The sequence below is a fragment of the Dermacentor variabilis genome, chromosome 5 (genome assembly GCF_050947875.1).
Source record: "Dermacentor variabilis isolate Ectoservices chromosome 5, ASM5094787v1, whole genome shotgun sequence".
Lineage (NCBI taxonomy): Eukaryota > Metazoa > Arthropoda > Arachnida > Ixodida > Ixodidae > Dermacentor > Dermacentor variabilis.
This window is the reverse complement of record NC_134572.1, coordinates 84,548,850-84,693,028: the sequence shown is the minus strand read 5'-3', so window position 1 is coordinate 84,693,028 and position 144,179 is coordinate 84,548,850. Positions and strand designations below refer to the sequence as shown.

The 144,179-nt window shown below is 44.7% G+C and overlaps 5 protein-coding genes across 7 annotated transcripts in view; 1 reads left to right on the top strand and 4 right to left on the bottom strand.

Moving 5' to 3' along the window:
* Nucleotides 1–2,381, bottom strand: part of LOC142582921 (uncharacterized) — a 21,133-nt gene extending 18,752 nt beyond the window's left edge. Inside the window, exon 1 of the mRNA XM_075693052.1 lies at nt 2,299–2,381. Within this exon, the coding sequence (XP_075549167.1) occupies nt 2,299–2,314 (16 nt within the window). The 5' untranslated portion in view covers nt 2,315–2,381. The remainder of the gene's footprint in view (nt 1–2,298) is intronic.
* Nucleotides 2,382–35,074: 32,693 nt separating this feature from the next.
* LOC142582920 (nephronectin-like) lies at nt 35,075–79,602 on the bottom strand. 2 transcript variants are annotated; one of them, XM_075693051.1, is made up of 6 exons: nt 79,492–79,602; nt 68,687–68,785; nt 65,699–65,824; nt 64,956–65,129; nt 62,682–62,798; nt 35,075–35,540 (listed from the first exon to the last, which is right to left on the bottom strand). In XM_075693051.1, the coding sequence occupies exons 1-6, from the start codon at nt 79,499–79,501 to the stop codon at nt 35,515–35,517; spliced, it is 552 nt and encodes a 183-aa protein (XP_075549166.1). In that variant the 5' UTR covers nt 79,502–79,602; the 3' UTR covers nt 35,075–35,514. The 2 variants fall into 2 exon arrangements, with proteins under 2 accessions (XP_075549166.1, XP_075549165.1); XM_075693050.1 differs by lacking the exon at nt 35,075–35,540 and adding an exon at nt 60,354–61,131.
* Nucleotides 78,976–105,733, top strand: MetRS (methionyl-tRNA synthetase 1). The gene is made up of 21 exons (XM_075693046.1): nt 78,976–79,177; nt 79,952–80,042; nt 80,126–80,207; nt 80,287–80,424; nt 80,788–80,860; nt 80,954–81,069; nt 81,724–81,828; nt 81,913–82,019; nt 82,400–82,516; nt 82,608–82,811; nt 83,430–83,519; nt 85,314–85,500; nt 86,100–86,270; nt 88,243–88,456; nt 91,349–91,482; nt 92,381–92,592; nt 92,712–92,816; nt 93,278–93,455; nt 100,781–100,867; nt 101,922–102,026; nt 105,499–105,733. Exons 1-21 carry the CDS (start codon nt 79,075–79,077, stop codon nt 105,661–105,663), a joined length of 2,784 nt encoding a protein of 927 aa, XP_075549161.1. The 5' UTR covers nt 78,976–79,074; the 3' UTR covers nt 105,664–105,733.
* Nucleotides 105,734–112,136: 6,403 nt separating this feature from the next.
* On the bottom strand, nt 112,137–131,702 carry LOC142582918 (uncharacterized). Of its 2 annotated transcripts, none has more exons than XM_075693049.1 (10): nt 131,045–131,702; nt 130,868–130,992; nt 130,733–130,798; nt 130,394–130,617; nt 126,906–127,218; nt 124,638–124,799; nt 123,260–123,364; nt 122,359–122,536; nt 116,421–116,526; nt 112,137–113,697 (listed from the first exon to the last, which is right to left on the bottom strand). In XM_075693049.1, exons 2-10 carry the CDS (start codon nt 130,945–130,947, stop codon nt 113,558–113,560), a joined length of 1,374 nt encoding a protein of 457 aa, XP_075549164.1. In that variant the 5' UTR covers nt 130,948–130,992; nt 131,045–131,702; the 3' UTR covers nt 112,137–113,557. The 2 variants fall into 2 exon arrangements, with proteins under 2 accessions (XP_075549164.1, XP_075549163.1); XM_075693048.1 differs by having other exon boundaries at nt 130,868–130,968; nt 131,045–131,701.
* Nucleotides 131,703–135,186: 3,484 nt separating this feature from the next.
* The window catches only part of Sse (extra spindle pole bodies like 1, separase), a 100,958-nt gene continuing 91,965 nt past the window's right edge, over nt 135,187–144,179 (bottom strand). The window contains exons 26-28 of the mRNA XM_075693045.1: nt 142,698–142,778; nt 139,031–139,198; nt 135,187–135,455 (exon numbers count right to left, since the gene is read on the bottom strand). Of these exons, the coding sequence (XP_075549160.1) occupies nt 135,233–135,455; nt 139,031–139,198; nt 142,698–142,778 (472 nt within the window). The 3' untranslated portion in view covers nt 135,187–135,232. The remainder of the gene's footprint in view (nt 135,456–139,030; nt 139,199–142,697; nt 142,779–144,179) is intronic.

Genomic DNA, 144,179 nt, shown 5'->3' with positions numbered 1-144,179 from the left:
TGAAATCTTGTAAATTGTGTAGCTACAATCATTTCTTTTTTCAACGTTTTCGACAATGTCATATAGGCGCGACAAAGTTGAAGATCGACAGAAATGAGAATGGTCTATTAACGCTCATTTCTCCTCTTGAAACCGCCAAAACCACTCGAAAACTCATGTATCGTTGAGTGCCTCTTCCACAAACGTAGTTTGAAGCATTGCAGACGTTTGGGTGGTCGTTTTTCTAAAGAGTAATCACACTCTCAAGGAGGTTCACTGTACGTTACCAAAAGACACCACATTAGAAGTAGCGTAACCTCAACAGTTGGCACAACTATCACCCCAAACTCATAAGGCATTCTGCGGTGGCGTAGCATACATTATTATTATTATTATTATTATTATTATTATTATTATTATTATTATTGTTATTGTTATTATTATTATTATTATTATTATTTATTGGAATCCTCTTTGAAACAGGGTGGTGACAAATAGTAACCTAGCCTGATTGAGCTGACCAGGTAAGCTGTACATGCTTTTCAGTCCAGCATTATACCCGCCGTATTTGCTTAGTGGATATACGGTGTTGGGCTGCTAAGCACGAGGTCGCAGGATCGAATCCCGGCCAGGGCTGCCGCAACTCGACGGGGGCGAAAACACCCATGGGCTTAGATTTAGGCGAACATTAAAGAACCTTAGGTGGTCCGAATTTCCGCAGTCCCCCACTATATACGGCGTGCCTCTAATCAGAAATTGGTTTTGTCACGTAAACCCCCACAATATCAATCTATCATTATGTCTACATCTCCTTAATCCCTTTCTCTCTTCCCTAAAGCTTCTATAAGTATATATACCTTGTACCGTTAGATATGCCTGTAACAGATAAGGTCCTATCAATCTCTCCCTGCTCTTTTCCATCCCATACTCAAGATGTATCGCGGCTACTGACCGGTTAATGCTTCCATCCACTTCAAACCCCAGCGCTTCTGGAAGATGTACGTTACCTACAGGTCTCGCTCTGTGACTACCTTCGAATCCGTGCCCACTTGCAGCCACCTAGCGGGAAAACGCAACAATATCGTTATACGAAGAGCTCCATGAAGGAAGTTACGGCTTCTGGGTCACCCTCACGTAGAGCTGGTACAGAACAAACTTGTGCCTAGAAAGGAAAGCAACACTCCACGTCTACGGGGTGATCATTTTTAAGTTCCCCAGAATTTTTAAAGATCGCCTGTCGCAGATATCACAATTCCTGGCCTTGAGCTGGATTTTTCGAAGAGGCGGACATCACTAGCATGGGAAATTAATAAAAATATTTGGGGTTTTACGTGCCAAAACCACTTTCTGATTATGAGGCACGCCGTAGTGGAGGACTCCGGAAATTTTGACCACCTGGGGTTCTTTAACGTGCACCTAAATCTAAGCACACGGGTGCTTTCGCATTTCGCCCCCATCGAAATGCGGCCGCCGTGGCCGGGATTCGATCCCGCGACCTCGTGCTCAGCAGCCCAACACCATAGCCACTGAGCAACCACGGCGGGTTAGCATGGGAAATTGAAACAACTATTCCACCGATTGCCATAAATACACTAATCAACCTCTTAATTAATTATTCTATGGCGCATATTGCAATTTACGAATTGTAGCCGGTGAGTATCCCACTTGGAACGAATTTCCAGAATGATACCGATTTTGAGGTATGCGCCATCAAACTCGCCATAAATATGAACTGTTGTTCCACTTACTTTTTTAGCAAAACGTTCTTTCGTACACTTTTCACAATTTTCTATGACGCAGAAGGCTGATAAGGATAGCAAGTCCGACTGTAATGTGTAATTAGCAGTTCTTCGCGCAGCGTTAGGAAATCAGATTTGGTCATGTGCACTTAAAGTAAAGAAGAAGCGGCTGAATTCGCTTATCAACGTATACCTAAACGATGAACATAGAAATTAAGCGCGAGGAATCATCCTAATAATCATCGTCATCATCAGCATCAGCAGCGCTCATAGCCCATTTTATTGCCCGCTGAGGACTGTAATTTGTCCACGTTATCTCCGGTTACTCCTATCTTGAGCCTGCTGACTCTACATCTTATGTCTGCAGTGCAAATATCATAGCTACATCATGCCACCTTGTTCTCTGCCGTACTGAACTGCGCTTCTTATCTTCCCTTGTCACCCATTCTCTCTAACTTTAACAGATAACCGGTTGTCTGCGAGGAATACGAGCGTATACGAACATCTCGCAAATCAGGGCAACCAGAGCCAGACGCATACACAAAGACCTATATACAAGAAGCGTATAGTGTATACACACCATTGTCAGCGCACATCAGACGGAGCACGCCGGTGGCGAAGCGCCGCTCGAACTGTTCCGCATGTCTCGACAAAATGCAGCTTTCAACATGCAGGCTACCGAGCGGTTTGCGGCAGGGCGCTTTAAAAAGGAATAAAGCAACGTACAAAAAGATAGCGCAGATGAGAGATAACGATCAGACCGCGCGCGGGGGAAAGCGTGCCGCGTGCTTTACAGAAACAAGCGCCGCGCGCACATCGCGACTTAAAAACAAACGTAATAAATTGGGCCGCGGTCGGAAAGGAGGCAAAATACCACAAACGTCCTCATTGAAATATGTAGCGCGGCCAAGTGTGCCGCGTATTCGACAACACGTGTTTCGTTCTTTCTCTATAGTTGGCATTTTTTGTACGTGCGTGCGTGCGTGCGTGTTGGCAACTAAGCAGTCTAAGCAGTCCTTCATTTTCTCCGCTGCACCCCTGACGTGTTGCGCGGCCTGTTTTATTTGTGCTCCTATGTCTCCCCACCACGTGGGCGCATAAAGATGATATCATTCGACGGCTGGAATTTACAGCGGCCGAACACATATGACAGGCGCTGACAGCGGATGTTCGGATCCGGGCCTTCGCGGAAAACCAGGTCGCGGTTGCGCTCGCTCCAGACGTGATCGAAGGGGACGAAAGGGGTATAAATTTAGTACCTTTCAGAAGAGCACGCACGTGCATCTCTTCAGCGAGCGCAAAAGCGAACGCGAAGATGGGTATCATACATGATTCGCCATCTCTTCGGGGCACACGGATGCTATATACTCATACAGCGCGTTCCCTGCTTTTACCGCTTCCAAATAATTTATTTATTTTTACTGACACATGATAAAAGAGAGAGAGAGATAGAGAGAGAGATTGCGAGCACTGAGCAGCGAGCATCCACTCGTTGCAAGTGCGGACACTACTAAGTTAACTCAGCTCGGACATACACTTAAAGCTCAATAACGTATATGTAGCTCATGCAATATTAGTGCCATTGCACGAGTGAAACGAAACAAAAGACAGGCACCGAATATATAAAATAAGGCTTTAGTGTTTGCTGTGGTCGATGTGTAGAGTTTCTTTTTTTTTTTTTGCCTTTCTTCTTCCTTTTTTTTTCTTCTGACACGTTTTGCCATGATGTCCATGGCGCCACTGCATTTCTTTCTTCCTTTCCTTCTTTCCTTCTTTCTTCCTTTCTTTATTTTTCGTTTCGGACAAGTTGTGCTTCATCCCTCTCCATTTCTTTCTGGTGGACACAAAGCCGTGCACACGAGTTGTGTACACAGCGTTTATCTACACGAGGTGAACAAGTCTCCTATAGCCATATAGGATATTGGCTCGAAAAGTATAGCACAAGTTCGGTGACATCTCGTGTGACTACTTGTGTGTATTGTCTTTCCCACGTGTTCAAGAGCAAGCTTGCACGAGCACCCGCCGTGGTTGCTTAGTGGCTTTGGCGTTGCACTGCTGTAAGCTCGAGGTTACGCGATCAAATACATGCCGCGGCGGCCGCATTTCAATGAGGTTGAAATGCAACAGCGCCCGTGCAAAGCGCATTGAGTGTTCGTTAAGGAACCCCACACGGTTAAAATCAATCCGAAGTCCCCCACTATACGGTGTACCTTACAATCATACCGTGCTTATGGCACGTAAAGCCCTCCCCCCCCCTTCCAAAAAAGAAAAAGAAATCAGTTCGCAGTTTAATCACAGAGTATATAGCTCAGTATTCTAATCAAACATTACCGAAAGTGTTAAAGATGGCAAAGAGTCATAACGTTGTGTTTGCAAGAATGGCGTTATGGCATCACTGCAGCGGTGATAACGCTGCAGTGATGTAAAAAAAAAAAAAAAAAGCTCTTTAAGAAAGACGCTGCAAAGTCCGACTTTCAGACCTACGTAAGTTATTCGGTAGTCACACCTCTGACGACCGAACACATCAGGTTTTATTAATTCTTTTTCATCATTCAACAGCTTTGGATAACGTTAGCTAGGACACAGGGTACAGTAGCGGAATGTATAGCAAGGACAGGGGAACACATCCGTAGGAGCCGCATAAGATAAAGGACGAGATAATTGTAATTCGCGAATGCCTTCAGTGCGGTAAAGTTTATCGGAGAAAATGGTAATTTGTGCACCTCTGTGGTATATGGGGCGCCTCTGCTCTGCAGTGGTCTTCTCTAACCTGAGGATAATAGCCGTTGACTAATAGTGCTTATGTAATGGTGTTTAATTTCGGCCACCCTGATATTCTCTAACGGGTACATTATATACACAAGTATAGACAAGCGTTTGTCGCATGTGGTTTGATGCATGGTGATGATGATGATAATGTCGACGACGGCGAATCTTGGCAAATCTCTGATAGTGGGTATACGAAACATAAGTGGTGGGCAAATAAACAAACAGTGATGGTGCTGCATGTGCACATAGTAATGGTGGGGTCGGGCATGAAATAGATGGTAGCTGGCCCATGCCGTCGTCCAACTCATCCACGCTGATGACGTTGTTGAAGGGAGAGACTTGTTCTCATCGAGAAGGAGGAATATGGGATTTATTTACAGTATCTACATGAGAACGTTACAGTTCATCAGTCTAGCATGACTGAAAGAGGAATGCACACTCAGCAGCCGCGCCACGGCTACTTATAAACACTCTGTCCTCCCTAGATCCCTAGGTGAAGGAAAACGGCCGTTCAACCGTCTACCAATTCGGAGCGTCTAAAGTCATCGAAACCGACCCGCCTTTGAGGGGGAGGGTTTACACACTCACTTCCGCACAGGTTTCACTAACCACACCGAAGTGAGAGGGTTCTCGCAGACACGGATTTTGCCCTGAGCAGGCGCCTCTTGGTCCCAGGGTTGACCCCGCAGCCAGTGGCCGCCGCGTCTGTCCATTGACTGACGACTTCTAAGACCAGTGAGAGGCTCCGCAAAACACCTTCTTCCCGGAGTACCACCGCTTCAAACAAACCGTGAGGGTGACGGCGAATTCACTAACAATACTTGGTCCGCCGACCGCGCCTCGACCATGTGGCGCCGACGGGCTGGGGACTGTCGTATTGTCGTCCTTATAGAAAGCGAGTCGCCGCAGTAGACATGGTGGCGCTGCGGTTCCCTGTCACTGTCAACACTGTCGCTTCCCCGAAGATCGTCAGCCTCCGCAGGTCGAACGTAACAATATCTATACTATATTACACATCTTGGCCGTGGCAGAATTGTCTCAAATAGCGGTCTCTGAAATCCGAGATGGGTAATTTTCAATGCTACAGTGATTCCATGACAACTTTCAGCAATATGAGTATCAAGTTCGGACGCAGGTAAACGTTATTAGGATGTTCCATTGGCTCCTGCTAAAAGCACCGTTAGTGCATGCCTCAGGTTTACGCATATGTCCAGCGAAAGTGGTTATACTGCATATGTGTATAACACGGCCATTCCACTCCCTTCCTGTTTGTTTCCGACTGGTGATTAATTGTGATGCTGCGCAGTGACGGCGTTCTATTAAGGTGTGTTGTGAGCGGCTGTGATTGTGTGTGTTTACTCAGTGCCCCTCTCCCTAATTCCTTCTTATATTTCTATATTTCCTTCGTCCACAACTGTATGGGGCAGCAAACCGAATTTTCCACTGTGATTTACCTTTCTATCTTTCTCCTTTATTTATTCTCTCTCCTACCTCTCTATAACAACGGTGTGCACATCGTTCAAGAATATATTACACAGTCGTTCGTGTACTAAACACCGAGTTCAAGGACCGTCGCCGCGGCCACGTCGGTGAACGTTCCAACACCTGGCAGCGGCTTAAAAGCACTTCGTGTAAATAAGGCCCCGTGCTTTATAGGCCTCGTGGCCAGTGACACCGCTGCATACGTGGAAATGCAAAGAATTTGCGTCCCGTATGTGACATTTCCTGCGCAGACATCATGCATTAATGTAAATTCATAAAGCCATACGCAAAGCGCTCTGCTCGACGCATATTTATGCGCTGATTTAAGTTCATTTACCACGCTTATATGGATGGAAATGATAAGCACTAAGATATGTGTCAGGTTGTTCTAAAATATATTTTTCACCCACCTTGTTTAGTGAATCCACGAGCATTGCGCCAAAGCCTGTAAAATGCCTGTACCTCTATGAGTATTTTCTGTTTTGTTGAAACTATTACAATGTTTTTCATCATGCTCTCACACACAAATGTGTGTTATAGTGAAATGTACAACGCTATTTTATCTATCACTGAGTGTTTGCTTTTTGCATAAATACTGCTTTAATGAGTCTCGGCTTAGGGTCTCTGTTGATTCGACCTCCCGCTTAATTCAACAGCATCCAAAATTCAAAGCAGCCGCGCTTCCAATAATACGAAGTTCAACTTAAAATACCTCGAACTGTATTTAAAAGGGATAAGAACTACGGTATTCAAGTTTTTATCTGCGTTATTAATCACTGCTACCTTGATAAGTCTGTCATCTGCCTTCATCCTTCACACTCAAATGCTGAAACCAGCCAGTCAGGGACGCGATATTGATGAATGACAGGGAAGAGAAAATAATTGACGAATGCACTGCCATCAATTTGTGAAGCGATTTTAGCAGGTGTTGCGACATTGTGATCTGCATCGTCTCCTTATGTTAAGTTCTCGTCGTACGCATATTACAGGATTACACATTTTACTCTGTATATGCTCATGACGTTCTCGCGGTGTAGAACAGCCTCTTTCAGTTCTAGTCCTGCGCGCACAAATCGGCCAAGACTACCGAAGTGGTTCTGCATGCAGTGCCCAACCCGATGAACCGACATCATCTCCTCTAAGACCTCCGCATGGAGGATGTGCCAGAATTCTGGATGAATGCAGCGTTATACACTGAGTCCACATACGCACTTCAACGCCACATATGCAACAGACACTGACCAATGCTGTCTTACACTAAATGGATCACCGCAGTCGGTGACCGATTATTTAGCGTTTTCTGTCGCAATAATTTTCCTTTCGCTTAACCTGCAGAAGCCTCACATATTATGGTTCAATTCTGTTCCATATATACATACTAACCACATCGCAAAAATGGGGCGAAAAAGTTAGCGTATACTGATCCGTTGTATAGACTAAACAATAAAAATGACGGGGAAAAAATCGGTTAGGAGTTATTTATTAATCACAGAGTACATAGCTCCGTATTCTGTACAACCAAACATTACCGAAAGTGTTAAAAGAAGTCGCAGAAAAGCGTCATACCGTTGTGTTTGTAAGAAATGCGTCATTATACAGCACCGCGGCGGTCCAATTGCATCTCGGCGTCAGCACAGCCATCCACAGTGCTTACGTTCCAGCGACTCCGGCAAGATATTCAAGGCACGATTGAATGGCATGCCATATATTGCAAAGCACATAGAGCGGCCTATTTTCGACTCAGTTCAAGCATGAACGAACGGAACGTCACCCACCTTTGCTGCAGCATTTTTTTTCCCGCGACCATTCCTCTACAAGCTAGCATTGTGCATTTCCTGTGGCGTAAGGAAGGCGTCCGTAGATTTCGAGATGAAAATTCGTAGCGACTTTGGCTGCGTTTGTGACGTGTTGCGCGCTATCATTTATTAATTTGCTTTGGCTCGTACGCCACACTACAACCGTAAAGTCTGCACGGTACTTTTATTTTTCTGCTCGAGCTTTTGAGGCGCTCTGTTCTAATACTCCCCCCCCCCCTCCCTCTAATTTCCGCGTCAAGCAAGACCTTCAGTTGGTGACTCACCCTTTTTGGACTTCTCCTTTGGGTCCGTGTTGAGAAGGATGCACTTGTCGGTAGTCGTCTTGTAGGCGTTCGCCGTCGCATCCGTAGCGCTCCCACCGCTGCTCCTCAAGACGCCCGTCTTGCCTCCGTAACCGGTGGTGTCACTTTTGGCGTAGCCATCGCTCTTGGTGTAACCGTCGCCGTAGCCTCCACCGTGCGGCGCCGAGCTGTGCAACAGCGCCTTAGCGTCGTAGCCCTTCATGGCCTCCTCGTGGTGATGCTCCAGCATGAACCTGTACGACTGCATGCCCGCAGTGTCCCTTCCACCAGCGCCGAGCAAGACCACAAGGACTCCGGTCCGGTCCGATGCGGAAACGGAAACCGCAGTCGGGTCAAGGCGCCGGTGATCCCTTCCGAAACGCACACGCCCACCCCTCGAAGAGCACTAACGGCACCGCGAAAGAGCAGTCAAGCGAGCCACGAAACCGCGCTGCTGCCCACTTGGCGGTGGTGGCGAGTGGCGAGACTGATCGCGGCCAGCGAGCCTGCTCGGCACCGGCTCACGCTTGCGAACACGGGGGGCGAGAAAAAGACCCTCATCAAAAAACATCAAAAGCCGCCAGGCCCTGTGCGTTCGCGGAGCCCATGAACGAAAAAAAGGCGGTTACGCCGCCCGACCGCCTCCATCGCGGGGTGCCCTGCGGGGAAGCCGAGAGGGACGCACGCAGGAAAACGCCATTGGGCCGCCGCTCCCGCTACGTCACCCGCTCGCCGTCCAATCAGCACCAGCCCGAGGGCCAGCTCATGGAGGCCATCATTTTGGGCATAAGGAGGTCTAAGGAGGGAGAGCTGCCGCGGCAGCCGCCTTCGGGCGGCCGAGTCGAAGAGGAGGATGGGGAGAGACACCGAACAACGCACAGCGCCCGTCGAGGAAACAAAAGGCGGAAAGAAGCTCACGAACGGCGCCGCCGAGCGGGATCCTTTGTGCGGAAAATGGCAGCCGCCATTTGGCGTGTTAGCTAATTGCTTTACAACCGGACAAGGGCGACGCGCAGTGCACACCCCCTCAAGCCCCCTTTCTCCGCGCCCGTTTGGTGGGAATCATGGGGCCGCCGGCGCGGAAAACCGAGCCAAACGGCAGCGAGGAAAGATGAGTTTGAGGAGGGAGACGGGCGTCAAGAGTGTGCGGCCTTAGAGGCCTAGGGGCGAGGCGGCGCTAATGCCTGCGTTTTATGGCACCTCCAAGGTTTTTGCCGCGTTCTGTCAGCTTGCTAGTCTTGCGCTTTCTCTCTTTTCTTTCTTTTTCTTTCCTTTTCTTTTTCTTATTCTTGTTCTCCCAATTTCTTTTGTGCAGTGCACGACGACTCGTCTTCAACGTTCCCCCTTCTTGGTTCCTGCCCTCTGCGGCAAACCTTCTCGTGCGAGCGCACTATACGCCTTGCGCCCATCGGTGCCTTTGTTCTGGGCCACCCTCACGTCCCCTCTCTCTCGCGTCCAATTGCAGCTCTTCCTCCATCGCCGCGGACAGGCGGCGACTGCTTTCATGTCGCGCCCGCAATGCAGCCGCCGCCGAAGCCAAAGCCACAGTGGCAGCCCGCAACAAAGCCGGAGGTGCCCTTCTCCGCCCGTGCACCAGCCACAACAGCTACAACCATTGATAGTGGCGACAGCATCGTCTATCCGAAACACCTCTCTGTATACCCTCCTCTGTCTTGCGGTCCTAACGCGCGCTGCACAGCAATTGCAACTCACCCATTTCGTGCAAATTGCCCGAACCATTTGTGTACTTAGGAGCTGCGCACCGGTCCGTCGTTATACAGAGGGAGAGCGATGAATTTCAATCGGTGCCGTTAAACCCGACGGCCCATAATCCATACTTCTCGCCTTCTGAATTATTTATGAGTCGGAGTCCGCGCGCTTTGCACCCGCCGTTTCCTTCCTGTGCGAACTGCTTATTCGGCTATATCAGAGACCTGGCGTATGCTTGTGGCAATGCTCTCTGAAATACGTGCGCCTGAGCACTTCGTGCTACGAGCCGAGTTTGTGAGAGGTTCTTCCAAGACAACGAAAATTTGTCGAGATGAGAAGGAAACAACACCTAACGGGCGCCTCTGTCTCTTTGATCACAAAGTGCGCGACTTTCGAATGTGAAATCGAATATTCAGGGCTGCCGTCGGAGCATTGTTGGAAACGCGCGTTAAGTTTTCGTTTTGACCAACGATCACCGATTGCGGCCCAGGTTCTCAGATCGAGCATAGATAGTATGCTAGCTTGAAAGGCAGAGTTTGGAAACGCGTAGACGTTATTTCCTTGTCGAATAGTGAATCGTTGGTCCGGAAATATAAATTCAATTATTGTAATCGCAAAACTAATCGAAATACGATGCTTGTGTTCATTACTTATGCATGTTATGCATGTGTGCGTGTGCTGTGTTTGAGTGGATCATTTCGTGCATCACCAATATCATCTGAAAGATATAGCATGCCAGGCAAACATCTCCAGCACTCATTAAAAAAAAATCGCTCTTTCTTTCTTTCTCTAACCGAAATAATTTTACCGTATTCAGAAAATAGATACTTTTTCGTGAGCACATTCGATTCGGTTTCATAAGTGAGCATTCGCGACCTTTTACTCGCTCGCGTAGTTTACCGTCGTGAAGGAAATGTAGAGGAAGCCGCCAGAGTCGCACAGTCAACACAGACGCTTTCGCATCAACTGGAATTCCGCGATACGGAAACTGCGTATTCGACGGACGCGCATGCCAATTAACGTGTTTAAGAACATTAGTGTCATCCTTTGTCAGTATTCCAGGAACGCTCACATTCACACGCACACCATCAACACGGATTGAAGTCCCCTACCACCGGAAATATACAAATCAGAACACGTATATTGTAAATCAGGAGCCTAACTCGCTTGTCTTTTCGTTCGTGAAACTATTTATTACTAATCGGCAGCCTTCGCTAACAAATTGGTCACTCTCAAAATTGGTCGGCGTGCTTACTCTATATACGAACAACCTATGCACTGCCTTGTGAATAGCGACCTCGCTTACATCGGAATGCGATGCGCCATCACTATAGCCAGTCGCTGAGGATGGCACGGCTTCGAAAGGCGCATACCAATAAAAAAAAAGGGGGGGGGGGGGAGGTGGTAAACGCCATGACGTAAACGTCCTAATTTTCTGGGGCGCCTTAATTTATGCTGACAGCAAGTGCCGTGCAGTGCTGAATGAATATGTCATGTGGAAGCCCACTTGTTCATCTTGTTACATGTGTGTATCTTTTCTCGCCTTTTTCTTTCTTGTTCGCGCCGTTGTGTCAGTGCATGTTCAACACCTGCTTGATGTCTGTTCCTCTTCGTACACAAAACAGACATTTTCTTTCTGTTTTAACTCGTCTTCGTCTTTTTTACCGGAGATAGAAAATAAGCACTTGCGCGTAACTTGAGCTGCAGGAGTGCGCTGAACTTGGCGGGTTGGTGCATGCTTAGAAGGAAATCGAACAGCACTTCAGACAGGACGAAGTAAGAAGACGCGTCCTATCTGAAGCGATGTTCGTCTCCCTTGTAACTTGAGCTTATGTGTATTTTATAGGGATGGTGTTTAACAGTATTTTAACAGTATTTTTTGAGACCGAATCAAATAGTGTCGGAAGCGAATCGAATCGAATACTGATAATTTTTCGAATAGCTTGCGAATAATATACAGCCTTCTCACCATTAATATTGTTACGCTGCGCGGCGGAGCCGAAGAGGGGATTGAAGAACTGCGTGCGGCGCAGAAAATAAATTTTATTATATATTTCCATCGAATGCCAAACAACTGCCCACTACACATTTAAACGCCATGTTACAATTTCATATATAATTCAGTTGGGAACAGATAATATGATCGCGACTAATGCGGCAATGAGTGAGGAGAAAGCGGGTGTGGGTGTTTTCTCCGAGTCCTTACGTCTTGGTCACATGCATTACGCCTTCCGCATGTCACACCCATATTTCAGGCTGAACTATCAGCCGTTATCTTAGCTCTTCGAAAACTTCCTTCAAGTTATTCAACAGTGGTTATTGACTGATTCACTGTCAGCATGCACATCATTCACTTCATCTTCAGACATTACTACATGTGGCCAATACATTTAAATCATTAACCCCTCCAAACTTAAGTCCGGTGCGATTGGTATGGGTATCAGGCCATCGTGGTATATTCTTAAATGAAATGGCTGACAAACTTGCGCGGATTGACCGGTATCGACTTGCTCGATCGGCCCGTTTCCCAAGAGCTCTACCGGCCGTCGTTGGATTATTGTGTACTTCGACTACTTGATGGGCTATATGCTGAGACTGCGGCGCTTTATCTCTTCTGCCGCCGCCGGTCTTTCGAGCTCTCTGCTTCATTCTGTCATCCTGCGCCACGGCGCTCCACGTGTTGTTATAAGTGGCTGTGGACGGCAATTCACTGCCGACGTTGTTGAAGATCTGCTGCGCCTTTGCGGTTCTATACTGGTGCGATTGGTATGGTTTCCAGGCCCATCGTGGAATATTCTTAAATGAAATGGACCAGTTATGTCCGTTATGCATACTTCGGCTTACGTCACTGCGGCTAGGTTTAGAAAAATTTCTCTTTTCCATGATTCCACAAAACTGAAAACTCAAACGTCGGAATTTAACCGTTTGTCATTTTCATGGGACAATAAATGGTGTCCCACCATCGTGAATTAAAAATCCCCATAATAAAATTACGCTGCCGCATCGCACCATTAAATTTTTGTTTACACAGATCCGGTCTGGCACCGTCCCCTCTGTATCCTACCTGCCAGAACCCGAAAACATTGCCCATTTTCTACTAGCATGCCATCAATTTAGAAATTAGAGGAAGAAATTCGAATTTTCATTCCGAAAACTGGGTATTTCTTTAACTCAAAATATCCCCTCCTTCGGGGCTTCTTCGTTGGGCTTTAGCGGCAGGAACATCTGCGTGGCCATTTGCGACTACCTCTGTGACACAAGAAAGCTGCTTTCATGTCAGTTCTCGAAATCAATAATTGGATAGCTCATTAAAGTCCTGATTGTGTGTTATAAATTATTCTAATACCACCAAAAAATTATTTGTTCTTTACATATAGTTACAATTACTTTTTTATTTCTATATCTGCCAGGTAGATCTACTACCTAATTATCGCAAACGTTATACCTCATCTTGCTTTACTTTTCTGTTGAAGTTTTTCTCGCTCCCCCTTCTCTTTAACCTTTCACATCCGGCTTCCTTGCCAATCCCACGAAGTGGGTAAGCGCCACAAGTGAGGAAGAAGCAAGCACGCAAGAAAATGCGCACATAATTCTTTTTTAAGTAATACTTAGATAATTGATTATTCATATCCACTCTGGGGGATCGGCCATGAATCGGACGGTAAAGGAACTGCTATATATATTTTTTAAATAATTTAGGGTGAAATTAAATAAGTATCATGGGAGATGGGATTTAAAGTGTCTAATGTTACATATAGGAATAATCAATTATATAAGCATTGCATACATTTTTTTAGAGCATAAGTAGTATTATAGGAAGAATTCTAGCATGCATTTTTTTTTTCTCACGCAGGAAGATTCAGAGGACTTCACAAACGTTCCTGTGGTTGTAACTCAGTACGGTAGCCCCACAGGAAAGAATTACAGGAAGAGTCTAATTCAAGCCGAGGTTTTGGAAGGGTTCTTCTAAAATCTCTTCCTTTGAAGAGTAAACCGGCGGCATGTCAAAAAGAAGTGTTGCAGAGATTCACTCTCATTGCATACACGACACGAAATTGATATAGTCAGACCAGACCTGTGCCGGCAAAAGTTCAGTGGTGGGACTCGGCACCGTATAGTCTTGTAATCGTTACTTCGATTTTCCTAGAGTAGAACCATTTGTTGTTCCAAGGAAAATTGAGATGAGAGAAATCAGATGTCGACAGTGATGCGCGAAGTTATTTGCAGTAGCATATTTTCTGAACCGCAGTGATGAAAGCTGACGTAGGTATAGGATGAGGATTATAGGACCATCGTGGGATGCTACTGCGAGTGCATCTGCATATTCGTTTAAGGCTAGACCTTTGTGGCCTGGCACCCACACTCAACGAACGAGACGTAAATGTCTTGGGAGAAGAGAATGGAAAGTTTCTAATGAATCTGACCATTTTGATGTGGTTAGAGAAGAGCAGACAGACAGTTAAAATCAGTTAAAATTACGGCTGATGGCAGATGTGATGGTAATTTGCGTAAAGCTAAGACAATTGCCAATAATTTCGCCTGAAAGATAGGCGGGAAGTCAGGTAGCCGAATGGAAAAACGACCAATTTAGATGTAGTGATACGATGCCCATCTACCTGCCTTTTCTTCACAGACGGAAGCATCAGTTGCTAGAACGGTCTTCGTATCCAGGTGTGCAATGTGGTCTTCCAAAGTACTATTCAGATATTGATAGGGAAGATGTGTAGCATTACTCGAAATATATAATCAAATTCAATTTTAGCGACTGGAACCCAGGAATTTAGTGAGACCACTTGGTATAGGTGAACATTTCATGGGTTCACTAGTTTTTGTGCGAAAACAATTGAGGGCAACGTGAGCGGTGCCATTGATAGTTAAAAAAATGAGACTCATTCACTAATGAAAACGTATTGTGATCTCCTCTGTGGCGACGTATATATCTTTAGAAAAGTTTATACTGTTAGGATATGAAATCGCACGAGAAGAGAAGGCAGGCGTGCTCCATGATATGATATCATTAGCGACAAATTTAGGAATCCCAAGACATAGACGCAATGCCTCTCGTTCTAATAGAATCAGAGACCGCACAACCCTAGCGTGTCAGTTGTATAAACCACACCCTAAAGGTGTGAGTTATAGACACATTTACACCCTTTTTCACTTTTAAGGGCGTAAATTATTTTACAGTGTGCTCCCTTTGAGCTCCCTTTTTGCTCGATATGCGGACTCCAATAAGCTTTTCGGTGTAGATTACACCCAAATATTTAAGTGAATCACCTGTGGGATATTGTCTTGTTTATAAAGAACAAAAATTTTCACAGGAGAGCTTTGAGGAAAAACAAGGACGGCGCTTTCTTTTTTATCTTAAGAGAGATTTTAATGCCATCAAGCCACAATTCTAGGCGGCTGATATATAAGACTTTAGAGTTTGGTACAAAGCATGTAAATCTAAGGATGCCTCAAAAGAGGCTGCGTTGTCGGCGTATACATACACCTGCACGTCGTGTTGCAAAGGTACCATACACAATAAAACATTAAACATCGATGTCGATAGGGCTGATCTCCGTGGTAGACTTTTTGATTGTTGATACGTTAACGAAGACCGTCCGCGTAGTGAGCAGTAAAAGTCCTTGCCATTTAAGAATTCATAAACCCACGCGACAAAATAATTTGGTAGACCGGCATTCAGAAGCGCGTTTAATTATTAGGCTTACATGTTCTACGCCGTTATACGCCCTACTGATATTCAAAGTGATTAAAGCTGCATATTTTTTTGACATCAATCTAGTTGAAGACGAATTTCTAGGTCGACATAAGCACACCAAATCGAGCACCCATGTCTGAAGCCAATTTGGCAGGGGCTAGACGTCATGTTCTTTATCAGCCAATTATCTATGCGGTCGTGTAAGATTTTATCGATGAGTTTTACTAGGTTTGAAGTAAGATATAGTGGCCTAATGTTTTCTAATACGTAACCAACACCTTGCTTTTTTTAATAATGGAATTACTTTTGCAAGTCTCCATTCCGGAGGAATCCCCGAATTTTTGATAGAGTGGGCTCCATGCTACAGTTATATCGAGCACTATTTATCGGATTCCTACGCTACAGCTCTTCCGTGCTTGCTATAACGTGCAAGTCGTATCTTCGAGAACTGCAGAGCGTGCAAGCACAGGCACTACGTGTTTGCCTAATCCTTCCGCGGAGCGCCTCAACAGCAGGAACCATTATGATGACTCAAGACCATCCGATCACAACTTACATGAGCACCGACACGCTTAGGGCCCACGTTCGTCATGTTTCACGGATGCAATCAAGCTCTCTTACCCGCCTGCCAGAACGACGACCACAGGCGTCCTTCTCCAACGAGGTCAGCAGGCATCGTGCCTCCCTACCATCGGGCTTCACACACTCAGCACGTTCAACCACCGCTTTGTTTTGTTTAAAACAACCTCAAGTGCGCCTTATGGTTCCAGGGATAAGAAAGGAGACCGACCTGCCTACCTTGGCTTGAAGCAAGCTGCTCTGGATTGTTTGCACACTTTCTACTCTGACCGAGTCCACATATATACGGATGGCTCCTCCAGCCAGACCAGCTCCACCAGGGCAGTGGTTTTACCATCACGATCACTAAGCATCCGATACAAGATTTCTCACTTGACAACATCGACCGGTTCGGAGCTTGTGGCCCTCCGAGGTGCCGTTGATTATATTAAGAACCAACCGGGTAATCGGTGGGCAATATTCTGCGATTCAAAGGCGGCCTTACAATCTCTTCTGTCATCTCTTTGTCGGGGGTCCTGGGAACAACTCGTGTCGGAGATACGAGAAATGCACTATCACATGATGGCGAAAGGGCACGACGTCGTGTTTCAGTGGCTGCCTGGCCATTGCGTTATCTCCGGCAACGACCTCGCTGACGAAGCTGCTAGGAAAGCACACGAAGGAGCAACCCTTGTTTCTGCACCTTTATCGCGGACTGACGCAGCCCAACACTTAGGCAAGCTAGAGCATAGTATGACATTGTAGAAGTGGCACACACCTGAATTCACTCAACATCGATTGAATTCGCTCGATCCATCTATGCAACTGCGGCTGTTACCAGGGCTTCCGCGTAATGAGGAAACAATGCTGTGCCGCTTACGCTTGGGTGTCGCCCTCACGAATGCATATACGTTTTTGATTGGAATGGCTGATAGCGCCAAGTGCAATGCCTACGGTGTCGAGGAAACTATAATAGAACATCTACTGTGCTACTGCCCATCTTTTGAAAATGAAAGACAAGATCTCCGCACAGCTCTCAACCAGTTAGATAGAAAACCGTTCACCTTGAACAAGATCTTGGGACCATGGCCTCGCATGTCGCAGCTACAAAAGGCCACAAAAGCGCTGCTGCGATATTTGAAAGCTACAGGATTGAGTCAGCGTCTGTGATCCGGACTGAGTGACCCAACGATATCCCCAGTGGACTTTCTCTTCTTCTTTTAATCTTTCCGTCCCCTTTTCCCTTTCCCCAGTGTAGGGTTGCCAATCGGCTTCAGTCCTGGTTAACCTCCCTACCTTTCATTTATTATTTGCTCTCTCTCTCTCTTTTGATAGAGTGGTTTACCATGGTACGTAATGGATGCAATGATATCTTAAATAAAGTTTTATTTGTTATTAGAAATGAGAGAAGGCTGAGCAAGTACGCTTTCGCGAAGAGCACAGTTGCCCGGGGAAACGTGCACAACTTACACTGAAGAAGTATTGAAGCTGTCCAGAATTGAGAAAACGAGCATGTCGTACGAAGATAAGATTGGACATCTCCTGGAGGGCATCGCTGAAGATGCCTACAATTTTATTATATCAAAGGAAGACCTGCGCACCCCGTCTGATCTATAGGACATCACTGCAGGGATTTTGAGGCGCTGAAGACGCGACGACTATTGCCAAAGTATGCTAGACTTGACCACGTGACCACGGTCGCAAGTGTGGACATCTCCGCCTCCCACGACATCGCGTTATTAGTATGCTAACTCGTTAAAGAAGAATTGGCGTACTTCCAGGCATAAGGTGGAGGAGGCGGCGCAGAACGGGAGTACCACCAATGCTCACTTGATGTACGCTGTCCTGAACAGCCGGTACTTTGCCTGCTGCAAACTAACAGCGAGAAACTTGGAAGACGCTTAAGCATCGCCTTTAAAGGCCCAACGACACGCATATACGAGATAGAACGCGATATTATCATTAGGTTCCTGACTATTTCTCACGCTTCCCGGCAACTGCTTCTTATGCAACAGTAATGTTTGCCGGGAAACGCTGGCGGTGAACGCTATGCAAGAAGGTGAGCTTTCTGGTAGAAACGCGGCCTCCTGAGTGGGCCGATCCAGAAGGTAGTGCACAGCCGCGCCAAGAAAATGGCATAATTTCCACGTGTCTGTTAGTGTTTTGCACTTTTAATCTTTAAGTCTGAGAAGATTTAACGTAAAAGGCATGCGCTGTCAGTGTTTTTCATTATATTTGTTTATATATCGTCATTCTGAAAATTCCGGGGAATAACTTTGTCAAGAATGCAATACAAGGTACGAGCAACTTTAGTGTTAGAATGGTGTGGCAATATAACCTGCACATATGGCGTGTCATATAGCAAGGCATGACACCTGCATATACATAAGTATAAATAGCAATTTTAGCTCACGGACAACTCCGTCAACGCCGACGCCAGCGCCGACAGCGAATTTTCTGCAACACGTACGGGCCCTTGCATAATTATCGCGTCCGCGTCGACACGGCGGACGTCGGGAATCCTTCGCGTACCTTCGAACGCCGTCAGGCCACACCATCACAACGCGCCTTTCTCCCCGATCACAACCAGCCCCACATCCCGTTTTATGATTACCCTGTATATATCACGAACCACCTATTTGCTTTAGCTGCGGCATCCGTCGACATATCGCCAGGTTTTGTCGCCGACAGCAGCAGAAGCAAGTTTCGGTTGTACCCAATTTTAAATCTGGAGGCCAAGACAGCTCGCCGTGCCGAGATCGGCGCGCGCGCCAGCCACGAACTGTTCGGCGTTTCGCGCTAAGCGTCTTAGTGCGCTCGCAGTAATTGTTTACGACCGTCGGCAGGCTCGCGAAGGAACACGGCTGGAACACGAAGAGGTTCGTGTTCGCTGACTCCCGTCTCGTCGTCATTCTTCTGCGGATCGAGCACCCAAATACTGCCCAGAGAAGCATGGCGAACGATAGCGACAGCAGAAACACACTTGCGTTCGTTCCCTGCCGAGCCAGTCGACCTTTGGGTGGTCCTCCGCAATGGCGGACCGGTATCCCCGAATTCTTGGCCGTAGCGCAGGTGCAAGTTATCTACAATACTTCTATGTGCACGAGCTGAATGGGCTGTGCCGTATCTGCGTCTGCTCGGCGGCGTCATGACCACGCCATGCTCACTGAACCGGGACGAAATTCCCGGTCTGCTGTAACTAAACTATCAGTGCTTGTTTCTTCCAGATGTTAAAAAGGCATTTCATAACCCCCGTCTAAATGCAGGTTATAGAAACTGCTTTTAAAATGTTACTGTACATCCGCAGCATAGTGTAGGCTCGTGACACGTGTGAGATCAGCATAAATATAAATTACGTGCACACGTCTTCAACTCACAGGTTGAGCGTTGACGGTGTATACTGTATACGTATATTCTTCTCGATCGAAGACGTCATCCAGTGTTAGCACTTCTGACTCATTGAAACCACTCCTTTCGTCGTGTTGGACGCCAAGGCAGGTTTCGTTCAATTGGTTGCGCCAAGAGGTTATTCTTTAATCCATCATATGAATATCAGGTTACTCATTTGATGGATTCCTATGGATCGACATCAGCGTAATTACTCACCTAAATTTGACCTGCGCCAGGGGCTCAATTCCAGGCCGCTGTGCATGCGACTGTATATGATGTGTAGGTATATTGCTGGGCTAGCCACGTTGTGGGAGGTAACGCGGGTCCCATCAGAGTGTTACCCGTGCTGGAAACTGCCTAAACGACAGTGAAATTGAAAGTTGTAGATGAGAGTACCTTGCAGGTAACGCGGGTCCCATCAGAGTGTTACCCGGGCTGGAAACTGCCTAAACGACAGTGAAATTGAAAGTTGTAGATGAGAGTACCTTGCAGGTAACGCGGGTCCCATCAGAGTGTTACCCGTGCTGGAAACTGCCTAAACGACAGTGAAATTGAAAGTTGTAGATGAGAGTACCTTGCAGGTAACGCGGGTCCCATCAGAGTGTTACCCGTGCTGGAAACTGCCTAAACGACAGTGAAATTGAAAGTTGTAGATGAGAGTACCTTGCAGGTAACGCGGGTCCCATCAGAGTGTTACCCGTGCTGGAAACTGCCTAAACGACAGTGAAATTGAAAGTTGTAGATGAGAGTACCTTGCAGGTAACGCGGGTCCCATCAGAGTGTTACCCGTGCTGGAAACTTCCTAAACGACAGTGAAATTGAAAGTTGTAGATGAGAGTACCTTGCAGGTAACGCGGGTCCCATCAGAGTGTTACCCGTGCTGGAAACTGAGTAAACGATAATGAAATTGAAACTTATAGATGAGAGTACCTTGCGGCCTTCAATCGGTCGGTAGTGTCAGGATATGATAAGCGCACCACGGTCTTATTTCAGCTTAAAACTTGGTGAAAGAACGGTACACGTTGATTTCTGGTCGATACGTCTCCAATGCCTCATAATACATCAACGATACGGAGTGCACGCTGTGGGTACGCATTCCTTTATCCAAAATTATCCGCTGGGATTTGCACTGAGTCGAAAGTTCAATAACAAATGTGTCTGCATGCTAATTTGCTGAACATGGGCGCACATGATGCGCATAAGTGCCAGCTAGGAAGACCATCTTCGTTCTTCGAAGCAACTTAGATCAGCTGGTCAGCTCCTGGGATTCGTTCGCATCCTCCGTGCGGCGCATAGTTTACGTCAAACTTCTCATAACTGCGGCAAGATGCGTCCCCCGCTTATAATACACGCTTGCTTCACGTATTGCTTTGTGGTATTCTTCAAGAAGCAAGCGTCAACGTGACTTGTAAAGACAACACGCACTGCAGCCCGAAGTGGCCTCCATGAAACTGACCAGAAGTCGGCGCCCTTGTCCTGTGGTCAATTTCATGGAAGCCTTTTCGGGCGCTGACTCAAACAGCACAGCCCGATGAAGCGCTCAGCGCCGTCGCTTTACTAACAGCAGTAGTGCTCCGTTGCATGGCAAACAGAGATGACTTTCACGCTCAAGTTCGCCGGACAAGATGACTTTCCGCATATATCCGGAAGCGAAGTTTCCTCAACGCAAGTCTGCAGACATCACCTTCACGTGACTTCGGCTCAGCAACTCTCCCATACGGCAGAAAGCTTCTTCCGCTGCCCACTCGTGCGTGCTTCTTGGGACGCCACGTCGTCTGGCGCAGCCCGCCGCGTCCTCTTGTTCCATTGCAAGGTGGGGGATGATTGATCCGCGTCGTCCTGCATGCCCACGGAAGAGGGCGACGAGTTTGCAGGCGCCCTCGTGCCTTGTAAGAGAAATGGTTCGTTGCGAGAAAGAAAAAAGTGCGTGGCCACTGCGTGGCCCGTGAAACGTTCGTTTGACACAGGTCTTCTACTCCGATGAGGTCGCTCGTTACGCCTGATGAGGGCACGAGTTTCAGCGCTCCCCCCCCCCCTCGTCTTTCCCGTAGGGTTCAAAAGTGCGCGCGGGTTCGCATGGGAGTGAAACTTTTTGTCATGTGTGCCGCGAACGAATGCATACGCGACGCCTATACACAACGCACACCAGAAAGGTGCCACGCACCTCGGAGGACCGTATAGTTTTCCTCGCCAATCACGCGCATTTGGGCACGCGTAGTCACTCGAAGTCGTCTCCATTTCACGGCCGTTTTCCCCGAAAAATTTCTCACCCGGGTGCGGAACGACAAGGATGTGTTTTTCTTCTTTCTTTCTTTCTTTCTTTCTTTCTTTCTTTCTTTCTTTCTTTCTTTCTTTCTTTCTTTCTTTCTTTCTAAGGAGCAGACAGAGAGGACACTGCACTGTCTTCTCCCTACATGCTTGTTAGTGAAGCGCGCCTCGTTGCCAGTGTGCCTTCCCTGCATGCTCGCAGAGCACTCCGCCTAGTGTTGCGTTTCGCCTGCGACACGTGGTTTTGCCGGCGCGACTGCGGCGGGCGGCAGACATTTTGGCCCGATCGTCGTCGCCGCAACACTCATCGCCAGGTGTTTCCAGGCGCGTCTGCGGCGATGCGACCGCCTAGGGATCCTCCTCGCATTCCAGTCATTGTGCCCGAAACAGGCGATGCCAAAGCAGGGATCTCATTCCAGTTATTGGGCCCGAAACAGGCGATGCCAAAGCAGGGATCTCGTTCCAGTCATTGTGCCCGAAACAGGCGATGCCAAAGCAGGGACCAGCCTCTCATTACAGTCATTGTGTCCGACCGGCAGCGCCACGACAGGGTGCTACGAGATCGTGCGCAGCGCCACGACAAAGTGCTACGAGATCGTGCGCAGCGCCACGACAGAGTGCTACGAGATCGTGCGCAGCGCCACGACAGGGTGCTACGAGATCGTGCGCAGCGCCATGACAGTATGCTGAGCAGCTCAACGACGATCCGGGAGCAGTGCAACGAGCCCTGTGTGATGACTGGTTGCCTGCAGCGGAACGACTGCGTGGAATTCCTGCCTGCGAGGTTTGTTGTACCCCAGGCCGCCAGGCCAACGCTACCCTTGGGGCTTGCGACCCAGGTACAACCACGGGCGTCAGCGCCGAGTTCCCAACAGATCGTACCAGAAGTCCGATCCAAACATCTGGTTGGCAGCGGTGAGATCGCCTACGACTTCAAACAACGGTCTGCCAGCGGCGAGATCGCGACAACGGAGGCCAGCAGCGAAGAGATGCAGTTGACGGTATGCTGAGCAGCTCAACGACGATCCGGGAGCAGTGCAACGAGCCCTGTGTGACGACTGGTTGCCTGCAGCGGAACGACTGCGCGGAATTCCTGCCTGCGAGGTTTGGTGAGTGCGGGACTTTCTTCTTCTGAGCTTTACCAGGCTTTTGTTAGTGTTAGAAACAGAGCTGGTAATTGTGGTTGTCGTTGCTGCCGGGTTAGTTGCGGCAAGACAATAGTAAGCAGTAGAGAAAGCAGCATTCAGAGCAGCCATGGATTTGAAGTCGTTGCGCAAACCGAAATTGTTGGAGCTTGCAAGAGAGTTGGGTCTGGATGTCTCAGACAAACTAAGAAAACCGGAACTGATAAAGGCTATTCTTGAGTTAGAGGCTGAGGATGACGAGCTGTCGGAATGCCTTGAGACTATTGAGGAGAGGTCAAAAAGACAGGAGCGCGAACTTAAAGAGCAAAAAGAGAAATATGAGCGCGAACTTAAAGAGCAAAAAGAGAAACAGGAGCGCGAACTTAAAGAACAGAAAGAGCGAGAGCAACAAGAGCGTGACCGTCAACACGCTTTGGAAATGAAGCGTCTTGAGGTAGAAATGGAACGCGCTCGTAATGGAAGTCAGGCACACGGTGCAGGAGAACGCGTATTGTTCAAAATGACTGACCTGATGCGGCCGTTTAAGCTTGGAGAGGACATTGGTTTGTTCCTGGTTAACTTTGAGCGAACGTGCGAGAAGCAGGGGTTCTCTCGGGAAACGTGGCCACAGCGCTTGCTCACTTTGTTACCCGGCGAGGCGGCCGACGTAGTCGCTCGCTTGGATAGAGAGGAGGCAGAGGATTTCGACATAGTGAAATCGAGTCTTCTAAAAAAGTACCGGCTGTCTGCGGAGGCGTTCCGTCGGAAGTTTCGGGAAAATGAGAAAGGCAAAAGTGAGTCATATACAGAGTTTGCGTATAGGCTTATGTCGAACATGCAGGAGTGGCTCAAAGAAGAGAAAGCGTTTGGTGACCACGATAAAGTTCTGCAGTGTTTCGGGCTAGAACAGTTTTATAGTCGGTTACCGGAGAACGTGCGATACTGGGTCTTGGATAGGCCAGACGTTTGTACGGTGGCGAAAGCCGCTGAGCTAGCCGAGGAGTTTGTGACGCGTCGAGCTCGCGGAGCTAAGGACGGTCAAAAGGGTGAATTTGGCTCGAAGTTTGAGAGGCCGAAGTTCACGCCCATGAGATTAAAAGGGGACACGCGTAGTGCGGATGCGAGCGAAAGCAGTCCGACCAAACGTAAAGAGACGGCGGCAGCCAAACGCAGAAAGCGGTTCGAGATGAGGCGAGCGCGCTTGTGTTATACGTGCCAGAAGCCGGGTCACTTTTCGGCGCAGTGTCCGGAAACAACACCAAAAGTTGTGTTTTTTTCAATAGGCAGCACTGACGAGAACATGAAGCTTCTCGAGCCTTACATGCGAGACCTCCTCGTAAACGGGAAAGAGTGCCGAGTGCTTCGCGATTCCGCAGCTACGATGGATGTAGTTCACCCGTCTTACGTAGAACCCCATATGTTCACGGGCGAGTGCGCGTGGATCAAGCAAGCCGTGGAAGCTCATAGCGTGTGTCTGCCGGTAGCAAAAGTGCTTATTGAAGGACCTTTCGGAGCGCTTGAGACAGAGGCGGCAGTGTCATCTATGCTGCCACCCCAGTACCCGTACCTATTTTCAAACAGGTCCGATCACCTCCTGCGCGAGAAGGGGCTTTTGTTTGGTGAAGCTAGTGTTCAGGCCTTAACCAGATCGAAGGTTCGGGAGCTCGCTGCAAAGGCGGTAGTTGCGGGGCCGACGTTATCAAACAACGAAAAAGGGTCAGAGGCGCAGCAAGCTGATATTCCGAGCACGCCCGAACTGAATAAACTTGAGTCTGTAACGTTAAAGGCGCCAGATACTGGAGAGGAAACGCCCGACGCGGGAAAGTTAGAAGAGCTATCTACTGATTTGCTCATCGCGCCTACGTCAGACGGACTTGATAGGTTGCTAAAAGTCAGCCGGTCGGCTTTGATAGCCGAGCAAAAAAAGGATGGCAGCCTGGAAAACGTGCGCTGCAATGTCAAAGAAGGTATCGCCAGGAAAACTGCGCGTTTTGTGGAAAGGGGTGGAGTCCTGTACCGGAAGTATCTAGACCGCAGAGGAGTGGAGTTCGATCAGCTGGTCGTGCCTCAATGCTATCGTCAGGATCTGTTGCGCTTGTCACATGGGGGTTCGTGGTCCGGACACCTAGGAGTTAAGAAAACTAAGGACCGTCTCTTGCAAGAGTACTATTGGCCAGGGTGTTTTCGGGACGCAGACCATTTCGTGAGGACATGTGACACTTGTCAGCGGGTGGGCAAACCAGGGGACAAATCGAGGGCGCCGTTGAAATTGGTACCTATCATAACGGAGCCTTTTAGACGGCTCGTTATTGATACAGTGGGACCTCTGCCGGTAACAGCCACGGGGTACAGACACATTTTGACTGTGATCTGCCCAGCGACAAAGTTCCCTGAAGCAGTGCCGCTTAAAGAACTCAGCTCAGTTGAGATAGTTAATGCACTACTGTCCATATTTGCGCGAGTTGGTTTTCCTGCAGAAATCCAATCAGATCAGGGCACAGTGTTTACTAGCGCTTTGACGACAACTTTTCTCGAAAGGTGTGGGGTAAAGCTGCTACACAGCTCAGTGTACCACCCACAGTCGAATTCCGTTGAGAAGCTCCACTCCGTCATGAAGCGCGTGTTGAGAGCGTTGTGTTTTGAACATCGAACTGACTGGGAGCTGTGTCTGCCTGGGGTGATGTTTGCTTTAAGGACCGCGCCGCATGCGGCTACGGGGTTTTCGCCAGCTGAACTGGTGTACGGTCGCTCGCTTCGATCTCCGCTTCGCATGCTTCGAGAATCGTGGGAAGGTAGGGGCGACGACCCAGTCGTGGTGGAGTACGTGCTTAAGCTCCTCGAACGCTTAAGAAGGGCACAGGAGTTGTCAGGTGAAGCAATGACAAAGGCCCAGCAGAGGGCCAAGGTTTATTATGATCGGACAGCCAGGGCCCGTCGTTTTGAGGTTGGCGATGAGGTCATGATATTGCGCACATCGCTAAACAACAAACTAGACGTGCAGTGGGAGGGCCCAGCACGAATTGTTCAGAAACTGTCGGAAGTTAACTACGTGGTAAGTCTGCCAGGAAAGCGGAAAGCACAGCAAGTTTACCACTGTAATCTGCTCAAACCTTATAGACAACGGGAAGCAGTGGTGTGCATGATGATAAACGTTCCTGAAGAGCTTCCAGTCGAGCTTCCGGGACTAGGCTCAGTGACGAACAGGGAAGACACCGGTCAAGTCATTAGTGACCTTATCAGTAAAGCACCGCTGTCGCCCGAGCAGAAAACCGAACTACACCAGCTATTACAAGAGTTTCAGGGTCTGTTCTCTGAGAGGCCTGGTAGGACTTCTGTACTTACTCATGATATAGAACTTACCTCCACAGAGCCAGTACGATCCAAGGCGTATCGGGTGTCACCCCGCCAGAGCGATATTATGGAGGCTGAGGTAAAGAAAATGCTACAGCTCGGTGTTATTGAGGCAGGTGAGAGTGATTATACCTCCCCTTTGATTTTAGTTGAGGTACCGGGCAAGGAACCTCGTCCTTGCGTCGACTACCGCAGCCTTAATTCCATCACTAAGGATCAAATTTATCCGATCCCTAACATCGAGGAGCGCCTTGAGAAAGTTAGTAGCGCTCAGTTTATTTCCACCCTAGATCTTGTCAGGGGTTATTGGCAGGTTCCACTTACAGAAGAGGCTAGTAGGTATGCGGCGTTCATTTCACCAATGGGAACATTCCGTCCTAAAGTGTTGAGTTTTGGTTTGAAGAACGCGCCATACTGTTTTTCAAGTCTCATGGATAAAGTGTTGCGGGGACAGCAAGAATTCGCTTTACCGTATCTAGACGACGTAGCGATATTCTCCGCATCCTGGTCTGAGCATATGGCACACTTGCGGGCAGTGCTAACCCGCCTGCGCGAAGCGGGCTTGACAGTCAAGGCTCCTAAGTGCCAGATAGCACAGGCCGAGGTTGTCTACCTCGGTCACGTGATTGGTCAGGGTCGTCGCCGCCCCTCTGAAATAAAAGTGGCCGCTGTGCGAGACTTTCCGCAACCGCGCACCAAGACCGATATTCGGTCGTTCTTAGGTGTCGCCGGCTACTATCAGAGGTACATCCCTAGGTACTCTGATATCGCGGCTCCCCTGACGGATGCTCTAAGAAAGTCAGAGCCTCAAACAGTCGTCTGGGACGAGACCAAGGAAAGAGCTTTTAGCGCCCTAAAGAGTGCCCTAACAAGCCAGCCTGTGCTACGATCGCCAGACTATACAAAAGGGTTCATTGTTCAGTGCGATGCTAGTGAGCGAGGCATGGGCGTTGTACTGTGCCAACGGGAAAATGGAGAAGTAGAACACCCCGTCCTGTATGCTAGTCGTAAGCTGACCAGTCGTGAGCAGGCGTATAGCGCCACCGAGAAAGAGTGTGCGTGTCTCGTGTGGGCCGTTCAGAAATTGTCATGCTATCTAGCCGGCTCGAGGTTTATCATTGAGACGGATCACTGCCCTCTCCAATGGCTGCAGACCATCTCTCCCAAAAATGGCCGCCTCCTGCGCTGGAGCCTCGCTTTACAACAATATTCCTTTGAGGTGCGTTACAAAAAGGGGAGTCTCAACGGTAACGCCGATGGCTTAAGTCGAAGCCCCTAACGTAGGAATCAGCCTCAAAATTGTTTGTTACTGATGTTTTTCTTCCTGAGGCAGGATTTTTTTTAACATATTGCTTTTGTTTAGTGTTTCAAAGTGATGATATGCTTTCTAGTGCAATTTTTCAATTTGTGGACGCGTTCTGAGTGATGCTAGACTACTGTAAGGAACTAGGCAGTGGTATAAAAAGGGGAAAGAGCCTGGCAGGGCTTAGTGAGGGTTGTGCCGTGCTTGCTGACTGAGCGGTTGAGTTTTCAGCGTAGTTCTAACGCTTGCCGGGAACGAGAACAAAAATGTGAACTCTCCCGAAGTCACTTTGCAGTGTCCCGTGCGAACCTGAACGAGAGAACGAGGCCTTCTCTGTGCGCTGCGCTCAAGAAACGTCAAGGGACGCCCGACTTCGGTTATGAGCATCATCGAGCGACATCCCTCCGGACAGCGGATGCAGTCCCCTGTCCATCGGGATCTCCTTCCCCCGGCGGGGCGGTCTGTTGCGTTTCGCCTGCGACACGTGGTTTTGCCGGCGCGACTGCGGCGGGCGGCAGACATTTTGGCCCGATCGTCGTCGCCGCAACACTCATCGCCAGGTGTTTCCAGGCGCGTCTGCGGCGATGCGACCGCCTAGGGATCCTCCTCGCATTCCAGTCATTGTGCCCGAAACAGGCGATGCCAAAGCAGGGATCTCATTCCAGTTATTGGGCCCGAAACAGGCGATGCCAAAGCAGGGATCTCGTTCCAGTCATTGTGCCCGAAACAGGCGATGCCAAAGCAGGGACCAGCCTCTCATTACAGTCATTGTGTCCGACCGGCAGCGCCACGACAGGGTGCTACGAGATCGTGCGCAGCGCCACGACAAAGTGCTACGAGATCGTGCGCAGCGCCACGACAGAGTGCTACGAGATCGTGCGCAGCGCCACGACAGGGTGCTACGAGATCGTGCGCAGCGCCACGACAGTGTGCGTCACCATTAGCCCATTGTACATTCACGTGCTCGTCTTTTGAGGGGTTCCTTCTTGCCCTCAACTGCGAGAGTATAAAAACAGCTGCCCCCGGACGCCAAAAGGAGGGCTCCGATTTCTTCTGCTGAGTAAAGTGCTCTCCCGTCTCTCTACTTCGGTCAAACCTGACCGCCAACTCTTTGCGATGTTAAAATAAACAAGTTGTTTCGTTGTTACCTGTCGACTCATGCTTTGCCGGGACCTTCGGATGCTTCCAGTTGTACCCCAGGCCGCCAGGCCAACGCTACCCTTGGGGCTTGCGACCCAGGTACAACCACGGGCGTCAGCGCCGAGTTCCCAACAGATCGTACCAGCAGTCGGATCCCAAACACTAGGGAACGAATCAACGTGGCGTGACCGTTCGCCAGGACTGGCTCGACGCCGCCTATAGACGGTGAACGAAATCATTGTCCTGTCGAAATACAGGCTTGTAATTTCGACTCGGCTATAGTGTTACTCCATATAGCGTAGTCGGCGTAAATAGAACCGAATAGGTGTAAACACGAGACTCAAAGAGCAAAACGTTTCTTCTGAAATTATCGCCTAACTCGCGCGTGGTGTCACATTCAAAAATGGTGCGGTTGTCTACCAGAATACAGTTGAGGAGAAAATACGTACAAAAGCCGCGAGCAGACTGCTATATTGAGCTGGCAAAGATGTTCCTTTTTCTGTAATATTACTATTACGGAACAATATGGAAATATGTCAGCCGTGAGTTCATGACGTTGCATTAAAGCGGATATATACTTACGTATTCTTATAAATTAACGCCATTACGTGTGCCATTTGAGTTCGTAACACATTTGAATTCCTTGCCTTCTTGCTGTATTCTCTCTTGCATTTTGTTTCGTGTTTCTTACATGCATGCACTATCGTGGACAAAGAAAACACGAAGTTGTAGGGCTAACATTACGACGCGTTCTTTCCTTCTCTTTCATTTTTTCTTCTTTTTCGCCACTTTGTGTAAATGTCACGCCAACGTCGACTAGCATACGATTAGTTTACGATGAGAATGCAAGCTTGCAGCATCTTCGATGACAAGGTATAAGTGCATGATCGTGCTCTACTGCTTAATTGTACGCTCGTAAGTGGCGCCCCACTTTGTAACTTACCATGCCCGTTTCACCTATACCTACGATATTGCAGATATTCGAAAGCGCCCAACAAAAGTGTAACCGCGACAACGCACGCTGCTGGCGTGCCTCTTTTCTAATTTATTTCGTTCTTACGTTTGTTTCCGTTTTCGCCACAATGACTGTACACAAAAGTCGTAACAGTTTCACTGCGAAACGCCTCGTCTGCCTGCAATGGCCCGGTGCTCCTTTTCCCACGCTCCATCTGTAGCCGCCTGCATGCCTTGGGGTTAGAGGTTAAGCACGCGAGAAAGAAAAAGGGCCAATTTCGGGAGCCCTTTCCCTTCGTTCGCACCTCTTCCACTGGCACGGAGGGAACAAATCCCCGGCAAAGCAGGATGAAAAGGAAAGCGGCAACCCGCCAGACGACGACAACGTTGCCGCCTGTGAGACAGAAAAGTCAGAAGAAAGAGCTTGCAGTGAGAAAAAAGGGGGAGAGGGAAGAGGACGGTGGGGACAGGGGGGAGCTAGGGAAAAAGGAAGAGGGGAAGAAGGGTGACCGGGTGGAACGAAAAGTCGCGACCACAACCGCAGACCGGCCTCGAGAGACGTCAAGACGCCGATGGTGGCGAGCCACAAGCGCTGGGTGCACGTTTGTGACCGCTTGTGACTAGAGACAAAAAATAAAAAGAGGGGAGGGGCAGAGAAAGAAGGAATAAAGAAAAGAATCCCGTGTGACACAGAGGAAGAACGGCGCCTCGGCTTCCCCGCTTCCCCTTTTGTCCTTGTTTCGTCTAAGACAGGATGTATGCACGCTTATCTTTTTGTTTGTATGTCTGTTTGTTTGTTTTTCTATTATCCTCTTATCTTTTCCTTCCTTGGGCAAAAAGCGGGAGCAGAGAATGACTGGCATCGTCCCATATCTTACTGACCCTGTGCGGCAAGGCCGCATGTGCAGCTTTTGCGTCCAATAGGCCACAATGAGCGCCGCTAACGACGTTTGGATTGCGGCGCGGGGGGCGCGCTGTCCTTGTGCGGGACCCGTATTCGTGTGTCGCGGGGCCGTTGTTCCCGCAACACAGGCATTCGAGAAGAAGGCGCCTCGAAAGCAGCTTGAAGCGGAAGAAAAGTCCGCACGCTCCTTCTATCTGTTGAGCTGGGTGCCAAAGAGATAGCCGCCATCGAATGCTATGTAATAAAGAAAGCCGATGCGGCGCCACATTGTTGGCGACACTTCGGATCATGGTAACCCGTTATATTCATTATAAGCGGACTTCGGATATTTCTTTTCCCCTGTACGCCCGTAAAAATTTCCAGCATGCTTATTGACGTCGGTTTTTAAAGCAAAGTTTTCTTTACCCTGTTGGGTTTAGCATGGCGGCTGTTATCTGGTGCTGGGTCGGTCAGCGTCTGGGAAGACACAAATTTGTGCATTTATAATGCGTGATCATTTTAAGTTTTATGGGGTTTTTTTTTAATCTCATGTGGCAGATATCACAATTCTTGTCGTTGAGCTGGATTATTCGAAGAGGCAGACATTCATAGCACGAGAAATCGAAACACATATTCAACTAACTAACAAAAACTGACTAATTTACCTTTTAATTAATTACTTTGCGGCACGTATTGCAATTTACGAATTCTGACCGGCGAGTTTGCAAAGCTCATCCACTTGAAGTGAATTTGCAGGACGATACCAGTTTCAATAAATTATTTCCCAAAGTATGGGACGAAATACACAGGCGTTCCAATTACTTCTGTGCTTCAATACATAAAAAAGCGTTTCATTGAAAACGTAAGTTGGCCAACAACGAATTTTTACGGCGAGTTTGATGGCGCTGATTTTGTATATTCTGCCTATCTTGCCTAAGTCAGTTCTGCCACAGCCAGAACTGACCTAGACCGTCATTCTCATGGTAGCTGAAGGATCGCAGTGTAACTTTAGTATGAAACAATGCATTTGGCTATACCCTCCGCACACGTTGTCAACGTTCGTACGTAGCACCTTGTGTTGTAACAAGCTGGATCTTACGCTACTGTAACGAAACCGTGGAGTATCATGCGGTCTTTTGCTAACAGGTCTGCGTGCTTTAAACGTTCCTTGAAACACGCTACAGATATAAAGGTATTGTGCCGAGATTTATTGTTTGATTAGGTAAAACAGATTTGCGCTCAGTGGCACTGTAATAATAACAATCCTTATTTCCATCGGGATGATGGAGGAGGTTGTGGGTAAAAGCTGCTCCTAAACGGCAGCTTGGCAAAGGCCCACAGCCCCCTTCTACAGGGCAACAACAGCAAAACAGGGAAAGACACACACAAGTATACATATAATCTCTTCGCAGTTTAGCAGGGCCAGAAATAACAGGATCATTTCACAAATAAAATAAAATAGAAACAAAGAAAATAGAACCACAATCAATACAATAAATACAGAGGGCATAAAGCAGTACAATAAACACGTGATTAAATATACACATTATAGAAATGCATGTGGAGTTTTTAAGAATGTGTGCAGTGAAGCTGTCGTAATTCATGTTTAGATATTTTAAGTAGGTAAGTTCCGGATTTTTATAGTTGTTGAATAGAGTTGGAAGTGTGAAGGATAATTTTTCCATTGCGTAGTTGGTTGTAGGAGTTGGTACAATCCACTCCTCTTTATGACGGGTAGGGTAACGCACAGTGCTCTTTTCCAGTAATGACAACTCATGAAGACATTCAAGACGATATTTTAGTTCGCGCTGGAATGCAAGTGCTATATCTTATAATTGTAAAGATTGAATACTGGCATTGTGTATACTTTGGAGAAAAGACCTTGCGAGTGACTGTTGTATGGCAGATTAAAAGTATTCTGATAAGCTTTTTTTTTTTTTGAAGTATAACGATCTTTTGCAACTTTGTAGGTCATTGTAGGCCAAATTTGTAGGTCGACTTGCAGGCTATACCACAGAACACCTATACAAATGGTTATACCTTGTAGGTCAAGCGCCCTGCCACGTGCAGCTTACAACGTCAACTGTTGAAATTTGCTTTATTTCTTAAACAATCACGTGGATAGTAAAAGCTCACATTTGTATACGGGGTTTCTATACGGACATGTCTACGGACCGCGGACACATCCGGCAGAATCCAGAGCCTATGGCACACACTGCACACAGAGCCTAGTTCGTACTACACAAAGCATTTGTCAAACTATGCTCATTCACGCGCGCCCGTGAGGACCAAGAGGCAGGTCAATAATAAAGCAAGAGGCCAGACTGTGCGCTCTCGTCCTGTTGTTTTTCTTCTTGCTGCAGCCTCGCTCAGCACATGGTTCACATACACCCAAGGTGTGGATTGGACACACCAGAAGGACACCTCTTCTGTCGGCATCCTTGAGCTGGTTTTATGTGCGTTGCAGCACGCAGTGCTAACCGTCCCAGCAATTCACTCTGGTCATTTGCTCGGCACAGTGCACGTGCAGGCAATCCGGTGGCAGGTCATATCCGATGCACGATAGGCAGATCGTGCAAGGAAGCGTCCACAGCATATACGACGGAGGAAGGATCACCCCTAGCCCCCCCCCCCCCCTCTCCCCTCCATAACAACTCCCGCGTCTGTAATACTTTGGTCTTCACTGCTTTTTATTTCTTTCTTGTCCCTTTCTGCCCATTGAAAGCATTCCTTCGAGGCACCGCAACACAGGCGCAGACCAAAAGTCCTATATAGCCGTTCCCCTCCTCTTTTCTCTCTCTCTCTCGTTTCTTCTTCACTATTTGCTTCCGCGATCCCTGCTATCGGTTCCTTTTTCTTTTTCTTTTCTTCTCCTCCGTCCTCGTTTTTTACCTCTCCGAGGAAGACAATCAACGCGTCGGCGTCGGCACCTTTGATGCCGGAGGTCTTCCCTTTGTGCGCGCGTATGAGCAGCCTGTTTGACGTTCCGTATATGGTATACGGGCATGTAAAGAGGACCAGCACGGGACATCCTCGTACTATACGGAGGACGTGCGAATGAGCCCGAGCGACAGGCAGTGCGCCTTGTTCGAAACTGTGGGAAAAAAATGTTCGTCTCCTTCTGAGCGCGCAACGCTCGTCCACGCAGGCGGTTGCTCATTTTCTCGTCCCCGCGGCTATGTGCAGAGATCTTGTTCCCCGATATCGGGCCTACAATACTTACTGTATCTGATGAGTGAGAATGTTGAGCGGAGCAGAAGGACTCGATGATGTTTTTAGTTATAACCACACGAAGCCGACGCACAACGAAGCCATGGAAAACACACGGGTTATTAACTATCGGTTTTAATTGAAATGTATGAATAATAAGCAAGAGGGAAACGAAGTAGATGCAAATAAAGACTACTTGCCGCAAGTGGGAGCCGAAGCCACATCTACCGCATTAGTCTTGCGATGCGCAGCAGTCGCGGAGCTATCGCGGTGGCCCTCTTCTCGCGCGCTTTCTTGAATATTTGTGTACTATGTGCTGTAGACGTATGTTTGGGAGCGTTAGTCATGCCACTAACGACCATGGTTGTGGCTGCACTCAGGTATACCTGAGCAGAATATGCGGGACAACAAATTGGCGCGCAGAAGTATAGCGTTGCCCATAGGCGACGAAGCCGGAGCAGTATATACTATAAACCACACTTTCTTTTCCATTTTAATTGTACACACTTATCTCAACATGGTAGTTTGACTATAATGCGCTTTTTGTTTGACGTGATCATGATAACTTGCAAAGTTGTCGCGTTGCCTATTCATTCGCAACTGTGTACGGCATCGCTATATTATGAAGCAGCATAATGCACACTGAAGCGCTGTGTGTTGCACGTAGAAACGTATATGTACAGCGAATGCTGCGGAGAACGCTATATTCCCATGTAGAAATTAGGTACACATACCCTGCGATCGAACTACTTGACGCCACACGAGGCAAATGAAGAAAAGCGATTGCATAAGTAATTTCCATGCAACTTGAACTCATTTCTTAGTTGTACTAATTCATTGCATTCATTCTTTATTGCCTTTTCACTTCATATAGCTTCAGAAACACTTCGTGTTTATTTGTTTACATTAGAAGTCAGCGTCCTCATTTTCGAAGCTTTCAAGCTCGCGAATTGACACCGTGTATATATGCCATTTTTCCGCCACTCCCTTCTTATATAGGTCACATGAAGCTAATAATATTTTGTTCCGATTCCGTACACATTGCGCATAAATTATATTACGTACGCGAACAATACCCGTGCGCACCAACCACCGATTAATGTGAACAAAATTCTTGGCCTTCAGACCAGTTTTCTTTCCGGCTATCTAGCTATCCAACCGAAAACCAATTAACTTGGGTCAATGGTTATGTGACACTGGATACATACGCGCCGTTCTTCGGTGAACCCCTTTAACGCCATCTTGGGTCACTGGATAAGTACGTGCCACTGGGTTCGTACCGCTCTTTATATAATACTCATCATAACATATAACACGTATCTTTTATTTTATTTCTTTAATTATTCGGTTGACTCACCGCAAGGCATATATGTACAAAAAAAAAGAAAAAGAAGGATTAGCAAAATTTGCAGGTATTGCAGCAATGAATTCACGCACATGCTGTCCGTTATCCAAAGAACAAATTCCTTCGGGACATACGTACGGCTTTTGTTTGGCCTGCCTAAGCATCTTGTGCATATAATGTCCTTATTACCATCACACAGCCGTGCACAATAGATGTAGTGTTCAGCGTAGACACAGGTGGTGCGAGGCACTTTGGACACGTGGTAGGGTTGTCAGTTGCAGATCCCCAAGTGCAGCGGATACTTTATACAAAGTGTACATTGTGCATAGAACAATAAACGCTCCTTTAGCGCACATTAAATTCATTTTTGCTTATAGAAAGTGATATTCCCATTCTTGGATACAGTCATCGTAGATGAGTGCTATACGAAATTTAAGTCGAAGATTTCTTTGCCTATACCATTCTATGGTTTCACCTGTGTCGGTCGGTGGCCGGTCACTGGTCGGGCTATAGTCGAGTAGATTCGCATTCACCTTGAAAAAAAAAAGCGTCCGGCGGCGGGTTTCGAACGTCGGCCCCCAGTGCAGCAGTTCAGGTGTTCTAACAATTATCAAATGTCACACTGATCTCGGGGCCGTGCGGATGTTGCGGGGAGAAATGGAGTCAGGAGACGCAGGCGGGCACAGCAAACAGACTTTACTAATAACAATCCCAAAATAAAACACACTCAAAATTCAAAACTCAACTGACAAAGATACAACTCCACACTCAATTGCTTATCCTAAATAATGTCCTTATCTTCACCTACGTGCGTCCTTATCGCGTTTCGCGCGAAAGTCCGGCAACCCTGGCCTATGGTTGCACGCTAACAAAACAGAACGCTCTTACGAGATTCAGTCGTGGTACGCATCTCCAAATCCGATGTGCGTCGGCTCTTGCTCCCAGTCGGTGGTTCCGCCGACTCCGCAAGTTTTGCTTCCTTGGTATCGGCCGGCCAGCTCCTCCGTCTCGGATATGCCGGCGCCCCGAACTATGGTGACGTGTCACACAGGCCTGCCTGGCTAGGCCTAACACCGGGCTCCGCCGCTGCCTCTCCGTGTGCTGACGAGAATCCCCGGGGACTATCGTCGGTGCTGGTCTGCCAAAGAAGGGGGATCCAATTCCTGGAGTGCCCGGCAGCGCCGTGGGAGGCTGCAGCAGGTCCAGAGAGCCTCGCTCGAGCGTCGCCGAGGTCGACGGCTACACCCTGGGTCGCCAGCGCCACGGGTCTGTCCGAACCTCCATGGGTCCCGTCGCAAGTACGAAGCTGGTGCTCCAACCTTCTTGGCCCAGAGCCACGTCGATAATCCCACCTTGGCGCCGCTTCTCCTCCGATCACACCTCGGGTCACGCGCCTCGAGGGATCGTGCCTTCGGACCGATCAACGCACATCGTCCTCTTCTTTTCTTTTTGTGCCACATGCCTCTTACATACGACATCGTCCAGGTGAAAAATCGATACGAACAAATTGAATTTTGTCCAGATTGGTATTCTGTATTGGTAACGTGCTTATCTTCACCACCATTTTAGTGTTTCTTGTGAAGGTTGACCGCGGCCCTGAGTAGAGCGTTTCAAGAATGAAGACGAACTCTATGCTCTGTGTGTCTTCGTCGCCGTGCACCTAGAAGAGACTTAGCTCATTTACCTGTTTGTTTCCCGCAGGAGTCATGCGTACGGGGATACCACAGAAGAAGAAGAAAAAGAATAGACCACAGCCGCACTCGCACATCTCACGTGCCTATTCCAACTCTAGCACTTTCATGTGCTCGCCACGTGTTGATCAGGATGATGATTTCCACACTATGGTACATACCCACAACAGAGGATCAGCCAAGAATGAACGATTGAGCAGAGTGAACTAACTGTATGCAACTTTGGAAGCATCGAGGTTTATTGCGACAAGACGAAACAACGGGATAGATAAGCCGTGTGTGCAAGTTCATAGTTCGAGCTTGAGGGGCAGTTCAGCAAGTCCTATGAAACGCCTTGGCAAAATGTGCGCACAGCAAAATTATCGTGAAAATTGACGAGCTTGCTGTGAAGTTGCGTTTCGGTGGGTTCCCAGTCAGTCAGGCCTGCAGCTGTTTGGAAATGAAAGAACGAACTGGCGAGATCTGTATGAGTACGAGAATACACCATTCAGCTGTTGTTTCCCGATGTTGTCAACGTTGCGAAAGCTCTCTTTGAAACGATCATCAACGGCATGGGTTCAATGAAGAGGCCGGAAGGTCCGTATAGACCATGGAGGGAAATTCCCCCACTCCGGGGTAGCAAACCAGATATTCCCATCTGGTTAACCTTCTTGCCTTACTCTTCCCTCTCTCTCTCTATTATTCTACCTCTGCGCATATATGTCAAGTTGCAATAAAGTGTATAAACCTCCTGTCAACTCTTTCGCCTTGGTGTAGTTCAATAAGTTAGCCACTCAGGTTTTTAAGGTCATCTTACAAGCTCCGTATCGTGTACGTGTGGTATACGGACAAACGAAGACGCATAATCCATGTACGCGTTATTCAAGTTGTCTCTTCCATGCCGACAAAAGTGGTAGCTATACGCTACATACTTAGAGCGCTGGGTAGCCAACTATTGTCACTTGGGACAATACTTTGACTACAGCCTGTTACAGAGACCTTGAAAAGTTTTTATTGCCGTGAAAGACTTCTTCATTAGTATACCACCCATGCTCTGAAAGTATAATACAAGAATGCACCTATATATGTGACTCTACGTTTCTTTTATATATATATTATTATAGTTTAAAATTTTTCTGTTCACTTGCAAGAATACGTATTGCAGTGTTAGCGCATGATAAAGTGTTTTTAGCCTGTATAATGTAAGGATTCCTTTCGATCGATTCCATTTCTTTCTTATCCCCCACCATTCACGACCGGCCGATCCAAGTAATAACGTAGGACCACTGTCCAAACGAGTAGAGGACAATTTTTGGAAAATCATTACATCTTGCCAGCCCTCGTTTGGTAGGTATTGTTTCTTTTCTTTAATAGTATCATTTCAATGCACACTCTTATTTTTCTCATATAATGGAACAGCCGGATGTATGTTGCTTTTATCGTTGCCAGGTGGAGACCCTTAAGCTGAAGGTTAAGGGTCTCCACCTCCCCCGGCTGAGGCTTAACCTCAGCCGGGGGAGTAATCAGCCGGGGGAGTTGACGTCCGCGGAAGATTTCATTTTGCTTCATTGATACCTCGTCTCAGAGGTTGGATATGCAATTATCATTTACGATTCGTCCTATACTGTTAATGTAAGGTTATACATACCACTCACCACCCCGATCGCAAAATGAAGGTACAAGGAGTCTGTCACAAGCTGCCGGCTATGAATGAACAGTGAATTTTCATTGCAGCATATATTATCGAACATGAGAGTCGACTCACAATATCATCAGTCCGGCGGGAGGCACAGCAAAAACGTCTTTCCCAATAAAATATGTGACTGTAGTGATGGAATGCTGAAACCAGTTCGGTATATTGCACGTCGCTATATATGTATACAAAGCTCCACATAGGCTGCTTTCGCTGTAATTCAGAGTGCACATAAGGCGTCACCCCCTCCCTCCCACCCTCTCCAGCACTTCTCGTTCTTTCTTTTTTCTTTAAATTTTTGTTAATGTGGTGCGTCTGCTTTGTTTGCGTCCGGGAACGACGGCTCGGGCGCAGCGTATCGTCAAGCCAAGTGCGTCCCAGCTCTCTTATCGCACGTCATTTTCTCTGCGAAGCGTTGGCTCTTCCTTCGATGCCGCCGCGAGTATCGACCGGAGTATAGCGCATGCGACGACCCGTAGCCCCGGCCGCGCGGTTGGAGATACGGTCGGGCGAGGAGAAAATGGCCTTCCCAGAGTCTTCCCATGGACCGAGCTAGCGAACCTGCAGCGTTTATAGAAGGAGAAGCTATCCAAACGACCCCGGAGAGCAGCGCTACGCCGCCATAGAGCAGTATACGAGGGGAGAGCCAATCACGCTTCGCAGGACATTTCGTCATGGCTGCAAACCCCATTACGCCCCACCCTCCTCACGCTTTGGACGATGTCTGCGCGCTTCTCGCAGAGGGCGCCACTAGTACTCTGGTCCGCAGCCTCTAGCTGCTCCCGTTTATTAACGACCGGAGCGAAAGGGCTCCGTGAGGGGTAAGGAGGCCCATCCGGGGTCGAGATTATGATCTCGCTTCGGGGACAAAGACGCGCGACAGCCCGTTTTCCCGAAGCCCATGTACTGCATTGCGCACGGCGTCCGGGAGGGCACAAATCAAAGGCCGATAAACCTCATAGAAGGAGTGACCCGACGCTATGTCCAGCGGGAGTATATGTAGTAGTAGGAGTAGTAAGATCAGGGAGCCGATAAGAGCCTCATCCTGGTCTCTCCGCGTGTGCACACGTACGCCAAATGGGTCGAGACTAAAGAGTGCGATTTGCATGTCTCCGGCGGCGCATAGTGCGCATTACTTCGTCCTGGCACGCTGGCTCTTTCCTCTATCGCCGTTGTCTTTCCCAGGACGCATTTAATCGTGCTCGGCATTTTCGCAACCACCGGGCTTGTGATCTGAAGAAGATTCGATGCGGCCGTTTTAACAAGCAACCGAGCCTTCAAAAGGCCGAACGACCGTCACGCGCTTTTGCAGCTATACGAGTCAGATCTAGCTCCCTTATTCGCGTTCGACGCGCAATGCACAGGGCGTGCGAGGCCCACGATGGGTCTGAGAAAAATATCTCTCCTCGCTGAGGATTGGTCATGCGCCTCCGAAATGGCTTTTCACTCGGCGACTGACTCTGACCTTGCCACGGAGCGTTCGTGGGACGTTTATCCCTTTTTACGTTGGACATGCGGCACTCGCACAGGGTGATTCGTGTCGCAAAATTTGTCTTTGCTGCCCCCCTCCAGAACCCCACCTTCGTTTCTTTCTTTTAAAGCTTGCGACTTTTGTTCCTCGCACCGTGCGCGAAACGGAAGCTGAACGTTTCATGGTCGTAAACTGATAACAGCCTTTCGTAAATTTTTATATTGACATAGTCGTTACGCGCGAGCGCCGCGTAGTAACCGCTCACGGCTTCAGTAAAGTAACCTTTAAAAATGATTTCTTGCTGAATATATCGTGCGTACAATACTGAGTTCAGTGCGATCTACAGCTCGCTTATGGTTCGCGACAGAAATCCAAATGCCGTGGGTTACATGTGTCACAAGGGATAGGAACACTGCAAGCGATGCTAATCGCTTCTCTCTTCGCCTCCACTGCGTTCATTATTCGTCAGCACCACGTTGCGTGCACTGGTTCTCCAGCCGCAGCTCGCTGTCGTGGGTGTTGCTGAGGGCAGTATAGGATTCGTGACCCAGAGTCATCCCGGCGCGCAATGTGTCCAAACGCACCACATTGGTTGGGCATGTCGTCAGAGTCTGTCTCAAGAAAAGAACAAAATAGTAGTAGTAGTAGTAGTAGTAGTAGTAGTAGTAGTAGTAGTAGTAGTAGTAGTAGTCGTAGTAAACATTATTCGGAAAAGAAATGTGCGATAAATCATCAGAACTATCCATTCAAAGCTGTTCGCGGAAAGCTTACACATTTTCTGGGCAGATAAAGACGTTTCGCCGAAAGAAATGCGAAGAAATCACTCGTGTACCACGCGTTTGTTCTGCCACTCCACGCTGATACAAAAGTGGAAAGTAAGCGTAACAAGGAACATCTGGAATGAAGGGTAGCGATGAAACAGTAGAATGATCTAAGCACTTGCTCACAAACGCAGAATACGTGCATCGTGCAAACTATACATCTTATCCAATTCGTGTTTACTTCTCGGTGCACAAGAAGTTGCATTCACCTGTAGGTCCATAGGGGTGGCTCGTGAGATTCAGAAATACGAAACGAGATTTTCTATTGAACACAAAAGAACCAGCCTCCACCAGCCCGGATTTAGCCCGTATCATCTCACCAAACTCAAAACACAATTGGAACAGCTGTAACTGCATCATTTACACCGCTAGACGATCCAAAGTGATAGGGAAACAGCGCTACATGTAAGACACAGCCCCGAGCGTTGCAAACATATATGTTCTGTGACTCCTGTATTTGGCTTGCACCACTCGTAGCGCGCTGTCGCGTATAAATGTATGCACTAGTGATGTTGTCTTCACTAATGCTGATTTTGCTGTGTCGGATAAATATGTCAACTCTAAGTGTTCACAAATCACAATATAACTTACTAGATAATTTCACAAAATGTAAAGTTAATAACATGTATAACGTTACTCCCGGCACCACAGTGATGTGTAAATTTATCCTGTAAATTTTGCCCAGGTCGATGCGGCACCCTAAACAGAGAAACATTTACAAAGGGGCACATTTTCACATTTCAACACGTGACTGACACTATACTTGCCCTAAATAACACTGATATGAGGCCTAAATCAAAGTAAGGACTGGAGCACACATCAATCTGAGTCCAGTCTACCGACCGGCTCGACACCTTGTTGTGACCCCCGCTTGCATGAGTCGAAAACCCTGATTCTATCGAAAACTATACACGGCATTCCCGTTGAGCGCGGCTAACAACAGCGGAGCGAAGTGGTAAAGGCGAAGCGCAAGAAGAAAGTTGACGTGATAATGAAAACAAAGGCTGGAAAGAACCGAGAGCGAGAGAGAGAGAGATGGCGAAGGGATTCGCTGGAAGACCGGCGCGTCGATCGAAGTCGCGACCCCCCCCCCCCCCCTCTCCTCCTCCCCAACCCAGCGCGCAGGCAATATGCCGTGATAGAACAGCCAATAAAAGGCGGCGACGCTTATTCGCAGCCGTGCGCAAATTGCACCTGTTCACGGGTCCGCGCGGCCGGCCCCTGACGGGCGTAACGAGAACGTAATGAGAAAGGACGCACCGGCATTATAGGGACTACGCCCGCCCTTTCCTTCCACCTCCTCCTTCACCAAGAAGTCAGCTACGCGCCTGTGGCTTCGGAGGAAGCCCGATAGACGTCCCCGAGACGACGAGCAAGGGAGCAACCGGCGGCTGTACGGGGAAAATGCCTGGGCAGACAGAACTGTGCTAGGCCGCATCCCAGAACAACGTGTATGCTCCTGAAAGACGCCTATACCTAAGAACTTCATGAAAAGGGAAGAAAAAATCTGTTGTTCAATCGTGAAGCCTTTTGTCTTTTATCAGCGTGGAGTGACGTCTCTACAAAGATGAATGAATGAATGAATCTTTATTCCCCATTGAACATGGAGGAGGGTGAGAAAAAAGAAACCCGTAAAGAGGCAGCTTGAAAAAACTCTCAACCCCCTGACAACAGATGGCAGCGACAGGTCAGCAAAACACGCAATACTGAAAACTAATAGTAAAAAAAAAAGACAGTAGAAGCATAAATTTGGTGCAGCATGTCAGCACATACAGAAGACACCGCTGGCAGGCGTACATTGACAAATACGCGAAATCTATAAGGTATGCTGTGAAATTTGTCAACAAAAAAGCAATGGCAACAACAAAAAACAGTATGTCACATAGAAGTGCCTTGACAAAACCACGCAAGAAGAATTTGTATGAACAGAAGTAAGCAATTTACATGATCAACACTGCAGCCAAATAAGATTGTTTAACTAGCGCAATGTCTATGCCCAACATATGAAATTCATTTAATAAGCGCGGCAAATTATCGTGCAGTGATTGTAAGCCATACGTGGAACGGCAATTCGGAACTTTCCAACGTTCGGACCTCCGAGTGTCATGGGTGGCAGTACTTCTTTCTAAATTCCCGACTTCCGTAAACAACAAATTCCTTTGCTTAACACCTTAACACCTTAACACAAGTGCGACGCAGGCTCACAATAGGCGAGGTTCGCAATGACGCGAAAAATTCTTTTTTGAGCTTTTATGAGCCTCATATCATTACTTTGTATGGTTGTGCCCCACACTAAATTACAGTGATTTAAATAGTAAAGAAAAAAATTTGTACGTTAATAATTTCACGGATTGTGATAGCAAATAGCGATTTCTGTTGAATATGCCTGTAACATGGCCTAATTTTTGCAATATGTAATTTGTAATATGTAACATCTATATAGATCATATAGATGTATAGATGTTTAGCAATTCAGTCGCACCTATGCGCTGAGTTTCGTACAAAGGAGTAAAAACGAGTTGTCTGTACCGTTGTACTATGTGCTGCTCCTGCATCTGGCCGTTTTCTGCATAACTCAAGTGCTGTGCAGTAAAACAATTCCTTCTCCAGAAGCGCCAAGAGAACGACAACGCTTTAAGAAAGAAAGAAAGAAAGAAAGAAAGAAAGAAAGAAAGAAAGAAAGAAAGAAAGAAAGAAAGAAAGAAAGAAAGAAAGGAACGTGTGTGTGTTCACTTCACGCTCACCCACCTCCTCTATTAAAAGGGGGGGGGGGTGAAAGTTGGGGGACGATTATGAGCAGGATTTGTCATGTTTGTCAATAACAGTAACTTTGTAAGTAACGTGTCAAAAAGTTAATAATAACAGCTCTATGGTAAAATAACTATGGCAAAAAACATCAGTATTCTAATAATATTTTTATAAAATTCTATGAAAAGGTAAGAAAGAAAGAAAAGGTATGTTTATTGTCAATCATGACGACTTCTGTCTTTTACCAGAGCGGAGTGGCGTCCCTAAAAAGACAACAGATATCTAGATGTTCGAAACTCCAGTCACACATACGTTTATATACCACGTACAAATATTTATTTTACTGCTGTAAGTGATGACTGTATTCAGAATCATGACGGATTCAGTCGATGTCTACTGTATTTCAATAGACGTTTGTTAATAAGACAGCGTTGGAGGTATTCGTTTTCGTCGACATTCCCGTCACAATAGTGAAATTTAGAAATCGGAGACCTAAAGTTAAGCGGTGCTATCAGCCGGACGTACAAGAGAACACAAAAGGACAAAACGGCGTTTGGGCTTTTGGGCACAGGGGAAAGGGGCATGGAGGGGGGACGATGGAAGGGGGTTACGCTTTCCTTTTTTTGCAAAACTGTATATGAAAACTTCTATATGAAGCTCCTACATAAAAATGCAGCCATTACAGTGTCGTTTTCTTCAGCGCTGGGTCTGTTCCACTATCCAGAACGTACTGCCGTTCCAAACGGCCGCTTAGCTCCTCCAACAAGGGCGAAAACGCGGCTCTCAGAGCCCGCAGGGTGAGTCTATCTGAGCCCCGGGCCCACTACCTTTCTCTCTTATACTACTCCCTTCTTCCTTCCCTCGCAGCCTCGTCTCAGCATCCATCATACGAGAGCCGAGCGGGAGCCCCTGACACTTTTCATTAGGGCAGCGCGCCGCCCGCGCCCAGCCGCGCTCATGCTGACATTAATATAGGAGCCAACAATGGCGCTCGCGCTGCGGCGAGGGGATTTGGCGGGCGCACGATCCCAACCCGTGGGCGACACCGCTGAGCCGGCAGCCAATATAAACGTCGCTCTGGCTGGCTCGCTAGCATAGGCATTCGCACGACACCGTGCGCGCCCGACCAGCCCGACACCTTGAGCCTTGCCATCCTCAACACTTCCCCACCCCCGCCCCAGCTTCCTGTGGCTTCCCTTCGAGACGCCCCTTTCTCTTCAACGCGAAAGCCAACTGCTACCCCCCCCCCCCTATTTTCTCTCTAGCTTACCTCTCGCTTTCCGCTTTCGTTTCTTCTTCTTGGTCGTAGAGTCGGCTTTTCTGCCTTACACTCAAGCTTTGCAGAGCAAAACTTAATATAAGCAACTCGACAAAAATGTTGTCTTCCTTTGCCTTGTTAAAACTGTGCAGCGGCTGAGGTGTATCTAGAGCAGGCATCGCTTGATCAGGAACAAACCCTGACGATGACGTCGAGAACAAGAAAAACGACAACAAATCAGTGTTCGAACGCATGAAATCTGTTTCGTGGTTGGCCGGGCGCCCAGGTGGTGGGCGCGATCGCAGCAGACAAGGTGCAGGGCCAGTTGCTGGCCGTTGCTAACAGCTCTGTGCACTCAGTCGCCAATCCTACAATGTCGACGATATAGTCCCCAAGGCTGCATGCATTCAGTGTCGCCGCGTATGGGCCTTTCTGTTTACGCGATGCGCGTGCCCACGACTGAGAAGAACAAGGAGACGAGCTTTTGTCCTTTGTGTTCGCATTATTTTCTTTCTTCTTTGTTCCGGAGAAGGGGGAGATTTTTACCGCTTCGCTGCAGCTATAGAGGTCTCGGGAGGAGCTGTAAAGAAGACACGCGGAGAGTTCAAACCGAAATTGAGTTTCGGGCCGTGCAAGCAGCGTGGCAGGCCCGCGTCTTTTGTGGCCTCTGAAGGTTTTGCGGATATATTGGCCGTACAGGCGGGCCCTCGGGGATTCAGTATGCAGCCTCACACCCAAAGCGCAGCCTGGGAGATCCGACCGCGCGGTGACGCCCACTCGTTGGCTGCCCGGCGATTGACGTCATTGCCGGTCGTCGGAAACGTTATAGCCGAAGCTTCGAGAAAGGCGCCGACGCCATGCGTTCTCTCATTCGAGTGCTTCGATCAACCATTTCCTTTCTTTTCGTTCTCTTTTTTATTGCACCCGAAGAAGTCATCAATCCCGCCTGGTTATAGTTATCATCTGTCGCGCATATATATATATATATATATATATATATATATATATATATATATATATATATAAGGAGAGAGAGAGAGAGAGAGACAGAGAGAGTTGATTTGCCGTTTCTGTGTTCATTACTTGAACTTTTAGAAGGGCTTAAATGTTGAGCACGTTGGTTTTTCTCGATCTCCGAAGACCAGCTGTCACGGTTACGTCACTACCTCAGTAGAAGAACTGAGCCCGTGTTCACAAAGAAAGTGCTTAAGCTAAACTGTCCGTAATAGCAGATACCAGCGATGATGGGCATTTAATCAGCGAAGTCGGTCGGCCAGTAGGAAACAACCCTTACGAAAAGCTTTGTGAATTCGCTATCCCCTCTCACTCGTCCTACTCGAGGGAATTGGAATTCCTATGGAGAGACACGCACAATTACTGCTCCGTCACTCTTGAATAAACTACACGCTGATCACTTTCTCGATCTAGGCTGTTATCATCGCGCAGCCCCTTATGCTAAATATAAGCACATACTTCTAGAGTGTCCCTCTAGAAGTGAGCCAGCGACGGACTTTCCTCGCGAAGTTAGTTCTACCGCGCTGATTAACGTGGTGCTGCAACAAGCTGCAATCAGCCGCCAAACCCTAGCAGGTGCAAACAGGTTCGGTGCCAGTGAATCTACAGCTCCAGATACTGAGCGAATTCGTTCTGTAACCCATACGACGTGGCATCCTCAAAGAGGAAATGCCTGCCAGGAAGGCGTACTTGGAGTTGGCTGTTATAGAGCAACTGCAAAGGCACATTATGCAACAGAATAAAATAATGAGAACCTTGGTATATACAGGCGCTTAATCGAGAGAAATCAGCATGAGGTAGTGTTGAACCGGATGTTTTTGAAGGAAACCCGCAAAGTGCGCACTATACTGGCTGTGGTTTTTCGAGTACGCCTGTGACAAGAATATGTGGCACTCCGCAGACACAAAGATTATGAATGTGTGCCGCTATTTGGGCGCAATCGCCAGAAGATAGTGTGATGTGCAACTCATGGATCATGGACCAACATGTTGGGAACTGTGGAAAAGCAACTTTTTAGCGGCTTTCGAAGGCAATGCAGTAGAAAGATATATGCTGCACTACGGTTCAGATATACATGTGGCTCTCTGCTTGGGTACTGTCTTGAGAAGCATCGCCTATTGTATTCCGCAGGACCAAAGCTGTCGTCTTTTGCTATCGTGGCTTTGATAACGCAAGGGTTGTGTATCAAGATCCGTAGTCATGGCCAGCTCAAAGGTCCAAGAACATGTGATGATTTTCTGAACTTTTTACAGACTTCAGTGCCAATAATTACATTGAGAAGCCAGCCAAGGGGTAGAACAAAGCAACTTGATTCTCATAACCTGAGTGAATGTCTAGAGTCGTTGCCGTCATCTGAATGTGAAGATAGCTTCATAAACAAACCCCTGGGAGGCGTCGATCATGACAGTGATAATGGTGAAGAAACAATTACCACAGTTCACGACAAACTTCTTTCACATAACATGACTACCATGGATCACAAGCCTCGGAAAAAGAGCTTCAGTGAGACAGTGTATTTGGTGTCGTTAAGCTTACTGTGTGCGCGAGGAGTGCGAAGGTGTCTATTGTGAGCTTGTAAAACTAATATCGTCGGACCCCATCTTGCGAATACCTGATTTTCTCTGCCATTCGTGCTGAACACGGACGCATCACACTATACTACCGGTGCAGTTCTATACCAGAAACCCTCAAAACAAGCTGATCAAACCAAACAACACGTTGTGGGATTTTATAGTTATACCCTGAAAGCCGCTGAAATAAATTACTCTACTGCAGAAAAAGAAGCTGTGGTCGTCTGAAAAGCTGTGCAATACTTTCGTACTTACCTGGAAGGTGCCAAATTCATACTTTTCACTGACCATCAAGCACCGACTCAACTTCTGAGCATGGCCCAGCCAAGAGGCCGCATTGCTAGATGGCTCAACTATCTGCAACAATTTGATTTCCTAATTTCGCACAGTCCTGGCCAGCTCTTCACTGACTCTGACGCACTATCAAGATTACTTGTACACGAATCAAGCAATAATCCAGAGGCAATCAATCATATTAAGCTGTGGGAAGGTACAGAAGAGCTCCGATTTATCAATGGAAAGTATCACGTACCACCAACTATGGTTCAAAGGATTCTTTATCTGTACTACGACACTCCTGGATCGGGCAGACATGATGGCTTCTGGCGCACTTATAAGATATTGCTCAAGAGATTTACATGGCCGGGGATGAAACACGGCATCAGCCATTACATCCGCACATGCCACCTCTGCCGGGTGAACAAAGGTAAATTCAGGCAGTCGACAAACATTATGACACACCCTGAATATCCAAACGTCCCGTTCGAAGTAATTCATTTGGACTTCGCGGAGCTCAAAAAGAAGGGGGGAAAAGTCAAGCGAACGTGAACTGTCTTGCTCTCCATAGATGAGTGCACAAGGACGATTGCGGCTAAAGCTGGCAAAGAAGATGCAAACAGCGCAATAGATCTCCTCAAGGCTGAATGTTTTAAACACATAGATATGCTATAGTCTGCGACAACGGGCGGGCTTTCCGGAGTGCCAAGTTATCAAAGTGGGCACCGAAGCACGGGATAATGATCAAGAGAGAGAGAAAAAGAATACAGAGAAAGGCAGGGAGGTTAACCATAGGTAGTTCTGGTTGGCTATCCTGCACGTGGCAAGGGTTAAGGGGGGTAAAAAGAGGAAGAGAGTGGAAGGAGGAGATAGAGAGAAAGCGAGACGAGCACTATCAAAGCGCGTACACTATAGAGCGTTAGGGGGCGGCGTTCTTAAAGTCTATGGTGAAGCCCCGTAGACCGCAGGAACCTTAATAACGCGAATAAGGCCTTCAACGCGGATGTTCTTTCAGACCACTGACTTAAAACTTTCAGTTTTGATAGTGGACGATTGTCCAACTGGTCCAGTACTCTGCACATCACTTGTCTCTGGGCACTATATCGCCACTCCAGACACCGATAATATGTGTGACTCTCTTCACTGTTGCATGTGTCGCACGTGGGGCTGTTGTCTATTCCAATAAGGAAAGCACATGAGTTCGTAAAGGCAACGCCTAGCCACAGACGGTACATCATGGTCTGTTCACATCGTGGTAACCCAGGCGGGAGGTGCATCCGTATGTCCGGAGACAACGAACGCAAACGACACATGGTGATAACTTTCGAGTCCCACAGGGGCAAAGTAAATTCACGGGACATCAATCGCAGCTCAGCCGCAGCGTCTGTTCGCGAAAGCGGAATGAAGACTCGTTTACCACTTTCATGCGCAGATCGGGCGGCTTCGTCGGCGCGGTCGTTCCCGCTGATGTTACAATGTCCTGGAAGCCATTGAAAGATTATGTTGTGTCCCTTGTCATGGCTGTGATGATATATGTGTCGAATTTCTGAGGCCAGTTGTTCATTGTGTCCGCGGCGCATTGGGCTTTGCATGCACTGAAGGGCTGCTTTCGAGTCACTAAAGACTGTCCATGGTTGCGGTAATTCCTGCTTCTTCTCCATACCATCTGGGGGCAAACAGCCTAGGGGAACTTGCCATATGAGACGTCAAACAGTATCTGAAGATGTATCCAGACTTTGCCGGTGGCTGGAAGTGCTGTCTCGAGGCCACTGTGAAACATCACAGCAGATCGAACACCCCTGGTTTATAGGCTGCAGTCCTCATTTTGCCACTTCGGGCACAGCGCCCATACATCCTGTAGATCGTGAGCCAGACCTTCTAGAAAACAGCGAACTCACTGAAGTAAGGAAAACTGTCAAAGAACAGGAGTTCTACAAGCACCGCATGAAGAGAAATTTTGATAAAAGGCACAGTAGCGAGACACCGAACATAAACCTGGAGGCTATGTCCTTGTAAGGAAGGAAGCTCTACCTTCAAATTCTAAATTTTATGGAACGTTTCAAGTGATTAGGACAGCACCCCAACATGGAATATTGAAGAACATCTGGTACACCGGAGCCTCGGGTCAGAGTACGCCTCTATTGTAAACATATTCAAGTATTACTTAAGCAGGTGTAATCAAAAGAAGCCCGGAAGAGTGAAGCGGTCTGCGCTGGATGTATGAAAGACGACGAAGTGGGCTAGGGGAAAGTCAGGACGAAGTTCGAATAAAATGGCAGACGACCTTTCTTGGCCAATCCCCCATAGTGAGTAGGAGCCACACACGTGATAAACAACAACAACAACAACAAAAACAACAACAACAACAACAACAACAACAACCGTCTCATTGAGATTATGTCATTTCTACTGCCGTTCTAGTTGGGAAAGCTACAATATATATCAACGGGGCACCAACGCTGTAGTGTAGACGACTTTTTAATCGGGACTTCGCGAATGCCACCGCCTAATATTGTTAACCGCCCATCTCAAATGCCGCTAACAGGGGACTCATTGTTGCTGTCCTGGATCCACCATACAGCTGTCCAACATCAACGACGAGTCGTTGTCAGGCAGTGCAACCATCTATGTAAACTCATTCTCACCTATATGAACTTTATTTCGCAGTCAACCTTGCATTTACCCACTTGTCCTTCTCCCACTGTAATATATTTGTTTTTTTATGTTTGACTTGTGCAGTGTCCACATCATAACGCAGACTTAGTTAATCAATATGTCCTCCCCCCCCACCCTACTCCGAGTTCTCAGCAAATATATACTTGACATGGCACCACTGTGACCACCGCCGGTATAGTATATACACATATATACATGAGTTGCGAGGCGTCTACGTTCACATATAGTTTGATTCGAATTGTTTCCTCAAGGGACGCAAACGAGGTCTGCGAAGTCAATGATTATATATATATATATATATATATATATATATATATATATATATATATGAGCACTTTATATGTACAAGCGCAGCTGCATTTATAAAGGTGCGCATTTACGCAATTTTGCAGGCGAGCACCACTGTAAACGACAAGAGCCGCGCGGGCTTTGATGTTTAGGTTAGCTTAGGAAGTCGATATTACTAAAACTTTCAGGGCGATATACGCTTAAGTTATTGCTACAGGGCAAGACGTCATACTATTGCATAGAGAATCTTAAACACGTCTGGGCATGCACTGTATAGCGCGTGCGTGCGTGTGTGTATGTGAATGTGGGTATACGTGCGTGGAAATTTTAATGACGTACCTATTTTCCTTGTCTTTTTCCTTCATTTAACGGAGAGTAACTTGTACTCCCCTCATGACTGTTTCTTTCGGGGAGTAAACATGAATACACAGAAGAGTCGAATGCTGTGATGCGGTTGTAACAGACAGACCATACAAGTGCAGATAACTACGCTGCATAGAACATACCGGAAGCCCAGAGCCATCCCTTCCGAGCTCTTGCCGTAGCTCGAAGCACTCCGGAAACATCTGTTGCTGACTAATTCTGTCAATTTATATCCAGACCAGGAATTCCGTTTACTTGCTACAATTTAAAAGTTCGACAATACTAGCAGAACAGAAAGTTCGTGTGTGCTTTACGTCACAACATCCTCAACTTGACTGTGAGTTTAGTCTAAATGAATTGAAAAGTGCTATTTCGTCATGCCGTACAAAGACAACCGCAGGCCCAGATGGTGTCACGTATATGATGTTAAAGAACCTAGGTCCAGTAGGAAGAATGGCTCTTTTGGAGATGTTTAATGATATCTGGATAAGAGAGACTCTTACAGATTCATGGAAATTAGCCCGGGTAATTCCAGTCCTAAAACCAGGAAAGACTCCCCTTTGTCTTGATTCCTACCGACCCGTCAGTCTCACAAGCTGTTTTTCCAAGCTAATGGAGAAGATGATAGACCGTCGACTGCAGTGGTGGTGTGAGCACACAAATGTGTTTTCCAATTACATGACCGGTTTTCGACAAAATCGGTGTACAATGGATTCAGTATTAGACATTGCCACATGCGTCGAACATGAACGTAGTGGCGGAAATGTGACAGTAGCAGTATTTTTAGACATTCAAAGAGCATTCGACACTATAAGTCCCATACACATCCTTGCTGGTATGTTAGAGCTTGGCCTACACGGTCGAGCACTGCGATGGGTATCAAATTTCTTAAAAGACAGAAAAATATTTATGGAAACAATCGAAGGAGAGAGTAATTATCACAGCATTACGCAAGGCGTTCCGCAGAGCAGTGTTCTCAGTCCGTTTTTATTCAACTGTGTCATGGCAGCCTTGCCACTAAAACTCCCGTCTGGTCTACAGTATTCGCTGTACGCAGATGACATCTGCATATGGGCCTCTGGATCTCATATACAAGACATTCAAACAACGCTGCAAGAGGGTCTTGATAATATCGACACATTCTTAAAAGAAAGAGGCATGAGTCTTTCACACGCAAAGACAGCCGCACTTCCTTTCACTAGACGACAGCTGAATAATTTCCAACTCACGCTCAATGGGCAAACTTTGATGTTTGTGAAAGAGCATAAATTTCTTGGAGTTATTCTTGACCGCCAGCTAACATGGGCTTCGCACATCCGCGCAATTGAAAAGCAGACCAATGCAGTAATAAACGTACTTCGGCGACTCGCTGGCACAACGTGGGGGGGATCAGTCTCTTCACTATTACAGGTTCCATAACGAACTCATAAAACAAAAAATTGCTTACTCGGCACCTATTCTCCATGGTTTATCGCAAACTTCTGAGGAACGTCTTCAACGTTTACTGGCAAGAGGGCTGCGAGTGTGTCTTGGGGTTCCACAGGCTACCTAGAGTTCTTTAGTGATTGCTGAAGCTCGTCACCCACCATTTCCAGTCATACGAACGGTTGAAACATGCCGACATATCTATCGCATCTTAACCCAACACGAGAAGCATCCATTAAACCTTGCGCTTACCGAAGGAAACAGAAGCAAAATTCACGATGTTGTTCGAGAACATAAAGCATTATTACCAAGATTTGAATTATTCAAAGTGGCTGTTTGTTACCCTCCCTGGATGTTAACATGTCCTCAAATAGAATTATCAGTTGAAGGGATTATATCTAAGAGAGACATGTTCATAGTAGCCGCACAACAACTGGCACTCTTCCAAATTTACTCCTTATATCCCCAGTACATCCACGTTTATACAGATGATTCGTGTCATAAAAATTCCTCGACATCAGCATTCGTCATTCCACATTTAGCGCTAGAGCAAACATTTAAATTATCCCGAGAGACATCTTCCACCGTGGCAGAACTGTTCGCAATCCTGTGCGCTTTGCGTTTCATAACATCAGAAAAGCATTCGCAAAAATGGGTTATATTTAGCGATTCGCAAGCCGCTCTCACATTACGACAGAGCAAAAAGAAAAAATTCTTTGAACACTTCGCTATTGTATGAGACACTTAAAGAACTTACAAAAGCAAGCGCAATGAACCACGTAATTGCATTCCAGTGGATACCTGGGCACTGCAATATTCCTGGTAATACTGCAGCGGACGCAGCTGCGAATCGAGCGCACAATAACGCGGAGACAACCAATCTTCCTCTATTGCGTAGTGAAGTCCGTCTGCTCCTGAGACAGATTTCTTGTCGCCTCAGCAAAACTACCTGATTTGATCAGCAAACTAAAAGGAGTTAGACTTTATAGACCCGTGTATAAACTTATCAATGCCGAAAAATCTAAGAGACAACAGAAAATTTGAGACATTGGTGCACCGCCTGCGTCTTGGTACTGCATTTACAAAACACTTCTTGTACAGGATAAAACGAGTCTCTAGTCCGCATGCAGTGTTCTTGTGGACATCCAGACGAAGATGTGATTCATCTTCTTCTCGAGTGCACGAAATACGATCCACAAAGAAGGGTACTGCAAGCAAATTTGTTGATGTTAGACAGAAGACCATTCACTCTAAAAAAGATACTTGGCCCATGGCCAACTGCGGGCCTTCAAAAAAGAGCGCTTCTTGCTCTGAAAAGTTTTTAGAGGACACCAGCATTTCGGGAAAATATTAGGTATCAGATGATCCAAATACGCTATATGAGTAACACAAGCGTTGTCCGTGGTTCATAATTGGTTCATGTGGTGATCGCAATTTTTACGCAATATGTATAATTCTGTTCTGTACTTGCAGTGCATTACATGTGTTGTGTGTTTTGGCTGTACAAAATATCTGACTTTATATATGCGTACGTGGACTAAACTAATGCACAGAACTTTGCGACTGATGTACTGTTGAACTGTATATTTTTTATTCATCCAGTGTTCTACTGAGTGCCATATTTCGTGTCGCTATTCTCCCTTTTTACGGAAATTTATTTCCTTTGCCAAGTGACAAGGAGTAGCCGGTGCCACCATAAAGGCGCCAACCTATCCTAATATTCACTTCAATAATAAAAAAAAGACACTCGGCATCTGTATATATGTGCCACATCGAAGCATCATATAGTCATGCTATAAGTTGCATGACTAGTCCGTTAAAGTGCTGTATCTCTTTCAGAAGTTAACATTAATCGGGCTCGCGCATATGAGATCTGCTCTGCTACACCTGTGTGGATGGTGCTGCTGCAAACATAAGTTAACTGAAGATCGTAGAGAAACGAACGAAAATTATTTCTCTCGTAATACTCATGACACATTTCTCACTTCACCCGATAGATAGATAGATAGATAGATAGATAGATAGATAGATAGATAGATAGATAGATAGATAGATAGATAGATAGATAGATAGATAGATAGATAGATAGATAGATAGATAGATAGATAGATAGATAGATAGATAGATAGATAGATAGATAGATAGATAGATAGATAGATAGATAGATAGATAGATAGATAGATAGATAGATAGATAGATAGATAGATAGATAGATAGATAGATAGATAGATAGATAGATAGATAGATAGATAGATAGATAGATAGATAGATAGATAGATAGATAGATAGATAGATAGATAGATAGATAGATAGATAGATAGATAGATAGATAGATAGATAGATAGATAGATAGATAGATAGATAGATAGATAGATAGATAGATAGATAGATAGATAGATAGATAGATAGATAGATAGATAGATAGATAGATAGATAGATAGATAGATAGATAGATAGATAGATAGATAGATAGATAGATAGATAGATAGATAGATAGATAGATAGATAGATAGATAGATAGATAGATAGATAGATAGATAGATAGATAGATAGATAGATAGATAGATAGATAGGTAGATAGATTCTGGCAAAATCAAGAAAACGGTACCTTTTAGTGTATACAAACAGAATAAAGCCGTTCTCTTAAATCTAGCCCTATCTCTAGTTCCCTTTCAAATAAGTTTTCTGTAGTAAAGTTATAAATTCCTCATTTGTTGTTTCACAGCTCCTTTTTACATATTGTGTATATGAAGACTCCATTTACTACGCTGTTATACATGCTTTGACGTGGCACCTATAGTGGCGCAGTTAGATGTTGGCTCCTATACAGGCTTTCACTCCGGTTGATGCACGCTACGAGGGACGTTCCGAAAGTAATTTTCGTTATTTTTTTAAAAAGAGAGGATGTGGTACGCCAGGTAAAACAAACAATCATCATAAGAATCCACACCCGCTGATGGTTCAACGACGAAAGGAGCGTCACCGAAGGAGGAATGACGCATGCGCAGAGCGCCGAAGAAGGGAGAGTAGCAGCAGACCGGCGTGCCCGAGGTTATTCGAGTACAAATCACGATGGTAGACAGACGTGTGCTGAGAACGTGGTAGCCAGTGGAAGTGCGTGCTCTTATCCGGCATGAATTTAACGGGCACCTGTTCCCTGCATTGAAAGCCGCACCCTCTGCACGTCACTTCAGATACAATGCTGAGGTAAAGCAGGCTGTACGATAATTCCTTGCAACGCAGAATATCGAGTTTTACCAAAGTGGCTTTTTTAAACTGATTGTACGCTACGACGAATGTCTCAATGTCGGCGGCGACTATGTGGGAAAATGGCGCAAGGTGTGTAGTTCGATGTCATGGTGTATTTGTTCTGGCAGTAACGTTTCCAGGTAAAAATAAATGACGAAACTTAGTTTTGAAACGTCCCTCGTATACATATAGACCACTACATTAGCATTTATACGGCATATAACACCCATTTATAGGCTGTTTGTGCGGCTTGCCTATAACAACATGAACATAAAAAACGTGCACGTTTACAAAAGTTCCGTAATTTACAAGCGTGTATATATATATATATATATATATATATATATATATATATATATATATATATATATATATATATATATATATATATATATATATATATATATATATATATATATACACGACCCGCAATATCGCTTCGCGAACTCATTTTATTGCCCTTTACCTTTTTCCTTTTCCTGCTTCGCAAAAAGTAAAGTTTTGTCAAGCTAATAGCATTTACAGCAGAGTGCCGTGTTTCCCCAGCAAGAAGCAATTGAGCACGCTGCTATTTACACGCCGTTGGTGCTGGGAAAAGTGGGTCGAAACTGTCTTTCACAACACGTCGACGTGAAAAGCAGGTGACATTTCCAACTCGCGCGCACGCATGCAACCACGCACACAAACACACAAAAAGGAGGCCGCAGTGGCTTTCGGACAGGTATTATATAACTACCAAAACGTATCTCAACTGGTTTAACTAATTGCCAGAATGAACGAGTTTCGCGAAACGAGCGGGCACAATCTGAGTAGCCTAATTATTAACAGCTAAAGCAGTTTCGTGGCTTCGCCTCCCGAGTTTGAGACTGAATTTGTCCTCGTTGCCATCATCGCGACTATGTAGAAAGGATAAAACAACTACGTGTTATATTAGCTTTAAAAGTGATGCCATAAATGAAAATTATTAAACCCACTCTCTCTGACATAAAATGTCCAATTCAAGCGCATGCGTTTCATTTAATCCGCCGTAATACTAAAAAATAAATAAATAGGCAGAACACATCCTTGATGTAAGCGTTCATATAAGCGAATTATTCTTAGCTTTGTAAGAGAGAGAGAGAGACAGAAAATACTTTAATTCAGGTCAGACTAACACCTGTTGATATTCTTCCGTCAGAACCATATGATCAGCTGGCCGGCGAAGGCCGCCGACGCCAACGTAGTACGTAGTACAATGGCACTACGTACGTTGTACCATTGTACTACGTACAATTTATGTACCGTAAATGGTACGTAGTACAACGTACACTTATCTTTAACGCAATAGTTCTACGCAAACCCTTTGTAGCACTTAGCTACGTTTGGGTGGATGTCTAATTTTCCCTTTATTAAGTATCTATCTTTATTTACAGATTACGACGTGTCTATGGTTTCGGGTCGTTTCTTTTCCTACCTGTTCCGCGGCTGTCTAGATCTAAGGGAGCGCCATTCACAGCCGAGAGAAAGGGTTGTAGAGGCGGTTGAGCAGAGGAAGCTGCCGTGGCCATGGTTTCCAGCCGTGGCGACGATGGTCCCCGAGAGCGGCAGATGGATGCGACCGCTGGGGACGAGCGCGCTAGCGTGTTCTTTGCGCGTGCAGGCCATCTTGTTTCTCTGCGACGCTGGGACCGATTGTCGCGCCGCTGCAGGGTCTTTTTGCAGTCTCCTTTATATACGTCCGATGACGTCAATTGTGTCTTTCTGATTGGTTTGTAGTTCAGAGTGCGTTTTTCCAGTCATTTACGAAACCAAACTGTTCCTGCTACTACCGAAAGACCACGTGCATACAGACGATTTCCGTGCGTTTAAATCGCTTGCTGCAATGCGCGTGCGTCATAAATCACGTGAGTGAGCAAAGAACACATGTAGCGCGCAACCTTCAGTCAAATGTCGCAATCAACAGGGGCTACTTAGATATTAGTAATAGTTAAGGCTATACGGAAAGGGTGCAGAACGTGTGGTGCGAATGAAGTGCGCTTGCAGCAAGTCGAAGCGGCTCGGTTAAAGGAACGGGCACCAAAGTGGTGGGAAGATGCCAAGAAGGCTTCGCTTTAATAAATAAGATTCAAAGGAACCTCGCGGGTCGTGCTGTCAGCTAGTTCCCCCATTTCTCTCCCGAGTCGGCGAGACAACGATGTGGGATGCGTTTCCATGCTTCGTTTCGGGACCCCTGAGTCGTCGCGTCAGTGCTATAACGTCTATAGTTCCAGCGACACGCGGAGTAAATATATAGATCACGCGCGCACCAAGCAGCCATCAAAATAATGAGCACACATCTGTATGGTACCCGGAGCTTTTGAAATCAATGCCAATTGGTTTCCGAAAAACACCTATACCCGGCCCATGAGCGACAACTTTCCGCCAAGAACTGACAACTCCTGTTGAAGTCGAAACATCTTTGTGTTAGTCGGGAACGTGCGACAGTTCAAACGCGCAGGGCGTGGAGGCGTATAATTTGACCTCTAAAAGGCACTACCTTTTACAGCGCCGATGCATGGGCTGTTGTGGCTATAGGGCGTTGTCATTTTTGAAAACAGGACCATGCCGCCATTGAGCTTCCATCCGACTTCCCTTTTCCGATAATGGACAACGTACTCAGTAAATGCAGATAAGCGCTGTTTTCGTTTTCTGGTTAAATTATACTGTTACCCAGTAGTGCAACGCTTCCAACCAAGAACGCAAACGGGACGTTACAGTACATGGTGACAGTTTAGACATAGCCTTATAGCCTGATAGCCTGATAGCCTGATAGCCTGATAGCCTGATAGCCTGATAGCCTGATAGCCTGATAACGGTGAGTGAACACCCCCCAGTCGGCACGACTTGGGGGTATGGACTTGGAGTTGTGCGTTCTCCGATGGAGCGATGCCCGATTGCGCGTACTTATTCTACAGCGAAGCTGTATATATGGCTAGCCGATTCATACGTGCATCCGTCTGTTGGTCGCCTGTAAGCTGAAAACGCCTCCGGCACAGGCACATATGCATGCGCGGAGAGAGAGAGAGAGAGAGAGAGAGAGAGAGAGAGAGAGAGAGAGAGAGAGAGGTGCGCAATTAGCCAGCACCACCTATAGATAGCACAACGCCTGTTTACTCCGATCCACAACTTCACGCTACCTGGCCGGAAATTTCCATTCACAAAGCTGGCGTGATGAAAGCGGCGACGTCAAAATCACTGTTGCCTGCTCGGGAGAGAGTGAAACGAAGAGGGAAAGGTAGGGAGGTAAACCAAGGACGGGCTCGGTTGGCTACCCGACACTTGGGGACGGTGAATGGGGAAGAATAGAGAAGGAGGCAAAAAAAATGATAGCCATTCACAGTCAGTCGCAGAGGAATCTCCGCTGTCGCAAGCGTTCATACAGTTCAATATCCTTCGCGACGTTCAGAAGGGCTTTTGTGGCGTTTTGAATGCAAGGATGCATAGGCCATGGGAGCATCCCCATTAGATTCTATGGCAGTCGGGCCAGGTAACATGACATCATGGATCGCAGTGTAAAGGCCTTGTACTATCTAGGTGTTGGATTAGCTGCGCCAGTAGTGACGTCGTCAATTGCTCTCCATCGCAGCCGAGCGCGCGCGCAGCAGTTTCTCTCCGGCTGCGAAATAGGTAGGCCACACGTCATACGTACTTCTGGGGAGCAGGCAGCTTTCGATCAGCAACGCCACGAGCAGAATCGGGAACGAGCTCGTCTACGCCGTGCCGATGCTGCAGCCCAGATACAAGAACAGGCTCGTGCAGCCGAGCGCAAGCAGCAACTGAGTACCGAGAATCCGGCAGCCTACCGAGCCGTTGTTTAATGAACCATCGAGATTAATCCAGTGATAAACACCAGGGCCGCACGTTCCAGCTTCACTGGTTAGCCATCTGTGCGGAGTGCTTGGACGGTCATTTGTTTCCTTCTCTTTTCTCGTAACAGCAGACAGCTTTTATACCACCTCAGTACTGCGTAATTCGTCGTGACAGTGCACATGGTTAAGTGCGACCAGTCTGTCGATATTGTTTTAAGTGCATGTCCTTAAAAATGCGTCTCCATTGTCTCGACTGCCTCTCGCAAGCCATCGGTTCTTCTGAACATGCAAGAGTCTGATAGTCCTCGGAGATGCATAAGCAGTGAAAAGAGCCCGAGCTATAAATACACGAAGGTCAGCCCAATGAGCTACGCTGTTATTACGTTAGCTTATCGACCACCGAATAAGTCGTTCGGATAAATATATATATATATATATATATATATATATATATATATATATATATATATATATATATATATATATATATATATATATATATATATAGGAGTAGTTTTGCGTCCATAGTGCATTGGTGTTTTGCGCTTCAGTGAAACTGCTTTCGGTTAGTCGGTTAAGGATATTTTGTTATGCTTTAAGTGCTCAGAAGAAAGGTTGCAATGAGAGATAGCAACAGAGGGATATTTGCTTCTGAAAGCTTAATGGTATTGATTGTTGATATTGCTGTTGATTTAATAAGGAACAAACTTTGCTAAGTACCTCGCCTGAGTAAGAGACATATTCGTCATATCTTCAACCTCTCAAACTTAAGTGGTTTGCATTAGAAGACGGTGTGATAGTGCATTCAATAGCAAGAGAAAACAAAATTTAACGTACAGACATATATAGTCTCCTTGAGTTTGATCGAGATGAGTTTTTGTGTGCGTGCATGTGCGCGTGTGCGTGTGCGTGTGCGTGTGTTGTAAGGAATAGAAAAATCATGGGCCGTGTTTTGTAAAGACTTTCTTTTATATACATTTTTATTCATTTCTCATCTTCCGTCACGCCTTGAGGTCGATCCTGGCAATAGTAGGGCCGTGGTTTCAAGTGAGACAGCGGTGAAGTGGAATAAAAGAATGGAAACTACGAAAAATCAATGAGATTCCACGTACTGTCGAAACCATGCAATATGTTATGCGGGTGGCGTGTACATCTAGATATACAACATCATTTGGGGCTCTGCAAAGCGTAATCAGATGGAGCAACATGTTTGTGTAAGTCGAGCAAATGGTGTGTGCGGCGCGATCGCGCGTTTCTGTGACAAGAGCAGCAATTGGCGGCGACGACAGTATACGACGGCGATGGTTGGGCGACTCATTTGTTGCACTCTGGCGAAAACCCGTTACGACCTGGGCCCATGCCGATGGCGATAAAATGTCACCGCCTTGTCACGTATCGGCAAGAGCGTCTCAAAGCGCAAGCTGCCACGAGGGAAGATGGTAACTATTGGCTTACTCTCGCTTACATAAACAAGCTGTTGCTAGGCGGCGTGATCAACGCACTCAAATGGCAGCGCACGGTAAGGTGGACTAATTTTGAGAACTTAAGCGCTCACCAACGATGCATCGTAGGTCATGCACGCACACTAAGTCAACATTAGACGAGGACATGGAAGGGACGCTCCGTCGCTAGACACACGCCGGGCACGTTTATTTCCAGGGCAGCCGGTATCCCGGCCGTAGGTCCCTTAGACTTCGAAGACAGCGAAATCCACGCCGAGTGCTCACACAGAAGGTGCCGCGAGGGCACGTTCCCAACGAACACTCGGGCACAGCTGCAAGGATTTGGTGGCATGTCATTCATTGATAGATCGCTCGAGAGGCTTTTACGAAGTATGCACATCAGATCGGGATAATTTTCAGCGGTAAATAAGTTTAGGCAAGAAATCAGACCGGGGAGAAGAGACCTACAACTCCTTTAGACCAGCGTCTTTCCCGTCCATTTGATATCTCCTTTAAACCTTTTTACCGCAGGGAAAGGGCAGCTAATGCGTGCAGCTAATGCGAGAACAGACCATATGGCTGGATGTATCTCGGATGTACTTTCGACGCCCCCTATACACCGTGGCCCGCAACGCCCACATCATAAATGGACAGTCGAGAAAAGTCTATAATGGTTGCTGCTTGGAACGGCAACATACGTTTAGAATAATTTATAGCTTTTGTTTTTTGCTTTTTTAGAACAATTTATAGCCCACAAATGTTAAAGAATAATAATTTACTAGGGCTGTTGATTGAATTTCTACTACGAATCGGGATTTAATATATGCAACATTACGCACTAGGAATTTTTCAGATCTATGTCATGCATAAGGGCACACAAGAGCTCAATCAGAGGTAGCATACAAAAATACGATATATATATATATACAATACCCTAGAAAGTACAGCGCCGCGGTAGCTCAATTGGTAAAGCATCGCACGCGAAATGCGAAGGTTGTGGGTTCGGTTCCCACCTGCGGCAAGTTGTTTTTTCATCCACTTTATTTCCACTAATTTATCGTTTCATTATTCCATTTATTAAGCACAAGTAATTTCCCCTATGTTGTCCTTGGTGTCAGTGTTTGTTGGCTTCTCATGATATTACTAATATATATATATATCACTTGAGCTATATACGTACCACTATATTTATACCAGTGAATAACACTTCTAAGGTTAGTTCTAGTAGTAAAACATCAATACCCAAGAAAGTGAATGGGAAAACGGCGCCACGGTAGCTTAATTGATTAGAGCATCGCACGCGTAATGCGAAGACGTGGGATCGTTCCCCACATGCGGCAAGTTGTTTCTTCATGTACTTTCACTGCCATTAATTTCACATTTATTTAATTGAAATAGTAAGTACAAGTAATTTCACCTATGTTGTCCTTGGTATCTTTGTGTCTGAGGAAATCACGCTGGGCCCAGTAGTAAAATGAAGAGAGTACGACGTAGTTGGAGTTAGCACAGTATATTTTACTGACGTTGCGGCCGATGGACCAGCCTTAGTCAAATTATATATATATATATATATATATATATATATATATATATATAATCAGAAATCATGTTGAGGTCACACGTAAGTGCTAACGCGAGAACCCTTCATGGCGCTATTCGCCCATATATACTAAACCACGCGAATTGCTCACTGACTGGCCATTTAGACAACAAAGCGTTGATACGTTGGAAGTGATGCGTGTGCTGCGCTATGGGAGCCCTATATACTTACAGAATGGAGCGCGCAATATTTTCCGTGATTGACAGAGAACCAAACAAACCTGCGCACCAAATAACCAAGCACGAGAAGCAGCAAGCGGCGCTAGCGAGTGCGCGCACTTACCTATCTCGCAGAGTCGGCCCCTGAATCCAATCTTGCAGTAGCAGACATCTGTGAGGTCTTCGCGGGTGACACAGGAGCCACCGTTCAGGCAGGGGCCTTCCTCGCAAGACACCTCGCCTGCAGTGCACGCACAAAGTAGGCACATGCGAAACAGCGAGCGAAGGAATACGTCATATAGTCGCATCTACATATTTGCGTAAGAGTGACGTAAGAGATCTACTGATGCATAGTATCGTATGCAGAAACACCGTGCCCCAAGATGACTGAGTAAATCAAGCCAGCGTCCTTCTTTTTCGTATGATCCTTCTTTTCGTACATTCCTTCTTTTCTCGTACGATCAACGACTGGAATAATTTGGCACCCGAGGTTCTCGAAAGCACCGATATGAAATCGTTCGTTCGCGCGTTGCATGCACTGTCTCACCGACAACTCTACTTTGATTTATTTTCACGGTGTGCTTTGTTCTGACCACGACGCACTCAAAACGACTGCTATGAGGATAGGTATATAGTATGACGCGATTATGCGAGTACACACGTTCGGGCCCATAGGGCCCGTGTACGCTATATGTGCGGTATATCGTTCATCACAGAGTTGCCCTGCGCTCATCTTGCTACCGTCCTCCGCGTTTACCACGCCAAAAAAAAAAAAGAAAAAAAGAGCGAGATCCGGAAGAAACGAGACGAACAAACTCCGTCAGTGCGCTTACAAGTCACTCCGCGTTTAATCGCAGTCGGTTGCTGTCTCGTGGCTCTCATTCTTGCCTGACAACGCGTCTCATCGTGCGCACGTAATGTTGCCGCGGCGAGGTCGCCTATATAGCTGTGTGACCGAGTGCTAAAAAAAAAAAAAAAAAACACTCGCGGGCAACTGCGTATCGCGAACGACAACTTTCCTCGTACAATTGCTGATAAGATAGATGCCCATGCCCGAGAGTGGGGCAGCGCCGGGTGGAAATAAGTCAGAAGGCGCATCGCTTTCGATGCGCACTTGTCAGTGCGGATGATGTCCCCAGCGACAATTCCGCTAGAATACTATAGCAGCCTATAAAGTTATTGACGACTGATAGCGCTGTTAGCCTAATAAGTTCTTATAGGGAGCACCGGCCAATAGCCCAGTCCAATTCTAATTTATAATTGGACCCATTGACCCCTATAGGTCCAGCAAATATATTACTCTAAATTCGCGAAGCTTACGATACGTATATAAGTATATATATTTTTTAAAATCGTCAGTGGCTGACAGCATAATTCTTCTTGAGCTGGATTATTCGAAGAGGCAGACATTACTATAGCACGAGAAATCAAAACACATATTCAACTAATTAGCAAAAATTCCCTAATTACATTTCTAATTAATTACTTTACGGTCCGCATTGAAATTTACGAATTTTAGCCGTTGAACTTGCAGGACGTATCCACTTGAAATGAATTTTCAGGACGACATCAGTTTCGAGATATTTCCCAAAGTGTGGGACGAAATACATGGGCCGTCGCATGCAGTTATACTTTCATGCTTCAATGCCTAATAAAGCGTTTTATTGAAAAAGTAAGGGGAACAACATTGCATTTTTGCGGCGGGTTTGATGGCGCACATCTCCAATCTGGCGTCATTCTGGAAATCAATTCCTATAGTGGACACCTTGCAAACTCACCGGCTACAATTCGTAAATTGCAATATGTGCCGTTAAGTAATTGATTCAGAAGATAATTTGTGAATTTATGACAATTAGTTGAATAGGTGTTTCGAGTTCTCGTGCAAGTAATGAACGCCTCTCTGAATAAAGCTCAATGACTAGAATCACGTTACCTGCAAAAGGCTATTTCTTTAAAATTCCGTGAAGCTTTAAGATGATTACCCTGTATAATAATAAATTTGCGAATGTATCGAAGTATATTAATATACAAATGGAAAGTATCGAATCGGATAGAATAACTGCGGTAACATCTTGTATCTGCATCTTAAATGCTTGTTGCCAGAATATCTTGTATCGTATCATGATACAATTACACAGTATCTGTGCCCAGTCCTGCCTTTGACTGCCCTGTTTACAGAACGACCATGCGTTACGAACCAGAATAAAACCCTTACGCGAGGATACGTATATCTTGCACTGGGATCAGGGTCGACCCACCAAGTCCCGTCCCCAACTTTGACTACATTGCCTGTGGATCGACCCAATTTATTATTGCGCTATTACTTATTATTACGGACGTCGAACCGCGGGAAAGAGCAAGCAGAGAAAGCGTCGTTTTAATGACTGCTGCTACTCACGAACGCAGAGGTGAGCCTGCAGCTGGAATCCGGGCATGCAGTCGCAGCGGTACGACCCGTACATGTTGGTGCACACGCTGAAGCGACCGCACGGCCTTCGCAGCCGGCATTCGTCCACGTCGTCCAGGCACGCCGGACCCGAGAAGGCGGCGGGACACAGGCACTTCGTGGTGCCTGCATCGTCGTTCGTTCGCTAGTGCTGCCGGTTCGATAACGCCTCTGGTGACGCGCTGAAGAACCGCCAGCACCAGTACCACCACTAGCTGTAGGCACTATAGGCTTCTGTAGGCATCAGCCACCACCTATACGAGCAACAAACAGCTCAGCATGTGCGGTTATAGCCCTAATAACTGAGGACTAAGTGTACACGCAAGAACAAGTAACCATATAGTACATTAATCCTGAAGCACCGCCGCCCGCCCTTTCGTGCTCCCTCTTACTCAACCTTTCCGCAGTTGTTGCACAATGCGCACCGTCACTTATTAAGATAGATATAGCGGCCATTGGTCGGCTTCCGTTGACCAACTTACCAGCGACAGGAAATGTGCCAAAAGAGTGTGCATGCATCTGGGCTTTTACGACGCGGACGTTGAATTCAGGCATTGCGCACGCGCAAGTAAGTTGCTGTCATTCATCGTGGAGGGGAAGCCTCGTGGTCTAAATAATGTCGTCCGGCAACCGCAAAGCAGAACCATGCACTGCGTACCTCGGAAGGCACTCGAACGCATGACAAGACTGTTCACCGTTTTCTCCATGAACGCAGGTGCCGCCGTTAGCACAGCAGTCAGCGGGAGTCGGCCAGGTGTTCATGTAGGGCACAATGAACTGCATTGCTTCTGGAGGAATGTCACCCTCACGTACGGGAATACCTGCGACGCGCAGTTTTCGAGACACGTATATAGAAACGTTGTGTGCCTGGACATGTGCGTTATGCAAACAGGTATACGTGAAAGGTTCGATCTGTTTAATTGCGTGAACTATAGATGGCGCTTTGGTAAAGATGCCTTGCAAGGTGCCAGGAGCGCGTCAAACGAGACGGTGCAGGCTTCGTAAAGCGTATACATTAATGAGATCTCAAGAGGAGAGCTGTTCTAAATGTCAAATATATATGTCGAAGTCATAGCTCCACATTTGGCGGCTCTGTTCGCTGTCTGGAAATTTGAGTGGTCGTGATTCTCATTTCTGAAAAGAAGACGGAAAATATTGCCGGTCGACTACGCCAGCCAGACGCCTCAACGAGCTCGAAAATAACGCTGTTCGCGGTTGCTGCTCAGATGTCCGCGCACTTTTTTCACTGGTCGGCAATACTGCAGAGCGCATACATCCCGCGCAGCTATGTGTGCGTGTGTGCGTGCGTGTGCGTGCGTGCGTGTGTGTCCGTGCGTGCGTGCGTGCGTGCGTGTGTGTGTGTGTGTGCGTGTGTGTGCGTGTGCGTGTGCGTGTGCGCGTGTGTGTGTGTGTGTGTGTGTGTGTGCGCGCGCGTGTGTGTGTGTGTGTGTGTGTGTGTGTGTGTGTGTGTGTGTGTGTGTGTGTGTGTGTGTGTGTGTGTGTGTGTGTGTGTGTGTGTGTGTGTGTGTGTGTGTGTGTGTGTGTGTGTGTGTGTGTGTGTTGCAGACGTCAGTCATCGCGAAGTGAGACAGAGATGCCTTCAGAAATATTCTTGCTTACAAAATGTAGACTATAGGTGGCCCAGAATGACTACACTTTCGACACCCTCTCAAGTGATATGACCTTACTGGCAAAGTACACAAATACAATACAATTGAAAATTTGAGAGAGAAAAATTACAGAGGACTTGTGCGACCTTTCCTTTCGAGCAGTTGCTATAAGAGCCAGTTGCCTGTAAGTTAATCACATATACCTGAAAACGTTGCCCGTACATGACTGTTTCCTTTGAAATCTTACCCGCATATAACGCTTCCAAACACTTCACTTGCTAAGGATTTTTTTCAAGGACCCCAATAACTCCTCCATATATATACACGTTTACTCCGCTTAGAACATTGCATGCCCCCCCCCCCCCATAGCATCCTGAAAACCGAAAAATGAAACGAGGGTTCAATAATAACTTATAACGCTCCTAACAAAGGCGCGAACGTATTGGGAAAACGTATACTTGAAAACGGCAGCGTGACACTTTCAAACACTTGCCAAAGCAATTTTTTCACAAAGGCTGTAATTGATCCACAGTCGTCTAACGCGGCACCCGAATTTGAACCATCGTTCTCCCCAATTTCGCTGAACTTATTCTTGGTGGAATTGGTATAGTTATGCCAGGATAGCTTCCTAAATTTGCGGCCGCTTGTATAAAACACACTCATAACGCTCCAAACCACTCGCATACGTAATTTATTGCAAAGACTGTAATTCACCCACACATTTCAAGCTTTGCGTACGCATTACCCATAACCAGCCCCTCAATTCTGTCATAAAAGCAAGGCGGCTTGCGTATTTCGCCGAGGCCAACGGAGAAACCAAGCACAATTCTCGTATATACGCACCAACGGAAAGACCGAAAAAAAAAAACTAAGGTCCAATAATTAGCTCCAATGCTTCTTTTTAAGCCAGAAACATTAAATTTTCGCCATTCTGTGAACTTGATATTTCCCCCATTTCCACTAAATTTGAAGTAGGCGTCTTGTGCGGTTGCTTTATGACCCTGGGAAATATCGTGGATAAACGCAGGGTGAACCTCTGGAACTTTAATGAGCAACTTTCTGCAAAGGCTACAAATAACCTACACGGATTAAACATTTATCGTTCGTTACTCACGACATGATTCCTACTTCAACGAAATAGAAACACTGTGCCTCACATACTTAACCGAAGAGACCAGGGAGAAGAAACATTCTTTGTAGAAAGTACAAAATTTGGACGAGGACGAGTGTTCAGTAATTATTTTTAAGGCACATAATTAGCCAACACCATTCAAACTTTCGGTACACATAATCCTTAAAGTGGACCCTATTTTCTGAAAATATGAATTTCCTGCAGTTTTTGGTCCTTACATGCAGGCAAGTGCGATAAACTGTTTAAAACGTTTCATATAACGCTTCTAAACGGGTCGAAGACGAGGGTTTAGCAATATTCATTTAACCTCTGTTTTTACATGCAGACTTCGAAATTTACCTACGTATTGCGCCTATCATTCGCCACATTTTCTCAAACCATCAACTTCCGTGAGTTATTATTTCTTTTTCTTCAAACCGTGAAAACTGGCGTTTTCGTTTTCGTGGCGTTACGTTTTCGAGCACTTGTATATAGTCGCATTAACAGCATCACTGCGAAATGATTGCAGGAAATGGTTAGAGCGTCCTTGCTGGCAGGACCGCAGCCTTCCCCTTCCTCTTTACACACAAAGGAAATATTGATATATATATATATAGAAAGAGTAAGAATATGACCCAATTACGGAAAAGAAATTTCAACGTTGCTGATACTCAGCACCCTTTAGATGAGTTAAACAGAACTACCCACACGCGGACGCAGACGAAAAAGGATGCAAAGGACAGAAGCGCTGACTTCCGTGCATATTATTGAAAAGAGCACCGCATATTTATTAAGCAAACGAAATCCACAATACCGAGAAAAGGAAACTGCTGGTCCGGATAATACGCATACACGTCTAAAAGCGTGCACTACATTATTTCTCTTGTATGAGTGCGCACGCATACACTCTAACGATAGAAACTAAATGGCAAAAACAAAAGCTGGTGCACACATTTGCTTACTCAGTGTTCTCGAGGGAACTCGCGTGCTTTGTCTGGTTGTTGCCATATTCGAGGACGCTGTACAGGGCAGGGCCAAGACTCCAACAAAGATCAGGTGCACTGAAATAACATCAGAAGACAATGAGATACTTCATTCGTATAACATTTTGCGGGTACACATCTCCGACGAACACCGTAATTGTTATTTACTTGGCTTTAACGCGCGCCTGACTTTTTTCACAACCGGAAACGGAAAATTCAGTGCCCTCGATCGTAACGCGCGCCCCAATTTTCATATTTAAAAAAAAATTCAAAATGCAATACGCCTTTGATCGTTCCCACGATATTTTCATATTTTTTTCTCAAACGGAAAAATTAAACTTGTTGCATCCGAGCGTTTATAACGGTTGTCATTCGTCGGACACCAGCTATAAATGGGAGGCGCCTAATGATCACGAACTGCCATAGAGTAATTGTATATGCTCCCCTAGAGGAGCAAGAGGGAAGCATACACAGTAATTCTAACAAACTGCCGGCGTTCGCAGCAGCTCAGAGCACGGCCTTAGAGATTAATAGGATGCATGCATTCATTATTGGGAAGCGAGGAGGGGGGGGGGGGAGGTGTATGCGTGTTGATTGGAGTTTTGGTTGCCTACTTGGTTCAAACGCGCATTGTCATACTTCCGTGACTCTCCGAAAAAAAGAAGTGCGAGTTAGAATCGAATGAAACAGTAATACAGGAATGGTGGGTCTAACGAGCCATTGCGCTAAAAGAACCAAGCTTTGAAAAGGGGCGTAAAGACAATAAAATTTTCAAATCAGCTCCATGTCACGGTGACAGGGACAGTGTCTTATTTATTTATTTATTTACTTGTTTATTTATTTATTTGTTTGTTTGTTTGTTTGTTTGTTTGTTTGTTTGTTTGTTTGTTTGTTTGTTTGTTTGTTTGTTTGTTTGTTTGTTTGTTTGTTTGTACCTTCAAGGCCCGAAGGCATTAGGGATGAGAGTTGTTTGAACTGAAAAGAGACAAAATACAATGAGTAAAATGAGTAAAAATAAACTTTCCTATCATAGAATTTTAGCTGATGGTAACAGCACATACAAGTGCGCAGCAGATAAGCAGCTGTATAGTTATACAGTATAACCTAATATTACAATGATAAAAAGGAGTGTGCCGAGCAATTAACAAATTCTGGTTGCACAATGTTAGTTAACGTTGTACGAAAATTAAGATTGTTAGCAACTGTTACGATTTCTGTGGGAAGACGTTCCATTCAATGGATGTGCGAGGCAAAAAGGAGTCTCAAAAAGTTTTAATGCGACAATATCCGATGCCTCCCTTATAAAGGTGATCAATTCAGTGCAATATGTGTAGTGGTCGCAATATAAGTTCGTTGTGGAACGAATAATGCTGATATAGCTTACGAAATAATGTTACCCTCGAGATCTTACGGCGGGAATCAACAGATGGAAGTTCATGGTTAGTTTTAATTGCGGTTATACTAGCAGTTCGATCATAATTTGAACAGATAAAACGAGCGGAGTAACTTTGGACAAGTTCAACTGAAGTAACAACGTTAGGTTATGTTAGGATCGATACATTATATGCATGCCCTATTTTTGGCCGTATTAGTATTTTGTATAGCAATAACTTGCGAGATAGAGGATTCATTATAAAGGTTGCGGCGCAAATAACCCAAAGTTCGATTCGCATTGTTAGTAATGTGATAGATATGGGTTGTTCAGGTGAGATTAGCTGTAAGACGAACCCGTAAATACGTGTATGAAGATACAGGACCTAACGCAGCGTTGTTCAGTAAGTATATTGGAGAACTATAGTACAGTTACCCGGGACACGCGCATAAATTTACATTTGTTAGTGTTTAGATCCATGAGCCATTTGTTACACCAACTATAGTTACGGCATTAAGAACAAGCTTAAGCTCGGGTGCTCCTATCTAAATACACGTAAAAGGAGAGTTGGTTTTTCTCGGCAACGACTACATCAAGCTTGACAAGGTTTGTTGCATTTAAAAGAAAAGCTTAAAATCTAGTGACTGTTGGTTTCAAATTCTTGATTTAGGTCGTGATATTAAAAAAAAAAAGATCGGCAGAAATCGCACATTTTCAAAAAACTAAACTATCAAGTTTACAACTCTGAAACTCAGCAAGGAAAAATGATATCACAATTCCATGAATTACAGCTAATAGTACGTATAAAGCGGACAAAATTAATGTCACATATGAATCTAAAAAAATTCAGTAATATGAAAATACAGCTTTTGCAGAATCCTTGTACACAACGTAACAAATTTACGTAAGATATAAATTGACATATCGAATTTGTCCGCTTTGAATGACCTAATGGATTCCGTTTACAGAACCGCGATATCTGTTCTTGATGTAGAGCTATTAATTTACAAACTTCGTGCGTCTATATTTTTTTTTCGTACTTGCGAATTCTATAGAATTCGTTTAACAAAATTCAAGCCCTAAATCTAAATTACGCTTCCAACAGTCACTAGAATTTAGCTCTCTCTCTCTCTCAAATGCAACAAATTACATTAAAATTGGTCCAGGGGTTATCTCAGAAAAGGGTTTTTGCGTTTTACGTGCATTTGAATAGGCCGCATCAGATTTCGGGCCGAGCTAAAGCTTCCTCTTAAGGTCGGACGGGAAGCTATTGATAACTTCGTCATTTTTAATATCTCTCTATATATCGCAATCATCTGCAAACAGATGAATGTCAGAATTAATCATGAAGGGAGGTCAGAGGTCATTTATATAAATAAATAATAAAAGAGACCCAAGGATAGAACATTGCGGCACCCCAGTCCCAACTATATATCTTGAAAGAGGAGTTATGGTCATTAGCAGGAACAGATTGTGAGCGGTTAATTAGAAAGCATTCTATATCCATTTTAAAACGTTATAATCGAGGTTAAGTTGCAGAAGCTCATGAGGGAGAAGTTTGTGGCTTACTTTCACAAATGCTTTAGAGATGATTAAGAATATGCAACCAGTAATAATTGCTATCCGGTAAAATTGCTTGGGGGGGGGGGGGGCGTGGCAGGTTGACGCTTGACAGAGACCTTACCAGTATCCTTGCATAGGAGTGCAAGTATCGGCGTATTAGATATCGTAAATTTGTTTTGGATGACCTTTTCCGGCTAAAACCGAATTACGGAAAACAATTCCACGTACCACTTTCGCTTTTTTTAAAGTTTAAACCAGGAACGCTGAGTCCCATAACGAAAGTTGGGCGTTATGTTTTTTTTTTTTTTTTGCTTTTTGTTGTTGTTATGAGTTGAAACGTAACAGCGAGATTACGAAAATTTACAAAGGAAATATGCACCTAAATTCAGCGCTGGGGGTTTAGTTGTATATACATAAGTAGGGCTCCGTGTTTTCGGAGTTTATTTATCTTGAAATTCGGAGGGTGGTTTTCGGAGTTAAATTATTTTTTGGGCGAAATCTCGGCGTTTATCGGAGTTTATTTCTTGTATATCCCCAATTTCCCGAAATTCGGAGTTTAATTTTGCGTTATTCTCAATAATCCTAAATCTTAGATGAAATGATATCTGAACACGAAAACATTAGAACACACGAAGCGTATTTTAATTGTCTGGAAGGTATACGAACGCACAAATACATGTACACACCAGCACAAATACTTGAATAAAGAACACCTACGTTTGTGCGTATTACAACTTTAAAGCTTGTTGTAATATACGCAAGCATAGTTTACGAGGTTGCTGTCCCGGATGGAAGCGCGCTCCTTTCGATTGATGATTCTCAGCTTTTAAAACGTCCTTTCAACGTTTGTGCTAGAAACAGGGAGAGCCAGAAGACTCAGCGCGCAGCGAGAAAGCACTGGCCACTGGACAGTGTGAAGTCTCCAAAACGACTGGGGTTCAGCAATGTTACTGATTTCATAGCTCTGATATATAGTTCGCAATATCACTCATGAGCTAGCTCATGTCGTCAGTTTCAAGAAACACTAACTTAAAAATCGGCGCATAGGTTTCGAATGCGCGGGATAGCTCAATGCTTCACATTTGGATTCACAGTTTGAACACTGTACCAAAATGATTCACTGGTGTACGGAGTGCATCGCAAAGGTTCCTCTCAACTGTCTGCCTCCAATTTTCAGCGACAGCAGCGTAGTATCCATGAATGTCTGCGACAGTCGTTGAGCGGTCATTCTCGTCGAGGAGTTCCATCAGACTTTGATGTGAAGACCTCAGGTGGGTCACGCCACCGACTGAGGAGCGCATGCAAACGAAGCCCCAGTGTGGGGTAAACCTGGAGTACAAGGGTACTCTCTGCCTCAAGTTCCTCAGTGATTGAGCGCACAGCACACGACTTTGTCGTGGGAAATGCTTAGCTTAATCAGCAAGTCTAGCACAACTTCAGGCGATGAAACAAAAGTTTTGAGCTTCTCACACTTCTTTCCCTTGGCATCGTCGCCTCTCAAGAAAGACAAAATGGCACGCCAATAGTCCCGAACATGTTCTAGTGCTTCATACAAAGAGAACCACGTAGACGGACATGCAGTCCTCAGCGACTTGATGACCATGCCCATGGCCACGTACACAAGACCAAACTTACGGCGTAGCTCCCGCGACGACTGCAACAGGGAAGAAAAGTGCACAACATCTTCAACTACCTCAAATGAGCTCGTCTTAACTCCATCCTCCAGAGCGTTGTTAAGTTAAGCACGGATCTTTGAAGTGAAGTGCCTGGAAATCGGGGCTGTAGAATTGCAAGTCCTTGTGAGGTGTCTGCACGTAGAAAGATGAATCCGAGCCCAACACAGCTACGTCGGCTAAGTCCTTTCCAACCTTCTGGAGAATGGTTTGTATGAACATGCCAAATGATACTGCGTTACATTGTTGAGCTACTCGGAAGTCTATCATGAGGGCCCTACGTCCAGGCAGCTCGTCGTCGTAGAAGGTTGCCAACACCGCCACTGCCGGAAGTCCGCGGAGTTCCGGCGATTCGTCGATGGTGACGGAAATGGAGCAGTCTTTCATTGAAGAGCTTATCGTCGCAATGTCTTTCTCACTGACCTCCATGCAGGCATTGCCGATATAATCTATCACTACCTGGCATCGTGCGTGCAACCGGACACTTGCTTCGAAAGAGGCTGCCACGAGGTCCATTAGCCTGGTGCAGTGGAATCCCAGCATGACAGAGTGCACGGAAAAACTGCATGCGGGATGTCAACCTTGTCTTGTCTGCTGGATCGGGCCCGTGTGATGCATTCTTTCAGCGAGTTTTGTTGTGACGAGTTGCCTAAGGGATAGGAATAACAAGACAATGTGAACAAATTGGATTGCGACCATTTGAAGTCTGTTAAGGCACCTGACATAGAAGGAAGCGTGCACAATAAACGGAGAAACCGTGTCAGGTTGTACAAAGCATGCTACATACACTCTCACGTAGCGGTAAATTCAGAGCACCAACAGTTGAAAAAAGACTCACCTGTGTCTAGGCGCGGCTTCTTCAGCTGGACGTGGCGTTGTGATTGCAGATGCTCCGCATTTCTCGAGGCGCCCTTGCCATTGGCAATGCTAACTGTCACACGACAAAACTTGCAAACAATGACTCCTTCAGATGGCATTGACTCTTCAAAATCACTAAACTTCATTACGTAGTCGCTGGAAAGCTTTCGTTTCCTTCCCATATTGCTTGCCTAAAATTTACGTTGACGCGCTACAGAAATGCGTCATGTGAGCATGCCATGCTTTCCGCCAGCAGACTTTCCGCGCTCGATTAGGTCCCCTGGCGCTTGAGTGCTGCCAGGGGACCGTATATCAAGATGTCGTCTCGCGCTCCCGGGGGCAACAAGCCTTTTATTAAATGTGCGATGGGTGCGGTCTACGAGATACTATTAATGTGAGGTTAAGTTTATATCAGCCAAACCGGCAGATGTATCATTGACCACTTAAAATATGGCATTTATGGAAAGGCTTTCGATAAAGAAGGAAACAAGGTCATATTGGCCGTTAAAATCGGAGTTTATCGGATAAATCAGAATTGTCAAAAATTTTATCGGGGAGTGTTTACCCTTCTTTTGGGGATTTATCCGAAAATTAACGCGGAGCCCTACATATAACACATCATGTGCAACACATTTGGCGCCTCAGTTACATGTGGTTCTATCCTGTGAATATTTTCTATCCCGATTAATGTCAAATTTAGCTAGCCCGGACAAAACGCAAAAAAGAATTAAAACTCGGGTTTATATTACCCTTATTTCAAGTACAAGGAACACCGTATATTTATAAAAATTGGTGGATTCCTCTTTCAGAGGAGTTGGACATAACACGGAAGTGAAACGTGTATTCTAAGAAGCAGTGGCAGCATTATTGCACATTCACAAATCATCATCATCATTAGCAGCAGCAGCAGCAGCAGCAGCAGCAGCAGCAGTAGCCTATTTTTATGTCCACTGCAGGGCGAAGCTAGGCCTCTTCCTGCAGTCTCTAATTACCCCTGTCTGGTGCTAGGTGATTCCAAGTTGTGCCACCGAATTTCCCAATTTTATCACCCCTACCAGCTTTCTGCCTTCCTCGAGTGCGCTTCCCTTCCTTTGGCACCCATTATGTAACTCTAATGGTTCACCGGTTATCTACCCTACGCATCACATATGGCCTGCCCAGCTCCGTTTATTTTCTCTTAATGTCGACTAGAATATCGGCTATCCCCGTTTGCTTTCTGATCCTCACCACTCTCTTCCCCTCTCTTAACGTTACGCCTAACATTTTTTTGTTCCATCGCTCTTTGCGCGGTTCTCGAGCTTCTTTGTTAACCTACAAGTTTCTGCCCCATATGTTAGCCCCGGTAGGATGCAGTGATTGTACACTTTTCATTTCCATGACAGCGGTAAGCTTCTGTTCATGATTTGGTAACGCCTGCCGTATGCTTCTAACCAATTTTTATTATTCTGTAAATTTCCTTCTCATGATCAGGGTCCTCTATGAGTAATTGACATACATAAGTGTGCTCCTGTACAGACTCTATAGGCTGACTGGTGATCCTGAATTACTGTTCCCCTATAAAGCTATTGAACATTATTATTGTCTTCTGCATATTAATCTTCAGTCCCACTCTTACACTTTCTCGGTTAAGGTCATCGATAATTTGTTGTAATTCGTCACCAGTGTTGTTGAACAGGACAATGTCGTCTGCGAACCGAAGGTTGATGAGATATTCATCGTTGATCCTCACTGCTAAGCCTTCCATGTTCAGTAGCGTGAATAGTTCTTCCAAGCATGCAGCGAATGCCATTGGAGAAATTGTGCCTCCTTGCCTGACCCCCATTCTTGTAGGTAACTTTCTACTTTTCTTCTGGTGAGCCAAGTATCTGTGGAGTCTTTGTAAATATTTCTTTTCATAATCTATAATCATTCACAAATGCAAGTACATAAAGGTTCACAGCCTTTCATAAGTTACAGTTTCGCTCGAAGGGCAAAGCAATGACAGCGACAGCATGCACGCGAGGCCTGTGCTGCTACGCAGCGTGAACAGCACTCCGGATGATGATGTAATGATGACGTAATGAGGCTCGCCAAAGTGTCGCCATCTTGCGGATTAGCGTGATGATGATTGCGGGACGTACATATATGGAACAAATTTTCGCTGGAGCCCCGCAGAAAATACTTTCGCGTTAAAAAAAAACGATCTGGCAACTATACACGAGCCCAGCGCTCAAAAGAGCTGTGTTCATCACATATCGACTGGAATGGCTTCGGAATTCGTTGTAGAGGCAACAGAGGGCGCCTCTCCCAAGTACGTCGCAGTTTGTGACAACGTGATGATTTTATCGTAACTCACGACCAACGGCGCCTTCAAAGCCTTTTAGGACAGAAACGATGCAAGTGCCAACGAAGGCAAACGATGAAAAGCCCGTTAACGGAAAAAATAAAAATAAAACTACGGTAAGGACGGTGATTGCAGCCTTCAACGATCTGCAAACTTTACCCTGCGTCGTTCCCTCGCTTCGCCGCGGTGCATGCCGTGAACTTCGGTGTAATGAGTATACAGCTGCAGTCGTACATTCCGCCATAGGAAGTGCGCACAAAAAGAATAGCGACTTGTTTCACTAAGTCGCTGTCGAAGTTGTGGTAAATGAAGGCTTTATTTAGTTGAACAAGTCTAGCCTGCTCAATATACGGTACGCGCTCTTTGCAACGAAGTAACCTGTATAACGACGAATCTTGGAAGTCCCAAGAACTTCGTTAAGACATTTGACTATATGTGTGTTTTCCCGGAGTCCCGGGAGGACTAGATTATACATCTAGTTTATATTTTGAGGCAATTGGGGAGGAGGGGGGAGGGTTGTAAGGGTGATGCGCGAGCCAGGATTGGAACGTCTGGGCGGATATATAGGGCTAAATACAAAAATTTTCTCCGGTGAAGTACTAAAGGCGGTAGCCATATATTATTCCGCTCGAAATGGGAGCCGTGTTATAGTAATGTACGCCAAAAGTTTGAACACTGTATAGGTTAATTGAGGGCTTTCGAAATAAATAACAAATGCTAATTTTCTTGATCATTTATAGGAGCTGTTATACGAAGCGTGTACTTTCTTTGCCCTGGTAGAACCAAACGTGGCACCAAGATTCAATTTGCGTGAAAATTCGGAGTAATTCGTGGTTGATGTACGATCAAAGTTTAAACTGTGTAGGTTAATTACTGACTTTGTAAGAAATTACTTATAAAAGCGCCCCAGAGCGTTAGAAGCTTGTTTTACGAATCGCATAAAATTTGCCTGACTTGCCGCAGAGTTGATATTTAGAGGGTCTAGGGGGAGGGAATCTTATGGGTGACGTGATGGCAAAGATTCAAGAGCATCACCTAATTGCGGTATTTCCACTAAATATATGTGCCCAAAACCTTTATATAACCGTCATACGCATTGTATACCAGACTGTGTCCTGGGAGAACTGAATTCAGCACCGGGTTCAGATTTAGCACAAATGGGGACCATGCACTAAGTACACTTTAAACCAGTTTACAGTAAGTGTGTGAATGTGTATATAACTCGCACCCTTTCATTCCCTTAAAATTAGTATTTTGCACATACACTATAATTGGTGTTTTGCAATTCCTCCTTTATCGAAAGTGGAATTCACAACATTACACCCTTAGCAACATCAAATTGTCAAAGGGTGTAATACAATATTACGTACATCAAACAGCAATAAAAGTCTAATTTAACAAAGACACAAGTAAAATATATATCCTCATGCTCCGTGGGAAAACTATATTCTGATTGAATATTTAACAAATAAACAAACTACTATGTGATCGAATTTGCATTTATGCGCGAACTGTTGTTAAAGAATTGCCAATTTATAATACCCTAACCAGGCAGGTTAATAGCACATAGAAGAACAGCGCAAACCCCGTGTACTTAGATTTAGGTGCACGTTAAAGAACCCGGCCAGGTGGTCGAAATTTCCGGAGTCCCCCACTACGGCGTGCCTCATAATCGGAAAGTGGTTTTGGCACGTAAAACCCCATAATTTTCAACAGCGCAAACGTGACGGCAAACAGATGTAGCAGCCCAGTACTCGATGCCAGCTATCAGCAAGCAGTTGAAAAGTAGCCCAAGTAGCCAACTTCGTGAGACGTAGCAAGAGTTACGCAATCGGTATTTATACCAGTACTTTCGAGGACACCGATTGGAACGGTGAGCACCTGTGTATTTTGTATAAATACGCGGTCATCTGTGGATATTTGAGAAACCTATTGTGCATGCGTTTGTGTGCAAAATACGATTGTTAACTGGGCTGCATCTCAAAACAGGGATTTGCAGAATTAATTGCCACCATCACTTTAACTAAATTGCCAAAATAATACACCCTTATAAAGTATAACCTGCGTTATACCCTTCGTAAAAGCTTAAATGCCTTAACAGTGCAGTATGTGTGTTTTCAGGATAAACACAGTTTCTTAGGATAAGTACACAGGTCGCTGTACCTGTGCGCATCTTAACGCCACAGATGTGTGAGTGACCTACCAATAGTTCCATAGTAAACAGTAGACTTTGAGCGTTAAAAACCTATGGAGAGAACATGACCAATGCTTAAGCGCAACATTCTCTGGGCCGGTCCGGTACAATCGCAAAGCGAAAGCGCTGTGCGTCACGCTGACGCGCCACAGGGCGATGTTTCGTCATCCCCGTTTCAGCAAAATAGACGGAGGAGGATGTGAATGACGTAGTGGAGGAAATATGCCCACGTGACCTTGCCACTCCTCCACGAGCATTTCACTATTTGGCGGTCTTCAGAACTCCGTATGTGGAGTTTAGAGGGCGCTACGTGTCCTTTCTCTGTTCGTTTCCCAAGCGCTGCATTCTCCGTACTCGAGCCCGTAGCTCGGCCTTCGTGGCAAAATGAAGCTACACGACTGTGACCACAATTTTTACGGCATCAAAACAGCGATATTCGTCGAGATTACTGGTGAACCTGTGCCGACTGTGACCGCCAACGTTAAAGGTGAAAAAAGATATGCCGCCGTGTATCTCTTGTCTGTGTGGCCTGCAAATACGTTGACCTAGTTCGCAAAAAAACTCGATCTCGCATTATCTTGGAACGTAGTCTGATTGATTATTTGCGTGTCACTTTGACAAAATGTAGGTACGAAGCTGCGCCGCAGCACTTTTTAATGCAGTGAAGCTCTCGGGAGTATAGAAGCTGAAAAGTGATGTAATGTACTCGTTCATTCATTCCAACTTCCCTGACACGTGCAACGCTCAAACATTAACTCGTCTAGCACGAAGTATATATCGCTGTTTGTTTCACATACTCACAAGGCCTCATTTATGAAGAAATTCGTCCTCACTGGCGGTAACCGAAGTAGTTTCGCTTGCACTTGAAGTTTTACGCGCAAACTGCAACGTAGCATCCCGCGATGCCTGTCACGCGAGTTGTCATGAAATGAAAAAAAAAAAAGTGCATTGATAGCCTTTGTGGGTATGCGCCACAATCATCAAGGACAACAACAGCCCAAGTGTTTCGAGTCCGCAATAAATTTACTATCATCAAGGAGTGCACAACAAAAATAAATGCTTCAAGTTGTCCCTTTAATTGAACACGCTACACGCCTGCACCAATTCATTATTTTCTTCGCGGTTACCTATTTTTCCAAGTTCCTTCTTAGTTACCTCCTCGTGCCTCCTGATAACGGGCCTGTGCCCCCAAAACTAGGCCAGTTTACGGGGACCATCAGTGACGTTATTGTAGTCATCGCGAGTCATGTTTCAATTGCAGACAAGGTTGTGCCGTACCTCAGCGGACCGAAGCTTCCGGTGCTAAGGCTTGAAGACGGTACCACTTTGTTCAACGCTAATGCCATATGCAGGTATATGTTTCGGCTGTGACCTAAGTTTCTCAATAGCTTTATATACGAGCGAAGGTAAAAATACTTTCGGTTCTTCGTTCCAGGTTTCTATGGGAGAAGTCGGGGAAGAACTCAGTTCTGATCGAAGACGAAGAATGGTGCGAATGGGAAGCCGTGAAACTACAGGTAGTTGTTTTTCGTATTTAAAACTAAAGTCCCCCTCAACTATAACCCTGCTATAACGTTCGCATGCATTTGTTTGCAGCCTGTTGTGGCAACAGCTCTCCTAGAGCATATACAACATGGAAAGATTGACAACAGCATACAGCTCATACTCAAAGCTCTCTTGAGGCACCTAGATGGTTTCATATCCCAACATTCCACATTAAGCAAGGACGTACAAGTAAGTTCCATGTCACAACAGTATGGCTTGTGCAAGTTGGTTCGCTTGAATCATGCAAGTGTTACTAATCTGTTACTGAGTGCTGAACCTGGATGCAATGCTCACAATAAACTGTGTGCTGAAGAGTAACATGATTTTCTGCAACTTGTAAGTCTGTTGCCAGCACTTTGCTACTGTGATCACATTTTCATTAATTGTAATACTTAAATCTGTTTTGGTGCTGGATGAGGGGCCAAGCTTGCACATGTTCATAAGCAGTCAACTGTTTTTCCTTAATTATAGTGTTCTCTGTACTGTCACAGAATGACCTGTTCCACTAACAAGCATATTATATATTATTCTTTCTTTGCAATTCATGTGCAGGGTCCTGGCTTTGCCGATGTCATTGTTTGGTCTTCCATACTGCCACTTAAAACTATCGACAGCTTGTTTACAGGTAATCCAAGCAGATAACATATGAAACATAGTCTTTCTTTTTTAGTCCGTGCTTTTAAAGGTTCTTATTTGTGTTGTGGTCCTTTTGGTGCAGGTCTAGTAGTTCCTTGCAAGGCTCTGTGCAAATGGTTCAGTCATTTAGAAGCCAATGCAAGTTTTCAAAAAACACTCAACTTGGTTCTTCCAAAAGAAGGCTACAAAGGATTCAAGGTGAGTTGTTCATTTATAAACTACTAATGATATCTTGGCTTCTTGCCTGTTTAATTAAGGTTTACACTCTTCATTAAGGTTTAATGATTAAGTAATAGCTCCTGACTAGCAGCTTCATTGCAGTGCTCCTGATTAATGCTGACATGAGGTATACCATATATATTTTTAGAAAAAGTTTATTTCTCCCATCATGTCATTGGTAATTGTAATGATGCTGTAGTGAAAAGTAATGTTGTGTGGGCTGCTGTGGACTACTTACATCATGCAGAAAGCAGTGAAGGTAATGTACCTGCCAAATAATATGAATCTGTAACCAACTTCTTGGTGGTGGTGGTGTTCAAGAGCACCGATCAAGCATTGACTGCTTGATCAATTCATGGTGAGGTCTTGGTCAATTGGCGCCTTCTTCCATTTTTTGGTGGATTAAGGAAAGGTGCAATTGTTACTAGTTAACAATAAAGTAGACGGTTTTATTTGGTAGATGTTTTGGTTCGTCGCATTCGTAGTGCAAGCATAGCAAGCTGCAGTCCTCTGTTGTGTAGATAATAGTTTTTGGAGCACCAATTGCACTGCTGCATCTTTTACTTTTCTAACCACTCTTTTCGTTGACTGTTCCAAGTTTGTAGAAATTGTATATTATTCTCATTCTCTCAGGAATCCCTCATTGCATTTGCACCGCAATGTTCTCCAACCGTGCCACCGAAAGCACCTGATGCAGTCTCTCAGAGGTCGAGCATCAGCTGCATCTCAGCACCAGTGGTTAGTAAAATTGGTGCCTTTACCTGAAGTGTAGTCTTGTGTATGTTCAGGGTCTAATGTATATTTCACTTTGCTGCCTTTCAGGAAGACAGGGAACACACATTAAGTGCAGAAGAAATTGACAAGGCTTTTCAAGTTTGGACAGACCCACGGAACAAGGCTACAGAACTTCAAAAGCGGACTGTGCCTATGTACGTGACCTTTTCACGTTTGCAAATTTGGCAGAATGCAACATTGTGCTACATTACTGCGCAGTCCACTTGTAACAATGCTGAGCAAGGAGGAAAATCTGATTGTTATGACCATAAATTGTTGTACATTGTCCAATTTTATGTATCTTTCATATATGATGTAGACACCTGCTGCAAATTGCTGAGTGGCTGTAGCGTTCGGCCACAGAGTAGCGGGTTCAATTCGTGGCCACGACAGCTGCATTCCAATGGGGGTGGAATGCAGAAACGCTCATGCACAGAAATATTAAATGCCGTTATGTGTTTCAAACGCACATTGTCTACATATGCAGTGCTGTATGTGTGAAAAAGTATCGCATTTTTGTATTTTACTGTTTCAGACTCCCCAGGAATGGTGAGAAGAATGTGCTCATCACAAGTGCATTGCCCTATGTCAACAATGTACCGCACCTGGGGAACATTGTTGGATCTGTATTGAGTGCTGACGTGTTTGCGAGGTAAGGAATCCCCAACCTATGATGCTGCTTGCTGCTGTGGTCTCCAAAAAAGGTCCGACTGTTCTCACTTTCACTGTCTTCCATACATTAGGTATTGTCGGATAAGAGACTGGAACACATTGTATGTGTGTGGCACTGACGAATATGGCACAGCCACAGAAACCAAGGCACTGGAGTTGGGCATCACACCTCGTGAGATCTGCGACCGGTATAACAAGATCCACAGTGACATTTACCAGTGGTTCAACATCTCCTTCGATCATTTCGGGAGGACCACAACTGAGCAGCAGACAAAGTAAGATTGTTAATCGTTGCCGTGGCGCTGTATTCATTCACATTTCTGTCCTGGAGCAGTGGTATATGCGCATGGGCACATTACCGCTAAGCTTTGAGTGGGCTTTAGTGCTCATGGATGATAATTACAGATTAGGATTTAGGCAATAATTAGCCACAACAGACTAAGTATAGATGATAATCACAGATTAGGGTTGAGGCCATAACTAGCCACAACAGACTACGTGTAGAACACAAAAGCAACTCTTCTTTTTTTTAATTTTGCCCTCAGTACAATGTCAGAAAGTATGTCAGTATGATGTTTATGTGCTACTGACTACAAACAAACCTTACAGACATTACTGAATTGGGGCTGTTAAGTCCTGCTTTCACTGACGTGTAGAATAGGGGAAAGAGGTTTGATAAGAGGTGCACAAGTTTTACTGAAATAAACACGACTAAACCAAGGGAGTTCATTGTAGTCAAATGGAAATGTACTTGAGACAGCTTTAGTAACAGCCAATACAACATTTGCCTGCTTAACTGTTTAGGCAGAAAACTGTGTGTGGCATTTAAGGAATGAACTCTTTCCCATATCTCTTTGCTACTGCCTCCTTCACTGCCGCTTGTGTTGTTTCAGAATTGCACAACAGATCTTCCTAGAGCTTCACCAGAATGAATATTTGCGTGAAGAAGTGGTGGAACAGCTTTACTGCAGCCATTGTGACAGGTAAACTTTGTCACATTCTTCTGGAAGAATTGCATAACTACAAATAAAATATACTGTAACAACAGTGCACATTAGAGTAGAACTTGAGGTTAGAATATGTGTAATGTCATGCAGTTGAGCTAGATTATATAAAACTTTGATTTTTTGAATTACTGTCTACATTAGAAAGTGGAAATATTCTCTCAAGAACCCCAATTGTAGGTACAGGGGAGATGCACACTTAACATCGCATTGCATCCACCAGCGCATTCAGTATATATAGACCAATGCATGGCACAATGCACTGTAAGGTGCACTTCCTAACAGCATGCAAGTTAGTCTGGCCCTGCCCCCATTGACCGCAACCTCTTCTGATGCATAAATACTCATTCTTTGCAGTAGCCATAGCATTTTGCTGCTAAGCTCAAAGTTGCAGGTTCGATCCCAGCCACGGTGGCAGAAATCTGATAGGGGTGCAATGCAAAAATGCTCATGTACTTAGATTGAGGTGCGTGTTAAAGAACCCTAAGTGGTAAAAATTAATATGGAGCCCCCCACCACAGTATGCTTCGTAATCACATTGTAAATCTAGCACATTAATGAATCTTTTTTTAATGGACAAATCCTTGTGGGATTCTGCCGTTTGTCTCTCCCAGTATCTAGGCAGGTGCACTAAAAGTTAGATCTCTCTTAACTGATGTGTGAATGCTACAGCTAGCAATAACATCACATCTTCTGGCACAGAGGTTACTCCACAATTTTAGTGCATTATTTTTGTACAGATGCTTTTCTTGTTGACTGGTTGCATAGCATCTAAAGTGCCCCACCTGTGTGTGTCGCATTGCAGCATGTAGTGTGTGTCCAATCCAGAAAATCAGTCTGTGCAACATATTTTTGCATGTGTCTGCTCAGTACATTGGCATGTTGCACACCATCGCAACTCACACCATGGAACACATGTTGAACTCTTGCATGTGCATTAGTCGGCATAGCAGCTTGCATGCTGTACATAGCTTTGTCACTGGCAACATCTAAGTGTTGCCGGTCATAAATGCATTAGTTTTTAGTTTTGAAGTTGCATTCTGTTGTAGCAACAGGTCATTGCCAGATGTGGTCACAGGCCTTAGATATTGCAGCTGCTCATCTTTTACATGAAACAATTTTGATGTAATGCTGTCTTGTGAATCCCCTCGATTTTGATATACTCTAACCAGGCTCAATGGTACAAAACTTGGTATGTATAAAACTTATGTGTGTGCTATGACTTGCCGTCAGAGATGGCTTGCTGTTGCCCATTCTACACATAAATTCTCGAGATTTATATACAGTCAAACCTTGTTATAAAAAAAGTTGCATTCAACACGAAAAGATGTCTGTTACATCAGATGTTTGTTATAAGCATGTATTTACTGTGAATCAAAAAACATTTTAGATTTACTTTGTTTCTCTAATAATCCACCTTCATTATTCTAGGTTCAACACCGTGCCTCATAATCAGGAAGTGGTTTTGGCACGTAAAACCACATAATTTAATTTTCTAGGTTCAACAGTGTGTTTACACACATCTTTAGCTTGAATGCCACTTAACTTGTGCTTGGAGTTACCTTCCGGTCTAGTTATCTATTGTGCATATTCTCTATGTGCATGTTGTGCTATTCTGCACATTTTGTGAAGCTTTTATTCTCATGAATAGCCAGCTCACTTTGGCCAGTTATGGTTATGCAGTGCAATTTGGTGTGAATATAAGTTGGTCACACATCTAAATCGCAATTTTTTCTGACTAATTTCTTTGCTTTTTTGGCGGTTTGTATGCAGGTTCCTTGCAGACAGGTTTGTTGAAGGCACCTGCCCATTTTGTGGTTATGAGGATGCACGGGGGGACCAGTGTGATCTCTGCTCAAAGCTCATCAATCCAACAGAGCTCAAAGAAGCAAGATGCAAATTGTGCAAGGAGAATCCGGTGCTGAAGACATCAGGCCACCTTTTCATTGACCTCCCCAAGGTACAAGATTAGTACTCATGAGTCACTGCACCACCATCAAAGAAATTGTGTTTCAAATATAGCTCTGTTGCATGTTTTCTATTGTGTGTGGTGCATGTGCATGCATGAATGAATGTATAAGGCTGGTTCTTGTTACAGTCAACTTGATAAAGAGCACTGATAATTATTGGAAGCTTACCATTCTTTATGAACATCTCGTTCTATGTGTTCAAAAGCGACAGAGCTGCGTGTGTTCTTTAAAAGATTGCCTTAAATGTAACACGGCAATCTTGGAGCATTTCACATTCACGTTTTATTCTTGATACTTTGTGTACTCTGATAATTAGTTCTTCATGCTTCAGGTGTAATATCTCTTCTTCTTGAGCATAGTCAGTTGGGCTTGGGTTCCTAATATGTGTGCTGAAAAACAGCCTAAGGTAAAAGTGTTTATGTGTGGGTGCCTGCTTGATATTCATAAACTTCAATGGTTGTGGATTTGTGAGTACTCTGACCTCTCAGGGCTTCATGCGTTGTTTCGCTTTAATAAACATATAGCAGCTCAAGTACTCTTAGAAGCAGGGTGTAGGTAGCACTGCAAACTTCTTTTTTTCTTTTCTCAGTTAGAGCCTGCTTTTACGGAGTGGTTCAAGAAAAAGACTTCAGGGGATCAATGGACACAGACTGCCAAAGTGATAACGAATTCCTGGCTCAGGGATGGCCTGAAGCCTCGGTGCATCACAAGAGATCTCAAGTGGGGCACGCCTGTCCCATTGCAGAGCTATAAGGACAAGGTAAGCATAGTGCAATAGTACTAGTTCAATACATTTTCTCTATGATGTCTAGAGCTGGAGTGCTAAGTCTACATGGTTGCAGAGAACCGAGTATAGGGGACACACAAAGACAAATATTATGTCAAATCTGAGTGATTAATTATGCTCCTTAAATTTTAACAGCCTTTGTTGTGTTCCAAAAGGTGAGTTAGTTGCAGAGAGAATTGCAGTTGGCACAGCAAGCCGACTCCTCAGTTCAAATTGCCTGCGAACAAGGGACATTGTGCGTGTCATCTATGTGGCATGTTTGTTGTCCATGGCCTCTGAGGTACCTGGAGCGGTGCAGAAGCCCTGCAACACATCAACATTTTCATAGGTCGTGTTCTGCCACGTTTTGTAAGTCAATCTGTGGCACAGGGAGAGCACCATTAGCATGGAAGTTCTCTCAACAGAGCAGTTGGTTGCTGGTAATAAGTATTTTTGAGGTATCAGCAAGGCATGCTTTTTTGTATGAAACTCGCATCATAATGTGGAGGAATGTTGGACATTTTGGCTCACTTTGTGTAGGGTTTGTGTGTGTGAATAATAATGTTGCAGTGCTTGTGTAAATGCTTTTTAACATTATGCAACATTCTATTTATTGATGCTGCTTGGTCCACAAAATGATAATGATGAATGTTAGTAAATACTTTTAGGAGTGCTGCAATGATCCAGGGAAAGCTTGCTGGGCAGCACCAATAGCAGCATTATAGCGGTGGTTTCATGCACTTCGTGTGACGGACTGGATGTCAGTGAGTGGCTCTATGATTGTTGCATGAAAATGTAATGTGCAGTTTACGTTCGCACAATATTGTGAGCACAGCATAGACCGCTTATAATGTAATTTACAAGAGTCACGAATTTCCACACTATAAGCAGTAATGCACTATAACCTAAACATTTTTCTAAGGCTGTGCACTTGCGAAACATGTAGACCAAGCAGCTTTATGTGTCGAGGAATCAAAACATCTGACCAGGATGTGCCCTCACTTTCGTTGGCAAAGTGGTTTTTAAGTTTTCCAAGTGTCGTGCAGCCTCTGTGAAGCATTTCATTGACTGTGCACCAAACGCTACTCTGGCTGCCGACTCCCGACAAGACCATGCTGGAAGAAGTTCAGTTTACCATTTTAAGTATTGCCTGATTTGTTATACAGCCACGGGCGAGGTGTTGCAACCATGGGAACGGCATCAACATGTCGAACATAAGTTGTGCCAATGGCCGCCTCATGGAAGCTGTTGTAACCATAGAAGTCACGTGATGGGCTCGAAGGTCTGACCACGCACTGCCCGATCGCGGAGGTCATGGTAATGCCATCAACCATCTTGTAATACGGGGGTTATTGCGCTATAAACACACTAACAGCAGAAGTAGAAGTCGACGAGATGCACACAGCAAGATGAACTTCCACGAACTAGCCCAACTTGCCGCTCTACTGCCATCAACCAGCTGAACTTCCTTTATGTAACGTCGATGCTGTACGGATGCTGGGTGCCACTTTACGACGGCATGGGAGAGTGCAGTGTGGCGTCCAGAGCTGCGAAAATTGTAATTGAGGGTTACTTTCATTTTGCTTGTATTTTGAAGTTCCTATGGCCAATAACTTGGGTTTGCGTGCATTAATTACCATAATTCCTTTTGCTATTAGTTCTTTGACATGTAAAGAAACGGCCTAGAACAAAAGTGGTGGCCTTAACCCTTTTTCTACCAAGGATGAGCCAGGCTTGTCATTGGAATTTGTACCGCTCTTATCTGAGGACGAGGTGGGCCCATCTGAACTGAATCCTGGAAACATAGTTGAGTGTTTCCAGGTTCAAAGTCTGGCTCGTCCTCGGTAGTGAAAGGATAAAAAGTTGCTGAGCCCCTTTAATAGTCGTTACCTCTATCAAATGGTTATTCCTGTGTGTTTACTTTTGTTCTCAAGTGCCGTCCCTGTGTCTTTCTTTCATTATACAGGTGTTTTATGTGTGGTTTGATGCTCCTATTGGCTACCTCTCCATTACGGCCAACTACACTAGCGAATGGGAGCTTTGGTGGAAGCAGCCTGACCAAGTGACATTGTACCAGTTCATGGCTAAGGACAACGTGCCGTTTCATGCTATTGTGTTTCCTATGACACAACTGGGTACACACCAAAGCTATACGTCGGTTGACCATCTTATGGCCGTAGGTGAGACTGTGCTTTCCTAATACCAGAAGTATATTATGAAGTTGCTGGTTTGCCAATCACGTCAGCTGCAATGTGAAATTGATAACAATTTTGTTATTTTCTTTCTCTTCGCCACTGTGCTTGAGAAGAATTATTGCCTTCATAGTGTTCGCGATGACCAGTTAAAGGCCAACTGCAAAAAAATTTCACTTGGGCTATATTTGTTATAGATGAGTAGTAGTATGTCCAACTGAACCAATCTTGGAAAAGCCTCAGAACTAGTAATTACATATTTTTTGTTAGCAGCCTTTAAAGGGACTGACAACTGATTTTTAAGGACTTAGATTTTTATGCTGCAACGTAACGCTCATCCTCAGTAGTGTTTACACCTGTATTGGCTACTTCCAAGAGCGCGTGGATATTTTGTAATCCGAATTTTTCGATCTGAGCAGCCTCTAAAAAAAGTAAGAGTCCCTCCTCCGGCAACTCTGAGAGGTGTGAGCGATGTCCATAGCTTGCCTCGCAAATTGTGAAAGCCACCCATTGTTCTGTTTTCACAGGAGTGAGTGTAACTGTGGTTAACCACCTACATTTTGACCTTTTCAACCACTTTTGAAATAAAAAGCTGGCGCAATAAGCTCGCACTGTTCTGCAGACATTTCTTATATTTGTACCGCATTTTTCCCCAAGTACACACCTATGTCATGGCTGGCTGGCTCTCATTGTTGTTGTTCTGTTGATAGAAGAGCCAAGTCAACTCATTTAAAATGAAGGAGAAGACAGCGCTACTTTTCTGCTCACTACAAACGAAGGCTTATCTGCACATTGTATGTCAGGAAAAACTTATAATAATAAAAAGCATACTGCATTTCAATACCAACAAAAAGACCAGAAACCACATGCACTAGTAGAAGGTCACGTGGTGGACCTCTTATGCAGCTTCATGTTTTTGCCACGTGGAGTGCCAAAGGTCATTTTTTGCGACTTTTAGTGATGAATTAAAAATGTAAATCCACGTGTAATGAGAAAAACATAGCTTGTTTTAGCCACTACGATAGAAAATCATTCCATCAGCGGGGTTATCTCGATTGATGTTCTGAGCGGCTCTCTGTCGCTTTAAACAGCACCTAATGCATTCACCTGGTGGTGTCGTTATGATGTAAGTCACAGCATGTCACGTCCGAAATTTTTCAGTGCGCCGCAGCCAGCGGTGAGTGCCAGACACTCAGGCTGGCTTATCTAGCCATGCCTAGATAACGACAGCGACCAATCGGAGCATGCTGTAGTCTAAGTGCCTCACTGCCATTGGAGAAAGGGCTTGTCACGGCACCCTGCGGTGGCTGCAGTATCTATACTATGCAGTTGCATGGCCTCCGAGATTACAGAGCTCATGCATTACTAAGCGAGCCGTAATGGCAGTGTGCTTTTCCAGTTTCAGTATCAAAAACCGCTGTTTTTGCAAGCTTTTCATAGCACTCTCACATGTATTTCAAACTTAAAATTTTGCACAAAGGCTTCTATATATCTCCGTTATGTTAAATTAGGCTTTTTATATGGTTAAAAATTTTGTTGCAGTAGGCTTTTAATATGAGGGCAAGAGTAGAAATTGGGGCTAGAGTGTTCCTTGCAAAGTTATACTTGGTGTCCCAGAAGTCTTTCCCTGATTACAAACATGCAGAAGGCAGAAAATGTGACACATAGACACACGTTTTATCCTGAAGTGCAGGTAACATATTCAAGTTCTTGTGTACGCGCATCCAATGTGTGTGCTCCTTTTGTTGCTCGAAGGATATCCAGGTGATATTCCAATTCCACCCATGTGTTGGTTTGCAAATGGTGTCCGATTGCACTGTTCTTACATCACTGGGCCCTGTAATAAAGGAACAGTGAGTATGTGTGCGCATAAAAACTTAAATACATCACGTGCAATTCAAGATAAAGGATATGTGTCTATGTGTCATATTTTCTGCCTTCTGTATGTTTGTAATCAGGGAAAGACTTCTGGGACACCCTGTATAATGTACCACTGCTCATTCTTCCTTGTCTCCTAATGAGACTAAGGAATTAGCAAGCAGTACTTGATTCCGATCAGGCATTGCCACTTCATTACAGATATCGCTACAATAAGTTTTCTATTCGCACTTATGGGTAGCTTTGCGCCAGAAGCAAGCATCTTCATTTATAGGCTGTGTTACACTTGACGCAATAGTTCTGTGGAAACCGGCAATTACACTTGTTACACTTGTTGAGCTTTACCCACATTGTCCACTCATTGGCACTTTGGTTACGACTTGGTAGTTACCACTTACAGTACTTTCATTTGTATGGGTTTCTGGGCAGTGGTTCAAGGCGTCCTCTTTGGAAAATCACGGCAGACTTTTGGCTCCTTTTACACAACGTCAACATGTAGCTTGGTTTCTGGTAAAAGCTTAGGACACGAGAGTGAAAATGCGAGACAGTAAGTGAATAAGAGCTCCACATTTAAAAGTGCCTTTCAGTTATCACAGGAGTGGGGATTTCTTACTATCCTTGGACAACAATAATAGAAAAAGAAGAAAGAAAGAAGAAAATTTGCATTCTTTTCAACTGTATAGTTGAGCATTGCATGCTGCATCATCTTCTTTATTCTATGTTATGGCAGACACTATTCTCCTTGCCAATACCACCTTTGCACTTAATTTGCATTATTATAAATTTGCTATAAAGCAAGTTCCGTTGTCAAGGTGTATTGTACCAGTGGTGTGAAAGCTTATTGTTTTGTGTACTCCTAAACTTTTCTTGTGTATACGCATTCTTTTACCAACAGCATGAACTCTAACATGCTGGAGCCACCATATCACCTTAGTATGTTTCTTTCTTATTTTTATAGGGTGATGTGTCTGATCTTTCTTCATCTTCTTTTCTTTTTGTCAGAGTACCTAAACTATGAAGATGCCAAGTTCTCAAAAAGTAGAGGAGTTGGCGTGTTTGGTAATGATGCCCAGGACACCGGTATCCCTGCTGATGTTTGGAGGTTCTATCTCATGTACCAGCGTCCCGAAAACCAGGTACTACATTAAAAGCTAAAAGTACCTTTAGTAGCAATATGGCAGTTCTACCTGCAGTGACTTCCTAAAGCTCTGTTGTTGAAAGTGACAGCATGTAGCTGCTTCTGACTGTGATGTTTTATATACAGTAGAATGAACACTTCCAAGGTTTTGAAGTTAACAAATATTGCTTAGTGGGCAAGTTGGTGCATCATATTCTTGTCTTGCTTTAGCACAACTCAAAGTATGAAGGAAAAAGACAGGCGACACGATGAGCGCTATCCTGCCACCTGTCCTTTTCCTTCATACTCGAACTCAGTTGCTCAAAAGCAAGACCTTCCGAGGCGTCTTTCCCGGGACCACAGGAACAGAATTTATTGGATATCTGGAAGATGCAATGTGAACATGTTTAATAAGCTTGTATCCTTTCAAAGGCTGTGCTTCAGTGGTGTTATAGCTGGGAGACTGTACTTGTGGGAAATGTATTAGTGAGGTTTTTACTGTACATTATTGAGCTCTGTGTCTACACATAATATTGTACAGAGTGTCGCACGTGCATTTATTTGCACGTAAATTGCAAGTAAAAGTGACCGCGGATGAGTGCAATTGACATTACAACTTTTTGAACAAATAAAACATCCCCTATAGGTGGTGTCCAAAACGTGGCATCAACACTGTTTTTCCAGCTTTGCAATTGCTTCCAGCCCATGCAGCTTGTAAAAGCGTAGCCTTCGAGATCATTTTCTGTTACTCAGAGGCAACCATTGCTAGGGCACGGATTTGGACACCACCTATTGTTCCTGTAGTCTTGGGCCTCATTCTCTGTGCATTATCTATGTGCCCTGCATGTTTCTGTGTAAGCAACAAAGTTCCAATGATTCACTTATTTATTGAAATCGTGTGTCGTCCCTTAATACAGGACACAAGTTTCTGCTGGAGTGATCTGCAACTGAAGAACAACTCTGAGCTGTTGAACAACCTTGGAAACTTTGTGAACAGGGCACTTACCTTTCTGTTCAATAATTTTGGTGGTGTGGTGCCTGAGCTCAACATTGTTGATGAAGACAAGGTGGTCATTGCTAAGGTATCAGCACAACTGGGGAACTACATCAGTTTCATGGACAAAGTTAGGTAAAGACAACTCCTCTTGCTGCCTTCCTTTAAAGTGCATGTCCTTGAAAATTTATTGAACTACAGCTATTAAATCTGCACATTTTTGTAGCCACAATTGTTTCTTTTTTTCATTCTAGGCTTCGTGATTCGATTCGGTGCATATTGAGCATCAGCCGAATAGGAAACCAGTACATCCAGTTCCACAAGCCTTGGGAACTTGTAAAAGGCACACCAGAGCAGAGGTAAATTCCTTTTTAATATTTAGTGTCGAATGTTATATTACCTGGACCTTGATCCCTACCATGCTTGTAGTTTGAATAACTCTATGCAAAAAAAGACTTTGCTCTATTTCCATCCAACATCTTTCCCTGGCTCACTGATGTGCTATGTCTCTTGCACTTACGTCTGATTTTAAATTTTGAAGCCAAGTTGTCTCCGTAATCAAATTTATTGTATGAAACTGTACACCATATGTAAAAACCATTTACTTCACAAAGTATAATTTGAAATGTTTTACAATTGGTCATAGCTTTTCGGAAAGGCTGTGCAGAGGCTACATAGTCATTGCCACACTTGAAAGGAGAAATGGAGGGGGGGGGCAACTGTGAACTTTGATCATTGGACTCTTTTAAAAAAAATTGAGATGGCTGGTTCACACATACTTTCTGCACTGGATGTTGCAATGAACTGACGCTTACTGCAGGCTGCGTTCCGCAAACATCATGGCACTGTGTGCCAACGTGGCCTGTCTCCTGGCTGGAATGCTGCAGCCATTCATGCCTGAAACCAGCGAAGCCCTGAGACAGCAGCTGAATGTGCCCATGTTCAAGCTGGAACCTCACTTTGCGCCACTCTTGAAGGCTGGCCACACGATGAACAAGGTAAGGATGGGCAGCCTCGTCCTTCATGCTGCCTTGTCAGTAGCAAAATCTTGCAGAGCATGCAAGCGCTGGCAAAACCCACATTGGTTGCCAGTTTAGCATTTAAACCTGCTCTTGAGACCTGTGCTGTGCACGATTCCTCTTGTAAATTTTAACTCGTGTCCATCTTGCTTGCAGCTAAAGATGCCATGCAATTGCCGTTGTACTGAAGAGACCTAAAACCTAATAACAGCTGCATGTTGTGTCTGAGCTGATTTTATACACCTCAATTTCTCGCACGGTTTGTTACCCACTAGCTCCAAGTTGTCCTTTCTAAAAACATTGCCGCGTCACTATTTGTGCCAACTACACCCTGACGGTGACAAAGACGATGACAGGGCCGTTCAAGAGTACGAGCATGATAAAGAAAAGATAGAGACTTTTCTATAATGAGCAAGCCGCTGAAGAAAGTCAGAATGGAATGGATGGGCCCTTACATTTAAAATGCTGGAGGCCAGAGAATGACACCTACAGGCAAGCGTACTGAAAGATTCACGATCAAGAGTGCAGCTTTCGTCCCAACATTCGTGATTCTACCAGAGTGCTGCAAATCACTCGTATTAGGAATCCAGGGAAAACAAAGGAAAGGCGGGAGATGGAAATTCAAGACGATGAGCAAAACGAGAACAAGGTGAAAGCAGGAGCCAACGTTTCAACAAGTGGACTTGTCTCAAGTCTGCTTGTCAAAATGTTGGCTCCTTCCTGCTTTCACCTTGTTCTTGTTTTGCTCATCGTCATATAAGGAATGGACTTCTTAAGGGAATACGGTGTCGTTGTCAACATACATGATGGCGTGGTAACATTTTTCCCTGAAAAAGACACGACCCGAGGCACAGAACCCCAACATTACGTGTTATCGACGAGGACGTCTGCATACTGCCACTATCATGCAGACTTGTTTCCGTCAATTGCGGTGCACAGCATAAAGAAGACGCAGTAGCAGAACATGTAACTGCCCTTCTGTTCCGCCAAGGTGTTGCCATCGCTCATGGCATCGTCAGCTTAGTTGACAGGCGTGCAGAGGTGCTCTTGACAAATTTCACAAACGAATGTCAGCACATCGGTAAAGGCACCGCTGTCGTATACCTAGATGAAATCAACCACGCTCAAGACTGTTTTGCCATACAAGAAGATGCCAAGGCTCATACAAAACCATGTACACCTGCTGTTGACGTTGGTCCAGGCTTAACGCCAACAGAACGACACCATCTTATGGAACTGCTTGAAGAGTTTAAGGACTGCTTTTCAAACGCCGCTGACAAAGCACCGCATCATCACGGAGGAAACAGCAAGACCCATTCGACAGAACCCATATCGTGTGGCTCAGAATAAACGTGAAGCAATACAGCAGCAGGTCAAGAAAATACTACTGGCCAAGGCTCACAGCACAGGTGGAACATTACGTTAGAACTTGCCTTGAGCGCCAGCAACGCAAAGTACCACCAACTAAACCCGCTGGGCTACTGCAGCCTGTTGCAGTACCGGAAACGCCGTTTGCTCAAATTGGAATAGACCTTCTTGGCCCCTTTCCACTATCTGGCAGCAGCAACAGATGGGTCATAGTAGCAACAGACCATCTCACACGATACGCAGAAACCAAGGCGATTCCGAGCAGCACTGCAGCTGAAGCAGCACGGTTCTTTGTCGAAAACATTGTCCTGAGACATGGTGCTCCAGTGGTCGTCATAACCGACAAAGGAACCGCATTCACAGCTGAGCTTCTATGCATTGTGCTCGTGCTCAATGGCACAGCGCATAGGAAGACAACATCCTATCACCCGCACATGACAGGGCTTACAGAACGCCTCAACAAGACTATCGCAGACATGGTTTGCATGTACGTCGATGTGGAGCACAAGAATTGGGACAAAGTACAGTATTGCCATATGTCACATTTGCAATAATACAGCATGCCAGGAAACAACCAAAATGGCCCCGTTTGGTGTGATCCATGGTCGAGAAGTCACTGCGATGCTTGATGCTATGCTGCCTCACAACTACTACAATGATTCACGCGAAGATGCCACAGAATTCACTGAGCCCGCCGAGGAAGCACGACAGCTCGCGTGCATCTGAATAACTACACAGCAAGAACGTGATGCTCGACGGTACAATCTCCACCACCAATTCATCGCTTATATGGGGAAAGGGTCTGTGTTTGGTATTCGCTACGACGCTGATGCCTCTCTGAGAAACTTCTATGCCGATACTTCGGACCATGCTTCGGTTCTGTGCCGTATTAGCGACGTGAATTACGAAGTCGTGGGTGACGGTTCATGCTGCTCCAAACGCCGTCAACAGAGAGAGAGAGATAGCTAAGAGAGGAAAGGCAGGGAGGTCAACCAGACGAGCGTCCGGTTTGCTACCCTACACTGGGGGAAGGGAAAGGGGGAACAGAAAGAGGAAAGCGGGATAGAGGGAACACTGTCTGTGCATGTAGCAAAGTGCTTGGAAATCAGTCAAGTCAAAGCAAGTGCTCCGTCGATACGTTCATAGCTGGTGATGCACGTTGAAGGTACCAGTGAAGACCTAGGATCCGGTGGGCGTCAGCAGTACGTTGCAGTGCGTGGCAGTATATTTTTAAGCTAAAACCCAGCCGTTCTGACTTCAGTGCGAATATAATGATGCGGCTGAGCCATGATGCTTACTCAAGAGTTGCAAGTACTGAATTGAGAGCATCTAGCACTTGCATTGCACTTCGTGCTGACGGAGTGTGCAGGTTATTTAAGAGTATTCGAAGGGTATTCATCAGAGACCGGAGCATCATAACGACTTGCCGGTCTTCTTCAGGCAATTTGTCAGGAACTCGCGCTGTTCGCTCTACAGCCGTGCGTAGCTGTACCACTTGACGTGGCTCCGGCTCTGGTTGTGGCATCGGCTGCGGTATCGCCTCCGGCTGTGGCATCTCCTCCGGCTGTGGCATCGGCCGTACCACCGACTGTTGCATCGGCTGCGGCATCAGCTGTGGCTTCGGTTGTGACTTCCGCTGTTGTTCTGGCTTTGGCTGTTGCTTTAGTAGTGAGGACCAAGTTGTGTTGTTCTCTGCCATGGCCTTGTCCGATTTAGATTGGATTGCCACAGGCCTACGGGGCAGAGGAGGAGGTGATGTCGGATGGGGCGTACTCTTCATAGCGGTATCAGCGTTCTTTGAAGTCCGGCTGCGTCGGCAACGTCGCTTTCTAACTGCCGCAACAGCTTCCCGACGAGACGAATGGTCTCTCACCATCTGCTTCAAGATCGCCTTTTCCTTCTTAATTTTGGGGCAGTCCTTCGAGGAAGCATCATGGGACCCAAGGCAATTGGTGCATTTGAGAACCGTGGCTGCACAAGAGTCTGCAGCGTGGGGCTCGCTGCAGCGTGAGCAAGCTCTCGTGTTCTCGCACACGGCACTCACGTGTCCCAGCCTCATACAGTTGCGGCATTGCAGTGGCCTTGGGATGAATGGTCGCACAGGGTGTCAAAAGTGGCCCACCTTGACGTGCGAAGGGAGAGTCTCGCCCTTGAATATAATTTTCACACAGCGGGATGTGCCGAGGCGATACACATGTGTTATGGCGACGCCATCAACGGCAGGCTTCACTAGGATCGGCTAGTCGGCGCTGGAGATGGAGACGTCCACATCGTAGATGACACCAGTAGTTGAACCACTGTTCTGGGGGATGTACGAGCGGAGCTTAACGCCACCTAGTTCTGTAACTGTAGTCAAATTTCTCAGCGCAGTCTCATGTGTGACGTCAATAGCCAACACATTTTTTCGTGTGTTGACTCTAACGTCTGCTATCTGATTTGGCGCCACCGCTTCAAGTTGCACCGATACGGACTGTCTGTTGAGTCGCCTCAGGTTGTCGGTAGCGAGTTCTGGTACAAATAGAATCGTACTGACTGCGGTATTCTGAGTTGGTCCTACCGTTGGCGTGCTCGAAGACATGGATGCCCTGGTGGTGTGTCTTCGTTTCCCCTTGCGGCTCCGCACAAGCTCGAAGGCGTCATCGGAGAAGTCCTCACTGCTGAGCGAGAAGACACTGGTGTCATCGCCGTCGGTGTCGCTCTGGAGGCCGGTCCGCTTCCTAGATGCAGCCGCCGCTGAAGTCGCCATTCCCGGCAGAGGCACGGGGACGTCAACTTGCATCCGCGCCACGAACCATGCCGACTCTCCAAAGTTGTACGCAGAAATCAACGCCGTCAACAGGTGCCTGAGGTAGTCCATGTGGTGCACATGAAGCCGTACCTTTCTGAATGATGTGGACACCGAACCGGCAAGCTGTTTATCGAGTCTAATGACTACCATTTGATGAGAATCAGGACGATGCTCGCTCTGGAGGGAGGGTAGTGCTGCGTCACTATTTGTGCCAACTGCACTGTGACGGCGACAAAGACGATGACCGGGCTGCTCAAGAGTATGAGCACGATAAAGAAAAGACAAAGATGTTCTTTTGTGCTGGCCTGCATCCTGCACATCCTACTGGAGTACAATGCGGTACTGCTACTTGCCACAATAAAGCCCCTGTGCTTTGTGACCTGCTACAAATGAATATGCTAATACAATTGAACCCGCTTATAACAGTACCGTTTTTAACAGTATATCTGTTATAACAAGAAGAAGCTGCTGCACCATCAACTTTTGTGTGTTTTCCATGGTGAAATAACCCGCTTACCGCAATGCCCCGATGCCACATTACCAGCTATAACGATGAAGTCTGGTTGCTGGGTATCAGTGCCGAAAGGTAGTGAAATGCGAAATCCTTGAAAAGAAAAATAGGAAACGAGAAATTCGAGCCACTGAGTGATGGCCCGCTGCACCAACAGCCACCGCACGCTCATTTTCCAGCCTTCTCCACACGCCTCTCTCCCGTAGCCCTTCCACCCCTCCAAACACGAATGGGCTACACCCATAGCTCTATGCTGCACCACCCTCTGAAACATGAATGGACTGCACCAACTGCGCTGCTCCCAGATTGCTTGCTGACTCCTCATTCAGTGCAGTTCTGTAAATAACTTTAATTGCTCGAATTCATCCTTGTTGGTTGTGTCGAAATCATTCCTGGCTACGTTGTTTCTCAGCCTCGTTTGACTCGCCGCCTAAACAAAAGATGGATGATCCGTCTGCTGATCATCGGCAATGTACGACATTGCTGGTGAAAATAAAGTGCATGGCCATCAATTTGGAGACTAGGGGCTTCTAAATGACGAGGCGATTGGTCGCAAACATGCTTGCATTAGATAGCGACAGCGACAACGGCAGTGATGACGCTGTAGGGCAGGCTGCCTCAACGTTGCCCTCACAGGAGGCCCGGCAGATGATTCAATCTCTCTGGTGCTTCGTTTTCGCAAGGAACCTTCGACTGCACTACGTGGAACACCTGGATGCCTTGGAGAAGGATGTCAGCAAGCTTTGCATAAAGCACGCAAGGCTGACAGACATAGGGTTTTCTCGTGCAATTCAGTGATAAGTACATGGCGAGTTGCTTGTGGCAATCTTGCCTCAGCATTTCTTCTGGATTTCTCAAGATGACAGGCTGCCATAGGCATTTTTTCAAAAGGCCTCTTTTGGGGACATCAAAGCGATGCCTCGGCTGAGCTCACGTATCGCTTGTTACCCGTGACCCCTCTTTGCAGTGGTTATAACAGTGCCATTCTTTAACTTCGACAGCCGCAGCTTGTTGCATGCAATCGGAGCACCCAGGAAGCAGTTAAACAAGGGAACATAATCAGCAGCCGGATGGAGGAAGGTGGTGAGGAGGAGGACTGGCCTCCCCACTCTTCATATTTAAGAGCGTTTAATGCAACGGCTTGCCTTTATTTGATGTAGAAAACCATTACCGTCACTTTTATTTTGCATGGAATCTGCGTGGAAACCATTGCCTTCCATGTCTATTGCAAATGATTGTTGTTTACAAACTTGGGAGAACTCGAAAAAAAATTCTGGACAATGGCAAGGGCCTCATGACTTCTTTTGCAGCATGACAAGAAGCACAATGTGTTCGTTCCAAACAGATATTCTCGCTGTCATGCACATCTCTAAGTTATTTTGTTGCCTGTGAACCACTAAAGAATTGCCCATAATGTGTGATGTGTAGCAGTAAGCAAGCTCGATATCATCACCCAAATTCTCAGGATACGCCAAGCGTTGGTTCCTGTCACAAAACTTCCTAGTGACTCCTCTTTCACCTGGTGACTGAAAAGAAAACACCATGTTCTTTTTTGATAGCAAGACATGCTCATATTCCATGTCACTATTGACATATAAATGGTGTCACCAAATCTTACCCCCTTGTTTTTTTTTCCTGCTTGCACTATTACAAGTTTGTGCTTCAGTGTCCCATTCTATTCGTCAGATTGCCTGGAAAATGCATGACATACTGCTGTGTGTGTCACTCTGATTAATACGTATGGACTGACAGCTTGGAAATTAGTTTATGTTACTAAAATAAATCATTACCCTTACATGGGATTCTGATTCTGATCAAGTTCTATTGGCAGGTTCAGGCTTGTCTGCAAGTCTGCAAACTTTGTCGAAAATCCCCTTCCTCCAGTGCAAGGTACTCACTCCTCATTTATGTTTGGAGCTGGAGCAGGCAGAAGGCAGCAGGATACAAAAGTGCATAGAATTTGTTGCAATGCACCCTTGCTTGCCATCCGCTTTTTTTTAAGCTGCAAATGTTTTAAGTCTTTTAGAGAATCAGTAAAGTCATGTATAAGTTTGCTTTTTCATAGGTCATGGAATCATTAGCACCTGCAGAGCTGCATTTTATTTCAGTAATTAATAATTTAAATTTAAAAGGTATTTCATCACAGTTTCCGTCACCTGTGTAGTGGAACAACCTTCTTGATGAAGCCATAAACCTGTTGGCTGACTAGTGGAACATGCCCTCAAATGTAGATAGTGAGCTTTGACTTCTCTATTACTGCTTCCACCCTGTTCCTCTCTTTTTGAATCCACACTGCTGCTTTCCAAGTCCCCGATTTTCTTAAAGAAAATCGGTGCAATCACAATGTGATATGATATCTATTCTTGCACTGGAGTTACGGTGTATGCACCTGCTGTCCGGAACCATCTGCTATCAATGTCTGCAGGGCTGTCTAGACTGCTGCGTAGGGCACTCTTGGTTTAACACCTGCTTTTTATTTACTGTTCGAAAGTGCGGCCCAAAAACGCTTCCAAGACATGGATCTTGATGGCAGTTTCTGTAGAGTTTGCTCAACACTTGCATTCCTGGCAAACTTATACCATAGACAGTACGATCCTATGGAGAATCAAATGACTGAAAGTTCCTTCTTTTCTTCAGCCTCTGCCTCTTTTCAAGAAGATCGAGCAGGAGACGATAGACACCCTGAAGAAACGGTTTGAAGGCAAGACATCAAGTCCAGCAAAGGTATATTGCACCTTGTTTAGCACTGGAAGATACATAAAAACACTATTCTATAAACTGTGCTGCAGAACCAACTAGTCTACTTGCATATGCTCCAGGACTTGTTCATTTTCCATTTATGAGTTATAGTCAGCAACAACCTAAGAATGCATTGGCAAATGCACTGCTATCCAAGTCAAAAGAGAATTTGTATAGATGTGTCAGCCAATCATATTTACTCATTTCTGCATACCTGCCAACTTTTCACAGACTCTTGCCGACACGAAACTGAGGTAAGGGTGAATAGCAACAATTTTTTTTTTTTTAAGCTTGATCTGAGCACACACCTTTTAAGGTATGCATATACACATTGTAGCATTTTATAGATGATTTACCTATATACACAGCACACAAGCAGCAACAAACTTGACACAGCAAACACTGACAAGCAACGCATTGTTTTTAGATTGTTTTAGATTCAGTAACCATGGCGTTGGCGATTGCTCCTGCTTAAGTTTTCTCTATAAACTTGCTTGAAGCAGTACCCATCTTGCATCCTTTCAAAATTGGAAGACCTCCTACGAAATGTTCGGGCACCAAAGAGTGAAACTTCTTTGCAGTCAGAACTAGTTTTTCATCAAACTTGACGCAGCATTTGTAAAGTCGTAAATTGAGCGCAAATTTGTAAACATTATGAAAAAAATCGGGGCAGTTGGCAGGCATGTTTTTGTGACATCGTGGCAGAGGCAAACAGTACTTTTGGTATTGGTGTCTCACAGGAATTGTGCGTTGTAGAGTGGACGCGCAGAGGGCAGGCGCTGTGTGGTTTTCTGCGCAGAGCTTGTACTGAATTCTTAGGTTATCGCCAAGCACAGCTTGAAGGAATGCCTCTACAGAAGTAATAAATTATGTTGTAATCTTCTGAGGTAAGGGGTATGGCCCATTTGGCGCACAAAGTTCAGTAGTGTAGTGTGCTAGTCTCGGCCTGATTAAACATCCACCATAGCAATCCTTGAAGATTTCTGAGGTGAATCTTTGGTTTAGTTTGGGAAAAATAATATATGTCTACTTTTTTCAGGTTGTGAATGGCCACAAGGACACTAGTACAAATTCTCTGAACAGTCATGCTTCTGGTGACACCAACTTGAATGCAGAGGAGCTCACACGTCAAGTGCAAGTTCAGGTAAGCACTGCTGACTTAAAGGGACCCAAGGCAAATACTAAGTCGACGTGAACTGTTTAAATACTAATTTAGAAACACCATAACACTTGTTTTGTGCCAAGAAAGAACTTTACGAGAAAGCTGCATCTGAAGGGTCTGAATACCTTTATAGCAATTCAAATCTCCCGCCACCCAACCGGGGAGTAGTGATGTTGCGTACGCCATCACCACCCTATGCTGCCGTCGGTGAGTAAAATGGTGCCCGACAGACGGCAGCGCAGTTTTTTGCACCAGACGCAAATGCGGAGCCATGGAGAAACCTAGCCAAGACCGATCAACTCGCCACTGCAGCTGCTTTTGGTCAAGCGGCGTGGACCATTTGGGCATCCCGCGAAATCACATGAAAGTGGAATTCTCTGGTACTTGCAGTTTGTGTGAGTTTTGTGAGCCCGCAAAACCAGCGCAACACTGCGTGATAATGAAACTACTGAAACGCGAAAGCGGAGGCAGCACAGATTTGAGCACATATGAAACCTGTTGACTGACTGCATCGTTGTCAAGGGTAATGGTAACGAGTTTTTTTTTCTTAAATGAAGTAGAACTAGACAAATAGCATTTTATTTCGTCTTATAATGTAATACAATGATGTTTTTATAACAATGGCTGAATACTAATCACAGAATTTAAATGAAGAATGCCTTCGTCATCAGGAAAGTACATGAATGCCCCAGGCGAGTCCCTAATCATGACCTGCATTTACCTCAATTTATCGGTTACTAAGGCTCTGTTCGCGATAATATTGATGACCTAGAGATTCTGAAGCACTAATCTATCACTTTAGCTTGACTTAATATTTGCCTTTAGTGTCCCTTTAACCATGCTGAACGTAACCCAAAAGAGTGGCTTTCAAAAATTTAATAAATAAAGCCCCTCTGGTTTATATATATATATTTTGCATAGTTTATCATTTCCACTTGTGTAACTTTTCTTAAAGAAGTCCTGAACCACTTTTTAGCAAAGTGGAGAAAGGCATTTGGAGTGAAAACAGGCTACTTCAGAAATACTTTGCCGCAAGAAGTACTTCAATCCGTTCAGCAGCAGCGGAGTTATTGGCGATCAAACATGGCCTCCGTGATGCTTCCACTTCTCCTTCAATGCCTTGCTCTGCGAAGGCTACGGCGAAGTGGGCCATGTCTACAGTGCTCCACCTTCTAAATGTCACCGTGGTGCACAGTTCAAATTTCATTTTGGATTTTAGCATAGAGGCCATGACTTCGGATTCTGGTGCTTATGACGCACTATACGTAAACCAAATGTGGGTGTCCTCAGCGATCCGTAGTGTGCTTAGCCAGTGGACTCGCGGCGAAACCTCGCTGTGGCCGCGGTATGTACGCTACCCAGCAGACCGCAACTACCAGTAGCAGCTGCGTGTGGCAGTCCAGTTTACTATGAAATAAAGCATCCAGGGCCGCTATCTTGTAGCGATGCCTTATGCCTTATTCTATGCTATTCTTATCATCCACCACACACGGCCGTCCGATCCCGTTGATAATGTGGGCAGACTGTCGCTCTGACCACTGGCCAAGCGCGAAAAGCGTGAAAGAGCATAGAATCGGAAAAGGCATCGCTACAAAATACCGGCCCAGAAGAGAATAAGGAGCAGGCTTCTGTTGAAAAGAGAGCGTTTAAGTGAAAAGTGACATGGCACTCCGCTTGCGAGCTTCAAGTACCGCATACAACAGCAAAACTTAGCCAAGGTGTTCACAGCAACGTATGCTACCCGCGGACTGTGTTATTTCACCAAGTCCAAGGGGTTGCTCAGGGCCCCTTTAGAGATGTTGTTTTGTTGTCTTTGTCATTATAGCCCTAACAGACCATCAGTATGACTGGAAATGAGACATGCAGTACTGTCCTTAACTCTTCGTTTGCCAAGGACTCTCACTCGTCCAGGGATTTTTTTCGTCTACCGTGTGCCATAGACAAGTGGCAGTCATTTCATTATCCAAGTGTTAATGCTGCGCTATTAAATGGCACCAGTTTTACAGAGAACCAATTTTTTGAGTGTGCAGTTGGCGGAAACGAAGCAAAGGTCTGGCTCCTCTCAGATTTAGAAATGGTGGCACCGAACAAGGTGGCTGTAGCTCTGACGGCCACCTTTTCAATGCCAGAACTGTGGTGTTTTTAGATGTTTCCTCACCTCAAATAAACAATTAGGCCTGAAAAGATTTAGTGCTTGGACGTTCAATTTGGTACTACTAGCTAGTATTGTGAAAACTCCATCAACTGCTCTCGCATGGACACAGCTCAACAGTAACACTTTACTGCTTATGCCTCTGTATTTTTATTTCCACACTGCAGCACAATTAATGTGCCGTATGGAGGATAACAAAAGCATGCTTGAGTTAATTCTGTGCCAAGAAATATTGCATTTAATAGAGACTGTTTCTGTGGCCTTCTGTGGCCTTTCCTAGCCAATCAGCCCAAGCAGCCAGCCTTCTGATGAAAAAAAAAAAAAATATTAATAATCAACAGTAAAAGACAACAGAAAATAAATGAAATGCTCATATTGGAATAAAACCGTTCACAGTGAATCAGTCATTAAAAAAATTTGGGTAACTTCTGTGGTTGTCCGAAGAAAAATAAAAGGGGGGCCTGCCACAAAAAAGCTCAAGGGTGGTTTTATGTTCTGCAAATAGTGTAGCTTTGACTTGCTATGAAGCTAGTACTACAGAAACAGTTAAATTTTCTTGAATCTATATAGCACACCAAATGTTTGCATTGTTGTGGTGCCTTAAAGTACACTGGCCCCACCCGTAACGCAATCTCACAGTCCATGTGGTGTAATGATTGTGGTAAAATTTACCCTCATGATGGCAGTGTTCAAAGAAACCGCTTGCCTTGATTGGCCCACATGATCGAGCACCGGCATTAACAGGATTACTGCAAAGCTAAAATAAACATACTAGACTTGAATGCAGGGTACAAAGCAGCTTTTTTTTTTCTATTTCTAAATACCTTTCAGTACAAAACCAGGAACACACTGTGGTACCAAGTAGAGCTGGTCCCACTGTGCACGCAGCTTTGCACACTGCAGCTTGCTGTAGAGGCAAGGCTTCTCCTTTGCACCACCAATATTACATTAACATGTGACACAGGAATGTAACTTCTCAAATCCAATGCTAAAGGTTGTGTGCAACATTTTAGGCAGAGAAAGAATGGAGGGCTTCATCAACCCACTGGATCACGCGTAAAATTGTTCACTTGCAAACTTTCAAGCGAATCGTGAACTTGTCTCTTGGCGGCTACTTAAAGGCACAGCAGTGCTGAAATGTTACTTTGGATGACACACCAACTAACATACATAATGAAACTGTCATTGATGACAAGGAAGCAGTAAAAGGAGGCAATGTGCAGCCATCACAGCTTCATAAAAATGTACGCACTTTATAGAAGCTGTAGTTCATTTGTCAAAGCCTTTCCTTCACTGCTGCAGGGCAACAAGGTCAGGGAACTCAAGGTTGCTAAGGCAGACAAGGCAACTATCGACAAGGAAGTAGCACGCCTCTTGGACCTGAAGAAGCAGCTCGCTGCAGCCCTGGGCGAGGAATTGCCAGCGCCCTCAAACCAGAAGCGTGGTGGCCAGAAAAAGAAGAAATAACCAAACGCTCGGAACGGATTCAAGCGACTTATTTATTTCGTAAATAACAAAAGCACACATCTGACAAAAAGTGCAAGTTCTCTGTTCTTGGTGGGGGTGGGGTTACAAGAGGAGGAGCAGAGATGGAGCCTATATTCACAAAGGTATTTGTGCGCAATTATGGATCACAAGATGAAAGGTGCTCTTCCCATTTGCACATGCCCCAGCTTGTGAGAAGACAGTTCTCACAAATAGAAAGCTTTGTGAACCAAGCCCCAAACTTTAAAGCTGGGATTGTGTCCTCGATCAATCACTTTTAGGGATATCGCATCCAGTGTGGAGTAACTTGCTGAACCACTACAGAAAAAGGTGCAGCATCAAATTCGTGAGTGGCACTTCCCTACTATTTTTACTCTGCGTAGTTGTGGGCTGTGGGAAGGCGCAAGTGCAAAAACCACAGTTCATTGCAAAGGAAGAATGCAGTAAAATGGCATGCCATGGCATGTTCCAAAGTAAGTTTTTGTATCACATTTCTGGCAGCTAGCATTTTCAAGGAAAAAGAAGTGTGTTTTGCCACATACAGGAGCGATAGAGATGTTTTGTTATGCAAGAAACATTCATAGAGCACACATATGCACATTTTCTGGCGTAAAGTGTGGCAAAATTGATTTACGAGTCTCGTCAATTGCAGAGCAGAAGTGTTCACAAGAGAGACATCTCAAGTGGGACTACTGTAGTCTTGCTTACTGTGGTTTCAGAAGACCGAGCTGACTCTAGACTGTGTTAGTAAGCAGTGAAAGGGTCTATGCTTGCACCAGCCAAGTCTCTCTTCCAATTCTTTTCATTGTGACCCACCTTTCTACAACAATATTGGCTCTCACTGGAACCAATTTCCACGGCTGCTGGAGAATTAACTTGCGCTCTGGTGGCCAGTGCAGATAAATGAATAATGAATCTTAAGGCTAACTCGAACATGTTCTTTCACTGCTGCCTTTGCCAGCTTGTGCGACGCTGGCATGATTTGGCCTTGTCCGCTTGGTTTGGAGCCTACACTAGCTTTGGCACACAGGGGTATGAAATCACACTTTAAAGTTATTACCCGTAAGAGCTGTTATTTTCCTTTACACTTTCCTGTTCAAGTTTTGTTGTTGATAATACCCTCTTGGCAGTGGTGCAAAGGCCTTGTTATCTAAGGCTGGGTATTTTGTGAGTAATGAAGTTGTCTTGAGTGACACAGCTACAGTCTTTTGCCTAACACTACTGCAAAAGTAACTACTCTGGTGGCTTTTCTGTGTGTGCCTGCACGAGCCATAAAAATTTTTTTAGTGCAGAATGATTGAGTGACATTTTTTTCTGGAACAAGCCACTCCTGAATGAAGTGTCGTGTCGCATAGCTTTGCAAGTGGTGTAGTTCCCATCTCTGTAGTCAGTTAGTTGCAACAAACAGAAGTGAAAAGTGCGGCTGAAGTAGATTAATCGAGGATACATCACCCAAAATGCAAAAGTTTAGTTCGTATAACTTTTTCACAACCCTTACCAAATAAGGCATAAAAAAAGGGAGAATAAAACAAAAGTCCACTAATGAATATATGCACATAATTGTCATTGATGTTTTATTTTTATGTAAACTATGCATAACTTGTTAATTAGCACATATTGCTCCTTGCTTCATTGTAAATTTTGGTGCACAGTGCAATCGGCTAGAGAACAGACACCATATAAAGGTGCAGCTTGAAAAAGTAGAAAACAGTTTAAACTGCTGTCAATCGCTACGTTGGCTCTATATCGGGGACAATGTATTGCTCAGCTAACCTTAACATGCACATTACAAGTTTATTGTATATGAAACCATTCAAGCCTTACAGTTAAGACTAAATATAACCGCATAGACAGAAGTCTTCCTCAACTTCTTTACCCAGCCTACAATATGTTGACACCAGTGCTTAGCACAGTCATCTCATTGCAGCATCCTGCTTCACAAGACAGTTTTGTCGCTCAGAAGTAGCTACATTGTTGATGTAACTTAGAATTTTCAAAGAGGTAACAGATAACACAAGATAGTTCAAGAACACTGGAAAAGCAAGCAAACACTACCTGGCATGTAGAAAGGTAGACACAGTATATACAGTGTTGCTTAATTTGTCCCCCTTTGAACATGGTCTTGATCACCTTAAAGATTAGAATTTCTCACCAGGAAAAAACAGGAAAAAACAAAAAACTCACTACAACGTTTTAATTAAATCTTTTGTGTGCGTCATGCGGCACACGGCACTGTCAACTGTTAAAAGGACACTTTCACAAGCATGTAACATCAGCCTGCACATAACCTTCAGAATATTGCCAGAGGCAGACAAGAAAGCATATTGAGGCCAAACTTTGCAGAGGCCGAGCAGACCTTGTTTATACATTGGTTAGAGCTCTGAGGAGTGCGTGGTAAAAGAGTTACAAAAGCTGAAATGAAGATTCGCAGAACATGCAATGATGTGCCAAGTTTCACCTATGTCGCTGCAGACATCTCTAAAGGCTCAAGCATCTAAATATTGCACATAGAAATAATTCTGTGCCTCTGGTGGCTTACTTTCGGCTGGTATTGTTCTTGATGTTTGCTTACTAAAGGTTTGCCTAGACCTGCGCAAGCTTCTTGTGGGCTGGCACCAGTTGGTAAAGGCCACTAAAGGAATTTGACTCTCAATAGCCATCAGCTACTCACGCAATATCGCCAGGCTAAACGAAAGGTGGTAGCAACATAACACATCTTGAGCAACATAGTAGCCACCTCTGGCTCCAAGTATTCGTGACATCTTTATATATAAATTACGAAAGGTTTGTTTACCATACTCAAAAAAAAAAAAAGTGTTGCAAGGCCCTTTTGAACAGCTCACAGCTCCCAAAACACAGGAAAGTTGTTGGGAAATGCTTTGAACACAACAAAATGTTTATTGCAAGTTTTACAGCGAACATGCAAATCTACCAACTCGTGATTGAATTAGGCCTCAAAGTTTTGAGTGTTGTGAAATAATTTTGATGGGCAGCTGGCACAACCTTCATCATCCTTAAGTTATGAAATCCCCCCCACGTTTTCGCATCCCAAATGACAACCAACAGAATGTGGCACATCCCTATTCTCTGGTTTATTTCTTTTATCGACAGGCTGATAATGGCACCACAAATGGTGAGACTGGGCTGCCTGAACTGGCAAAATTCTGTACGAAGGTGCTGCTCGTTCTTTTCAAATATATATATGCATAGATATTCCTGTACCATTAGTAGTACAGGTATTTACTACTACTATATTGGAGCGAGGGAAAGAGAAGTTCAATACATTGGCTTGCTTCATATCAGGCTGGTGCCCAAGAGTTTGGAGTGTGTGTGTAACCAAGCATTTATATATATATATATATATATATATATATGAGGGGCTACTGTATGATATATATATATGTATATATATCATACAGTAGACCCTCTTTGATACGTTCCCGTTACATACGTTTTCCCAGCACCAACGTTCGCAATCAAGAAACAAAAAAAACAAAAATGACCAAATAGAGTTGCGCTCACTTTTGAATAGTTCATACGTTTCCGGAAAACACGATTTTTCGGCACCAACGTTCAGTATGTCACCAAACTGCGATCGTATGATATGTTTGCCGGCCGCTAGGTTCTATGTAAACAAGAAAATGCGCAAGGAGCGTGCTATCGAGAACAGTATATAGCTGCCCGCTGCGGCACTTCACTGCAGTACTCGCTCGCCCGTCTCACCTGAAAACACCGGCGCGCACTCAGTTTCTCATTTCAGTACCAGCAAATCTTCTCCTGATTCGTCGCATGCAGCATTCAAAGCTATTGCCGCCAATCCTGTTGCAATAAGCATCTTCGCCCGTTTCACCGCGCGTGGTGCCATCGGAAGCTTGGCGCATGCTTTTAACAGGCGTTAACCAAAACACACCGCCGTTCCCTGCTGAAGACTGCGATTGTATACATTTTCCAGCCGCTCAATCCCATATGAAGAAGACGCGAGGCGTCTCACGTGAGAATGACAGCGCGCACAGTATCTTATTCCAGTACTAGCGAATCTCCACCCGGATCGTCGCACCCAGCATTCACAGCTATCGTCGCCACGATAAGCATCTTCACCTATCTGTTTTACAATGCGTGGTGTGTAGTGTCATTGGTAGCACACTACATGCTTTTAGTAGATGATAATACAACCGTGCTGCCGTTCCCTGCCTCCCTGCCTGCTAGCGGCGCGATGTGCACGTCACGTTTCGCTTCGGTGGCATCCGGCGTCACCCACCAGCTCGATTTCGTTTCGGTTTCCTATCACCCTCTTAAAACACCATGCAATAGGAAAACAACAAAATGCGTCTCGGGCCGCTGGAGCACCATCAGCTCGACACGCATCGGTGTCTCGTGCCGGAACGATCTGCGCGACGCTTCGCATTACGTAGATGTCAACATTAGTTGAGTCTGTCAAATTTTTTTGTTACTTTGGATCGTACGTTTTCCGCTTAGTACGTTTTTTCTCACGTTTTTTTCCCCAAACATGTGAACGAGGTTGTGGGGGGGTCAGCATGTTTTGACAGCTAAGAAATGCAGATTGCTCATTTCAGTATTCACCCAATACTGATCAAAGCATCTCCTAATTCATTTCCTGTATGTAATCTTATGTATCAAAAAATTAAAAAAATATCACCTTTAAGCAGCAAAATGCAGATGTGGACATGTCACTGCCATTAAAATACACAGATATACATGCATCTTGTTAGGGGGCACAACTTGTATTGGTGGCAAATTTGTACAATTCATAAGGTTGTAAATGCACATGGCAATTAAGTGTGGCTCAAGGGACCAAAATTGCGGCAAGAAAAGCACAAGAGCCTTAAGTAAGAGATAGTTTCTTTATGTTTGTGAAACCTTATATTTAATCATTGAAGAAAGTCGTACTTCCAATATAACAAAATCACAGTAACACTCCACATCTCCATTAAACAGCAGCCCCTGTATAAAAAAAGAAACATCTGAAAACAAGCTTGCAAACATTTAGAAGTGCACCAGCACATACAAAAGTAAACAAGCATGTTGTAGTGCCAAGTCTTCCTGAGATGACGCAACTTACTATATAAACTGAAAAACTGAGCATTAACAATCACAACCACTTGTTATCGACATTCGTGGCCACTAAGACAAAGCTGGTTTGGGGAACATGGGCTTGTCTTTCCCCTTTGATTTAGCAGCACATAGTTAGCGACTCGTCATATTTTTTCAAAGTGCTGTCCCATTCGTCTGAACTGAAATGGCAGCACACAAACACTTAAAATGTGTCACATGCTTGCTTCAAAAAGAGAGTTAAGCAACACCAGTCAACAGATATTTTCACTTTTAGTTGATTGTTAGCTTTTGAGCTAACAATCTGTACATATTGGAAAAAATAACACAACTTAAATTCGAATGACAATATCCTTGTCATTGAGAGCATCCCAACTTACAAATGTCACTTAAAGCAACCTAACAAAATATAACTTGCAAGCAGCCATTGTTGTGTAAAATACCCATAACCAGCTCATAACCAGTTATGCTCATAGTAGTTCTTGCTTAAGTTACCGAAGGAAACGGCAATAATGTCTGCACCCATCGCCAGTATGGGAATTATGGGTGCTTCACAGATTTGTCTGAACTTTGTGGGTTCTGATACTCCAGTTTTTAAAGACCACTTGAAACTTGGAAATGGCAATAGTTAGTATGATTTCACGTACATTTCGTGATTGCTTTCAGAGGATTATAAAATATTAAAACATTTACCCAAGGCAAATTCTGCTGTCCAGTCCTCATACAGATTTAGCGATACTCTAGTCCTTCCAGGTGGCGATACGGAGGTAGATGCAAGCATGAAGTGCTTCTTTACATGAATATCGGTAGTGCACATCTTATTCCATGTCTCGTTCTAGGTGATGGTTGCGATACAAGCATGCTCAATGTGTCTCTGCAACACTGGTTACAATGGAAAGAGACTGCAGCCTTAAGCATACCGTATGCCATTTCTCATGGCAGGCCAGGCAACTTGTGCCACATAGGAAGCTGTCTACTGCAGTCCACAAGACATCATAGAAATAACGGAGACTGTTCCGGGAGATTCGTATGCTGATCCGGGCAACACTGTTTGCAGAACACTTGTCACTTCAAATTTGTCCATTATGCTCGGTGAATTTGCTTCTTTTCATCTGAAATCATGTGCACACCAAGCACAATGATTTTACGAGTTTCGGGACCGAGCAAGAGATGTGCTATGAATGTACTATTTTCTGCTGTCTCCGAAATAGACGCACCAGCAATTCTGTGCTTTTAAAGCCTGCACGTTTCACACCTTGCACAAACTGCCAAGTGCACAATTTGGGCGATTGCTCATGCCCAACTTCCAGTTACACGTGACCACAGGAACATTAGTCTAATCTTTAGTGGCACTGGTAAGCAAGGCTTTATTTTTGTTTGCTGAAGAATATTCACTGGGATCCCCTCAGAAACTGTACAGTATGTGTCTAATGCTACACCAACTAGCCCAATTAATCATCCTACTGAAGTGATGAAGCATTTCATGCTTAAAAACTGTGCAGGAATCATCAATGATTGGTAATGAAAGCAAGTAGCTGAACTCTTCCAGAAAGCTATTCGCTCTATTAAAGGGACTTTTCTAAACCATATATCTCTCACAAACTTGCAATTTCGTGCACACTGTGACATGCTTACATACCCGATACACAGCTCTAGCTTGCCATTAGATACTTCCAGTGGGTGAAGTATGTCCATAATGCTATAAAGAAATGTGTGAATTATGGCGAGATCGAACCTCTGCCTTCAAGCCCAGCAGCCCAATGATCTAACCATTAGGCCATGATCGCATGCAAGTTTCTCTCGTGCCAAAGCCATTCTTCGATACATCTGGTGCGTGGCGTCACATACTTGTTTCTTGAATTATCCCCTTATAGTAGCTAGTATTTTAAGCTACTGTGTTACAGTGTACTGGCTTCGGGATCATCCCGCAAAAACATATAACTGGTCTAACAACTTGAAGAAAGTTATTCGCTTTTGAAATCCATGTGCTACCCGTGGGATGTTCCCATAGTGGTTGAGTGACTGCAGTGCTATATTTCACTTCGATAACTAAAGCATGAAACTATGGCTATACTGGCACAACTCGCTGTGATAAGGCCTTGTCCAGGATAACAAGGTGGTGTAAAATGACCTGTACCTAGCATGACTGGATGCCAACAACATGATCCACTATAGGGTTGTTCCAACGTAAGTATTTTGTTAAAAGCAAGGCGCTATTAATGTTGGGACAGCACCGTATCATCAATACTGTGTCAGTATCCTGAAAAAACAAAGTGGTTTGTTTCTTTGTAAATCATAGTTACCACACTCTCTAGAGGTAGAGCTAAACTTTTCCAAAATCCCGGCCCACACGTAGTGACATGGCAACCCAGTAGTGATTTAAGTAGAGAGCAATAGTAAATTGTGTGCTGTACACTGATGTAATCTCTGTAGAAAGAAGGAAACAAAAAACAATCACCTGGGCACCTAACCATCTCTCATCAGCTAGAAGCTTGTATACCGTTACACTATCAAGTGAGTTGCTGGGCTCTTGTAGATGCGGAAGACTTGCCTTTAAGCTGTTTGACCACCTCTCTTTTCTTGGCTGGAACAGTTTACAGAAAACTTATCCTATGCTATGAAGCGAGGTAACATTTGTGTGCGTCCACTGTTAAACTTCTAAAATTGTCCTTTTATGTCTTTCACGATGCATAAGACCACCACAAACGTGGTGCTGCCTCAGATCACAAAACAATAATGCATAGAGAAGTGAGATAAGCAGGCTTACAGAAAGCTGCATTTTGTATTCTCCAAAAGAAAAAAAAAATTATGGGACAGCTATCAGGAGATTTTTCACAGTCATAAAGAAGTCCTCTAAGATGCTACTGGATCCACAGCGACCTTCATCAGTGTCTGCGTGCTTATCAGTTTTGCATCTCTCTTCAACAGTGGCACTCTTAACCATCTCTGAAAGGTTGAAGAGTGGCACAAACACAGGTTGAGACACAACATCATGGCCTACAAAGCACACTGCATCCACCTAGCTCTTGGAATGACTCAATTCAGCACTCACACGTGTCCCCATCACATGACAATGCTCAACAAACAGCATTTTAGCATCTTATGCAGGACTTTTTGGATGGTAATCTGGAATTAATATCCACGAAAGTGGCCAATGTGGCAATCTGATTATCAACAGAATGATGGAAGGTAAATGCTTGTTAGTATACTTGGATTCAAATATTAATGTGATGCATTATATTACTTTGCAGTGTCTGGCTTGTTATGAAAAGTCACTGATACTGAACTGTACCTATACAGAATAAATCAAGCAAGCCACAAGTACACTTTCAGCCAAGCTAATTAACAATTTCCATCCCATCATTCCCATGGTTGTTGGGACAGCTACAATATAAGGCTGCCTCTAATAATAGACTTGAGAAATTACAGTTAAACTATTCTTTTTGAGTGACCACTTTCAAGGACTGCATCCCATTTTAGTGCAATCTTTAATAATGAAAGGGACATTGATGGACATACTGCCAAGTTAAGCCACACTGGTAGATTACACTTCTACAATACCAGAAACAAGACTTTCAGACAGAGAGAGAGAGAGAGGCTTTAAACAACAGGGAAAAACATAATATCAAATGATGGGGACTTTGAGATTTCTGCTTCAGCACTCCGCGATGTCATAAATCATGGGCTGTTTGGCCGAGGCTTGCTAACTCGAGCTTTTAGTGACCTGAACAGAGTAACACTAGTTGTAGCAGTTGGTGCTGATGTTGCCACATACAAGTCCCACTCATTTAGCCCACAGATACTTTCACTCTGCTTGCTGGAAATGACCCGCGCTCACCAGATTATATGAAATATCACAGCTAACTCTGCCTACTCTTGCACACTGGTTGGCGCATTACTATCTTTCTACTATTACATGTTGAGGCAATAATGTAACTGGAACATGTGTAAAGGAAATGCAGCTTTTCAAAAACAATTTTTTTTTTTCATTTGAATCTTTTTCTGAACATTGAATCAGGTTACCATGGGCAAAAATATGGTAAAACACAAAGAAGAGATTCACAAATTTCTTGCCAAAAGAATCTTAAGGTTAATTTGCTTACTAATAAGAACAATTACGAAAACAAAAGAGAACTCAAGTTTGCAACTTTTGTAGTTTCATTAGACAAAAAGGGACCCAAAGAAAAAGAAGTTTGCACTTCACTATATATGATTAATTAAAATCATTAGTTATAAGGGAATTTTGGTGAGCATTTGCTCCTTTGATAGCCCCACCCCCTTTTATTTAGCAGTAGTTTGGAGATGCCAAGAGATCCAACATAGTAGTATATAGCATTTCAGCCGGATCTGGCAATTCCCTTCAGTGTCTAACATGAATACTCGAGTGTGCAAGCCAGGCCAAGTTACAATATATGGAGTGCAGTTCTTCCAAATGGTCTGCAAAGTTGCCAAGATGTCACAAGTGGTGACCATGTGACAGGGACACAAGAGGAAAAATATATCACATACAACCCTGTCAAGAAAAGGCTGTCTCCAGCATTGTACGAGTATCTTAAACACACAAAAACAAGTACTAGAGAGTGCTCAATAAATAAGCATGCTTGCATCATTTAAAAAGAATATTGACAAAATGAGAAACTCGTACAAAAGATAGCTACATGCAGAATTGCAGAGCAAACCATATTTGGCTCCCTTAACAAGGTCACACTTTGGCATGAAGAACTGCAGGGTCTGTTCTTATTAGCAATCGTCTGCAGTAAGTAGCATACATTATGAATCTCATTTGTTTATGAAGCTCATTGGTGTAAAAATAGCGTTTGATTATACAGTGTTATGTAAATATAAAAAATAGAACACATAGACACCTTCCAATATACCATATCATTAAGCAAAAAAAAAAAAAAAAATTGAGGGAAGGGAGGTTGTGATGCATGTTACATACAAGAAGGCAAAAAATGCAGTGTAAGGGAATGTCATTATAATGCAGTGCAAACTGAGTTTTCCAGGACTGGAAATTAAAAATGCACTCTGGAAGCCTAAGCCTATACATACCACTACCGACAACAGTATATGCAAATACAGCATGATGATTATGTGCAAGTTCTGCTAGAAGGAATTATAAAAGACAATTTACAGCAGGGCTCTCCAGCTTCCATTCCTACGGCACCATTGGAGGATGCCAACTAATCTGCAACACTCCAACCTTCATTGGCACATCAAGCAGTCAAATCACAAAACCTTGCAGTGAATTTGTTCGAACACGAGGGCAGTTGCATTGTAATGCTGAACATCAATTTCTAAACAAACAGTAACCTGGATGCCTCCACATAAACTTCTATACTACAGATTGCAGTTAGCCAAGCCTGCTTCAATCAATCCCAATTTGCACATCAAAAATGAACTCCACAACCGGCATTCCCAAGGTCAAGTCATACAAAGTCCACACAGCTCGTGGATCATACATACACACATACTTGGCAAGTAGATGAGTGACCACCACCTTTAAACTCCTAGCAACATTGATCAATAAATAAGTGACAATAGTGACCTCCACTTCGTCGCTTTTCTTAAGTTGCACAGCGTTAAGCTTGCACAATGCGGAATTTACATTACAATGCTGCTTGCGCAAGACGCAACCAGAGCAAGGCGCTCAAAGCAGGGATTCTAACCATCCATCTCTTCCATCCTGCAGTGAATAGCCGTCTCCACAACCTCCAGGCTGGCATAGTCAAGCTCTTTGATGAGGCACAGCACGGCTGAAAGTATGTTCGCATTCTGCGGGTCCAACAAAAATACAATTTAGAAAAACAATGGCAGAAACAATAACAAATAAACAAGCTCTTGAGCAAAAGCCACTTCAGAGACTCGTCATGGGGCAGCACAGTACACCCAGTCCAACATGCTGGCAAACACGAGCTCTATATAGGCATACAGGAGAATATATAGACCTACAACACAAGCATTTAAGCTTTAAAATCCGAGTAACGTCATCCCTCACTCGCCTGTCACCATAAAACAGTTCATCTTTACAGGTTCTTTCAGTCGCTGTCCTCAGATAACCAAATAAATTACTCCAGCACATCGCACCTCCCACCTAACACACTCTAATACGGTGTATCTACCACATGCCCAGGGTTCCACTACATTCCAACATTCATCTTTTTGTGCACACAGCCCAAGAATGGAATAACCTTCCCTCTAATATCACCCTCATCACTGACATTTCTCGCATCAAGACTGCTTTTGAAGACCATTCATGAAGTCACAACATCTAACCTGACCTGCTACTTTTCAAGCACACCCCTTATGCAATATACTGATTATTGGTACCTTTGAGGTACTGAGAACAGTTGGTTAAGGTTAGATGGCGCAGCAGCCCTGCCTGGCTCTAATGCGCCAATGCATTATGAATAAATAAAGCTCCTACATTATTACCGTATTTGAATAAATATAATGAGCATATTCTTTCCTTAAAAATTTCTCGTCTTAGCATGTGTCTCGCGTTATATTTGGGTTCATGATATAACATGTCTCTCTTTCTGTGAACTAGCCCACTCAGCACTACCGCGACTGCTACCACATATGAGCCCTCCTGCGCATGCTACAATACCCTTGCCACTGCACATTTTGCACCACCTTCCTTCTCCTAATTCAGAACACTATTAGTGCTACATCAATGTGGTTATGGCATAGTAGTCGCAACCTTGCGCAAGACGATCGGCACTGTTGTGCAGACACGTCCTGCGAGTTGTCTTCGAAGCCACAATGAATCACCGTGGAATCTGCGAAAGGCTCTGCCGTGTTTGATTGTGTCGTGGGCATTTCTTAAAGAGACGCTAAAGGCAAATATTAAGTCAGGATAAAGTAATAGATTAGTACTCGAGAATCTTTAAGACATCAATATTAGCACAAACAGAGCCTTAGTAATCGAGAATTTGAGGTAAATGCACAACACGATTAGACTCCCCCGGGACATTCAAGTACTTGCCCAATGATAAAGGCACTCCTCATTTAAGTCCTGTCACTAATACTCAACCACTCATTATAAAAACATCATTGTATTGCATTACAAGACGAAAGAAACTACTACTTGTCCAGTTCTATTTCATATTTAGAAGAAAGAACACATTGACATAACCCTTGACAATGCTGTGAGCAGTCAAAAAGTTTCACGTTCGCTCGACTCTTCACCGCCCTTGCTTTCATGTTTCAGTAGTTTCGTTATCGCATAGTGCTGCGCTAGTTTTGCTACAGTCGAACCCGGATATATCGAATTCGACGGGGATCGGAAAATAGTTCGATATATCGAAAATTCGATATACAGATGTAGGCCAAAAAAGCACTCGCGATCCTAAAAAATTGTGGCTTACCGATTGGAACAGCCGCGAATCACATAGCATGTGCACACAATATGAAAGCTCTTTATTTCACGGAAAAAAAATAACTAATTTTGGGCTGCTTTTTCCTCTGGGAAATGAAGTTTAAAACACTAGTCTCAATCTTGTCGAGACTGTCCAGGTGCGAGAGCCCAGTGCCGTCCATTTCGCCGCAACAGCGCCGAATCAGGCTGAACGCTGACGCCAGTTCAGTGGCTGTGCACGGACGCGTTTCTTCGAAAACACAATTGCCCTTGTCATCGCTGGAATCACAATCTTGAATGCTAGCTATTCCGGCCACAATGTCCTCATCAGAGAAGTCGGCTACCGCTTGAACTTCGCTGTCAGCGTTAATGAAGTCATCAACAGTAACTTCGGACGGGACGGCGCCGGGAAAATTGGACAAGTCACGGAGCGCGTCCTCCAAGCACTCATCATCATCTAAAGCTTCCGGACATTCATCTCCGGCCACTTCAACGCCTGCGTTGCCGAAACAGTTAGCTACTGTGGCCTGCCTCACATCGCCCCAAGCGCCGGTAATCATCTGGATCGCGCCGAGCAGGTCAATCTTGAGATCGGTTCCCATGCAGAGGTTTATAAGGAGCCGTTGAATAAGTCGCTTCCAATAGCCTACCTTGAATGCCTTCATGATACCCTGGTCGAGGGGCTGCAGTCTCGCTGTGGTGTTCGGCAGGAGAAACTTCAATTCGATGTGCTACAGCTTGCAAGTGGTTTGATGGGCCGAACAGTTGTCTACCAGAAGGCAAATTCAATGGCCCGACTTGCCCAACTCAGCGTCCCAAGCCTGCAGCCATTCAACAAAAATTTGACGTGTCATCCAGGCCTTCCCATTACAGCCGTAGCGGACCGGAAGCTGTTAACAGTTCTTGAAGCAGAGCGGTGACTTGCTCTTCCCTATCACTAATGGCCGTAGCTTGCATGAGACGTCCATGTTGGCTGCAAGCAGCACTGACACATGCACTATGCTCATTTTACTGCCGTGACATGAGGTTCCACGAAGAGCGAGTGTCTTATTCTGCAACATTTGCCAAAAGAGACCAGTTTCATCTGCATTGAAGATTTCTGCAGGCGAAAACTTCTCAATGATCTTCGGCCACTCCTCAGAAAGCCACTGCTGCATTTCCTGGCTGCTGACAGCTCCACTTTCACCTGAAATGGCCTTTCCTACAATGCCGTGGCAGTTTTTAAAACGTTGCAGCCACTGCAAAAGTTCTCTTCGCCAAGAGCCGTAGCAAACCATTTGGCCTTTTCGATTAACATCGGGCCATCCACGGGAATATTTTTCGCTCGGATTTCAAGAAACCACGTATAGAGTGCCTTCTCTACTTTGTCAAAAGCAGCAGGGCGCACACGACCCGCTCCCGAGTGACTTTCCTCACCTGCTATAAGCTTGATGTCCTGCTTGCTTTTTAACAATGTACTTAAAGTACTCCGCGGAATGCCGAATGCGTCTGCCATGGAGGACTTCTTTTCTCCATTCTCGACACGCCAGATTACTTCAAGCTTTCTTGCAAAGTCCAGATTCTTCCTTTTTTTATGTCCGCGGATGCCATAGCTCACCAGATGACCGCAATCACACACGCTACACACGGCACGTTGAAACAGAGGTAAGCACAACAAAACGCGCGATGCGCAGATGGAGCAGTCCAAGTGAAGCCTGTTCGAGCGGCAGTCAATGGGGCTGCGAAGGAATGACAAAGGGAAAAGAAAGAAGAGAGCGAGGAAAAAGATCAGTGGAATATGCCGTCGAAGGCGCTGTGTTCGTTTTTTGAGCCCTATCTGGCTCTCTTGTCTCCCCTGGCCCACGAGCGACCGTGCCGACCCCTCACTCTCTTTCTCTCTCCCTTTTCCCAGGAAGCATTGGAAACGTCGCCGCGTCTCCATGCCGCGCACTCTCTTCGCTGAGCTCCAATGCCCTTGCCCAATGCACACGCCGGCGGTAAAGGAGGAGCGAGAGTTTTCGCGCCGATGGGACGCAAGAACGGGGGAAAGGCTCTGCGTCTCCGTCGCTAGGCGACGGCCGCGCATGCGCAGAGGAGGAGCCTGCTGACTGACTCTGCGGAAATGTTTTCCCCTGAGGACCGGACACGAATGTCTTTGGGAAAAGCGCACTTTCCAGGGGCGCCGCGCCGCGTGGCGTTCGATATATCAAATGTCCGACGAAAATGGAATTCGATATACTACGCAATTGTCCTATACTTTAACATAGTATTTTCAAGGGGTTAATCTGTGTGTTCGATATAGCCAATAGTTCGAAATATGCGGGTTTGATATATCCGGGTTTGACTGTATCTCACAAAACTTGCATAACTGCCTTTAGTGCTGCCTGTCCAATAACCTTGGTGGGTGTCACAGAGGATGATGCCATTCCCACAGACAGTGACAAAAGATGTCAGTACTCGTCCTTTCACTCTGTTTTGCAATGGCACTTTGCAGTAACGATGATTAAAGCCCTGCAGGCATCCGCTTTATACATAGTTTCCTGTTTCTTTGTGGTGCCAATTCACATTACAATCGCAATACAGCAGAACCTCATTGATACGTTCTCGTTATGCACGTTTTCCCGGCACCAATGTTTGCAATCGAAAACACAAAAAATGACCCACTAGAGTTATGCTCATTTTTAACAGTTCATACGTTCCCGGAAAACCCGATTTTTTGGCACCAACGTTCAGTATGTCACCAAACTCCGATCGCATGATATGCTTTCCGGCCGCTATCTCCTATGTAAACAAGAAAACGTGAGGCATGTGCTATCGAGAACAGTCTATAGCTGCCCACTACAGCAGCTTCACCGCAATACACAACATCTGTCTGTCTGTCTCACGTGACAACGCCGGCGCGCACACAGTTTCTCATTTCGGTACCAGCAAATCTTCTCCGGGGTCGTTGCACGCACTATTCACAGCTATCACAGCCAATCCTATTGCGATAAGCATCTTCGCCTATCTGTTTCACAACGTGTGGTGCCATCGAAAGCGTAGCACACGCTTTTAATAGGCGATAACTGAAATGTGCCGCTGTTCCCGGCTGCAGGCGGCACAATTTCGGAATCATGTTTTGCTACGGCGACATCCAGTGTCGCCCCTCAGCTCAATCTTGTTTCTGTTTCCCATTGCCCTCTTAACACAACATGCAATACGAAAACAACAAAACACGTCTCGAGCCACCGGAGCACCACCAGCTCAACAAGCATCACTGTCTTGCACTGCAAAGATACGCACAACGCTTTGCGTTACCTAGATGTGAACAATAGTTGAGTTTGTCAACCTTTAGTGTATCAATTTGGATTGTACGTTTTCCTGGTTAGCACGTTTTTTTCTCGCAGTTTTTTCCTAAATGTATGAACGAGGCCCTACTGTTTATATTTTTTTTCTTTTTCTGAGAGCCAGAAAGTCCCCCCTTGCATTATATTTGTAGTTGCATTATTTACGTGCAAATATGGTACACATTTTTGAATGCCTGCATGTTTATCAACAGCGGGGGAACAAGGAAAGCTACAAGCTGGAGCCAGAGCGTTGACAAGAGAACTTTTCTTCAGAGCAAGTTGCCTTGTCAGAACGTTGGACCCAGCCTGTGGCCTCTTTACCTACTGTTGATCCCTCCCAGACTCCCATCTTCCACAGAACCTCCGTCTTGTTAAGATAGTGGATAGCCAGGCTGGAATGTATGAGGACGTACTACTGCAAACAGCACAAAAAAGAACAGGGCTAAAATTAAGGGAACACAGCGCCTGTGTTGTGTGTTCCCTCAATCTTAGTCCCATTCTCCTGCAATAGTACATCCTTTTTGGGACATTTATCAGGCTCACAATCTTACTCTGCATCAGATGCTAGCTTCCGATTTGCTCTGCACAAAACAGGCAAGGACTGCAGTTAAATGTGGTATTAAACAAAATTGCACTGAGAAATGCCACCTCGGCACGACATTCAAGCGTTAACAAGCCAACGGTTTACTCAGAAGACCCATTTATGCCTGGCTCTAGGTCTGACTCCAGGGAGCGCATGTGCAGGTACTCCACGAAGGAAAACCTTTTCAGTGGGACGTTTATTCTGTTGTTGTTGGCAGTGAGACAAAGGTATTTATGGAACATATTGTAGTAGATGGTCACAACTCAGTACTCTGCACACACTGCACTCTAAAAATCTTCTAAGACTCTTAGGAGGCTCTTTAACAACATTGTGGAAAGGAAACACTTCATAACACTGACCCTGTTTTTGCCCCCCTTGGGCAGCAGGCGAGTTGGAGAGCCTTTCTCAGCCTTGTGTGACCTGTGCACTTCGGCATACATAGCAGCACCACCTCGTGCGTTACCGTCGACTGGCGGTGGGGACATCAGTGCGTCCGACTCCAGGGAGTGTGTGTGCAGGTACTCCACAGATGAAAACCTTCCCAGTCAGACATTTTTGTTGTTGTGGTCAGTGAGAGAAAGATAAAAGATATTTTCAACAACAACAACAAAAAAAAACAGCAACGAGGCCAGCAACGAGTATCCAATCTTGATTGGATACTTTTGGCAATACTGTTACTTCATTTACACACGGTAACGTTCAGCCTTGTGCTTTGTTGCAGTGATGGGCATCAATTGTGCAAAGATTTCACCGCTAAGGGGTATTAAAGTACATGCCCAAATTATATGAATGTTCAAATGGTATTGGTATTCATTGGGATTGCTTCTCTTGGTGCAGCCAATCAACATGCAATGGAAGTGATACCTATAACCAAAAGTGATCAAGGCTACAGCCCATATCTAAACTCTGAGGAAATGCCAAGAGTGGCTGGTCTGTACACTTTCTGTATCACACGACAGTGTGTATGATTACAAGCAACCTCTCAGCAACACAGAACAAAACGGAAAATTAATTTCAGCAAAGTGTTGGCTTGGGTTAGTTGGTTAGGCGACATACTAAAAACGGCACAAAAGGCATAAGCACGCCATCTTCACATTCGTCCATGTCATTTGGATCGTTTCCAGCAAATGCTGCAAAATGTTTTGCAAAATCCCTGGTTATGGCTTAGAAATTTATTGATGCTGATAAAGTTCCAGAGAGATGACTGCATCCTTTGGGAAGGGGGGGGGGGGCAGAGAGAAGCAGAAAAAGAAACCTTACCGTCGAGTGTCACCTAGTTGAGCATTGGCCTGTCTTGCACCTACAGGGTCATCACCTTCAAAAAGTGCCATTGGATCACAGGTAATTTCTGCACTTTTGCGCAACCTATATGAAAAAAGTGAAAAAAAAGAAAAGTGTTTATCCTTGCACTGCAAAGGAATTGCACATGCTATGTGTACACATGGTGGTTAAAGATAAACTTTGTTATCCAAATGCTCAGCCGTTATGTGGAATGGTTAGAGCATTACCGGGTATACAGTATGTGAAGATGTTCCAATGCCAATAAATAAGATGGCTTTGTGCTTTCTCTAGTCCAGCGCTGCGACTGACAGTTAGCTTCACATAAAGGTATTTGTCCCCTTATATTCAAACATACATAAGACCTCCGACACCAGTGTCACAAAACAGTTGAATGGTATTATCTTTCTGCTTATTAAAGCTAGTGGTATTAGGACTACAGGGAGAAAGCAGGAAACGAGAGAAGCATACATAGATGAACAATCTTGTTCTATGTTTTCCTTTCAAGCTATAACCATAGTACCATAGAAAATTACCAACTAACCTAATGTATCACACTACCACTAACAAAGTCTGCTTAGTTTTCCTGAATGTCGCAGCTGCTTCCAAATGCACACTGTCGCTTTTGCCGATATGACTTGTCGTTTCACTCTTTACTCATACTAGAGTACCTATTATGTAACGAACTTGTACCGCCTATATATAAACCCTTTCAAATTACAAGCTTCCCACGTGTAGTTCTCTATTTCTTTGTATTTTTGCACCAAATTCTGGAATACTGCCTTTTTTTCCAGTTGGAACTAAACCCCCAAAATTAAATTTAGCACATTTTTTAAAAACGTTTCTGGACTGTAACCAAGAATGGTGAGTACCAATTTTTTATGCTTGATAATGACGACAGCAGGAAACAAGAATAGGCATACTTGATTATATGTGACCACGCTGCATAGTTCAGCCCAACAACAGAATCCTATAACCAAACTCGAGGGAACAGCACAAGCTACAAGCAGTTGCTTGCCACCCATCTCTGGTGCAGTTATGCATTTTGTTCTGGGGATACCCCACTGAGCCGGGCTTATCCTGGAACCTGTTTGCTGGCTTTTTCTCAATCATACTCTTGTTTTCTTGCGCAGCAACTGCAGCTGGCATTTTCCCTGAGTCATCTTTTCTTGTGGTCATGTGACATTCTGTGAACCCAGATGGCAACCACCTTTCCTATTAAAACAGAGGAACAGGTAACTTGAGCAAGACTGATTTCAATGATAATAAAAACTGTCTCGAGAGATGGAGCATGCCCTTTGATCACCTATTGGTAATGACAACTAGACCCTTGTCGCTGAGCAGTGTCCACAGGACTGACCTTCGGCCCGAGTGATCCATCAGTGTCTGGACCCGTGCATGAAATGCATGCTGCTCGGCAGGTGACATGCCCTGGCACGAGGCGTGGCTGTCCTGGGGCATGTTGGGGAGCACAGGAGAGCAGGCAGCTTCGGCAAGCCGGGGGGGATCTTTACATGGAGTGCTGCACAATAAACAGCACTGTTACATGTACCGAACACATACAGGTACATGCATGCATAAACACATAACTAAAGCATGACAGCTTGCAAGATGCCCTTGCCACTGCATTGAAAGTGGACAAAATAAAATAAACTGAAATTATTTGCATATTTTATTTTTGCTAGGTTATTACATTATTTACTTAAATAAGTGCTGGAAGCTGACTATTGTCGAACAGATAATGGTACACATTATGGTAGATCCAAATAAAGGATTCAAATGTAGTTTACTTAAAGGGACGCTAAAGTGAAAAATGATTTCTTCTCCATCAGTAAATTACTGTTCTACAATACCAAAAACACCCCTCTTATAACGATAAGACGTTTGGTAAGCCAGAAAAAGTGAAAGTATGAAATACGGGTGGCGACGCCTACTTAAGTTTCCGCACCTGGGGGCTGTGATGTCTTGGATTTTGATGGCATCTTCTAGGGCCTACTAATTATATATAGCGGCACAGATTGACTACATTGTGTTCTAAAGGAACGAAATATTAAACATGGCAAGTTTCAGGAACCTTTATTCAGCCAACACGGCCCCGATGCGAAAACATACTTTGGAATCCCTGACATCATGTTGACATACCGGCGCTGAGGTTTCAGCGCGAAATTCAAATACTGATATTTGGACCTTCATTTTCTCATCTAATAATCAAACTATTTTTTTGAAATGACTGCCTACAGGGTTCTCAAACAATGCTTCATTAGTCTAAACTGATTTATTGTTTCGCTTTAGTGTCCCTTTAAGCACTTTCATAACAGACTTACTATAACTTCATAACTACAGAGTTGCAGAGCTTTTCCATATCTTCAAATTTTGCATTTCATTTTTTTTTCTTTATGAAAGCCAATGGCTGAAATTCGATATCTGATAATTACAAAATATCCTTTTTTTTTTTTTAATGAAGCAACTTTCACCAAAACCAGTTCAGTGGTTTCCTAATAACTGTACTTGTATGCTCCAGATATACTTGAATAGGAAATTGCAAATTGGCATCAGGTTAAACATTATCTAAATCACAGCAAAAGCATTACGACTACAAGAAAAGCACAGCAACACACAGAACCAAGTTGAAATGATGCCGACAATGAAAGTTGTTCAATTAGTAGTGAAGTTTCGCTTTGGCAGGTTAACCTATAATGACGGACACCACAAACACTACATGAGTGCCCCAGAGCAAGAGATAATGTGCAAATCACATCTTTGCCTCCAGAAAACATATGCCGCCAAAAGTCTTTAACAGGTAAGCATAAAATGATCTATGCAGCTATCTTCCACTACATAAAAAGCTTACACAATGACTGCATTTGCACATCCTCTCAAAGCAGCGGCACTTCTACCAAGCTGTGCATCGCGGTGAAATGGTGATTGCAAATCTCTCTATACACAAGTGACGCCCCCATACAGGTGATAACAAAGACCACAAAGGTGGGGAGGCAAACACAACGAAAAGCCTGCCATCACATCTTTTGCACATTCAGAATGTGCAGAATTTTAAGCCAAACAAAATGCGCACTGAACATTTTCATAAATGCCGACAACTGCAATAACATCTATACGCCAGCCTTTACACGCATAAGCTGACATGCAACCAGCAGATCCTTCCTAATGGTGCAGGCTTTAATCGGCTTAGGCACACAAAGTTAAATGGAATGAACAGATTAGCTGTTCATTCGACTATTAGGCATGGAGTTGGCAGCATATAGGCCAATTGAAGCCAATTATTGTGTACTGTTGAGACTAATATTAGCATACTGCAATGACTACTCTAGTATTAACTAAAGTGTTGTCGACACAGCATTTTAGCAGCTTGGCTTTTTTGTAAGATGTCTGGAGCTAGATGCTGCCACAAAAGTGATCATTGGTGCACAAGATCTTTTGTTATGGAAATGCATAAAGCCTACTAACCATGACAACGGCAACAAACGAAAAATGCATGGCCATAGCAGGCATTCCACTTAAGTGGTCCTTACTGTACTGCATTCTTTCTAATGTTTAAATTCAGCTAATTGGATCTGCTCTAACCTGCTCATGTCCTATACTAGCACACGGAAACCATAGCCAGTTATACCTAGCCACTGGAGGGTTAAAGGTGGCTGCCCTGTTTGGCATATTCGCTTCTGCGGCAGGCACTTCCACATCCAGCTCCCTTGGCCGTGGAACATTGCTGTACTTGTGGTGTCCATCCTCAGAGCCGTTCTGCTGGGCCTGTGGTGGGCTGAGCCTGGCTGATGGCTGGCTGCCACTAGACTGCTGACGGTTGTTGTGATTGCTGCTAGGTGCTGTCTGTGGCATCTTGTCCTCGGCAGCAGCAGTGTCGAGGGTAGGAAGAGTAAGCACAGCCCCTTGTACCTGGGCTCTCTCAACCTCGTGGCTCTGAACAGCTGGTACAGAGAACCACAGAAAATAGCAAGGTAAGCGGCAGAAGCTGTAATGGCCTGTGTTTTGTGTGAGAATTCGCAACAAGAAAACGTGATTGACCGTTCCTGCCTTCTTAAACCTGAAGGCCGTCAGCTCAACATAACAGCGTTAAGAGTGCCACCTCACTTTAGACCTATTCACATGCTCAAGGAGTTACATACATTCACTGATGAATCCTAGCACAATAATTTGCATACCAAATTTAATTGCTACAATATGTTAATATAAAGTGTGACTAGGTAGTTGTTTGGCTGGTTTTTGACTGTCGTAACCAGCATTCTGCATGTGGCTAGTCAGCAGTTCAAAGCACTAAGACCGTAATACCGACTATTCAGCAATTACACAAAGTAATTTTTAAATCTGTTTTATATCAGCAGTAACCTATAAGCAATAAACCACCAAAAGCCAAACTGGTAAATAAACTGCTGGAATCAGGTTCCCACATATGTGTGTTTTTTAGCAGAGATTTTGCAATTGTGTGCTCTAATTGCACAAGTGTATACACTACTATTTTTTTTACTCCTAGGGAGGAAACAAAGGGGAGCACAGAGCACTTTCTTGTGTTTTCATTCTAGCCAAACACCAACTGTTGTTGCCTCAAATAGGTGATCTTTAAACATGTCATTCTAGAAGCTCTTGGGGACATATTATGCAGCTAATAAATGTATTTACTATATGACTGCTACACATCTGCAGATGCCTGTCTGTTCTAACTTTATTACACCTACATTACCCTTTTTCTTAACATCCACTAAATTCACTGCTAAATTCATTAGTAGTCATGCTAATGAATTTTAGTAAAAGTGCAAACTTTTCTCTAATCTCATGTGCTTTGTATAGAGCAACTGGTACATTGTTGCTGCCTAATTTTACACTGCCCTAATGTACAAGCATGAGAAAGAATTCATGGCTGAAGTGGTGTTCCTCCGAATTTTAATAATTCCCATGTTCCATTTATCAGCATTGTGACATCTTGGGGGGATATGGAGGGTGGGGTGCAAATCATGTCACAGGAAACAGCACTACTAACTCACCCGCCGTGGTAGCTTTGGTGTTTTGATGCTAAGCCCAAGACCAAACAATCAAATCCCAGCAAAGGCGGCAGTACTTCGATGGGGGCGAAATGTAAGAACACTCATGTATCATGCATTGGGTGCACGATACAGAGCTCCAGCTGGCCAAATTAATGCGGAGTCTGCCTTATGGCTTGCCTCATGATCATATTGTGGTTTTGGCATGTAAAACCCTAGAATTTACTTATTTTGCTACTAACCTAGAAAGACCTCATTCTTCAAGCCTTTGAATCAAAAGAAATAGCACTAGGAATTTTTGTTGATTTTCATACAGCACTTGACTGCATAGACGATCAAACACTAATTGCTAAACTTAATTTCCATTGTTTTCATGGAACATTTCTGTAAATAATGAAATCTTATCTTGGTTTTAGGCATCAGCAAGTAATCATAAATAATGAGGCATCCGACATCAAGCCTATACTTTCCGGTGCCCCAGAGGAAAGCCCACAATTGGCATCGCTGCTGTTTATTCTGTATGCAAATGCTATTGTCAGTACTGATCATGATGTCACATATATTATTTATGCACATGACACTAGTTTATTTCTTACAGGAACAGACGTGATCAATTTGCAGCAGCTTAAATTCGCAAAAGTGAGCTTATACTATTCATTATACAAATGTTGCCATTCTAACTCATTATTAATCAACATTGAAAAAACAATAACCATGCCCTTCAGACCAAGGAATAAGGCCATACATGAAACTAGCTTTCTCCTAAGAATCGGTTCCTCAAATATTCAAACAGTTTGTGTAATCAAAACACTTGGCCTAGACTTTGAACAGTAAATGTCCTGGAACAACCACATTTCACTGATCTCAAGCCGAATTTTTATAAATGCTAAAATTTTAGGAATGTTGTGCTACATAATGCTGCTCTCCATTAAAAATAATTTTAATTATTTATTTCTTTCGGTTATAGCTACTGTTGATCGGTGTGGGTAACTACTACATTTTCCAACATTCATCAATTGCACTGCACATTATTAAAAAATGCACCATACATAATATTTGCTAATGCACCGTATGACAGCCACGCTATCCCCCGGTTTCCTTTCTTTAAGAACTCAATATTATTCCCATACCATAACTATACAATAAATTTCAAATGAGTCTCTGCCACTCAAATATGCAACAGTCATTCTTCACAAAGCTTGCTAATTTAAAACTAGATAGTGACAACATTTGGTGCATTCAAAGAGTTATAGTTATGGTAACCATATGTTGTCATACAATTTGCCATAATCATTAAACAGTTCCTTTAATAATAAATAGTTATCTAACCCACATGCATGTGAATCTACTCACATTATCATGTGTCATGTATAGTTTGTGAATTTCTTGTATATATTTCAGTTCACTAAAATTGTATAAATCATTTACTGATCAGTGACTTTCTTTATTCAATTATTGTTATCACATTGTTTTCTCTGGTATTGTTATATTGCTCTTAGTTTTTTTTTTTCAGTGCTTTACTGCCGCCATGTAATTGCTTTAGTTACTGTTTATATGTATGCTACAAAAATGCCAAGTTTCTGCAAGGGGCACAGACCCTTAATGAAGCCCTTGAAGATTGATTTTGTCTATTTGTGATGTTAATTTGATTTAAAAATCTGCGTGAGCATATGACCCACTAATGCTGCAACTACAGATTATTCTGACACAGTGATCTAACATTGAGCTAATATATGGCATGAAAGGCCACAACTAACATTTACGTACAATAGAATAGCATGAGCCACTAATTAAAATAAATACACATGAAAATACACTAAAAGGGCATATTATGCACTGTACGTCAATCGGAACTACTGTTTAAAATGCGCTGTGCACCTCACATGTAGGGATGAATGCCCATAATATGTAAAGCACATCGTCCCAACATTCTTCCTGTCAGACACTTATTCATATGTCCGCTTTTAGAATTGCACGGTCTAATATTTGTACTTTTTCGATTACCTGCTCACCGGCACAACACTTATCGAAAGTATAATATGTGCAACAGAAATGTGCTCAGTTCCGGTTATTAGATTAATTTTCAGGTAGAACAGCAGAGACTTACTTTGATTGTCCAGTTTCTGCAAACTTGGCAGATGCCTCAACACCGTCATCCTGTAGGTTTCACTTTCCGCACAAGGGTTGTCGGCCAACCAAAGATTTTTAAGCTTCGGAAGGTCTTTTAAGTACAGAACCTCGTTCAAGTCTCGAATGTTGTTCTTTCGTATGTAAAGCTCCTGGAGATTCTTGCAGTGCGCGAAGTCTGCTAGTGTGCTGATATTGTTGACGCTGGAAGAAAATAGCAGGCGAAATGAGAACACGGAAAGACGACGAGATTAAACTGGGGCACAGAAACCTCAGCGCAACTTGCAACTTTCTGTTCCTTTTCTTTAAGGAAACGCACCTTAACGAGAGGACTTCGACGTGAGACATCTTTCGCACGATGCTGACGTCCTCCAGCTCGCTTCCCCTAAAATCGACGGTTCAAATGTAAGAAGTAGCACACATCACGACAGAGTAGTTGACAAGTCAAACGTACCAGCAGTTTAGTTTCCGAACGCTCTTCAGATCCTGAGCTCGCGTTCGCGACAGGACACAATTTTCCGTGAGCACACTCATTGCCGATTTTTCCCGTGGTTCCTATGCGCGGTTGACAGGACACAGCTTTAAGGAAGGTAAAATAAGCGCGCGAAAGAAGCTATGACAAACATCTTACCTTCTTAGATCATCAACACAGGTCTCGATCCCCGACTACCTTCACGTCGATGACCATAGCCAAAGGCACACTATAGACACGGCACGACTACACGAGTAGGCGCCGAATAATGTCCACTGGTCCAACGGCGCGGCGATTTTCGATCAAGGGCCTTGTGTATACCATGTTAGGCAATGAACACGGACACGGTGAACGACTAGCAGTCATTGCATAGCAGAAGGAAATATCACGCCGTTGATCAATTTCACGCGCTTATCGCAGTAACAATGTTCAGGAATTTAGTCCGTGTGGCTAGGACGAAGATAAACAATGCGCGGTTCCCCTGCATTGCCTTGACAACACGGTCACACCGCGAAACGTCTACTACATCGGCGCGGCTCACGTAAACACCGCTTCGCCATTTACGGTGTAGTACACCCGCCGGAGAGCACCGGACTGTGCACACCCATAAGTACCCAAGCACTTCCGCGTTGTCATAACACACATACGCGCGAGTAAGACTCGCGACTGAAGTTTTTATGTCGCTATGAGGTCACATTTAGTTGCTTTCTGTGTCAACAAAAGTGAAAAATATGTGCGAGGTATAAATGTTATGAGGTATAAGCCGCTGCCATAGGCTACTGCTGCGCGTACAATGCGGAGGAATACAGTCCGATGTGAAGTGAGTGGTAGTTGTTACAAGGGTTGGTACTCCTTACCGCAGGCCGCGCCGGCACGTCACATGACTTGTGCCGTTGCTATGGGTACCGTGATGGTTCGGTCGCATTCGCCTTCAGTATTGCGTTACGACACGGTGCTGCTCTACAAATCCCGTCACGGTAACAGCAAAGTTAGCAGTAGATATAAGTAGCCCAACTGTTCTGTGGCTGTCGCATGTGCACGCTATAGCGTTAAGGGCACCGTGTCGCAGAAAATCCGGTGTCGGCGTCGTAGCCGGCGAAAAATGTTCCATACGGCACTGAAGTTCTTCTATCACTAAAGTTGCTCATACCTTGTCTTACATTCTCTACAAAGTTATTCCTAGGAATATTGAGAAAGACAACCCACAAACAAATCATGAGAAGTCAACAAAGACACCAAGGAAAACATAGGGGAAGTTACTTGTACCTACTAATTGAATTTAAAAAATGATAAATTATTGGAATGAAAGTGGGTGAATAAACAGCTTGCTGCAGGTCGGGAACGATCCCACGTCTTCGCATTACGCGTCCGATGCTGCATGCACGAACCCACAAACAAGTGTCACGAAACAAAACACTGACAATGCATACCTCTATGTTAAAGCTTCTCAGAACGAAATATACAAAAAGTGCGAAACAAGATCAGCCCACGCAAGAGGCTGCATTTCTAAAAAAGCTCGCCTTCGTGCATAGCGTTCGCCGCCAGAGTTTCCCGGTAAACATTCCGGTTGCATAAGCTGCAGTTGCCGAGAATTGCGTGAGAAGTTGGGGGATCTTTGAATGCTATTGCATGTCACTCTTAAAAGGCGAAGTTTAAGTGTTCTCAAAATTTTTTCACTCTTGCAATGTTTTGCACCCACGAGCGGATTCAGTGCTCATTAAAAAAAAATATCAGCTTCAAAATTTTTAAGCTCTATTGAAGCGCAAACGTGAATCAAAATTTTGCCGAAGTCACGCATGTTTGATCGTTGGGTTGACATAAGGATCTGTAGCAGCTTTTAGTCTGCACGAGTGCAGCACATCTGGGCATTTTTGACCCTGCTTAAACTGATGCAGACTGTTGTGCGTATCTAGTAATTACTCTTCCTTTGCACTTATCACTCGGAATGTTTCTCAATTCGTCAAACTGCGAACATGCACAGCGCTGGTAGTGAGGAAAAAAGAATGCGGTAGGCCAATCAACATTCTAGCATTTTCATAAAAAATTGTGCCATTCCGGCCAAACAGCCACGCTTCTGCGTGATCAGACAAAGGAAGACCTGATAAACATTTCCACAGTTGAGGTGCCCACTGAAAAGAGAGACTACGAGATGCTGCATTTCTTTTTCCCTTCCTGGTAGTTCATTTTCATCCTGCAGCTGACTCAACATTGTTTTCATACAGGGTCGCTATGTTCCACCAGATGTTGTTTGGCTAAAACAATTTTATTTAAGATTTAGTAACCTCAACTGCCTGAAGGTGTGGTATTATATTATTCAACATGAAAACACACACATATACAATAGATAGAAGGGGAAATAGAAAGGGAGCAGGCTGGCATCTGCCACCAAGAGGGTACAGTGCACTTGAATTTGGAGAGGGGCACAACACCTGCCCACTCTTTAGGAGTGCAGGCGTTGGTTGTACACTTGTATGAGAGGGAACACTGAAGTTATTAAACTCGTGATGCCCGCTTCCGGACCCTACAAGTTAAGGCAATGAGCGGCTTACCTGTTAAATATTTCACTAGTCTCACTGAATGCTTATGTGGGACATGCGTTCTTAGCCACGACGGACTCTGGAAAGCAATCCAAGTGCTCCCTTCCATTGTTTGAAGGGGTACCAATTGTTTCTATTACTCTGGCTATGCTTATTTCAACCACTTGAAGCTTTTGAGTAGAGAAGTGTACATCCTGCTAACATCTCAATTTGTAGTTGAAACTTGTAATGATGAAGCTGTTTCCAACACAAATACCTTCAGTGTAACAAATATTCGGTACGAGCAGACATGCCAACATTAATGAAAAAAAAATTCTAGATTTACTTAATTACATAATTATACGCGTTTGTTATATCAAGGTTTAACTATCTGCTGTTGAGCAAAGGCACTTAAAATGCTCCCTTTGCATGCAGCTTGACTGCTAAGTTGCAAGCTATACTGCCTTCTCATATGGAGTTACATGGCCTCAAGTAATGGAGCTTTTGTGCCTTTGTTCATGCTAGAATGCATCTTGAAGCTGCACACAAAAATTTATGCGCACTCTGTTTCCAAGTGTAGTTCGCAGTGTTCAATGTGTATGTATTTCGATATTAACACTAACTTTAAAAAGGAACACAACACCAGTTTAAAAATGAACTTCCATGTTTTTATATGCACGTAAGTACAATAAAACTTGCCAGAGCTAAAAATTTAAAGTAACCAGGCTTGGTACTTTTTGTTCAATGGCTGCTTGTTGTGAATGGATGCTTGATAGTGGCACACATTTCATGTACAATTCGGAAGCGAGAGAACCAGATGCTATGATAACTGAATAAACATGACAGCAGGTTTTTCTATTCTTTGGAGCTTGTGCAGCTTGGAATAATCTATTTTGACCAATGAAACTTACTGTCCTGTGGCAAATTTAGCATATTAGAAATGGCAGAGCATTCAATACACACATTATGTAAATATGTGTTCTCTATAACAAAAGGAAGAACCAAAGCTTTCAAGTTATTGAAAAAAAAAAAAAAGAGGAAGTGCTTCAGCTCTAGGGATGTGCAAAAATTACAATTACAACGTAAATAAATGAAGCCAAGAAAAATGTATCACCTGTGGAACATTCTGAACATTTTCTGAAATTTTAAACAATTTCTGAACTGCATGTAAAATGTAAAAGTTTGGCTAGTCTAAAAACCATACCTAGAATATCACCTCCCCCCCTTAAAAAAAATGGTTTTGAATGCAAGATTATTAGACAGAAATGTTCACTCAAATACAATATGCACTATGTGAAATACCACAAGTGAGCTTTCCTGCATACATAACTGTGTTAGCCATGATGGTCTCGAGGCCATAGCATTGTTGGCTGCATTCCAGGTGCAAGAACAGTGACATTTGTATGAAGCAGACTTTCGATATTTCACAAATCCTTCATCTTCACACCTAAAAATAAACGCATAAACATTGGGCTAGTGTCGTTCACTTGATAGTTGACATCCAGCAAAGTAATACCATTACACTCGCAGTGTGTAGGATCTGTATGATTTTATTTGTGAACACGTTTTTCCACTCCTTTCATGGGGGGAAAAGTATGGAAATGGCTATCAACTGGATTGTATGCTAGCTGAGGCATTGCATCCATTGTGCCGACTCTCAGAAGAGCAAGAGGTTGATAGAGCAATGATAAACAGAATTCCCACTGTCGTGGTACTTCCTGGGTCCTTAACAGTTTAAGGAACTGTGGTATTTACAGAAAGAACATGCATTCTTCTACACCTGTACACACACACACAACAAGCTTTTTTCAAAGGAAGATGCACACAGGTATCACTGAACGTTCTTGCTCTGTACAGGCAGTCCATACACAACAGGAGCAGCGCCAACAAGGTACTGCAACTTGCAGCTCTTCCTGCTGAGCTGGACGGCTGTGGTGATGTCCGAGATGTGGGTGTCGGAGCCCATCTTGGGAACCCAGTGCCTGAGAAAAGTCTCGGTGAATCTGTCTATGTCTTTGTCAGTGACATCCCAGAGGTTGGCCACCACGGAGGGGCTGGAAGGTCAGCGACAAAAGGTGTGTCAGTCAGCGAAGATGGCAGTGTGAAAGGCATCTGTCCTCTTTAGCGATCATTATGCAGGGCACCGTCCGTGCACCATTAGAAGATTGACTAATTGATGGGGCTTAGCCTAGCTGCAATTCCCAACTTACATATGCTACGCTGTTTCGATATTTCAAAATTCTGATTTAAGCATGGGGAAACTTCACTGTCTGCACCATATAGAAACGCCACTATATAAGCTAGCACATTTTTTTCAATCAATTGGTGTTGTGACACTGGACGTATACCCGTTGCTGCGTTGTCTCATTCCTTGCTTCATCTGCGTCTGCTTGCAGCTGTACGTATTTGCAATGCTACTATACTGGCTATATGTTTTCAGTTGCAGATTTTTCAGCAATCCAATCAATTGATACATTTCATTGTTTCTTGTATGTACAAATGTATGCCAGAAATAAAGGTAAAACAAGGTGCGCCAATATTTCTTGATGTGGAACTGTGTTTGGGCACTACTACAGGGTTAATGTAGAAAATAATAAGCACTAGCACTACGTGAGGCACTGTAGTGAACAGCTCCGGGCTGGGCAATTTCAACCACGTGGGGCTCTTTAATGTGTACCTAAATCTAAGCACATGGGTGTTCTGCATTTCGTCCCCGTCAAATATAGTTATTTCCAGATACTGCAGCCCACAATCGGGCTGGTTTCACAGGAGTGCGAAAACAAAAGCGCACACACACAAAATTACAAGAAACAAGAACAACGCAAGAAATTCATTTACAACTCATACACATAGAAGCAGGTTAGGGGGAGCCATTCAATGGAGCTGGATTCCTTCAGGGATAAATATTGGGTAGCACCAGGCAGATTTTGTTCCAGTATTGAATATTCCTAGAGAAAAACTATTTAAATATGTTAGTGCAAGCATAAAAGAGAGATAAGTTTAGCTCATGACTTTTTCTATCACCTAGTGGCTTTGCACATAACAGGTAAATAGAGAATTGTGGCTGCTGTGGCTGGGAAACAAATCTGTGACCTCAATCATGTCCAGAAGCAGAATTTCAGTCACTAAACCACTGAAGCAGGTGCACTATATATAAGTGATGGCGACAATAAAGAAACATCTCCGTGTGGTTGTACAATGTTTGTAATTTATATTGCGCAGAAAACTGTCGGATAAGTAGGGACAAACTACATTGTTAAAAGAAAGGTTTGTTGCCTTGACATATAGGCTCTCATTTTATTCACTTTAGTATTTGTTCTACACAGACATCAGAAATTGTGCATAAAGCTCTGGTTGATTTAACACACACAAACCTTCTGGCTAATTACTAAAGGATACACATTACGGAACGAGTAGTGAAGCCACTCAATGCATACAGCATCTTTACAAAGATATTCACAAAGTTGTGGTAAACTGCTGTGGTGTTCAACTTAGAAATTTTTCCCTCACAGTGGATAAGTTTTTTTTAAGTAAAAGCTGGTGCATTTCATGGCAGGTTTTGGACATGAATATTTTGAAACTAGTTGTCAGGATTGCTGCTGCATGGACATGCCTTGAGCAGTGACTGGCTTCAAGTATCTCATTGCAGCATATTCCCTAAAGTAAGAGACCTTAAATTACTTAAAAATTGTATACAACGTTTGAACAATATGTGACGTTCATTGGCACCATTATTGCTTCGCCGAATGGTATACTCTCTCCATATCGGCTGCTGTGCTGTTCATAAAGAAGCCTGTAAAACCTTTTGTGAAAATTGTGAATGTGTAATTAACTCCTTCTGTGCCACACTATTATCCCAAATCCTAACCAAAAATGGCCAAACTATTTCTGAAACTACTTGCCAACATGTTTTACTACCTACACCAGAATAAACTCACTCCTACTTCTGCTGCCATATACCAGAAGCACAACAAAGCAGCACGGTGAAACCACCTTGTTCATGGCATAGCTAGAAAACGAAAAGTACCATTGACAGGCTAAGCCTTGGCTGTTTCTACCAGAAATGCGCAGACAAAACCAGCCTGTCCGTGGCACAGGCGTCATCTCGTGAACGTTTACCTTGATGTGCCTCGTGCGAGTGGAGCAACCGGCGCTCAAATGTCACACCTGCAACACCTCTACGGTCTCTTGCCACTTTTTACCATACCTACTGTGCTTGATGCTGCACACACACGCACAGTGGCACATGCTGCTTCACCCACTGTTGTGCTGAGCCTTTGTAATTCCTTGAGCTCCGAGATCAGTCCGTTACACTAGTACCGTATTTATTCGAATCTTGGCCGATAGATTTTTTTCAAATAATCATATTCCAAAGTCTACGGTCGGCTTAGATTCGAGGATTTTAAAGAAACGCACCAGTTTTCCTTTCAAACTGCTAAATACGGTGCATAGCTAGCGCCAGCTAGAAAAGTCAGTATCACAGCCGCTACTAGCCGTGGCAGTAGCCAACCGTACACAACCGAGGTCGCCATTTTGACCTGTGTCATGTTGGCCGTATTGGTGTGCGGCGTGGTGTTATCGCGATGGCACCAAGCAGGAGATGCCACTACAGTGCCGCTTTCAAGCGAAAAGTTATGATAGCCGCAGAGGCATCGTCGAACCTTCAAGCTGGGTGGGACTTCGGCGTCGCTGAGAAAAACGTCCGCCGTTGGAGGGGACAATGACAGCAGCTTTTTGCGTGCGCTGCAATGAGGATGGCATTTAGCGGACCAAAGAAAGGCCGTCACCACGAAGTGGAGACAGTGGAGCAGTGACGACGACGTTGAATGAGCCCTGCACGTTCAGATTCAATAAATACTGTTTGCATTTTGTGAACGCTGTCCTCACTTTTTTCGTTCGGCCTACATTTGAGGTAATTTTTTTTTTTTGCCTTCGGACATTAGGGGGTCGGCTTAGAATCGGGGTCGGCCTAGATTCGAGTAAATACGGTAAGTATGATGTATCTTACCGAAGAATCTTGCCCCATACTAAGGGCATTGGTGCAATGATAAAAATTTGATTTTATTTCAAGTTCCGTTGTTCTATGTGCGAAAAATATGATCTGATTATGGGGCGTGCCATGGTGGGGACTCCAGATTCATTTTCACCACCCAGGGTTCTTTAACATGCACCAAAATTTAAGTACACAAGCGCTTTTGTATTTCTCCCCCATTTAGATGTGGCTGCTGTGGCTGGGATGAAAACTGAGACTTTGAGCTCAGCAGCACTATGACATAGCCACTGAGGTACCGTGGCAAGTGTGGTATCGTCCACAAACAAAGACACAATGTCTTAGTTGTGCCAAAATAATCTGCATAGTTAATAACCATAATGATTATCAGTATATAACGACAAGCACAAAATATGGAGGGGATATCAAGTAGTTAAAGGAAAGAGCAGGCAGGTTTTTGAATGAAACGGTAGACTTTGTGCTGGATGTAAAGAAATAACATTCGGCATGTGCGTTCACGAAAGCATCATCTGGCAACCAAACACGTTTATTTTACCATGCTCGAAGAGTGTTTCGCTGTACGCTGAAATACCAAGTTCGAGCAAAAACGTAACTCCTTTTGTGCAAGCTTTTACTAACCTGCCTCCTATCCAGTACTGGAGGACCACTCCGAAGGGCTCGATCTGTGGTCCAAACACCTTGAGACGACCACTGCCGCAGCCCATCAAGATGGGGCAGGCATGACAGTGCATCTGCTCTATGATGTCATTCACGAGGTACTCGCGCCCTGAGCCATGGCCACAGTAGCTGCAATGGAGGCAGTGGCATAGGCAGTGAAATGTTAGCATAACCACAGCGAAAGGCAAACAGTAAGTATTAACAGGCAGAGAAATAAAGCTCTGTAATGCAGAGAAGGTTCAGAATACCAGGTGATCACCTGAGGTGCCCCAGACATGTACACTACACTTGGAGGAATAGTAAATATCTACATAGATTCTTGTGTGAACATAACTGCAACAGTAATTCACAGTCAATGACCAATTTTTCGGATGCCCAATTTTTTTAGAACATGCCTTATTATTCGGACACCTTCGCAGCACTGCTGCATACCCCATAGAGTCAATGTATAAGGACATAATGGTGTATAAGGAAGTAGCGATTTTAAAGCCATGAAAAAAACTTATGAAAAAGAAAACTCAGGTTTTTCCCTAAACCTTTGGAAGCACTGGAACAATATCCTAATCTTCTTTTTTAGCATATGGAAGTAAGAACAGCAGGCGAGGGTGGATGCAAAGACGTGTTTATAGATGTTTTGCAAGATATGGACATTCTATAACAAATAACACACACTTTTATTCGAACAGAGATTTTCCACAGCAACTCACCGTGGTTGCTTAGTGGCTACGGTGTTGGGCCGCTAAGCACGAAATCGCAGGATTGAATTCTGACCTCGGCGTCCACATTTAAAAATTCACCGGTTTGAGAAAGCACCTTGCATCGTACTATTTCAAACTTATATGCCGATGTAATAAGGGACTTTGTGGATGCAGGAATCCAAATTTCAGCTTTAACTTACCTTTGCTCTCATGTCACAGCTAATCATACAGTAGCACATCATACTATGTGATTAGCAATAGCATTTCAGACATTCAAAGCAGAGAACAATGGAATACAGAACATTTCTCTGATGACTTGACAGATTCAGTAACCAAGTGTCGCGAAAGATATAGTTAAACCACGTAGTAACAAAATCGGTGAGTAAAGCAAAAAAATTTGCTTTCGTGAGAATTTCGTTGCAAAATGACAGCACAGATAGGGCATGTATTGCAAAACTAAACATTGTCAAAATTCTGTTAGCCAACTTTGACAAGCCTTGCTCGAAGCAATAGAACTGCATTGCTGACAGCACAAAGTGCGCCCATGCGTCATTGATGGCAGCACTACCATGGAGCGAAATTCTTGGCGATCACTTTCATAGACACGATCACTTTTGCAAGATTTCGCATACCTCGGCGTTTGACGAGGATCGACAGTGTTCCACACATGTAACGGCGTTACTTCGGTGCATGCTGTTGCCTGTAGATACCAATGAGCCCAGTGCCAAAGGCAAAAGTGATTGTATCTTGTATGCCTGAAAGCAATTGACCGAGAATGTCCAGCACGTGAACTGACTGGCACGTGATGCGCCTGTTGAGCGGTAGCAAAACCAGCATTTTTGAAGCAGGGAATGCAGATTCCCAAACAATTACTTATCACAGCTGGAGGCATGGCAACCCCTGCTGCAGCCGCCATCTCAAGTGCCCTACACAAGTTCACGTAGATGTCTGTGTGATGTTGAGTTGGTTGTTTTTGCTGCATATCATGCACTGCACTAAGTATGGAAGAACTCTCATCACATGTCAGGAGATGGATGTGGCCATGCCATTTGAAGTGGCCAATCAACAAACCAGATGGCAAGCATGCTATGTTTCCGGCACGCGCAATTGCTTCCAGTGCATCGCTGTTTTATAGCACAGCTCTTGCACTGCCCGTTCCTGTGGAGAGCACAGGTGTTGTCCCTCGGTGTCCTCGTAATCGAGAGAACAAGCACAGCAAAGGATGAAAGAGCAAATGCGGCACACAGATGACAGACGGCGATAGCTAAGAGAGCACGAGGAGGAAAGGGGAGGAGGAGGGTGCAGCGGAACCATGGGGCGGAAAGAGGAAGAGGAGAGTATGGTGAAAGTGTGAGAAGAAAAGCACACTACTGTGCAAGACTGGCTTTGCAGCAATGATGGCTACGAGATAGCGCCGACGAGCAGCGCGCGTCGTCTGTTCACTGATGATACCACAGATATTATATGGGAACAAAGCGCTGCATGAGTGGAGGTCTGTGTGTGGCGGCTGTTATGAATTGCGTCCGCTCGTCACCCATGCGCTGCCGCTCGCGATCTCTCGATTAGCGAGGCAGTCTGCCATACTTCGCTCCATTTGCAATGTGCCGCACAAGACAGGTTATCTGTGCCGGCCAATATATCGCGAAATGAAAACACTTATACAGCTGTGCTCAAATTTTGTGTTAGGGAGTATCATAAACGCTGGTGAATTTTTCGTAAACAACAATAGTGGCAGTCTCGCAAGCACATTGTGATGGCATCAAATACATTTGCTATCTTAAATTGTGCAGGAGCACTTATAGTACTCTGTTAGCAATATATGGGTAGATAATATGGGGTCTAATGTTCCGGCAGGTTTCGTGGATGCGGGATTTCAGTTTAGCAACGTTTCGTTCTCAAGCATTTAATCCTGTGGCCATTCACCGGAGATTACTGGAAAATATCTCGTTGGGGCATGAATTTCGTTGTCTTGGGCTTTCATTATCATGGGGTTTGACTGTATACAGACACTTTTCACGGCGATCCCTCGGGTACTGGTGAAATGAAACTAAAACCGCCTTTGGAATGGTCATATGCTCCATCGCATAACACGAATGTATTACGATGGAGCTGACTTTATGAAACAGGCTGCCTCTGGGCAATTTTTTTTACTAAAAGATCTGGTGCGTGTTAGATTTCTACATCATTTGGAAGCTTTAATGTCATTCCTACGTTAGTTTTCTACTTTGGACACAGAAAGAGGGCGCACGTTTGATTAAATAGTGTGTTAGAATAGGGCAAATACTGCCAAATGATTCAGCGGTGTATTCTCACTTTTTTTCATCTTGTTTAATTCAACCTGCCCGACGGTTCAATCAATTTGTTGGTCCCGCCAGGAATGAATTAACGGAAGTCAACTGTATTGCACATACTTTCCCTCTACCGTTCTACATGTTGCAGCATTAATGGAGTACAGTGCATAAATGAAAACCAATTTGCATTTCCGACAAGCTTTGTATTCGTGCACTTTTGCTGACGCAATGTGCAGGATACCGCTGAAACTTCCACTTCATTCCTCTCGAGCAAACTTCTCAACAAAAAGGGGTTTAAAACACTGTTATATTATTGCACACAAATGTGTGTGTGGTGGGGGAGTGGGGTGGAGGGGGTACTGGATGAGAGTTCACCTAGCAGACTGCCATTTCACTCGCCGCTGTTTGGTTGGAGCTGTACAAGTGAAGAAGAGACAGGAAGGGGTCCAGTCAATCAGCATTGGCCGAAATGGGCAGTCCACTAGGTGTGCTTACAGAATGATTCTGCATTGTTATTCAAGATAACTGGTTGCATTAGCAGCATTCAAAAGAAGCAATTGCAATGAGAATTTTTATGTTAAAGGCTAAGCAGTGCAAGAAAGAATAGAGAGAGAGAGAGAGAGAAAAAAACTTGCTTACACAATGAGATCCTTGCCAATGATGGCTGCTTGAAATTCTTCCTTATTAGGAGGCTTGCCTGTCACTCCCTGCCAGCCCAAGCTAAAAAAAAACCAAAACAGAAAAAATAAGGCATTATGAGAACTAGGTTCATCACAACAAAAATAAAGCACTAAAAATGCAACGGTTACCTATATTGCAGCTTTCATGAACCCCGTTAATCTGGTGTAAAAAAAAAGGGGGGGGGGGAATAATTTTTTTTACTGTCTTTCTGCTGATCCTCAAATTAAAAAGAAAATCTATCTGAATTTTGAGTTTATTCAAATTTTTGTCTTATTTTAAATGGCATGAATGCATCTCTACACTGCTAAGAGACCAAACCGTTTCGTTATAAAAACTGCTTTGTCAAAGCAGACTGTTCGTTTGAGTTCAAATATTCATTCATGCAAAAATAAAAAAAGGTATTTGATAATAAGTAAAAGACAATCCTGGCTTTTTAAAATTTCATTTTACATAAATCTGTTGACTTTCATGCCAGACACTTCAGGCAAAGCAACAGCTGGCTCCAAAACTACCCAGTGGCTTGGAGGTCCCACAGGACCTTGCCAACTGTGACAAACAAATATGTAGCTAAAGCTGCATGCTCACTTCACGGAATAAAGCTCGTAATAAAGCGAGTGGCAATGGTATGACTCTCTCTAGTCTGTCACTAATAGAATACTTAGTCTGATTGTTTTTATTTCCCTGTGAAGTGTAAGAATAACACAAATAGCAAGGCAGTACACATACCAGCTATAGTTGCACCAGACTTAGCACCAATTGTAAAATGAATGAGAAGAGGCTTCCCATGAGAAAACCCAAACAGAAATTAAATTAAATCCATTTAGTAATTAAAAAGTAAGACTTTGGAGGACAGTGTGTGAGGAGCTAGAGGTATGGTGAGTGTCTAATCTAGAAGTACCATGTGCCTAATGAAAATGTATCAACTGATGAAGGAAGAGGCATTTGCATTTCTTCTCAAATGAAGGAGGGTGTGTGCTCAGCAATAACAATCAAATTCAAGAGAGGGCAGAATGTGCCTATGTAAAATGTCACTTTATTAAATACTAGTAATGTGTAGTCCAGTTTGTATTCATTGCAGAGAAAGTAACCAAGAGCTTGAGCTGGAATTTCACTGCCTCAATACAAACTCGCCATCATTAGCTTGCTTATGTCTAGTGTTGGATGAATGCGTCTCCCATCAATCTCCAATCACCCATCTCTTTCCAACTGACCCCACCTTATGCCTGCAAATTTTCAAATTTCATTCATTCCATCACACCACCTAATTGTCTGCCATTCTTGACTGTGCTTTCTTTTGCTTGGAACGAATTCTTTATAACACTGATAGACCAATAATTATGTGCCCTGAGCATCACATGGCCAGCCCATCTCTATTTATTCTTAATGTCTCCTAGAATATCATCTACTCCCATTTGGTCTAGTCCATACTGCCATCTTCCT

Excerpts from the sequence above, each read along its gene's own strand:
- MetRS (XM_075693046.1), top strand. The coding sequence starts at position 79,075 with ATGAAGCTACACGACTGTGACCACAATTTTTACGGCATCAAAACAGCG. Across the intron at positions 93,456-100,780 it reads CTGGCCACACGATGAACAAG|CCTCTGCCTCTTTTCAAGAA; the intron begins GTAAGGATGGGC and ends TCTTTTCTTCAG. Across the intron at positions 100,868-101,921 it reads AGACATCAAGTCCAGCAAAG|GTTGTGAATGGCCACAAGGA; the intron begins GTATATTGCACC and ends TACTTTTTTCAG.
- LOC142582920 (XM_075693050.1), bottom strand. Across the intron at positions 65,130-65,698 it reads CTGCGTTCATGGAGAAAACG|GCACCACGAAGTGCCTGTGT; the intron begins GTGAACAGTCTT and ends ACGACGATGCAG. Across the intron at positions 62,799-64,955 it reads GCAGGCTCACCTCTGCGTTC|GCGAGGTGTCTTGCGAGGAA; the intron begins GTGAGTAGCAGC and ends CGTGCACTGCAG.
- LOC142582918 (XM_075693049.1), bottom strand. The coding sequence starts at position 130,947 with ATGAGTGTGCTCACGGAAAATTGTGTCCTGTCGCGAACGCGAGCTCAG. Across the intron at positions 130,799-130,867 it reads GTTCGGAAACTAAACTGCTG|GGGAAGCGAGCTGGAGGACG; the intron begins GTACGTTTGACT and ends CGTCGATTTTAG. Across the intron at positions 124,800-126,905 it reads TTTAACCCTCCAGTGGCTAG|CACTCCATGTAAAGATCCCC; the intron begins GTATAACTGGCT and ends TTTATTGTGCAG.